Here is a 134538-nt window from a genome sequence, read left to right as displayed (position 1 = left end):
CTTGAGAAGCTGAGGCAGAAGGATTGCCACATGTTGGAGGCCAGCCAGGTCTATATAACAAGACCCTGTTTCTAGAAAACAGTAAGGAAAAGAAAATTCCTCATCTATAAAATTGGTAAACACCCTGAAGTTTGTTGTCTGACATACCATGCAAAGTAATGTTACATGTAGCTGAAGTTTTCCTGTGTCCCACCTGGCCCGTGGTGAGGACAAATCTCTCACCTGCCAGTCCCGCAGCCACTTGGACCCAAGTAAACACACAGAGGCTTATATTAATTAAAACTGCTTGGCCATTAGCTCAGACTTAACTATTGACTAGCTCTTACACTTAAACTCAGCCCATTTCTGTTAATCTGTTATGTTGCAACATTTTCCATGGCTTTACCTGTGTGCCATTACATGCTGCTCCCTGGAAGACAGGCTGGCATCTCCTGACTCAGCCTTCCTCTTCCCAGAATTCTCCTTGTCTGCTTATCTCACCTATACTTCCTGCCTGGCTACTGGCCAATTAGCATTTTATTAAACCAGTGTACAAAAGCAATATTCTACAGCAGTTATACAAGAACTCTTATTAATGACTGATGGGAATGCAGAGCAATATTACATCACATCTATAGGAAAAGAGAACTGGGCAATATCTAACAAAACTATTTAGGCATTTGTTCTTTGACACAACAGCTCTAGGACTAAAGAAATGAGCTTTAAAATCGAGTCTTCAGAATAATGGAAGTAGAGCTCATATTTGTCATAATCCAAATAGAGGGCAGAATGGAACTTCAGACAGGATAAGCAGGGCATGGTGGCACATACCTATTATCTTAGAACTCAAGCTGAGGCAGGAGAATCTTAGTTTGAAGCCCTGTCTTAAATGACTACAAAGTTGAAAACTTTATTGTCTTTTTAATATTAATAGTTCATTGCTGGGGGGGGTAGGTGCATTCATCTAAGGTGGAAATACTGTATAGCTGAGAAGGAATGAAGAGGATCTTGATCATAGGTGTGGTGTGTGCCTGTCTTCCTAGTACACTGCAGGCTGATGTATGAGTGTCATTATGTTTGAGACATGGGTACTAGAGAGATGGCTCAGCAGTTACGAGCTCATACTGTTCTTACAAAGACCTTGAGTTCATTCTCTAATACCCACATTGGGTAGCTCCTAACTACCTTTACCAGTAGTGTCTGATTCTGTTTTCCTTGGGCACCTGCTCTCAGGTGCACACTTACACAGACACACACATAATTAAAAATAATGAAAATGCAAAAAAAAAGTTTGAACCCAGCCTGTGCTATATAGGATGATAAACACATGCATGAGTACACAGCTAATGTAAGCAATAATAGGTCCAGCCTATATTGTTTACTCCCAGGGTCTGTGAAAGAGTCTAATAACCAGCTGAGTATTCTAATCTGAGGGATATTCAATGAATGTAAGCACATTGAGTTCATTAGTCCATTCACTTTATTCTTCTAAGTAAATCCTATCTACACAGTTTCTTTTCTGTTCTCACACTTAGCTCCTCTCAGTCCCTCCTGCTCTCAGTCCCTTCTGCTGTTCTCTCATCTCTATCTAGTTCTTTCCATCTTCGTCCTCATCTTTGTTCTCAGTCCCAGTGCTCTCAGAGAACCAGTATATATACACATGTGCTATCAGAGAGCCAGTATATATAACCAAATAGTAATTCTTTGGCAAAGCAATGCAAGGCTTGAAGTTTTCAGGGTGGCAGAGGGAGGTGATAAGGATCCACACATAAAGCAATAATTGTCAGCTTCCAATTACAACCCAAAAGGGGAATGACTAAAGGGGAGTTCTCTGGTAAGGTCACTAAAGGCTAAAATCAATTAGGGAATCTAGTAATAGCACCTGGTTGAGGAGGAATTAAAACAATTTGCACAAAAAGGAAGCTTGGCACCTATTGCCTTCCTGGCCTTGATGGCAATCTACTTGGGTCAGTGGGAAGTAACTACCTTAACTTAGTAATTAGCAAGTGGCTAAAACATCACCCCAGGAATGTGAACAGTAAATCTCTTAAGTTAGGGTCTTGTATAAATATTCCCAGGTAAAGGTAAGGAGTTGAGGATTTAATTGCTAGTAGTTATTTTCTCTTATCTGTAGGTGAGATGAGCTAATGTTAATGTGCAGTTTTGTCCTTGGTAAAAGGTATCTTTGCTGAAATACTTTTTTCCTAGAGAATGGCCCTGGCCAGATACATGTTAATGAAAAATAAACACAGCTGGGGATAGTTATCCAATTACGCTAAGTGTATTAGGTGAGTTATGCCCCTAAGATTGAGATGCAATCATGAGATTACATGTACACATAACATGGGAATGCACGGTAAATGGGGAGAATCATAGCTGTTATTGCACAAGAAGTTTACTACAACAAGAAACAGTTCATTCAAAAGGCAGTAACTCCATAATGCCTTGTGTGATGGTTTCCTCTAACAGAACCCTTAGTTCTGATAGATTGACCTTCTGAACTCTAGTCGCTGCTTTATGCTTTCATGGACTTTTGCTACTAGCAGCTCTCAATGCACAGCATTATATTTCATACAATATGAATGTATGCTTGTTTGTTGCTTTAAAAAAACAAAAAGGAAAATGAGAAATGGAAGATTGGCCTGCAATATTCCAGCCGGGACCTGTAATTCCTAAGGTTCTGGTTGCACCCAAGAATTTGCATTTCTAGAATGACTAGGGAATTTGAAAACTAGAATGACAAGGTCCAACCAAAAGGCAGGATAGCAGGTGGAAAGTTGTGACTACATAGTAACTTGGCCCCATTCAGAAGGTTTAATGAGTATGCAAAGCTCTATGAGAGTGCTAGAGTGAATTGCTGTGGATATCACTCTGTATAAATAAAGTGCTGATTGGCCAGTAGACAGGCAGGAGATATAGGCGGGACAAGCAGAGAAGAGAATTGTGGGAGGTAGAAGGCTGGGGAGGAGAGACACTGCCAGCCGCTGCCATGAGAAGCAACATGTAAAGACACCAGTAAGCCACAAGCCATGTGGCAAAGTATAGACTAACAGAAATGGGCTAAATATAAGAGTAAGAGCTAGATAATGGTAGGACTGAGCTAATGGCCAAGCAGTTTAAATAATATAAGTGTCTGTATGATTATTTTATATGTGGGTTGTGGGGCCGCGGGGGCTTGGTGGAACCTGGAGAGAAGCTCTCTAACTATAGTGAATATTCAAGATTAGCACTTGAATTAAAAACATGAGACACCTGCAGCATAATAGGGTGATGGTTTTCTCATAGTCACAAATGTAAATGTCTATACTTTACTAATGAGCAATGAACCAGAAACTTTCAAAATATAGGTCTCAGAATTTCAAAATGAAACATTTTGTAGAAAGCAACAAACCATGTAAGTAAAGGAAGTTGGGTACCAGATGTGATGGCACCTTGAAGGAAAAAAAAAGAGTCAATGCTTCATCATAGCCACGTGTAGCTGGCTACATTTTAATTAATTAAATTAACTTGAATTTTAAAACTACTTCAGTTATACTGGTCCATCTCAGTGCTCTGGAGCTTCATGTGGTAAGTGGCTATCATGTCAGAGCAAGCAGATCAGAACAAGTCCATCCTTGGCCAGTAGTGGTGTGTGGACATTTGCTGCTGTCCTCACACCAACTAGCACACATTTGATAGATTCAATACTCACTAAGAAGCCTGAGTTACATAGAAAGTGATAGGTTGTTCTCTTTCAAACTAAATTCAAAGACTAATATTGCAGCCAAGGGACAACGTTTCATCATTAATCCGAGAAAGAAAGGGGTATGCTGAGCACGTTTGGCTCTGTCCCAGAGGCCATTTAAGGAAAAGTTACAGTAAAAAGGACTTGTCTTCCCTGTGCAAATGCTCAGTGCTGCAATCAGCCTGAGAAAGTAAGCACAGGAGCCAGTGTGGCTTAGAGGTAAACTGCTAAGTTAGATATGTATAAAAACATGCATGCGTCAGTGCATACCCAAAAATATCTTTATGCAAAGGATAGGACAATGACTAACCCATTTCAATGGTGAACAGTATAGAATGCATCAAGCACCCCAGCTCCCAGAAAAGGCAAATGTTTAGAAAAGTTCTAAAGGAAAATAAGAACTTTCAAAGTAGCTCAGAGAAATTAGGCTAAAGGAAAGACTGGCCCAAAATGCAGACACATGATATGATTAACATTACAGTAGGGAGGACAGTGTTATCTCATTTATTTCAACTCAACTCCTGGAAAGCTTAGAACAGAGCCGGTTAGGAGGAAACTGAACCTGAGATAGGGTAAGGAGATAGATGGTGATGCCTGGAAGAGAGCTGCCTGTAAGCTGTTGGAGAAGGTAGTCTCCATGGACTGAACCTTTATAGCATTCCAAGCTGGAGACTTGTCAGTAAACAGCTAGTAGAGCCCCAGGTTCTGTAGGTATGGGCCTCAGGTCTGCAAAAGTAACTGCTTCCAGCTGAAGTTTGTCTGTGTTAGAAAATTTCCCGATCAGGTAGCAAAATTTTGGTTGTTAATATTATTTCTGAAAAAGAGAAAAGGAGCCAGAGATAGAACGGGATAAAAATGGATTTCAGAATCTAAATAAAAGAACTGGAAAAGTCTGAAAGATTATTCAACAAGTAAGATGTACAGTTTATGAGAGATTTTAAAAATGAATTCACTAAATCATGGAAGAAAATCCACCTTAAAGAGCTTTGTAGATTTCTAGGTAAATGCCAAAGCTATGAGATAGTTTCTTTGAATAATTTGAAAATCTCATGGACAAGAACAAGAAAAATGGGGCAGAAATGATACAGTTGGGAGTTGATCAGATCTGTAGCTGTGCTAAATAATGGATGATTGTCCACATGGAAGAAAGTTTCAGGTGTACGAGGCCATACTCTTGGTCCTTGGACTGTTCAGTCTTAGCAAGTAAACTAGAAACCCACAAAGATAGCATAGCAGTTATGATGATAAATCGGCCTTATCTGAATGAGGAACAGGAAAGCTGGAATAATCCTGTGGCAGAACTGGAATAACTGTAGTATCTTGAACTGTACACAGCACACAGATCTTGGTGAAAGGATGGCCTGATGCATGTGAATGTGAACACAACAGGTTGGTAGTTGCCCCAATACTGTGCATTTCTCAATTCAGGAGCATTCCAATTATAAAAGCATCATAGAATTAGTATCCAGAATGAAGGAAGGCAAGTTTATAATTATAGGAGTAAGCACCAAAAGTGTTAAGTACAAGAGTCCAAGTAGAGGTCACAGACCAAGGACTTTATCACTTCAGGACCAAAACTTACTGGGGCCATTCACAAACGAACTTATTTGTGCAAATCCAGGGAGGTGGAGGTTCAACCGATATAAGCAAGTGGGAAGGAGGGAGGGTGGAGTACAGACTGACGGACAAACTCCAGGTTGCTTAAAATGTCACTTTGAGTTTCCGACGAGAACTTCACGCAGTTGGTGCACATCACTTTTACACCATTCTTATCTATGCAGACATAACGGGAGATCATCAACTCGAGTGAAGCTTTCACCACTTCCTATCCCAGGTCCAGGCGTTTTGTAAGCTTGGGTTGGCCCGGCGTGGTCTGCTCTCTTTTGAACTTATCCACCTCAGCTCCAGGACAAGCCCCGCACCTGGGCTGGGCAGGAGGCGGGGCAGGGTCGGGCTGAAAGGCGCGGGGTGCCGCTAGCAAGAGGAGGCCGGGCCCAGACTAGCCGCTAGGCCCTCCAGACGTTGCGTGGCAACTGACCACGCCTGCTAAGTGACTCAAAGACACGCGCTTCCGTTGTTTCCAGGAAGTTGTGGGCTCCTGGTCCTGCCCGGGACGGAGGCGGAAGCTCAGCGTTTGGAGCGGGGCCGCGTTACTGCTGTGCATCAGCCCATGGCGGCCTACTCCTACCGTCCAGGCCCGAGCGCAGGCCCTGGCCCTGCTGCCGGAGCTGCGCTGCCAGACCAGAGCTTCCTGTGGAACGTCTTCCAGCGGTGAGGCCGGCGCTGCCCCGTTCCTCCGGTCCTTGGGAGGGTCCTCGGTTTCCAGGGCCTACTCTCCGGTTCTCTCTGGCCTTCTTTCCCTCGGACCTCCCTTGCAGTCGTTCCTACTCCTCTCCATCCCTGGCTTCCTGTCATCTACAGTAGTACAAGGCTCCGGGTCATGTTGTCAGTTCCTTTTGCTCAGGGCTGAGGGGCGCGGACCAGCTGCCCTACAGGGAGGGTCTGAGGTGCTTGCTTTAGGATCGGGACAGATCTTGAGTCAGGAAAACAGCATCAGCAAAAAGAGCTGGCAACTACTGCAGCGTCTTCTGTCCTTGATCGTCCTTCTGAATCGCCTGATTGTCACCCCACCGACTTGTGGCCAAGGAATGACTTATTTGTCCTAGAGAATCTTTATCTAGTATGAAAAATATAAACTGGTGCAGGTGTAAATTTAGACGGACTTGAAGAACTAAGAGAAATTGTTCCTTAATCTCTGGCACACCTGGGAGCATGTGACATTCCAGCTGAGCTAAGAGAAAGGTCTGGCCAGAATAACATTCCAGACCTAGTGTAGGTTGATAGAAATGATGTTTTATTTTTCCTTTACTTTTCATCACCAACTTACCCGTAGGTCTTTTTTATTTTGCAGGGTTGATAAAGACAGGAGTGGAGTGATTTCAGACAATGAGCTTCAGCAAGCATTATCCAATGGTGAGTTGAAGCCTGATCTATTCACAATAAGCAGTTTCTTTCTTGGAATTATTTCCAAATAAGGAGATCCTGCGGTTACCAGTATAAGGTAAAGGTGTTTCTAAGCTACTGTGTCCATATTGTCTTGATTATCATTATTCTTGCCTCACTAAGCTCCAAATGTATGTGAGCCTCAGAAAATGCTTTCTGAGAAATGGGAGCCACAGTGTAGGCCTTGACTACCTCTGCATCAAAGGTCCCTTAGTTATCTAGAAGGCCTTTGACCTTCTTGGGTAAATCAATCTTAGCAACTCCTCTGAAGAGGATCATCAGGGACACTGAAAAATTGTCAGGTGACATTTAGAAGTAATTGTTTAGTTGTTGAACAGTCTCAAATGGTTCTTAAGTTTTTTTGTGGAAATATGTTTGCTGTAAGAACTGCTTAAACTCTGGGGCCAGTTTGGGAAATAGATATATGGCAAGTGATGTTTGCAGGATCATGGGGGGTATTTATGTAAATGTGAGGAACACTTTGTATCCCAGCAGAATTGAGAGGATTGTGGCCTTTGTATGGAGCTCTCCATGGAGTCATATTTTTGCTGGTGTCAGTGTTATTAATCTTTAATGGTGCCATTAGAGACATTTTTTTAAAAAATTATTTAATTTTAAGATTTATTTATTTGTATGAATGTTTTACCTGCTTGTATGTATGTGAACTAGGTGTATGCCTGCTGCCGCCCATGGAGGCTAGAAGAGGGCACCTGACCCTCTGGAACTGGAGTTACAGATGATTGTGAGCCACCATGTAGTTGCTGGGAATCAAACGTGGGTCCTCTGCACTGTCAACAAGTGTTCTAAACCTCTGAACTGTCTCCAGCCCCAACGTTTTTCTTCCTCTTTCTTTCTTTCTTTCTTCTTTCTTTCTTTCTTTCTTTCTTTCTTTCTTTCTTCTTTCTTTCTCTCTCTCTCTCTCTCTCTCTCTCTCTCTCTCTCTCTCTCTTTTGACAGTTTCATATGTTCTAGGCTGGCCTGGAACTTCCAACCCTCCTGCATCTAACTCTTAAATACTGAGTGCTGGTTTATTCTGTACTGAGCATAGAACCTAGAACTATATGCACAGTGGGCAAATACCCTACCAACAGAGGACATCCATGATCCTAGAGACATTTTTTCTTATTAAGTATCGTTTGTAATTCTTAAGTGGCTATCTTTTCTAATGATTATATTTAGAGCTTGTTTTTCCCCAGGTGAGCTGTATAAGCTTGGGAAGGGATTAGTTTCAAGATGTGATGAAAAATTTAAAAGGCTCAGTTTTGTTATAATGGGGATTATTTTCCTGTAATTGGCTGGATAAAAGGGAGAAGGCAAGTGCGATGCTAGATAGTGCCTCATACCCTTGGCATCAGAATTAAAGCCCTCTGCCATCCACTTATGCTAGGCATTCTTGTTTCATTTATATTTTCAGAGTGACCTTTAAACTGACATAATTTTTATTGCTTAACCTGTGGGGATCACAAGATGGTGTTGTTGAGGGACCACTTTAAATCCTGGTGGTTTTCTGTTGCCTGATGGTATAATGATGCTGTATAAATTAGCCACTGTGTTGTTTACCGTATTGGGAAAGTAGACTTTGACAGGTTATCAGGGAAAAATCAAAGTCTACAGGAGCAGCCGCACCCGTGTGGTATGAAGTATATCTTCTAGTGAAGAGAAGTAGGGTACCCTAGGGTCCATGGCAGCATGTAGGCAGAAAAATAGGTCCCTAGTGGTTTGGCTCATGTGTTTAGTGACCTACATCTGGTACAAACAAGGTAGAAAAGCACAAAGGCTTCAGAGTGAAAGGAAGTGACAGCACCTCAAAAACACCGGTATCACCTGCTCTGTGAGCAGTGATAGAACTGGAGTTTGTGCTCATTGATAATTCCAAATAGTCGGAATACAGAGAATAAAGTAAAATTTAATCATGATAGCTGAGAGGTAGAAAATAGACCGTAAAGATGAAAGGTTAACGATAAGCCATAAATTTGGATTCAAAATTTTTAGTAGCTAATGTGAAGAGGAGCATGTATTCAGTTAATATACAAACAAAAACAAATAGTCACTGAAGCCTCTTGGGACACATAGATTATTAAGCTTGTAGGTCTGTGCAAGGCCTTGCACACATGGGGCCAGTTCTTATGTTCCCAACACGAGCCAAGGCTTTTCTCTGTTTAGCTTGAGCACTGATTTCAAAATGATTCTGACTTGAATTGGGGCTTAGTGTCCTTCAGGCAACTGTTCAACTTCTTTCTCTCTTTTAGGAAATTTAATTAATATGTTGTGGAAAGAAATATGAAGTTAAAAATAGCATGGTTTCTCCCTTCAGTTTAGACCTTTTGGTTGCTGTGTACTTGACACCATACCAGGAGTGTTTGTGGGTACACTGGGCCTCTGAGATTTGTTTACATAGAAGTATGGTCATTGGACAGAAAGAACATAGAATGGGATTTGTTTTCTCATCCCTGCAACTGCAATGCCTGCTAAAAGCAGCTCATGGAAGAAAAAAATTGTTTTAGTTCACAGTTTGGGTTCAACCCATTCAGAAGAGGAAGGTTTGGTGGGACAGAACCATTTACTTCCTGGCAGCTAGGGAGCCTAAAAAGAGGAATGTTGGTGTTCCTCTGTTCCTCTGGCTGTCTCCTCTTTCCCTTTTATTCTGTGTGGACCCCACCCATGGAGTAGTGCCACCTACATTCAGGGTAGGTCTTTCCCTTAAGTTAATTCCATCTGGGCATACCCTCATAATCATGGAAATATATATTATTAATCTCCTAGGTGATTGATTTTTAAATCCAATCAAGTTGACAATGAAGATCAGCTACCACAGGATTTCTCTTACCTTTATGAAATAATGTATCACAAACTTTTTTGGGACTTCTTGGGTTATATATTAAAAATTAATTTTTCTCAAGCTCCTTTTTGGCCTGTTAATTTGTTGATTAGTCTTTTGTGAAGTGTAGCCCAGGCTGACTTTAATTAAAACTTACTGTTTAGTTGAGGATGATTGTGAACTCATAGTTTTCCTGCCTCTACCTCCCAAGTGCTGGAGTTATAGGCACTTGCCACCACATTTACCTCTTTTTAGTGCTTTTGAAGTAGATTTGACTTACCAAACATATTATTAGTGATTTGAGATGCATGTTTTCAGTTGTACTTTGAAAAGTCTTTTTTTTTGGGGGGGGGGGGCATTTTTCTCAATAGAGTTCTAGGATAAAAAAAAATGCTGAGGCAAACTACACTTACATATAAGTAAGATGATTCCCTGTAAAGTTATTATCTAATCACTTATGCCTTTTCCTCACCATTGGCCTAGTTCCATGGGTGACAGTCTTTGTTGCCCTGTGTTGGTGCAGAGGGAGTTTGAGATCTACTTATGTCTTTGACAGTTGGGTGGGGAGAATAACTCAATAGGCTGGATTTCCCTGGGCACTGAAAGTTTTTTTTAATGCAGGATCTCACTGTAGTATCAACTCTGCATCCTGCTGCTTCTGCCTCCTAAGTACTGGCATCCCAGGCCTGCACTGTCATGTCTTGACTTCTTTGCCTAGGTAGTTTGTGGCAGAGAGCATTATTTTCCTCTGGACAGCTGGAGCTTAGTGGCTGACTACTGAAAAATGATAGACTCTCAGGTTCAGGATAGTTGCTCTGCTGGTAGCCTGTGCTATAGTAGAGTATGTCTCTCACTGATTCTAGGAGCCCATTCCTGGTTTTCCACCCAGTTATCCCTTGCTACGTTTACTCTTTGTCCCCTCTGTAAAACAGTGAGTCTTGTCCTAGAGAGTTGTCAAGCCTGAAGGTGGTCTTTGGGACCCTGGGCACAGTCTGACATGTCTGCTCTCCCCAGAAATTTGCACAACTGAAGTTCTACAGAGAAACAGCGTCGAGCCTCTGATAGTTACAAATAGTTTAAACTTGGAAGTGTAGACTAGGTGCTGACCAGAAGTGCCCAGGGCTCCTAGAGGTTCAGGCAACCAGATCTTCTGGTGTCCCAGGGAGCAGGCCCCTGCTTGCAACCTCTGTTCCAGAGCAGGCTACTGACTCATGCACTATCATAGACAAGTCACTTAGAGCGTCTTACAAGTTTATCTTCTTTTGTCTAATTGCTATTATGTCATTTGTTTACAGGTACTTGGACTCCGTTTAATCCAGTGACTGTTAGATCAATCATTTGTAAGTATCTATGCAGACAGGCTAGGTGGTTGTTTCTGTGGGTGCTACTGTAACCCCAGTCATATTGAGTGGGCTCTTACGTTTCATCCTTCCTGCTTCTGTATTTCTAGATGCTTTCACTTATTTGTTAGTTTAAATTTACATCTTAGTCTGTCCTTTCCATTTCTAATTCAGAGGTTATAGATGCATAACATTTTCATATTACAGTTTTCTCTAAGCCTTTTTTTGTTATTTTGGTAGTATCTTTTAAAAAATTCATTTTTGTGACTTTTATTTAAGTATTATAAGTAATTGTCTTCTAAACGTTAAGAAATGCATTTATTTAAGAATTTATATATTAACTTATATCTACTTTACCTTGTGTTACTTATGACTTTGAAGTCTATAGGAAAGAAGGCAGTCTACATCTAATAATTCTTCTTGTTAAATTTCATACTTGTAACTGATTTCCTTCATGTTTTAGTTACTTTTCTTTGTTTTGCAAGCTAGTGTCTGGTTGAATTTAAAATGCATGTACCAAGGCCTGAGCTGGAGTTGGGTCCTCCTGGAAGATTTCCATCATTTCTTACCAGGATTATCAGTTTGGGTTCTCCCTGTGTCTTAGTTACTTTTCCATTGCTGTGATAAAACACCACAACTAAGGCAACTTACAGAAGAAAGAGTTTATTTGGGCTTACAGTTTCAGGAGGTTAAAGTTCATAATAGTGGACAGCCTGGCAGTAGGCAGCAGGTCTGGCAGCGTGAACAGGAACTGAGAGCTCACATTAAGAATTAAACTGATTTTTTTTTTAAATAAGAATTCAGATCTTAAAAATAAAATCCAAAGTTCCTAGGATAATAGATTAGGGCATCTTTTAATTAAAACAAGGCATTTCTTGCCCTAGGAGAACTCCTCTGAGCCTCCCTCTGGAGGTGTGTACTTGGGCAGTAAGTAAAAGGGTTTACTCTGGCTCAAGCCCAGGAGCTAGAATAATGGGGGACTTAACCTTTGTATACTATTTTATTTCTGATAAAGTGAGAGTACTTTTTGGGGGGCAGAGGGCGCTTTTGGAGTTTCTCTGTGTAGCTTTGGAGCCTGTCCTGGAACTCACACTGTAGACCAGGCTGGCCTTGAACATGCAGGAGATCTGCCTGCCTCTGCCTCCGGGGTGCTAGGATTAAAGGTGTGCACCACCACTGCCAGGCTGAGAGTACTTTTAGTGTTTCTGTTTTTCAGAACTTTCTGAAGTATAAAACATTGTGTTTTTTTGAAATTGTCTACCTTTTACATATCTGTGAGTGTGTGTTCTTGTTGCCATTACTTAGGGGCTAGTATTGGGTTACTGTCTTCTACACTCCCTCCACCCTAGGCAGGGATAACTAGACTTTTAGGAATCTTGTAATCAACAAACTAACCTTTAGCCAGCTGGTGGCTCCGTGCCAGCACCTGAAGGCCTTAGAGGTGATATGAAACTGTCAGTTCTGTACTGTGGTTGTCTTTTGCTGTTGAACATGCAAACTTAATGCTTGTCTGGTGTTCCTCTGCATCTCAGCTATGTTTGACCGAGAAAACAAGGCTGGTGTGAACTTCAGTGAATTTACAGGTGTGTGGAAATACATCACAGACTGGCAGAATGTCTTCCGCACCTATGACAGGGACAACTCTGGCATGATTGACAAGAACGAGCTCAAGCAAGCACTCTCAGGTTTTGGTAATTCACTTGTCTTTATTGTATAGCATATTTCATTTTGGAATATAGGAGTCTCTCAAGCTTTGTTTTACTCTGTTCAGTTTATTGATTTTTTTTTTAACCCAGTCCATGTGAAATTTCTGTTTATATTGTACAGGTTCATATTTTGATTCTATTTTTGTCATGAAGATTTATATGTGACATGGAGTCTTTCACACAGTGTTTCATCCAAAATGAGATAAGGGCTATGCAAATCATGTGCTTTTTGTGAAATGAGATGATATCATGAGCAAAATTGAGAATGTGGCTTTTGGAACAATTTAAAGTAGAAAAATAGAAATACAGTGGTGTGGAGAAGTTGGCAGCATATACGTAGCAGTTTGTCAAAGTACATGGACACAGTGATAACACTAAGAAACAATTCTATAAACAATAAAAATTTATCGGACAATCCAAATTTTGCTTCAGTGGGAAATTATGTGCCCATTCTCAAATGCATTTAGCACGTGTGTGCTTGGTGTGGGCTTAGGCATGCAAAGTGTGCTGTGTTTCTTATAAATATTCATAGTACCTGTCCAGAATGTAATTAGAGGCTCTTAGAACTAGCCTTGAGTCTGAGAGAAAACTGGAATTTTTACTTAGAATAGAATCACTGAAATGTTTGCATCCATTCTGTAACTTGTCATGATTATACCAAGATTCAAATCTGGAACAGTTTCATATAATACTTTCTGTTCTTTTGCCCTTACCAAGTCTTCTGTATTTTATCTTTTAAAAGATTGTTAATAGATGTCTTCTAGAAAAGTTTTATTAAAAATGAACTATAATCTAATGTATTGTGACTGTCTTGAGTTTTACTTTCCTAAAGTATGTTATTTCCTACTAATATGGCTTCTGTAATTCTGCCATTTCTCCTCCCAGCATGACAGTGACCACCCCTTCTCTTTCATCCTCTCCCTCTCACTTTGTCCTGGGGCCAGTTAGAAGCGTAAGTGCCCTCTGTGTCTTGATCAGACCAAGGGCATTTCAGAATCTTCTACAGGAAAGATGTTTGGTCAGGGCCCAGTGGGCCAACTTGGGCAGTGCCAGCATCTCCCTCTTCCAAACATTTCTCAGCTCAACAATCCCCTGTGAACTCTCCTGGTAGTCCTGCCATGGTTTTTCCTGTTTGTCCTGATAAATTTCTCTTAAGTGTCCAGGAAAAAGAAATGTCTCTCTGTCTGCATACTAATTTGGAATATTTTTGGTGGCAGCTGTTAGGAAGTTGGCTTTAGAAGCAAAAGTTCCTATTCTAACTCCTGAAATGGTTGTTGCTGCTGGGTAGACAGGAGCTTAGTAGAGAATAAGAGAATCTGTGGTGTTTCAGGCTAGCCCAGTGATACCTGCGACTCTAGTGAGGCACCTGATGAGGCTAATGATTCTTCTATTCACTGAAACCATTGCTACTAAGTTCTGTGGCTGGGTACAGAGATCTGGATGGGCATGTACACTGCCCTGTAGGTGTGACTTTGGCTACTTGTTAGTTACTTTACCTGCAGTAAAGCTGTCTGTTCTGGTGGCAGCACAGTTGAAGTGAATAATCCCCTTACCCCCAAACCCTGCACGTCTTTGAGCATCCCCTTTTCTATGTAGCTTCTGGCAACTTGTGTAGTTTGGATTTGTTGTTTGTTTGGTTTTTGTTGTTGTTGTTTTAATCATAAAAACTTAAGAAAGTATAATGAACCTCCACTTACCTATATTTCCAGCCATGTTCAATCTTGTTGCATCTGCTTATCTCCTTTATAGTGGAGGCTTAGGCAAATCCGAAGCCTGTGGCATGACTGCCAGGTAATATGGTTGCTTACCATTGACTCATTTCACAAGGTTACTGAGTTTTAAAAATGCTTTGTGTGAGTTAGGATTAGACAAGGCCCACATATAGCCCTTCTCATGCCCTTTGCTGGTTGGGGGAACACAGATTAGCACCAGGCAGATCATTCTACTAGAGATCACTAATTTCAGTCAGGCTGTGTGTGACTGCAACCCTCAGGAAGCACAGGGTTGTGTTGCTTCTGGTAGTGGAACTTGTTGTCCAGGTGCTCACTTCCTGGTGCTGACCAGCCTTGCCACAGATTAGTGGCCTGGACCAATGGTGTCAATGAAGTTATTTTTCTGGTGGCGTCATACTTTCTATTAGTTTCTAGGTAGAAAAGGACCTTTGCCTATCACCAAGGGTGTTGGCTATTGGAAGTAGACACAGAGTATTTCCATTTCCATTCAGTGAGATTCTCACACACGGGGCAGAGTTAGAGTAGATGTGTCTCCATACTACCTCACGCAGACCCTTCGGCCTTCTTGTGAAGACATTCCACCTGGTCTATCCTGAGATAGTCAAGACTGACTCCAGGGCATGTCCCTGGTTGAGAATTATGATCTGATCTTGCTATTTATGCAAGAGTGGTGGCCTCTAGGTGGCCTTATCCTATTAGATAGAAACAAGTTGGTATGCAGCCTGGCAGTCAACAGGCTGGTCTAATATGTGTCTAACTGGTCAGTCCTAATCAGGCCTCAGGGCTGAGCAAAAAGCACTTCAGTCCTAAGGCAGGGTTATTCTTTTTTATTTTTCTTTTTTTATTAAGAATTTTTTTTATTAATTTTACATACCAACCACAGATCCCCCTCTCTTCCCTCCTCCTCTTCCCCTCTAGCCTCCCCTCCCCCCAGCCACCTTCCATTCCCTCCTCTAACAAGGTAAGGCCTCCCATGGCGAGTCAGCAGAGCCTGGTACATTCAGTTGAGGCAGGTCCAGGCCCCTCCCCCTGCATCAAGGCTGTGCAAGATATTCCACCATAGTTAGTGGGCTCCAAAAAGCCAGCTCATGCACCAGGGATGAGTTCCCACTAGTTTGGTTTGGTTGTGTCTGTAGGTCTGTCTCCTCTCATCATGATCTTGATGCCCCTTGCTCATAGAATCCCTCTTTTTTCTCTTCAACTGGACTCCTGGAGTTCAGCCTATTGCTTGACTGTGGATCTCTGCATCTGCTTAAGGCAGGGCTATTCTTGTGTGCCCTTGTATTGAAGGAGCTCTTTTGAGGCCAGTTTACTGCCAAATTTTAGCCCCTCTAGGGAGCATTCTTTTATGGTTTACTTCTTTGTAGTTTACTTTGCTAGTTTATATGTCTTTTGTCTTTGCTTTCCCTACAAGAATGCCAATTGTCAGAGAAATTACAAGTTAATTCTAGCAGCAATGGGGTTGCTTCCATGCACAGATAAGATCTCTTATATATTTGTTCTCATTTCATTGGCCCTTTCCTTGTCCTGGCAGGAGGACAACAGTACCTGTCTTGCTCTGTCTACACCTGGGCCCAAGCTCTGTTCTTAGAGGGTCAGAGCTTAGCCAGAGCCATTACTTCACATGCTAGGTGTAAGGAAGTGAGACATGGGAGCTGTTTCCTATGGGCTATCTCTTTCAGATTTAAATTGGAGGTCCTGTCTTCTGCTTGATCTATAAGAAAGGGGGCTCCTGTAGCAGTTTTAATGTTACATATTTGTTTAGGTTCTAGAATAGAAGTTCCTGTTCCCACTCCCCGCAACTGCTCTGGAAGGTGCTGTGAACATATTTTTGTGTTTGAACATTTATCAATATAATGATTAATTACTCATACAGTCATTAACTGTGAGATTCAGATAATAGGTGTACTTATACTTAAAAGCTTCCAACAAGACTGAAAATCAGTAAAAATGTTTCAGCACCTGGATTTTGTCTCCTGCCTCAAAAAGGATACCATGGTCACACAGGTGACTAGGGAAGGAAACACATGAAGGGTGTCCTCCTTAAACATGGCCTCTGGTCATGTCTATATGTCTGGTGTGACCACACATCTTCACAGCTGCCATCCTCTGCCAAAGACCCTTGCAAACACACTCAGTAATTTGGAAATGGAATTATAATGCCAGGTCATCTGTTATTGATCCTAAACTCCATGAGGCCTAGTGACACATTACTGATTCTAACCTTTATAAGACTGATTAGCTGTATTTCAGAACCTTGATCCCAGATGAACTATTTTTGTAGGGGTCCCCACCAGGTACCTTCTTTCTTTATGTTGAGACACATGTAACTAGAGCCGTTAGGGATATTTTAGTTTTCATAGCATCTTCTAATGATGAATGACCTAGGACAACAAGTCACTGAAAACATTCATGTCTAGTTGAGTTGACATAGTGAGGAGTCTACTGGGTTCAGGAATACCAAGTCTAACTGCCTTGTGGGTGTTTTCTTAGACATAAGCAGAGTGAGTACAGTTAGCTAACATAAACCAGTGAGCTCATAGGAAGCAAGACAGCAAGCAGCACATTCTGATACTACTCAGACTTGCAAGTTGGTACTGTTATGTAAGATCACTCCACAGTTCTGACAACATATTTATATCAGAATATTGTATTTAAGTAGTATATTTAGTTTCCATAATGCCTTTCAGTAAGTTTGTACTTTTTTTTTTTTTTTTTAATCTCTAATTCCTACCTAGTCACTGTTTGATCTGAAGCCTTGGGGTCTTAAGAAGGAAAGCTTAGGCAATATAAGGTATAACTCATGCTTTATTTCTCTCCTAGCCTGTCTTGACTCTTATCTTCCCTCTCCAAGGCTACCGGCTCTCTGATCAGTTCCATGACATCCTTATCCGAAAATTTGACAGACAAGGACGAGGGCAGATCGCATTTGATGACTTCATCCAGGGCTGTATCGTCTTGCAGGTGACCAAGCAGCTTCATATGGGTTTGCTATGACATGCAGAGGTGGGAGTAGGGGCAGGAATGGAATAGCCACCAGAGTGAGAACCTCCCTTCTGTTTAAGTTTTGGAGCTAGAAAACTTTTTTTTTTAACCCTTGGAACTAGGATCATTTGCCTCACAGTGATGTTTCAGTAGTTGTCCCATAAGATTATAATGACCTGGAAAATGTTTATTTCCTATTAATGTCACAGCTGTTATGACATCATAGTATAAGACATATTTTTATGGTAAAGCTGGTATGATGAACCTTGATGCTAGTCATAAGTCTAGCAATATGTTTATATTATAGAATATAGTCCTTGGCAATAATAATTGACTTATATAATTGAAATATTATGTAATACTATTTATTTTTTAAAATAAGGTCTCTATATCTCTGGCTGGCTTTAAATTCACTATGTAGCCTATGCTGGCTTTGAAATTATCTTCAAAATAATAATATAGCTGTGAACCATATGCTTTACTGTTTATCGCTACAGTATATGTACCTTCTACTTCCTAAAAAAATACAAAGAAGTAATGGAAAGAGCATTCATTGTTATACCAGCATCAGCCTCCTATATTCCATCCTTGCTGTGACCCCTTGATTGTGCCAAACAGCCAGTCATTTGATGACTTATGCTATCTAGGCATGATAAGCAAACTCTAGGGTATGCAGTGCATGTTCCTGTCAAAGAAGCAGGCTCTTCTATTGCTTCTAGTTAGAGGTCCAGGTTCTCTAGGTTTAAGCTTTGGAAATATGGTACATTGATTAGTCCTTATGTATATTAAGATTTTTGCTATAGAAATTTTCAAACAAAAAGTAGCAACAGAGGTAACAGTATGATGATCAGACTTCACAGCTGTTAGCTCAAAGTGGCTTATATGTGACAGTTCCATGCTTTGGCCCCTTTTTCTAAAGTAGATTCAGATCATAGAAAGCAAATGTTTTCTCCATTAATACTTCAGTGGAACCTGTTGTTAAGAGGTAAGTCCTTAGAGATTGAATCTAGGCTGAGGTCACTTACGTTGGTTGCAGAACCACTGAGAGATGTGGACAGCATTAAGCCTTGAGATACAATGTAAAATTTTGGAAAATATTCTCTGAGTGTTGTTCTAGTTCAAAGAAAGTCAATAAAAGTCTTTCTCTGATTGGATTGCTAATTATAATGCTGCATGATTTCTTAAAAAGTGAATCTGAGGGCCTAGAGAGATGGCTTAGCAGTAAAGAGCACAGGCTGCTCTTCTAGGTGATCTAGGTTTGATTCCCAGTACCCACATGGTAGCTAACAACCATATGTGACTCCAGTTCCAGAGGATCCAATACCCTCTTCTGGCCTGCATGGGCAATGAGTGCACATGGTGCACAGACATACATTCTGGCAAAACACCCATACACATAAAACAAAAATAAATCTTAAAAAAGTCATTGTGGGTCTAATATGGTGTAGGCCTATAATCCTAGCTTCCAGGAGCCTGAAGCAACAAGATTCATGAGTTCTAGGCAAAGCCTGGCTACATAACAGTAAGTACCCTGTCTTAAACAAACAAAAAGATCTTGGCATGTCACCCCCTGTTCTTCATCCTGTTGGATAACTGGTCTATTAGTATTCATCAAGTTTCTGAAAGAAGCTACCTCTGCTACTACTCTCTCATGAGGTTAGGGATGCTTACAGTGTTCTCTGAGCACTTTAAAACGAGATTTTTAAAGAAATAAAGTTAGAGTTCACATTTATAAGTAAAGTTCTGATCCTTACATTTCTGGATATGCAAAGGTTTGGGGTTTTTTATTTTTTCAGCCTCCTGGGTAATCTAGTCAAGTCCAGAAGAAGCTCTCCACTCTGTACACCTTGTACTCTGTTGGTATTGTCTCCTGAGGGGTGGGGAGTTTCTTGGATCAGTTTTACCTTTGGGAAAATGAGTGAAAATGCTAGAAAGGTGGAGAATCTAAAAGGAATGAGAACAATGTATGATATAGGTAAAAGTTTCCTCAGAAATGTGTTGTTTTTTTTTCTTCTAAAAAGCCCAGGCTGGCTTTGATTTTTTTTTTTCCCTGTGTAGCTGAGGGTGGCCTTCAACTCCTGGTCTTTCTACCTCCACCTCCCAAATTCTGAGATTACAGACTTGAACCAGCACTCTCAGTAATTCATTATTCTTTGTGTTTTGCTTTATGGTGCTGGGATTGAAACCAGAGCCTTGCACAGGTTAGGCAAATTTACTCTCTTCTACAGGAATGTGAGTGGAATCTGGGCATGATAGCACCATGCCTTTAATCCCAGCACCCAGTGCTCTGGAGGTAGAGGCAGACAGATGGATTTCTGAGTTCAAGGGCAGCCTGGTCTGCAGACCAGGCAACCAGAGTTACATAGTGGTTCTCTGTCTCAAAAACATAAAACAAATAACAACAAAATAAATGGAATAAAATGGTCTTGCTCATCTACTTCTGACCTGTCTGGGTCCAAAGTCTGCTGGAGGGGAGATGGGCTAAGGAGCCTGAGCCCTGCATGATGCTTATACACTGCATGTAGTTGGCTCTTTCCCCACTGGGCCCTTCAACACATGGGCCCTTTGGGCATATAGTCAAGATTCAAAATGTCTCTGTCCAGGCTACACAAACTAGGTCCATGAGATGGTTGTGAAATGTGAAGAAGGGTCTATGTGGTATATAGTTGGCTAGGCCTGCCATACCCTTTGTTGCCCATAGAGGCACTGACTAGAGGTGCTCAAGACTACCCCTCTGCTTTCCTTTATGAATGCCATTGTAGTATCCTTCTAAGAGATGAGGGAAATGCATGTGCTTCTGAGATTGGGTCCCCAAATGTCCTTTTAAAATGTCTTTTATGTAAGTATACTCTTCTGTTCAATAAATTCTCAATGTCTATGCTTCTCCCAGAGGTTGACAGACATATTCAGACGCTATGACACGGATCAAGACGGCTGGATTCAGGTGTCTTATGAGCAATATCTCTCCATGGTCTTCAGCATCGTATAACCAGGCCCTGTGAACAGCAAGCACAGCATGCAAAGACTGGAAATGCCAAATCCCTTACCTGTGCTGAAACAGGGCACAAGTGCAGTTAGATGCTGTTCTTCCTGTAGGCTGTATAATTACTACCTTGGGGACCTGGCTGTACATATGTGAATAAGCTGATTAGTGATTCTGTAGTGGCACCCTAGCTACACTGTTATAATACAAACCTTGCGTTTGCTGACTAATTGTGCCATGAGGTGAAACCTAATAATGGTTCAGGATTCAGATCTCAAACTATCATGTTCTCTTCTAGATGTCTGTAATCCTGTTGTTGAAATGCTTTTATTAGCCAATAGGATTTTAAAATAATATGGAACTTGCACAGAAGGCTTTTCATGTGCCTTACTTTTTTAAAAAAGAGTTTATGTATTCATTGGAATATGTAACATAAACAATAAAGTAATGATATAGACTGTTGCCTACTCTTGGCTTTTTTTTTTTTTTAATAAAACAGGTGGAAAAAATGTACCCATTTTTGCTGCTCTAGTTGGTGGTATGGACCTGGGAGAGTGGGGCCTAAAGTGAGGCAGACTAAAGTCTTATGCAAGAGCCAACTTTATTTAGAGCATAAGACAATTTACACTCTGAGGGTTAAGAAGAATCACATGAGTAAGGTATTCAATCACAAGGACAAGTCACATGTGGCAAAAACATGTTTTCCATAGAGGCACATGAGTAACAACAGCTGAAGTAAACTCACTCCCATCTGCCACACCTGGGAGGAGCATGAATACACACTCTAAGAACGATTCTGTGTTTTGAAGAAACAGATCACAAGACTCTTGTTCTCTTGGAGTTTTCTCACAAGCACCCGGAATTCTCACGTGACTCCATTCTTGTACTGTGTTCCAACATCTATGTCCCTAAATTCACTGTCTCTCATGTACTCTCCTATATGAAATTATGTTCAACAGACAAGCAGGACAGATGGGTTAGGAAGATGAGGTTTTAACCAACCAGAGATAAGAACCATGTTACATTACCTTATACCAGCTCTGGGGTTAGGAACCCCTTCATGTCTCCAGCTTGTTAACTCTGCTTAAAGGAAATAGATTTTGCTTTAGGAGGCATAGGAGTATGAAGACAATTGGGTAGGTGTCAGGGATAAGAAACATCCATTGAGGTCCTCTTGACCAAGGATGACTCTGAGGGTTTGTTTCCTGTGGTATCTGGTTTATAGGACCACAGAGGGAAGGGGCTACATTCTGTAGTGGCAAAGTTGTGTTGCCTCTTGGGCTTTGACCTTGTGATCCCATATGGGAATCTCTAGGTGTGCTCTAAGGATCCACCCATGTCAGTCATCTCCCAGACATTGACCCACACTAGCAAATGACCCTATTCAGTGAGGTCAACCAATACACAGTGACATCAGTGGTATAAGATGCCACCATCTGGGTTAAGGCTACTACTTGGACTCTCTTCCATTTATAGCCACCAGTCATCTCTGCTCCCTTCCAGTCCTGTCTGTAACCATCTTACAGTCTCAGCTGGCAGGACCCCAAAATCCCTGTGCTCACCTGTTCATGTATATATACACCAAATATGTGTACCACATATCTGAGTACCTGCATTGCATACTTGAGCATTTTCATGGCATACCTTAGTGCCTGCACTGCATACTTGAGTACCTTTATGTGGGTAATTTGAATGTAATTGACCACCATAATCTCAAAGAGAGTAGATGTTGTTTTTTGTTGGAGTAGGTATGGCCTTGTTGAAGGAAGTTTGTCAATGTGGGAGCAGGCTTTGAGGTTTCCTGTGCTCAGGATACCACCCAGGGCCTCAGTTGAATTTCTGTTGCCTTCAAGATAAAACACTCAGCTTCAGCACATCTGCCTGCACACCACCATGCTCCCTGTCATGATGGTAATGGACTGAACCTTTAAGTGAGCCACCCTAATTAAATGTTTTCTATATAAGAGTTGCCATGGTTAGGGTGTTTCTTCACAGCAATGAAAACTGTAACTAAGACACTATATCACACTTCTGAGTACCTGCATCAACAATACACCTTAGGTCCTGCTCCACAGTCCACACCATACAACTGAGAAACTGCTCTACATATGTGAGTATCTGATTCCTATAATTGAGCACTTGCACTGTGTGTCTGAGGACCCACCCAAAGACACCTGAGGCTCTGCTGAACACATCTGAGTACTTGAATCCACACACCATACTTGAGTCCCTGCTTCATATGCCTGAATACTTGTACTGCACATCTGAAAGCCTACCCAAAACCTGCACTACACTCCTGAGTTTCTGTATCACATATCTGAATACCTTCACTACATGCCTGAAAACCTACCTGTTCCACATACCTTCACATGAGAATGCAGTGCCTTGATTGTACTTGTGTGAGCTTGTACCATACACCTGGGAGTGTACCACACCCAAGAATGAAGTACCTGTGCCACATATCTGGGTGTGTCTGTGCCATAACCCTGAGTAGAGTACCGGCTAGGGCCCAGTGCTGTCATTAGGAAGGCTTAGGCTTAGATTCTTGACCTGAGCTGGGTATGATTTGGCTGGGTAGCTTTCAGAAATTCAAAATGGCCTGTAGCTAGGGTTCCAACTGAGGGAGGCACAGCGCTAAGTGAACTGGGGTCTGTTTGTGGAGTGGGGACTTTGCTGTTCTTTCAAAGGCCAGGGAAGGAAGTGGCTCATGGTATGTAGGAGGGCCAATAGCAAAGCAGGTGCCTACCTTAAGAGAATCAGTGCTCTGTGCCTCTACTACAGACCCCAGCCCTTAGCAGAGAAAGCAAGGATGCCTGCTGTAGGAAAACCATTGAGCTGAAGAATGTTTATCTTCTATGCCTCCATGGGCTTGCTCAGCCTGGCCACATGGGGGCAGTGCAGTCATATCACAGCCGGGACATTTGCAGAAACAACAGAAGCTCTAGGGCTTGCTAAAGTGTGGGTGTCTAGAGGGAGTTTTCTGTGGGTTTGTGTCCTTTGCTACTTCCTTCTTGTTCATTCAGAACTGATTGTTAGGAAGTGGTGAATGGATAGCTGGTGAGGAAAGCATGAGTGAGGAGCTGCCCACGGTATGGACAAAGCCCTGCTAAGGAAGAGGCAGCCTTGGAAAGGAGAGACCAGGATATCCACCCTCCACCCATGCTGACCCAGCATATGAACAGTATTCACATGATTAAACACTATATAACTTTGCATGGTAAGAAATTTCTTGAGATCCTGGAGCTGTTACTCAGATTCAAACCAGAGGATCCTACATAAAAAATGGTTAAGGTTGTCTGACCCTCCAGATGAGATAGTGACCACTCTGGTGACAAGAAGTAGATCTTGAGCCTTAACCTATAATCATTTTTACTAATAGTAGGAAATGTATCTTTACCTCTCTTCTACTCATGGTAAAGATTGGGAATACCATCATGTCCCCAAGGACAAACTAGCCCCTAGTCTGTGTCTTACAAGAAGAAATTTCTTTTAAAACACCATACCCATGACCTTTGGAAAGTTACTTGTCCTTTTCACATCCCAGTAGCTTACTAAAAGATCTCCCCTTTCTTCTGTTGAGGACAACCTGTCCTCCCACTATCAATGCTGTCTCCCATTTTCTTGAGAAGATTCTGATGAAGCTTTACCTTGAGGTTGGGGAGATGGCTCAGTGAATAAAGTGCTGGCTATACATGATGAGGACTTGAATTTGGATTCCCAACATTCACATGAAAAGCTGCATGTGGTGGTGCAGGACTTCAAATGCTGAGAGGGAAAAACAGGAAGATCCACAAGGCTCACTGAGCATCTAGTCAAACCAATCAGTGAGCTTCAGGTTCATTGAGAGAAAATAAGAGGAAGAGACTTTATATCAACTTCTGGCCTCCATAGGCACACATATAGGTGTGCATCCCAACACACTTATGTGCAATAATACACACCACACAAACAAAAGCACCCCTATAGTCTTTCAGCTAGGTAATGACTTCCTTGCCCCTACTATACATGTGAGCAGGTACAGTGGGAAACAAGAAAGTTTTAGGATAAGGGAATATGAGGGTACATCCTGAAGAATGGGGGCTCCAGGGTAAGGAATGTTGGATTTGCTCTACCTGTTGTGGGCTCAGTGCCTAGGATGCCTCTGCCCTAGTTCTCTTTTGTGGCTCCACATCCACAGACAACCCAAGCAACCTAGGCTTCCCTGCCAACCTAGAAGGAGCTAGGAGTGAGCCATCCTGTTACAACCTTCTCACATCTTTCCAATTTGAATATAGCTTGTGCTAATGAGTATGCTGGGAAAACTGCAAGAGAATTTGATGGATGTCTGATTCTCCACCAGAAGCTTCAGGAAACTGACACTATGCCTCTAGCAGTTGGAACATCCATACTAAAATACAGCAGTGCAAATGCTGAGTCCTGCAGCTCCATGTGCAGCATCTGGAGCTCTTTTTGGCATTATCTGCGCTCTAGTAGCTTTGGATAGTTCTGTACTTCCAGATCTATTTGCCTGTGGCAATGTGACCCACTCACCTATAGCTTTCCTTAGTAAATGTTCCACATTTCTGACATCTCCAGGATTCTGCTACTCCACTACAATTTAGACTTTCCCACCCTAGGATGGATTCTTAGGACCTCCTCGTGGGGAATTAGCCTAGCTTCAACACTTTTCTCTAACTATGATGCAAGCCTCACTGACACCACCACCAAGAAGACACCTTAGAGCCCATTTAATCTATAATTGTTATCTCAGAGAGGTGGAAAAAGACAGTCATCCATGAAACAGAGTCAGCTTCTAGAATCACAAAATAGCAAACAGCTCAGAAATTAGATGTAGAGCAATATTTGGTGGAAATGGGTTAAGAAAGAGTGGATTTTTTTTCCCAGAACTCAGGGAGAGTCTGTGTTAGAGGGGCCCACAAAGCACTCATTTATAGATAATGGTCACACTAGGGCACTTTGATCCTTGGGGCAGAAAAACTCCCAAGGCTTCTGAGAGCAGCAGAGGTCACAGGAGACCAAGACTTGGAAAAGCTATATTTCCCAGCATTGACACCAGAGCTAGGATAAGGTGTATGCAAGGAAATTGCTTTCTGTCTGGGCCCTGTCCTTTCCAGGCATGTGGTCAGATGATCCATAGACTTTCCTGGAAACGTTTTTGTTACTTCTTTATCTAGGTAACTTCTGGAAGGTATGCTCCAGAAAAATTCAGTGAGAAAACAAAAACTAAACCAAACCAAACCAACAAACAAAAACCCAACTATGATTCAGATAACAGAGCAGGAGGACCAGTTAGACAGCCAGGAATCAGGGTGAGCTTTAGAGGGAAAAGTTCTTGGGTGGGGCTAAGACAGAACCTGATACTGGACCATGAAGATTCACTGAGAAGCGTTTGCAGAGCTCTGGGATATGGGAGGACAAAGGCTGACTCAGAAAAATAAGCAAATGAGTCACTGCTCTGTCTGCAGTGTCTGTGAAGGGAAACAAATCAAGAAAACCAGCACTCCCCTCTCCACTTCCAACACCCCCCTCAACTGCTGGCTTTCCCTTCTTTGTGCTAGGCCCACAATGTGTGTCTTCCACTTTGGGCTGAAGTGCACAAGATTCTGCCCTGGGGCAAAGCGTAAGTCCAATAAGGCTTCTGCTAGGAGAACTTTTTCACTGAAATCAGTAAAGACAGAAAAGGTTTGTGAAGGTGAAACTTTCAGTCATGGAAACAGGATCCTGAGGAAAGTAGAGGCTCCAAGAGACAGCCAATGCTCGTGATCAGAGTGGGAGCCATGTCAAAAGCATGCTAGAGTAAGCTATCAGAGGTTATGATGGAGTCAGGCCATGCTGGAGCAGACCGATGTTTGACATCTTTGCCATACCAGAAAACTACTCCTGAACAGTGCCTGTCTACCATCTGGTACTTGTTGTCTATCAGGTGTGGAGTCCTCCTTCCTCACCTAGGTTATAACACTAGTATATAGGGACAGGGCTGTAGCCCACCGCTTAGTGAAACTCACAGGGCTCGCAGGAATGGATCTTTAGATTAGGGCAATGTCAAGACTGTGGGTAGGGATGCCAGCATCAGCTTCATAGCTAGAGTCTCCCAGATGTAGTTGAGGTTTGCAGAAGTTTGGCAGAGTTGAGACAGGCTATATTTCTGACTCATCTGACCCCTTTCAGAAAATGGAGTGAGGGGCTCTTCTCACTCCCTGTGATCATCTCATACCTCAAGCTTTCTAGTAGTTTCTGTTCATGTTGGACTCTGGTATAGGAAATTGAAAAAAGTCTGTTCCCTGTTTTTGTCATGGAGATAATGCCCATTGAGATGTTGGTGTGTGTATGAGAGAGGAATGAAAAGGACTAGGAGAGCTGAACTTGTACATTGATATTAGGTTATATGCACTGCCATGCTGAAGATCTTAAGACTTAGGTACATTTTACTTACTCAGCGTCCTAGCTAGTGGAGCCTCTTGTACTGCTTTGTCTCTCAGATACTTCCTACAACCTTTTCTGGGCAGCCTCTACTCTATATCTCTCAGGTTGCAGCTGCAGAGTCCCAGAGAACTGCAAGGGCAGGAAGTGTGTTCAGGGAGTAGGAAGCCACATAGCCCTCCACAGTGCACATCTAGCTGGAATCAGTTTGTGATGCAGGTAGGTTCGTTGGGAGGGACAGACTTCACAATCACTGGGTAGTAGGAGCTTCCCAGAGTCTTTCCATGCAGTACTTGGATCCTTTGCTGTCTTTCAGGAAAAAAGGTTGAAGGAGACAGTCATAAGAGAGAAAGAAGCTTGATACTAAGTGACTGCTGTGAAGAGAGCAGCCTATGACTGTGCAGGGTCCTGACCTGGCATCAGAGGTCTTATTACTTTTCTATGGCTATGAAGAGACACCATGACCAAGATAACTTATAAATGAAAGCATTTAATTGGGGGCTTGCCTATGGTTTTCAGAAGGTGAGTCCATGACCATTATGGCAGAGAGCATGGCAGCAGGCAGGCATAGCACTGGAGCAGAAGCAAAGAGTTTACATCTTGCAGAGGTGTAGGCATTGAGAGAAAGCGAATTGGTAATGGTCTGAGTTTTTGAAATCTCAAAGCCTACCCCAAGTGACACACTGCACATCTGACAAAGCTGCACATCCTAATCCTTCCCAAAAAGCTCTGCCAACTGTGGACTAGGCATTCAAATATAGGAATCTATGGGGCCATTTTCTTTTCTTTCTAAATTATATTAATTTATTTATTTCACATCCTGACCACAGGTTCCCTCCCCTCCTCTCCTCCTCTTCCCTCTCTTCCTCCCTTCCCTCTCCCTCCATTTACTCCTGTTTCTGTTCAGAAAGGGGCAGGCTTCCCATGGGCATCAACAAGGCATGGCATATCACGTTGCGGTAGAACTAAGCTCCTCCCCTTTTATTAAGGCAGGACAAGGTGACCCAGTATGAGGTTCCCAAAAGCCAGCCTAAAGCATTAGGGACAGGCCCTGCTCCCACTGTTAGGAGTACCACAAAAGTAGACCAAGCTACACAACTGTCACATATATGTAGAGGGCCTAGGTCAGTCCCATGCAGGCTCCCTGATTGTCTGTGAGCTCCTATGAGCCCAGGTTAGTTGTTTCTGTGGGTTTTCTGTGATGTCCTTAACCCCTCTGTCTCCTACACTCCTACCTCCCTCTCTTCAGCAGGATTCTCCTAGCTCAGCTTAGTGTTTGACTGTGGGTCTCTACATCTGTTTCCATCAGTTACTGGATGAAGGCTCTCTGATGACAATGGGGATAGTCACCGATCTATGAGTATAGCAGAGTATCATTAGGCATCATTATGTTGACTTTTTTTTTTTTTTCACCAGTTGTGTTGCATTCTATCCCAGTTCTCTGGGCCATCCAGCCTCTGGGTCCTGGCACTCCAGGCAGTGTCGGGGTGGGCTCATTCCTGTGACATGGGTCCCAGGCTGGACCAGTCACTGGTTGGCCACTCTATGGGGGCCATTTTCAAACCATCACAGAGTAAAGCACAGTCCTGTCTGCCCAGTTTAGAAGGGTGTGAATGGGAGAGGCCAGAGGCAGTTGAAGTCAACTACCACCAAAGCTCAGACACAGAAAAAGCAGTTTTGCTCTTCCGCACTTCCAAATGTCTCTGTCAGGTCTAAGAGCTAGATTTGGCCTTGGGTACCTTCCAGGGGCCATCATCCTCTGGGTGGTGTGGCAGCAACTCTCTGGAACTGCCACACCCAGAGCAGAGTTCCTAGGGCTGGCTGTGATGCCTGGGGTTCTTTATATTCCCAAGCCCTCAGCAGTACTCAAACCCTCACATACAGAGTCAGAGGATAGGAAGTGGTTCAATAAAAGGGACTGGAACCCAATAGGTAGAAATCTGAATGGGGGTAGCTCAGTGGCCTGGCATCTCTGATTCCAGTTAGGGGTCCTGACTGGAGAGAGGGCAGGGAAGAGTTCTGGAGCAGAAGGCTCCCAATAGTGTCTTTTTTTGCAAGGCGGAAAGAATATGCTGTGGTTGAGGAGTGGTCCATTTGAATTTTGACCATTGTGGGAAGGGGCGGGTGGTCATATCTTCCAGGATGCAGGAACCCTGGACAGCCATATAAATGGAATTTGTAAGTGTAGACTAGTCTCTGTGTCCAGGAAACACGGCTGAGAAGACCAGGGTCATCTTGATGTGGAATACCCTAAGACTTGGGGCTCCTAATATGGGTTGCTCTGTCTTCTGTGCCCTTCCTTTTGAAGGGTCATCTTTACAGGACTTGAGACTATGAGAACAATATGAGGAACATCTGAGATTGACAACCTATACCTCTGAAGGTATCAAGGACCAAGGATTCTGCTCTATGTGGGTAGAGCAATTCTCAACTACCATGCCAGTCCAGGAATCAATAGTGAAGAGTCCCCTTCCTGTTGATTCTGAGGGACAAGGTAAGTGTGGTGGGACTTGTATTTGTCTTGCAATGTAGAGGTTACTTTCCCTTGAAGGGAGAGTGAAGCTCTTTCTAGAAAGTTCAAAAGGTCCTGAAAGGTCCTGAAAGGGACAGCAAAGCCCAAATTCTTAGGGTACCTATGGATGCCAGTTCCCCCATCATCTGGCTATGCACAGCAGAACCTCTCTCCTCTGCCTCTCAGATGCCACCACCACTTCATTATACTTGCAGTTCTATTTTCTCTAGATTACCAAAATACTGCATGCCTGTTAACAAAGCTATACAAGAATCACAAACATCTTGAAATTTTAAAAGAAAAACAAGTTTGCAATAACCTCAGTTCTAGCAAATCAATTTTCTTTTCTTTTCTTTCTTTCTTTCTTTCTTTCTTTCTTTCTTTCTTTCTTTCTTTTTTTTTTTTTTTTTGAGACAGGGTTTCTCTGTGTATCTTTGTGCCTTTCCTGGAACTCGCTTGGTAGCCCAGGCTGGCCTCAAACTCAGAGATCCGCCTGTCTCTGTCTCCCGAGTGCTGGGATTAAAGGAGTGCACCACCACTGCCCAGCTCAAACCAAATTTTTCTATGCATAGTTTACATTACAAAAACAGATCAAGATATAATTAATGACTTAAAAAAATGGTAGTGTAGCTGCACATTATTTGATGCCCAAACTCAATATAAATAGTTACCCAGTCACTATTCCTGAGCCTATTTTGTCTGTCAGGCAGAGATGTTTACAGACTAGAGAACAGAATACACCCTACCCCCATGTCCCCAGATTTACTGGTGGAATTTACAAACTAGAAGGTGTCAGCTGTTCAGTTTCAGAGTTGTGCATGGAAAAGTCAAGGTATTTTTCATCTCTCAGATCCCAGAACTAGTCCCTTGTGTCTCACAAGATTCTATCTAGGGAAGGGAATGCCTTCTGTCCAAACAGCCAGTGCAGAGTCGGGAGCAAGCAAGGGTAACCAGAGAACCTTAGCCAAGAGACAGTGACATAAAGGTGTGTTGCAGGAGCTGGAAACATGGACAGAGTCAAAACAGGACTGGCTGCCTAGGTGGAAGGCAGAGATGAGGACTGGAACATGAAGGGCACGCTGCCCACATGGAGAACTCCAGGGACTCCAAGAAAGTTATCTTGTGCTTATTAGCAGGAGTCCTGATACCTAGGCCTGGTGGGACATTAGAACAGGTCGGTTTAGGGATGAACCTATCCATCATGTGGTGTCCTGAAAAGCTTCAGATGAGAATGTCGCCCAAAGACCACAATGTGCATAATAATATATCTGTCTGTCTCATTAGGTAAATTCTGTGCCAGAAAGTAACAAACTAATATTTTATTTTTTGCAAAGTATAAAAATACTGTATCTTTAATCTTTTTTGATTCTCCAAACAACTCCATAGAGCATGCGAGGAGGGTCACCCTAAATCCAGGTTACCTATTCTGATCTCACCCTCGGGCCCTAGGGGCCAAGGAGTCCCACAGCTCTGCAAAACGGGGGGGGGGGGGGGGGGGGGAGACCACCTGGACTGCCTCAGGTCCAGGTGAGATTTGGTGCACAAACTGGAGGCTTGCCCTGGGAATTCGAGAGGCCCAGGGTAAGACAAGATATGGAAATGAAGACCTCGGAGAATCGTGGGGCATGCGGTGCCACCCTATCCAGGCACTCAGACCTGGGGACTCCAGATATTCAAAAGGGCGCGGGAAAGGCAAGAATGAAGATGTGCGTGCGCCCCCTGCCGCTTTTCCCTTGCTCCTGCCGCTCCGGGCGGGGCAGGGCGGCTCGCGTGCCGGGGTGGGGCTTTCCTTCTCTAGTCCTGAGGCCAGGTCCCTGAGATGAGAGAGCTGACAGCTCCTGGCCTCTGCGGCTCCCTCAGCGGGCGCGCCCGATCTTCCGCGCCCCGCCTGTCCCGGGTAAGTGCTCCTGGGCTCCAAGGGATCTTTGGTCTTTGCCTCTGCAGTACCCACTCTGAGATTGTCCTGCTTGGTCCGGGGCCCCTTCTCCCACTCATTCTTGCGTCTGGAGGGCCCAGAAATGCTGAAAGTAGTGGACACTCCAGGGGCGTCTCGTTTGACACCCGAATCTTTGAGGGAAGCCAGTCAGGTCCCACGGTTTGAGGACCTCAATTCCTCCAACTCGGGTATCCTGTCCCCAACCCCCTTCACTCTTGCAATGCAAATGAGCGTATACCTGTCCCGCGTTACGGAGTTCTTTGCCCTGGACCTAATATCTTTTAGAAGTTTTTTGCAGATGCTGGCAAGGGGCACCCCACAGTCCATCCACCTCATCCATCCCCAGGACTGGGGCACCACAGGCACAGCCAGAGGAAGTGGCGCAGCCAGCCCCTTCTTGGAGATCAGAGGGCAGTAACCTGGGACTCACACTTTGGAGGGAATTCTACCATTCCAGGAATTCACCAGTTAGTGGCTCCAGAAATATTTGTCCCCTCCAATCTTGAGTGGCAGAAAATCCCAGAGTGTGGCTTTTTAAAGAAAGGGACGGGAGCCTTGGTGTTGTTGGAAATCTCAACGGCACAAATCCTGAAGTCCTCAGCCCCTGTGTTGCTGCTGTAATCCCACTGGAGATGACTATCAGCCCCTCAACCCTCCCCTCTTCAGGGAGTCTCTGGGAGGAGGTCCAGGCTCTGCACAGTTCTGGCACATGGGTCCCTCTACAAAAGCTCTATTTTGCAGCTGGTTTCAGGGTTTGGGTTCATAGGATCTTTCTAGCTGTGCCTACCCCTTGTCTGGCGTGGGAGGTGTAGCTTGGCTTCTCAGGACTGTTCCGCTAAGTTTAAAGGCTCTGCTCCAGGAGAAGCTTGTGTGTGCATCTTGGGGATTATACCCCAGAGCTTAGGGTACTGGACAGTGTAATTGGACTTCTTCTGATCTGGTCAGACCCATAGTAGGAGACACTCCAGGCCTCAGAGCCTGGTTCACTTTTGCTCATCAAGGGAGCTGGCCTGCCTTGGTTATGAGGCCCTGCTGCAGTATGCAGTGGCTGTCTTTGTTATTGTTAGGTGCTGATTATTCCAGACTGGGCTCCGTGTTCAGCTTAATGAAGTAGCCCCATGAGGTGTCTTTTGCCAACCATCTTACTGAAGAAGGCATGGGAATAGACAACTGTGCCTTAGCAGGGTGGGCAGTGTTTGTGTTCAAAGCAAGTATGTCCTTTCCACCCTGCCTTCCGAGAAGCTGAACATGGTACCAAGGTTATCATGGATACAAGACTAGAAAGAAGACTGGAATATTGCTACCGTGCCAAAGGGAACTGTTTTTTTATTTCTACTTTCTACTTATCTGTTATATAAAATGAACAGCTGTTACTTTTGCCTGAGAAATTTAGTCAACTCATGTCTTAGTGAGTAGAAGGTCCACAAGTTTGAGAGAGGGCAGGCCCTGCTGTCAGAATAGAGCTTTCCTATGAAGAGCACTCACATGTCTGCTGCCCATGGCCTCATGGCTCAGCTCAGGCTACCAAAAAGACCTTGTTCTGGGCCACCAAGAGTCCAAGAGTGGAGGGTCTCTCCAACCAGTCTTCATTGAAGAGATGTCCCCTACCTGCTTCTAAAGTATGGGAAGGAGATGTAGTTGGCCACAAGGAACATTTGTGTTAAGTTGGTCTGATCCTATAGAGAAGGAGACACAGCATTTGGTAAAACAGAGCAGTCAGCTGCAATGAAGCTAACACTGTGCTGGGGACATAGGCAGAGACCAAGGTACAAGACAAAACTCAAAGCAGTTGTTTGGAAAGACTTGAGGAGACTGGTTGTAGATGCCAGCAAGTTGCTCCTTGCTCCTCTTGCTGTAGGAACATAGAGCAGCATTTATCAACTCTTGATGCTTTTGTAATAACCTGCATTTTAGGACTGTTGATCACATTTCAGTGGAGACATCTAGGAACATATCTTAGGCTACAGTGATCACCAACAAGTGGCTGTTTATGAGGCTAGACAGGCTCATGACACTCATAGATTGCAGGCCTTGTTGCAGTTCCTGCTGTATGAGGTAGGAGAGTAAAGATGGTTCATAGTGTCCTTCTGCTGTGGCCTCTGGGATCCTACATGTCATTGGTTGTCCCCTATCCAAACTTTCTAGTTCTCTTCCTGCCCTGAGACTCATTTGGCCATGAGGTTGGTCAAGCTTGTGGTGCCGGGGCTTTAGTTGTTCTAGGATGTAAGAGTAATCCCCTTCCTTCGCTTTATTTGACCTAGAGGGTGGTCCAGTGGGTACTGTGTGTGTGTGTAGCCCTCTGAGGGTGTCAGGAAGCATCTCTGGCCTGTTCTCTGGGGCCAGGCCTGGGTGTGGCTTGGAAGTTTCCTGTCTGAGTTGAAAATCCTTTTCAGACCCAGTGAGATGGCTTTAGATGCTGACCTCTAGCCACTGCTTACCCAACCTGGTTTCTTAGAGAATTCAACTGACTAGGCATGTGGCTGGACATAGGCTGAGGCCAGCATCTCACAGGCCTTCCTGGGAAGTTGGCCTTACAAATGTCATTTCACATCCTCATCTCTTTCTGGGAGTATCTGTCATGCTCATAGCCACTGCTCACCATCATCTACCTATCCATCCAAACCCTCCTGCCCCCCCCATCCCCACTTCTTTAGGTGTCTTCCCAGGCAGCCTGAAGATTTTCCTCAGACCTCATCATTTCTGCAGCTTCCTGTTCCCTCCTGCTGTTGTTAGGTTGTAGTAGTTTCTAGGCCCATATGTGATATAACTTGCCAGTGTTTTCTGCCATTCTGTGCATTGTCCTTTTACTTTCTTTTTAAATTAAAAAATGTTTTATTTAGTATTTTGTGTGGATGAGTGTTTTGTCTACAGTTATTTATGAGCACCACATGCATGCCTACTGATAGTTGTGAGCTACCATGTGGGAATTGGAAACCAAACTCAGGTCCTCTGCAAGAGCAACAAATGCTCTTAACCACTAAATCATCTCTCTAGCACCCCCTTTTACTTTCATGCTAGTTTACTGTGAGACAAAAGTTTTGTTTTGGTGAAACCAATTTATCTTGTAATTTTTGTTTTTTACTTGTGCTTTTAATGCCAAAACTAAGAATATTGTCACATTTAAGGACATGAAGGCTTATATTATTTTTGTTTGTTATAATCCTTATGTTTCTGAAAGTGTTGAAGCTTTAGCTATTACATTTAGGTCTTTAATGAATATTGAGTGATTTTTTTCAAGTAGTATGTGGTAGGGGCCCAGTCTCATACTTTAGCATGGGATTTTCATTTGTCACAGCATTAGTTGTTAAAGAGACTGTGTCTTCCTCATTGGGTAGGCTTGGAACTATAGCTGAAAGTCAGCTGACCACAGCATGACTATTCTTGTGCCACATGTTTTCTCTACTTGAAACTTAAAAATTCACATATTAATCTATTTATGCTCTCCATGGGGCCTTGGTATATAGCTGAGGCTGACCTTGGTCAGTATCCTTCTACCTTAGCATCTTAAGTGCTGGAGTTACAGATGTGCATGACCAGGCTAGCTTCTCTATCTTTCTAAAATCAGATTCCCTGGAGTTAGAACTCACCTGATGTGGTTTCTGGGAACCAAACTTGGGTCCTCTGCAAGAGCAGTAAACATTCCTAACCATTGTGCTGTTCCTGTGGCCCCTTCTGTACCCTTATTAAAGAAATGTTTAAGCCTTTTACAAAGGTGGGAAGAATTGTACAGTGAACCCACTTTGCTTACGGACCAGCACAGGTGGCTAATTATTAGATTGGCAGACATGGCTTCATTTGAGTCTTACTCTGCCGACCAAGCCATCTAGACTCCACTTTCCTCCCAGTTACGTAGAAATGAATCCTTTGCACACTGTGTGTGTGTGTGTGTGTGTGTGTGTTTCTAGAATGTGTATATTTGTATGGTAATTTCTTATTGTGACTTGATTTTCACCTGAATTTGATTAACTTTAATATTAAATATTAACTGTAACTGTAACAACTGTAAAGGTGCCAAGGGTACTCAGAAGAGTACCCTGGTGTAGTGGGAGAGTACCTAAGGAGGTTCCTTTCACAGAGATGGTGTTCAAGACTTTGGGGGAAATGATTCAACCTTCCAGGTGTCAGGGGAAGTTGCTGAGTTTTCTAGCCTCTGTAGCAACAGCTAATAGAAAAATTAGTTCCAGAAACAAAAAAAATGACCCCTTGTCTTTCAGGGTCCCTCTGGTGCCCTCTCCTGGCAGGTATAAAATCATGTTCACTCTAAAAAGTTCTCCAAGGACTCAGTACCTTCATGTAGAGCAGGCAAAGGTGACTTGGAGCCCAAACACAGCAGGTGGAGAGCCAGGGCTGTTCCCAGTATTTCTATACCACCTGGTGGACGGTTCCTTCCCTGATGACTTTTGGTGTACACATCTCATAAATCTTACAATATACTATCATTATTGTTTAAATGATCAACTATTGTTTTATTTATTTAGTTTTAAAGGTGAGTGTATATGTGTGTGTGTGTGCACATGCACACATGTGCGCCAGCCAACAGAGGCCAGAAGAAGACATTGCATCCCTTGGAACTAGGATTACAGGAGGTTATGAGCTTCTTGATATGGGTACTGGGAATTGAACTCTGGTCCTCTCTCTGGAAGATCAGCAAGCTTTCTTAAGTACTAGTCCACCTCTCTAGCACCTCATTTCAAAAATTAAAACAAAGTTTTTGAAAGGCATTTTTACCACATGTAGAATTCTAAGTTCTAGCATCTTTTCTTTAAATGCATTAACTTGGCTGTTTCCGGATCTTTCTGCTTGTGTTCTCTCTAATGAGGAATCCATTGCTGTCCTTTATTGTTGTATTTTGCTGTGTCAAATACAGTAGTATTTGGGATTTAAAATTATTCTATTTGTCACTGATTGTGAGCAATTTAGAAATGAAACAATTTGGATACTTCAGTGTACTCTTCCTCACATTTTTTGTGCCTGGGATTCACTGAGGCTCTTGAATCTGTAGTTTGTAGTTTTCGTTACATTAACTTCTTTTCTAGTATCCCTTTAACCTTTTCTATTTTTCAGAAGCCCACTTACACATATCAGGACCTTAGAAATATCTATTTAATTTTACTTAGGTGTTAATTTAAATGTCATAGCTTTAAAAAAAAATTCCATTGGTTTATAGCCAGGATATAGTTGTATGATTAATTCTTGTATATTGTACTTTTACTCTTTGACATTGCTTAACTGAATAGTTAATTGCATAAAGGTGTTTGTTTGTTTTGGGACAGAGTCTCACTACATAACTTTGGCTTGCCTAGACCTTGCTACGCAGACCAGGCTGGCCTTGAACTCATAGAGATCTGCCTGCCTCTGCTTTCCAGGTGCTGGGATTAAAGGCATGTGTCACCAAACCCAGATTGTAGGAGGTTTTTCAAAAGTTATTTTTTTCTTTTTAGAGAGATTTTTTGTATGTACCATTGAAGTTTGGATTCTTTCTTTCCAAGTTTTATGACTGTTATTTATTTTTATTACCTTATTTCTCTGGCTAATCTACAATGTGATGTGTGATAGGAGTTGAGAAACAACGTATATGTGTGTTCCTGATTGTGGGGGAAGAGTAAGTCTGTCACCATTAGGTTGGATGTTAGCTGTAGGCTTTTTGGAGATGTTCTTCAGAGAGTTCCTTACATTTATTCCCTTCTACCCATAGTTTTAGGTGAACTTTTTAGTGGTCATAATTGAATTTGGGCTTTGTGAGATGATGTTTTGTAGGTATTAAGGTGATCATATTTTTATTTAGTTTATTAATATTAATATAATGAATTGCAGTGATTAATTATTAAGAATTAAAAAACCCACTGAATTCTTTGGATAAATTTCATTGAGGCCTGGTGTATTTTGTATTGCTAGATTCTGTGTCTAATATTTAATTGAGGGTTTCTGTATCTATGTTCACAAAGGATACTAATTTATAATTTTCTTGTTTTGTAATGTCTTTGCTTTGATAGCAGAGCAGGGCTGAACTCACACATGTGTATTGTTTAGTAAGTTTGTGCCCTTGAAGGAATTGCTCCATTTCATTTAAATTGTTGAATTTATGAGGAAAATTATTTACCCTAATGTACTTGGCAAAATGTCACAGACTGCAGATTAAAGGCAGACCTTTATTCTCCACAGTTCTGGAAAATGGGCATTGGAAACAAGGTGCTATTCAATTCAGATTCTGGTGAGAGTATCTTCCTGACTAGTGGATAGCCTTGGTTTCCTGTGTCTTCACGAAGTGCTGAGGGAAAAAGCCCAAGTGCCTTTTGCCTCTTTCTGCAGAGCACAACTCTGTGGAACTACAGGACACATCCAATGACCTCGCTTCCTTAGTCACCCCCATTCGTGCCCTGTGTCCCTGTGGAGAGTTGCAGCTTTAGCAGATGAATCTTGGGGACACAGTTCAGTTCACAGCAGTATTCTCTTATAGCCTTCCCAGTGTCTGTGGGATCTGTGGTAATGTCCTCTCTCATTTCTCATTCTGATAGTCCATGCCTTTTATGTTTATAATCATTCTGGATAAAGATTTGCCAATTTTGTTGATCTTTTAATAACCAACTGTTAGTTTCATTAATTTTTCTTCATTTTTATGTTTTAAATTTCATACCTTCTCTGCCTTGTTTTTATCCTACTTGATTTAGGTTTATTTTCTGATCTAGTTACTTCAGTTAAAAGCTTAGATTATTTATTTGATACTTTTTTATTTTTTCTAACATGCACTTTCTGCTCTGTCTCACAAAGTTCAATATGTTTGTATTTTCATTTTCATTCATTTCCAAATATTTTTTAAAATTATGAGTTCCTTGCTTTCCAAATCTTTGGGAGTTTTCCAGATTTTTTTTAGTTTAATTCCACTATATCAGAAAACACCCTTTGTATGATATCTGTCATTTTAGATTTATTAAGGATTACATAAATCTTAAAATCAAATCTGTCTTGGTATATGTTCCACGTGCACAGTACTAGCATGTATTTTGGTGGTGCTGAAGGATTTGTAGCTCAGCTGCCCTGAATTACAGTCAGCTATCATTTGTGAATTCTGTGTTTGTACTGATGTCTTATTTAGTTGTTCTATTGATCACTGAGAGAAGCTTATCAGTATATGTGGTAAACCATTTTCTTAATCGTGTTAGTTGTTGGGCTCATGCACATTTAGGATTACCACGTTTTCTTAGAAGATTGTCAACTTTGTTAGTTTTTCTTTGTCCCTAGTGACATTCTTTTGTCTTATGACTTGCATGCTACTCCAGGTGTGTGATTAGTGTTTGCATGGAAGATCCATTCTATGAGTTTTTTCTCTGTCTGCCTCTCTTAATTCTCAAAGGAGGTCAATCATACAGTTTTGACATTTTCACTGTCACTTCCAGGCATAGAAATGGTACCTTTTCCAGATAATACACACATGAGGTCCAATCAAGGCTATCTATCCATCAGGCTACTGGGGCAGGGGAGATACAACAGGGTTCTAAGGGAATTTGTGAAGGCGCAGATGTCCTCACTACTAGAAATATCAAGATTATATGACATGAAAGAGGGTACTTATATTTGATGAGGGGATGTGAATTTGCAAACTTTGAAGTGCAGGTCCTGGAATGCTTCAGTGACTTCTGTGGGTGGCATAAGAATGTGTTCAGCACCATAGGACACTGTTCACTGGGCTGGAGGTGGCTGAGCATGAGTGACCATAGTGGAAGTCCAGCACATAGGATTAGGAAGAAATAATACACAAGAGGGGGGTACTGTTAACCCTGTGGGCCTGTGGGTGCAGGAGGGACTGCTCAAATAAACAGATGGTGTGGATTTGAAAGCAGCACCTTTTTGTAACAAGCACCCTGCTCCACCACCTATGTAACAATTCTACTCAGAGTAAAACTATGAGAGGATCTCACAGGCTGCCACCTCGTTTTCCATAGTGCCGTAATAGTATGCATCCAACCTGCAGGGCTTAACTGCATGAGGGCCAGTGGGCCTTGACTGACCTTCCTGCTTTGGGGTCACTATAGTAGGCATATGTGGGGATGTCACATGGGATTTCTTCATGTGATTGACTCAATGTTCCCTTTCTCTTTTAGGACCAAAGATGATGATTCCATCAGGAGAGTGTACATATGCTGGTAGGAAGAGAAGGAAACCCATTCAGAAGCGGTAGAGTATCATGCCCTCCTTCCTGATATCCCTGGGGAATGAGGGACATACTGTGCCTTCTTGAGGAGAGGGAATTTTATAGGCAAACATAGTATAAGGTAGGCTTTGGAGAACCTTCCTGGAAGGCATGGCCATGCTGGCCTTTAGGTCTGATGCAAGTGTGACCTGTCACTGGCTTTTTTTTTTTTTTTTTTTTTTTAGCAGGCAAGCTTACTTTTCTGACCTGGACACAAAGCACTGGCTGGAATTGGTGGAGGTCTCATCTGGTTGAGGGATACATCACTAGTATGTTTGAAACCTTTGTTCTCTTCAGCAATTCTGTCTATGGAAAGTGCCCCAGGGTTTGGTCCTCACACTCCAAATGACAGAGGCTCTTTGGGGTGCATTCTCTCCAACTAAGGGTCTCTGAAGGTGTAGAGATGAGAGGACCCAGGGCTCAAACCCATGTCCCTCAGAGATACAAACATCCTTGTCTGTTGTCTTTCTGCCTGTCCTGGGATTAATCTGCAGCCCTCAGAGTGGTCAAAGTGGGAGGTGTGTGGTGGTTCCAGCAAAACCAGGGTTTAGAATATTTTCTAGGAAATCAGCTGAGTAACAGCTTCCACAAAAGGCCCACAGGCTGCCTCTGGCCCCTGGTATAGAAGAATCTGCTGTGTGCATCACCAGCTGGGGCTAAGGTTGTGTGTGTGTGTGTGTGTGTGTGTGTGTGTGTGTGTGTGTGTGTGTGTGTCAGAGACAGAGACAGAGAGACAGAGACAGACAGAGGGAGAAGGGATAGGTGTTCTGGATATGTGATATAGCTGTGTGTATGATGCAGCTGTATGTGAGAAAGAATGTGGATGGGGCACTCATCAGCAGTTTTTTCTACGTGTGCTCTCTTTGTATGTGACAGAACTACCCCTGCTGGCCTCCAGGGCTACAAGATCCTGTGTAGATCTAAGGTCCTGTGTAGATCTAAGATCCTGTGTAGATCTAAGGTCCTGTGTAGATCTAAGATCCTGTGTAGATCTAAGATCCTGTGTAGATCTAAGACCCTGTGTAGATCTAAGACCCTGTGTAGATCTCAGGTCCTGTGTAGATCTAAGATCCTGTGTAGATCTAAGATCCTGTGTAGATCTAAGACCCTGTGTAGATCTAAGACCCTGTGTAGATCAAAGATCCTGTGTAGATCTCAGGTCCTGTGTAGATCTAAGATCCTGTGTAGATCTCAGGTCCTGTGTAGATCTCAGGTCCTGTGTAGATCTCAGGTCCTGTGGACCCAAGGGCTGACAAGAAGCTGAGGTTTCCCTGAGTGTGAGGCTGGACTTTGAAGGTGGTTGTTTGGAGACTGGAGCCACCAAACAGTGGGGCTTGAAGTAGTCTTGGATATAGGTGTTTGGTAAAAGGAGGAGTGCTGAGGGAAAAGCTGAGTGAACTGAAGTAAAGACATAAAGCCCATGAGAGCAGGAATAGAAATGTGCTCTTCTATGACAGAGAGTTAGATTTGTTTATATAACATTTATCACATAAATAAGAAAAGAAAACCACTGTGTCACTCAGCTGAAACAGTGGTATCTGGTAGGTAGTGTAGAAGAGGAAGTTTCCTTGTCTTCATAATATTTTTATTCCAATGCAAAAGTGAGGCCATGTTGAGGCATTGAATACTTACATTTTATTTTATTTCATTTGTTTTTGAGACAGATTCTCACCATGTAGCCCTGACTGGCCCAGAATTCACTCTATATACCAGACTAGCCTTGAACTCACAGAGATCTGCCTTAGCAATTTCTCGATTGCTAAGATTAAAGGCAAACACACTGTATCCAGCTAACATTTTAATTTATAGATGCTCTGAAAAGATAGAAAGCTTACCTGGCTCACAACTCAGGGACTGTCTCCACACCCTGTCCTCTCTCAGGAAGCATCTGATTTTAGCAGTGTCTGTGAATGCTTCCTGAGATGTCCTTGCTGTGAATATTTTTTCTCTTTCTATATGTGCTCATGTGGTATACATACTTGCACACCTCAGAGTCTATAGCATAGGCTGCACCTTCCCTGCTACATAGTCTGAGTATATGAAGTGTGTTCTATACAAGGGTATTATCTCGGTCCTTTGCTGTCCATTAAGCTCTGTGTTCTCCAGCTGCAACATAGATCTGACATGCAGCATGCATGTTGTCAGTCAAGACCCTTCCACCTTTATCCAGGGAGCTTTAGGGATATGGGTAAATGATACATCACCTGCCATGTTATAAGTGGCAAGTAATTTGTAAGAGTATTCATTCAGTTATCAAAATGCTTTTCTTCACAACCCTACGTGTTACCTAGTAGCTATGGGTATTTCCAAGTCCATAACTTTCTCCCAGGAGTGAATGCCTGGTGTCACCAGCAGCATGTTTGGTGTTCCACATCTCATACTCTAGGACCCCTGAATCTTCACCAGGGACAGTGTCTTCATCACATGACAATGTGGAAGTTGTTGGGTTTTTTGTTTGTTTGTTTGTTTGTTTGTTTGTTTGTTTTTTGAGACAGAGTTTCTCTGTTTAGTTTTGGTGCCTGTCCTGGATATTGCTCTGTAGACCAGGCTGACTCGAACTCACAGAGATCCACCTGGCTCTGCCTCCTGAGTGCTGGGATTAAAGGCATGTGCCAACACCGCCCGGCTGACAATGTGGAAGTTGTGATACTCAAGTCCCTGATTCTTTTTATTTGTTTTTTTCTTCCCCCATAAAATAGGTGTGTGTGTGTGTGTGTGTGTGTGTGTGTGTGTGTGTGTGTGTGTGTGTGTAAGTCAGAGGACAACTTATGGAAGTCAGTTTAGGGATCAAATTCAGGCCATTGGGCTTGGCATCAAGTATCTTAACCAACTGAGCTATCTCACTGGCCCACATCTGCTTTTTCTTTACTGAAGTATAACTGAAGTACAGGTGTTTCAACTGAACTGACAAAGTTTACAGGATGATCATCTTTTGCACAGGCAATCATCAGCAAGTCAAGATTTCAAATGTTCTGCCACTCCCAAAGTCGCCTTTTGCACTTCAGTTGTCCCCACCACCTCTGTCCCCAGGCAGCCTCTGCTCTGCTGCCTGTCGCTGTGGAGTTTGTACTTCCTATGTCTTGTGTAATGGAATTACATTCTTTGGAGCTTTTGACTTGCATAATGACTCTGGGATTCCTCTGAGTTTGTGCACCAATAACTTATTCCTTTATTGCTTAGCTATTCTCTGCTGTGGAGATATTCCAAGTTTGGTGGATACCTGGAATTTTCCCTGTTCAGGGGATGTTGAAGATTCTGTGGATATTCTACAGCAATTCTTTGAGAGTTAGGTACTTCTGTTCTTCTTGGGTAAACACCTAGAGGGGCAGTTGCTACTTAACAATGTGATTATCTTTCCCAGAATCCTCAGGCTGTTCTCTAAAGTCATTGCATCCTCTGACGTTCTAGCTACAGTGAAACAGGGCGTGGCCTCCATATTCTCCCCAGTTCTTACATTGCCAGTTTTTAGTCCCAGCCACTTTCATGGCAGAATCTCAGAGTTGATCTGTATTGACTAAGAATTCATGATGCTGGGTGTATATTTGTGGGCTTGCTTTTCATTTATACAACTTCTGTGGTAAACCATTCAAATAATTTGCCTATTTTCATTTTAGGTTGTCTCATTATGTCATGAGAGTTCTTTATATACTCTAGATACAAGTGCCTGTGATTATTTTCTTTCTGTCTTTGATAACGTATTCATTTTTGTTAATACTGGTTTTCAAAGGATATTTTGGAGGCTGAGGAGAGGGCTTATTGGGTGAAGTGCTTTCTGATAGCCATGAGGACATGACTCTAGCTCCCTAGCACCGACATAAAAACTGGTCATGGCAATATTCATCTATAATCCCAGATCTTAAGGCAGGGAAACAGGTAGATCCCAGAGGCTTTCTGGCCAGGCAGTCTAGCACAAACAGCAAGCTTCAGGCTCAGCAAAAGTTTTTGTCACAAAAATTAAGGTGGAGCAGTCTGATATTAACCTCTGGAGCAGTCTGATATTAACCTCTGGCTTCCTCTTACATGCATATCAGCTTATAAACAGGCACACACACAAACACACACACACACACACACACACACACACACACACACTCGAGCAAATACACACATCTATGCATTCACAAGACATTTAAAGCTAAACATAGTGGTATACCTGTAATTCCTATACTCAGGAGGATGAAGCAGGGTCATGAGTATGAAATTAGCCTAGATTAGTTACATAATGAGACTCTGTCTGAAAGAAAAGTAATCTAAAGAACTTTTGATGAAGACAAGTTTATTGTGTATGTGTTCTAAGAGGCCTATGACTACCCCAGAGTCTGGAAGATTCTTGTACATATTTTCCTGTAAAGTTTCAAATTCAATTTTACATTTGGGTCTGTGATTCATTTAGACTTCATCTTGAGGTACTGTGTGAGGTAAGTGCTGGCATTTACTGATTTTATGGATAGCCAGTGGACCCAGCAGCCCTTGAGTTGCCTTAATATCTTAGTCTAATTAATTGACTTGATGAAGAATATGTGGGTCTATTTATAGCTTCTCTATTCTTTTCCACTGATTTGTATTTCTGATTTCCCTAACACTAATCCATCTTAAATGTTGGAGCTTTATGGAAGGCTTAAAATCAGGAGGTAAGTCCTCCTGGTGTGTTCTTTTTAATTGACTATTCTAGGTCCTTTTCTTTCCAGGTAAACATGAGAATTAACTTTATAATCATATTAAGATCTCTGATGGATTTTTTGTGGAAATGGTATTGAATCTGTAGATCAGTTTGAGGAAAAGTTACATCTTAACAATATTTTGTTTTCTGACCTATGAACATGATATGCCTTTCCATTTACTTAAGGTCATTGTATTTTTATCAGTGATAGTTTATTGGTTTTTGTGTGTTCTGGATATCTCTTGTTATGTTGATCCACAAGTACTCTGTATTGTTGGTATTAAGGGCTCCTTTGTGACTTTGTCCAGTGGAGCTGACTAACTACTTTTTACCTCTTGCTACTTCTTCTGTGTTGCTGGTCATGTTGGGTGAGCCACTACTCCTCACTTCTTGCTGTTTCTCTCCCTGGAGTCAGTAGGAATTCTACCCTGGCCTCCACATTTGCCCTGGATTTGAACTCACCACAAGCCTAGAGGACTGTTTGCTTTCTAGATGGATTGTCCCTCCTGACAATCCTTTCTCAGGTTGCCACCTGCTTCATGGAGCTCATATTGAGAAGTAGAGTGCAGAGTATAGATCACAGTGAGGGTGTCTTGGTGTCTTGAGAGCCAGAGGAGGAAAGCAAAGTGTACTGTGATCTTGGCACAACTACTCTTTTGCTGGACAGTGCACCACCCTGAGCCTGATAGAGAGGCTTGGAGTGTAAGGACCCAACTTATTGCAGGCAGCACTTTTCACATGCTCTGTGTAGAAAGACCTGATGGTCAGGGCTGGAGCTAGTGCAGGCACCACTCTGCATAAAGAGACAAGGACACCTTTGCCTTAGATCTAGATAGAGGATAGAAGTAAGCTGGGCTCATGACTTTGGAAACCCCTGCTCAGCTGAGGACTTCCCAGGACATTGAAGTAACTGGAGTTGGGGAGCATGAGAAGGAAGACACTTGTCTGAGGCTGGGTAGGTCTTTGGTTGGGCCCAGGGCTATGATAAAGAGGACAGACCTTATCACTGAGCACACAACCCCATGTGGCCTCTTCACCCAGGTAGAGATACTGTTTTGGACCCTAAATATCACTTCCAAGTGCCTATATATGTCCCAGCCCACCCTAATTTTTCTGTCTCCCTCTCACTACTCAGCATCTCCACAGTTCTCTTCCACTCTCTAACCCCACCCCATCTGCTCTTTAGATGCCCCTTTATTTTGTGGGGAGTTCTCTGTCATCCACAGAGTGGACTCCTTGCCAACTTGTGCTAGGCCTTCTGTGCCAGTCTGTTTCAGTTTTGGCTGGCAATTTAAAATGACACTGGAGGTAGACAGATAACTGAGGACAACCATAGGGAAGAAAAAATGTTTAAAAGTCATGTGTCAGATGAAGGCCTAATATACATACAAAGAACCCTTACAACTCAAAACCAAAAGGCAGCCTAGTTAAAAATGTCAAAGGACTGGGTAGCCATTTCTCAAAGAAGATATATAAGTGAACAATCACAGAAGATTCACAGCGTGATAAATCACTAGGGAAGTGCACATCAGAGCCACAAGGAAAACTACTTCATATCCACTGACCATAATAAAAATGGAACTGAAAAAGTGTAAACAAGCATGTGGAGAAATTGGTGATTCTGTGAAATGGTGCAGATGTGTAGAAGGCAGCCTGGTGGTTCCTCAAAAAGTAAGCACAGAATTACACAGATCCATCAGTTCTGGTCCCACGTGTTCAAGCAAAGTCTTCTGAGTGAATGCTCAGAGCAGCTGTATTCACAATGACCATAAATGAAAAACCACCAGATTTGTTAATTGGTGAAAGATCAATAAAATGTGGTCCATTTATATACTTGAATATTATTCAGCCATAAAAAAGAATGAAGAAGCAAATATACACATTACAATGTGAATGAATTGTGGAAGCATCCTGTTTTGTGAAGGCAGTTGGGTGCACCATTATTCATGTTTCTGTACATTCAGATGAAATAAATATTCATAACAGGTAAGTCCATATGGGTAGAAAACAGGCCAGCAGTTTCCAATGCCAAAGTAAGGAGTTTAGGAGAAAAATGCACATGAGGGAAGAACTTCCCTTTGGACAATAAAAACCGTTAGGTCAAGAAGAGATGTGCAGCATCATGACTGGCAAATGAAGGAGGCTGCTCACTTTTAAATGACTGACTATGTTGTGTTAGATAGATCTCGCTTTTAAAAAGCAATAGCTCCTGGGTTTGTTGCTGCCAGACACTATTAGAAAACTGGGGATTTTGGTCCATTGGACAACTCCTCAAAACCAGAGGGGCCTCTAATTTGAGATTCCCTGAGACTCTGGAAAGTGTTGGGCGACTGATAATGAAGAATAAGGAAGGTTTATTCTGTGCCACAATTAAGAGGGCCAGAAGAGGGAGATCTAAGAAGTTAGATGAAGGGATGTTGCAGGCCCCCTCCCCAGGCAGGTAGTTGAGGCCAGGTGAAACTATCTATGAATGAGCAGGTTTCCTGAGCTTTGTGAAGTGGTGTAAAGGACTTCTTGACCCTCCAGATGCTGGGGCTTTCAAGGCCTTGACTTTGAGAACTTGTCTGTGATGTCTGGCAGGTCGTGAAGTCCTCTTTTAGGTATTTGGACTCTTGGGCCTGAATTTTGAACTGAAATTCATTGTCCTGGGAACCAAAGCAACCAAGAATTGTTTGGATTGCCAATGGGGTCAGGAAGCTGTCACCATTCTAGCATGGGAACTTGTATTTTTCCTATTGTATATTAGGTTTGGGCTAAGGTGCTGTGAGACTTTGAAGGAAGTTAAATAAAAGTCTATCTTATTTTTCCCATGCACATTTTTGCCCAAAAATCCCTAGACAGGTATCCTCCCTTCTCAGGAAACATGGCACAGAAGTGTTGAGAAATGCACCAGAATCAGACACCAGTAGCCATGCGTTTCATCCTCGTCTGAAACTTTTCACACATTCCTCCAAATATCAGGTTGTAGCTAACTAGTGTCTTTTCAGTTCCTTGCTATGCATCTTCAAGAAGAAGTGTAGGCTGTACTGCCAGCTAGTTCCCAAATAACCACTTATTATTAATTATAAATGATTGGCTGATAGCTTAGGCTTGTTTCTAACTAACTCTTATAACTTAAATTAACCCCTTTCTATTAATTTACTTGCTGCCACATGGATCACAACTTGTTACCTCATCTTGTATATGTCCTGCTTCTTTTGTGTCTGGTAGCAATTCTATCCTTCTTCATCTCAGAGAGCTCTCTGCCTGTCCACAAGTCCTGCCTAACCTCTTCCTGCCTCGCTATCTATTGGCCATTTAGTTCTTTATTAAACCAATGAGAGCAAACATCTTCACAGTGTGCAAAGAGATTGTTCCACAACAAAGGAGTGATCTTTAATTCTTATAAGCATTTTCTGTCTGGGTAGCAACTTTGATGTTCCCAGTAAGGTCACCACAGAGAATGGTTTCTTACCTGTGGGGCCAGTGGCTCCTGGTGGGAACCTATATGACTAAGGCCTTCTTTCCACAGGAGGCTTACCATGGGGGCTGAGAAATCAAATCCTTCCAAACGGCACCGGGACCGCCTCAATACAGAACTGGACCACCTGGCCAGCTTGCTGCCATTTCCACCTGATATCATCTCCAAGCTGGACAAGCTTTCTGTCCTGCGCCTCAGTGTTAGTTACCTCAGGGTGAAGAGCTTCTTCCAAGGTAGGACTCTCACTTGTGAATATTGTATCCATCCAAGCTGGACTAAATCTCACCTGTGTCATCGGGGTCCACTTGAGTCCAGTTAAGTTTCATTTGTGCATTGCTAAGTCTGATATGGGTCCTCCTGGTCTAGCCAGGTTTCCCCTGTGCTCTGTTGGGTCTTACCTGGGTCCATCTGAATCCAAATAGGTCTGACTTGGACCCAGCTGTGATGAGACATGTGCATAGTGTGTTAGACCATCATGCAACCCTCTCTGTCTAGATAGAAAGATCCTTGGTTGTGGGCAGACCAATCTGTGGGATTCCTCTCCAGGTCAACAGTAACACACTTGCTTCAGGGTCTCTATTCACTTTATTAGGATGGTGCTGGGTTCTCTAAGTGCCCAAATCCAGGATAGCTCTGGGGATGGAGGGGCTTCAGGGAATAAGACAAGACAGCTCTGGGGAGGAAATCCAGGGAATAAGGGGATCTACTCTGAGAGACAGTAGGACTGCCACAGGCAGGAGGCCTAGTGTCCACAGTTAACCTTGTTTTCTGTATATTGCTACCTTGAGTACCACAGGGTGGCTGAGGAATAACTTTATATGCTGTAGCAACCAGGCTGATCTCCCACCACCATGCTCTAGCAAAGTCTTTCTGCCCTCTACAGCTTGTGAAGCCCTCTCTTCTAGGGGTCCAGAGGTTCCCTGCACCCTGAAGCTCCAATCCACCACAGTTTGGGGATATTTTGCATCTTTCTATTAGCTGTACTGACCCCTCGAGGGAACAGGGCTCCAGCTGTTCTGGCACACTGTGGCTTTGTTCTGTGGAAGAAGGATTAGAAAAGGACCCTGTGAAGGATTGGGGAGGGTGGTCAGAGATAGGGCCCTTTTCTGTGTCCACCATGGCTTCTTTCATTGGTCTGTACTGAGAATTGTACCCATCTTCTGCCACGTCATCTTGTTTCCTTAGATGTCCAGGTTTTGGTTTCCTTGGAATCTTGGGTATCTGAAGGACTGAAGAACACATAGGGTTTGAAGACACAGATAAGACTGAGCAGCTTCCTTTGTTGGAAGGTGGTGGTGATGCTCTCCCAGCTTCTGATTTGTGTAGTAGCAGAAGGTGATGGGCTTAAAGAGGGTTGAAATCTGAATGGTATGGTTTCCAGTTGCTGGCTTCTCAGGTTAGTTTCTGGGTACAGCATGGTTACATATTCTGATGGAGTAGGAGTACTGCTAGGCTATGACAGTCCCCTCAGTGTCCTGTTAGCAAGAGGGGCCTTTCTTGGCATGTGGAGTGTTCTCATCATAGGGCCCTGCTAGCCTCAGCACATCCCCAGAGCCCTGGTGAAGTTTTGAATTCCAGTATCAGGAGGATGCCAAGTGGAAATTTTGCATAGTGCCTGATGTCTGACCATCTTGATACCCTTGCCTAAGGTCTTCCACAGGCACCCCTAAGTCCTGGCTACTCCCAGCCTCCTTGAATACCATATCACAGTGGAGCTGTGACAACACATTTTCATTTAACTCTCCACAGTTTCTAATTTTACACACAAATATATTGCTTTTATGAATTTTCCTCTCCCTAGGAACCCCTCTCAGAGAACCCCTGCCTACTTTGGGGCCCCAGACTAGAGCTGCCTGGTGGGCAGCTCTTAGCTCTAATGCTGCTGCATTCAGTTTGCCTCTGAGGTCTGAGTGCTTTTCCAGAGCATTGGGGTGGGAAGAAATTGAGAAAATCTTTCAAAACATGCTGTGTCATCCTGATTATGTATGGGTGTGGGAAGACAGGAGGGAATCGAAGCCTCTGAGTTTGTTTTCTACAAAGTGCCTAAAAGTGAGAAGTGTAACTAAGTCAACTCCCAGCTCCCATGGGCACTGCTAGCAAGCCTCAAGCCCCATGTCTGGATCACTCAGGTCAGACTGGGGCTGCCCTGGGTAGAGAGACTCTGTCCAGAACTAAAAATGACTTTGTTTCTGTCCTTGCACTGACATTGCCACACGTATACACACACTTGACCTTGGGACAGAGATTAGAAGTGGTCTAGTTTCTCTGTTGTGTGCTATAATATGCTGACAAAAGTAACTTTGGACAGGAAAGGGTGTATTCTGCTTATACTTCCAGGTCACAGTCCATCATTGAGGAAGCCCAGGCAGGAACTTAAGGCAGGAATTTGAAGCTGGGCCCACCCACTCTTCCACATAACATTACCTTCAGCCAAGGAACTCATTTCACATCCAAAGAAGCAGGTTAGAAGCCATGGAGGAGGATGCTTGATGGCTACTGAAGACTGGCCTATACTAGGCTAGTATACACTTCAGGATCATCAGCTGGTCATGGTACCATCCATAGTGGGCTGGCCTTCTTTATAGAGTCAACAATTATGACAGTCCCTCACAGATATGCCCACTGGCCAATCTGACAATTGAAGCTTTCCTCTCAGATGACTCTAGGCTGTGCAAAATTGACAGGTAAAGCTAACTAGATCAGTGAACAAGGCCAGTTCACTTCTTCCCTGCACAGGCCTACATGTACCCAGCCAGGCCAGGGCTTGTTGGCCCACAGAGGAGATCTGCTCCTGATATTTCTGGCCAATTCCAATGACTGTCCGAGAGTCTGTATAAATGCCCAGTTGTTAACTTACAAGTGAAGTGGTTTGCCGTCTGGCCACTCCTTTCAAAGTTCCGTGACATGAATGCACACTACTTGTGACTGGGCTGCCCACACCACTGCAGCACGAGGATCCCACTGTGCTGAAATGAAGTGAATCCTTGGGGTCTACAGTTTTCTTGAGAGTGTTGTGACTTCTAGGGGTAAGATAACAACCTTTTAAATTTCCACCAAGGATTCTGAATTTTGTGATCCCCTTAAAGCTGAACATAGAGAAAAAATTCTAAAAATTTTCCTGAACTCACTTCCAACTGTGTGATTAGAAAAAAAAGTGACGCTATAAAAATTGGATTCTAGTTTATGCTTGTTGACCCAAATGAATGAGCTAATTTCATTAAAATTGCCATAAAACATCACCCCTGAAAAGGACATGAACTGGAAACTCCAAACTCAGAGGGTGACAGTGGCATGAGAATCTGTTTGGAACAGTTAGGGTTGCCTTTAATGGGTGGTTAAAAGGCAGTGGACTATTTTAGTTTTAATCATCTGGTCTCTGTGTCTAACAAGACCTCACATTTTCACAGCTCTTTATTTCCACCATCTTCTGTGGGTAATGGTCAGGGCTGGGATTTTCCACTTTTATAAATTTTGCTATCCACAAAAGGAGAAAATTGGGTGAAGAAAAAAGTTGGGGAATGTTTAGAAGAGATAGTCATGTCCTGTTAGAGGGCAGGGAGCTGAGTTGGGTCCTCCCATGCTTACACTAGGCTGGATCCCTGGATATGTAGCACTGAGCATCAACTAGGAAAATCCAAGAAATCCTGGTCCCATTATTACAGTCTAGAAGCATCATAGGCTGGCTTGTCCCAGGCCTCTCCAGAGACTCCTTGCTGTCACCAGGACAAGGCCCAAGAAGATCTACCAGGAGTAGAGAGTCTCAGGTATTAATATTAAAGATCATGCCCAGGCCTGGCCCATGGACAACATCTACCCAATGAGTCATTAGGATAACAACAACCATCAAGCAAGCAAATGTATGTGGATTTTTGTTTTTTGTTTTGTCCCCCCCCCCCTTTTTTGTGGAGAGCCACTCAAGGGAGAGGAGATGGCCCTAAAAACCAAAACAAACAAGAAAAAGAGGCAGAGAGGCTTAGTTTCATCTCTCATGAAAACAGAGATTTTTCATGGTGCTGCTGCTGCTGCTTCCTCCCTATGGCCCATACCCACCTGGGATGGTGTCTGGAACCTTTTGCTCATTTGTTTTGTTCTCAGCCTGCCACACCTCCCCACCTGCTTCTGGCTGTCCTAGAGTTCCTGCCCAAGGTCAATCCTGTAGCAGGAATCTTAAAAGGTCTTATTAATGAAATCAAACCTGAGGCCAATTATTGGGGTGAATGCTGGAAGATCAGAGAAGCAGAACAAGCCACAGCTATCTCACCTTGCTAGTTCCTCAGTTGGATCCTGTTTCCTCAGACTGGATGCCTCTGTGTCCTCATCCCAAAGCCTGATGCTTCTCCAGCTAAATGCTTAACTAACTTAGGTCCTGGTCTTCACACCTTATATACCTTTCTGCTTCTGTTATCACTCCCTGGGATTAAAGGTGTGTGTCACCAAGCCTAGCTGGTTCTAAAGTAGCCTTGAACTCAGAGATCCCACTAGCTCTGCCTCCCAAGTGCTGGGATTAAAGGCGTGTACCACCACTGCCCAACTTCTGCTATGGCTTGCTTTGACCCATTTTCTAGCCACCATTTCTGGCTCTGTTCTAGTAGCTGTCTGTTCTCTGACCCCAGATAAATTTATTAGGGTGCACAATATTGTGGGGAACACAACACCACCACACAGTCCTGGCCACCATGCTCACTTGAGCTGAACAGACACCTCTGTTCCATGTTAATCCCAGATGGAGAAATATAGACACACTATGACATCATTAGGTGTGATCTGGGACCCAGAATTTAGGAATAAAACATCCATTAGCATGTAAAAATCTGATGTACCTTGAGACTGTTAATGATTTTGGATACTCAGGACTGATGTGTATAATTATTAAACTAAGATGTGCCTTTTTTTTTCTGTTCTCAATGAAAGATTGCCATTTTCCTGGTCTTTGTTAAGTGTTAAATATTTGTGTCCTCCCCAAATTCATATCTTAAAGCCCAAATCTGCTGTGTGATGGCTTTTGAAGATGGCCTCTAAGTAAAGTAATCAAAGTTAAAGAAGGTCCCAAGATGTGGCTGTGATCTTTCAAGATTATTGCCCTTATGAGAGGAACACAAGAGCCTTCTCTGGACACATACCTAGAATAGCCACCCATTTGAGGACACAGCAAGGTATGTGCTTATAAACCAGAAAGAACCCAAATTTGCTATCATCTTGACCATGACTTCCAGCCTCTAGAACTGTGAGAAGATGAATCTCTGTGGTCCAACCTGCCCAGCCAGTAGTATTTTGCTATACGAAGCCTTAGCTGACTAAATACTGAGAAGTGGGATGCCATTGAGACAAACACTGAGATCTGTGAGAGAAGCTTTAGAATTGGATGATGGAGGATGCAGGGTCTCTAAGATGTGTGTTGAGAAGAGCCAACTGGCTAGGGCATCTATTTGCTGTAATATGGCTGTTCATGGTGATCCTAGAATGTTAAGAAAGAAAAGAGGAGTAGTGTAGATCAGGTTCTTGATGTCTCAGAAAATAGGTGTTACCTTGAAAAGAACTTAGTAGAAATGTGAGCATTAATGAGTTATTCTGTTAAGGACTCAGCAGGAACAAAGAGCTGGTATTGGAAACCAGTGGAAATGGGATTCTTATTTGTAAGTTGGCAAAAATGCAGCCTGACTTTGCCCTAGTGTTTTGTCTAGAATACAGCCTGCAAAAAGATGAGGCCAGACATTCAATGGAAAAGATTTCTCAGAAAACCACTGAATGTGTTCTTTGATGCTTCCTTTACTGCTTATAATAAAATATGTAGAGGGATAAATTGAAGAAATCAAGAGAAAAGGAACCAACTTAAAAAGTTGAAAAATCCTTAGCCTACTCATGTTGTAACGAACAAGAGAGGATGCAGCTGAACAACCACTTGTTAAAGAAACTGTGTGATATGAACCATGAATTTAATCAGCCACCACAGAAGGAGGAAGAGAGAAGGGGTATACCAGCAGATACTTCCATGTCAGCAAAAGGATTTAGGACAAAAGGTACAACATGTTGTTATTCTACTAACAACATGCATTCACCATCAATAAAGGGGAGTGTGACCTGAAGAGATAATCCAAAGTTGCTGTGGACTGAGGATGCCCACCTAGAGCTTTGAACTCAAGATATTTCTCAACTTCAAGATCTAATTGGATTTGCCTCAGTGGGTTTTAGCCTTTCATGGCATCAACACATTTCTTTCTTTTTTTGATGTCTCCATTCTGAAACTGGAATCCCTCCTCTAGGCACTCTGCCACTGTGTCTCAGATGTACACACCTTGTTTGAGTGACTCACAGCTGGGGGAATCTGCTGAGGGGGTCTGTCATATCTAGGTATCTCCTCACATGAGTAGATGATGCTGAGATGAGACTTTAGTTTTAGATGTTAGAGAAAATGTTGATAGGACTTCTATTTTTGCTTTTGAGCCAAGCCTTTAACAGCTGAGCCATTTCTCCAATCCATGTTGATAAGACTTAACACTTGGGATCAAATAGCTTTCACAATCACATTGCTAGTGTATAAAAAGTTCACTCTGATTGTTTTATGGATTGATTCTATTCTCCTATCTCTTTTCATTGATTTCAAAAGGTCAACCTGACCAGTTAGAGACAGCTTTAATCAATTCCTCTCTTTTTCTCTTTCCTGTCTCTGGATTCCTTCTCAGGACATAAGGAACTGAGGTTTGGTTTCCCTTCTTGCTTTCTTAGTAGACCTCCTCTGTATATGGTCCTCCTTCTGCTTCTGGGAGGATCTGGAACAGCCTAGGGCCTTGCTGCTCACTTCTAGGCAGGCTGTATTAATATTTCTATCCTGTTGTTGAAGCAGGATAGCTATTTGTACAAGTCTAGTGACACAGTTAAAACATAACACAACTCTCTAATGAAAGAGCCTCAGGTGGAGGCTGAACCCCAATTCCACTCCTCTACAATGATGCTGGGGTTCCTGATCCCCATAGTAAGAGTAGAAGGGGAGAAGAAAGAAGGTCAAGAACTGCCCCATGTGTTTGGCATAGCTATGAGCTGGCACAAAGAGCAGGCGTGAGATCCCAGGGGACTTTTGGGATGTCACTGGTATCTAGAGAGACCACCATACTCTGGAACTGAGCACGGTGATCCTTCCCTTAGAACTGGTACCATATATCTTCCTTGTCCCACCTACTTCTGTCGCCCAAGTGCTCACATTAAAGGTGTGCACTACCACATCCAGCAAGATTTAGAATTATGAAAATGAATCAATGAGCTAACAGAAAATTAAGTAGCACCTAGAGACCAAAAATTAAAGAAATCAAACAAAAAATTAAGAACCAAGAGATAACAGTATTACATGAAAATTTGAACAGTTATACTTCATACAGAAGAGAAGAAATTCCAGATGGAATATTTTAAGATGCAAGAGGAATGAGAAGCAAGAAAACAGTGACTATAAAGTAAATCAATCATTGACTGAAATAATGACATAGTAAAAACAAAAAGAAATGAGTGAATAAAATATAACAGCAGAGAATTAAAGAGGGTGATTTGGATTAGTTCTAAGGGTCTTGTATATCTTTGGAGGTTATCTTATTTTAAGACAGAGATGTGGTTTAATTTCAAAATAAAAATCAGAATGAGAAAATATAATCAAAGGAAAAGACAAGAAAGTAAAAACTCAAATGGGTACAATAAATAGAAAGCATAAAAGACCAATATATCACTAATTGTAAGAAATATGAATGGAATAAACATGCCAATTAAATGATACATGAGGGGGCTAGAGAGATGGCTCAGCAGTTAAGAGCACTGGTTGCTCTTCCAGAGGACCTAGGTTCAATTCCCAGCACCCACACTGCAGCTCGCAACTGTCTGTAACTCCTATTTCAGGGGATCTGACACCCTCATACAGACATACGTGCAGGCAAAACACTAACACACATAAAATACAAATAAATAAAAGATACATGAATTTTCATATTTACAAAGAGCACATTTAAGGTCTAAGGATTTAGAAAGAAAGAGCAAAAATATGGAAAGACACACTGAGGAAACTCTAATAGAGAGAAGACTTATGTCTTTGAATTAATGTCCAAAATTTTCTTTGAAGTTAAAAAGCACTGGGGAGAGGAAGGGGTGAGTCACTACATAATTATTTAGTGATTCATTTCATCAAATGAATAAAATAATTTAAAATTTGTGTGTTTCTAAAATAACTTCAAAATCTATAAAACAAACATTGACAGAATTATAAGAATAATACATAAATTAATCATCAGAAACATATTAAAATAATTTATGAAATAAACAAGTGGACCAGCAAAAGTTATAAAAGATTAAACAAGACAAAAACAAGGTTAATCTAATGGACAAACATAATGCACTGGACTCCCAAACTACAGAGTCCCAGTCTTCTCAAGCCTGCAATAGATTGTAAAATGTTAAAATCAGATGATGAATAAAACTCAACAAAAGTCAAAAGACAAAACTCATAAAAAAACTTATAATAAGACCCCAGTAAAAATTAGCTGGAAATCACTAATAAAAAGATAACCTAGATGGGAGGTGGTGGTACACACTTTTAATTTCAGTACTCAGGAGGTAGAGGCAGGTGGATCTCTGTGAGTTTGAGGCCAGCATGGTCTACAGAGTGAGTCCCAGGACAGCCATGACTACATAGGAAACCCTGTCTCAAAAAAAAAAAAAAAAAAAAAAAAAGATAACCTGAAACCCCCTTTATAACTTTTAGGCCAATGGAATAACTTTTAGGCCAATGAAGAAACTATGACAGAATTTAGAAATATTTACAAATCAGAATATGTAAGATGTAACCAAATCAATATTCAGAAATAAGTAGTCTTGCTTACATATAAATTAAGGCTGGAAATTAACGAGCTAAACAGTGAATTAAATTGTTTTGATAAAGAACAATAAAGCAAATAATCAAATTAGGGAAATGACAAAAGAGAAGATATTGGTGGAATAGAAAATCATTAGTAGAGTTCTTTTAAATAATCAACTTTTCAAATTCTGGTGAATGACCAAGAAAAAGGTATAAGGTATGTTAGTAATACAAAAAGACAATTTCAGATTCTGTAGAGATTTAAAAGATTTGAGGATATTATAAACAAATTAGTGCTAATACATTTGAGATTTGAAAGCAAAGTAATAAATGCTTATTAAAAATTAACCAGGGCCTGGAGAGATGGCTCAGAGGTTAAGAGCACCGACTGCTCTTCCAGAGGTCCTGAGTTCAATTCCCAGCACCCACATGGTGGCTCACAACCATCTGTAATGAGATCTGGTGCCCTCTTCTGTATACATAATAAATAAATAAATGTTTTAAAAAAACTGAACCAGAAGAAGTGAAAAGTTCACATAGTCATATGACTAGTGAAGAAATTGAATCAGAGGCTAAAGAAATGCCTGAGTGGTTAAGAGAACATGCTGTTCTTTCAGAAGACCCAAATTTGATTCTCAGCACCCATGTCAGATATAACTATAACTCCAGCTCCAAGGGATCCAAGGCCTCTGACCTCTGTGGGCACTTACACACACACACACACACACACACACACACACACACACACACACACACACTTAAAAATAAAAAAAAAAAAAAGAAATTAAATCAGTAGTTTAAATCTCCCCACAGAGGAAGTCTAAGCCTAAGTTGCTCAAAAACATTTTTTTTCCCTTTGTTCGGCTTTTATTGACTGTCCCTTGCCACTCTTTCCCCTTCCCACCCGCATGTCGAGGTCCAGAGAGGAACAGGTCTTCTCCTGGATTCACCCCACAAAAAACAATTTTTAAGCAAAAAGCAAATGGAAAAATTTATCCTATTCTGTACTCAATCTGTGGTGCTGAATTGGAAATGGAGATGTCTGTGTGAACTGGTGGCTTTCAATGTATACGGATAGACCAAAGCATGGTGATATACGCCAAGTGGGCACAATGCACACACAGAAAAGTCTGCTGCCCAGTAACAATACACGTACTTTGCATTCAGAGCCCAGCTCTGAACTCCATTCACCACTGGAAGGAGCCAGGGATTTGAGAACAGGGGAGGTACAAGATAAGCTGTACCTGTTTGTGCCAGAAAATAAACAATGGAGGAATATCATGCAACATAGGATGGCCAGAAAGGAGGCTCTACTGGCCAAGCCAGGAATGATTTCAGCATTAAAATGATTTATGGTAGTAATAGCTGATAGCTATATGAATAAAACAGGGTTCTATCAGTGTACATTAGTATAGATGGGTGAATGAAATAAACAATGAGAAGGTCTCTCTTTAATATACTACCAGATAATAAAGGTAGTTGAGACAAACACAAAAGAGGTGAGCTTATAAGTCATCATCCAGTGGCCATTGAGCTATAATTAATTCAGGCAAATAATACCAACAAACACAAAGAATAATAGTGAAAGTGATGAGAAATGGGATTTTTATAGTCTCAAATGAAATATCTTTTTGTGTCAAGGGGGAAAAACACAAAGGAGAGAAACAGTATTCATTGTCCTCAGTGGTTCTATTTGACCGGCTGAGAATACCTAAGTTAACACTGTGTATCACACCAAAAAGCAACTTGGGTTGAGTCCAGCATAACTTGGTGATCTTCCTGATTACAATGTGTGTTCTCATCTGATCACAAGCACTCATCAGTCTGCCACTGGCTGGGTTGTGGGCTTCAAAGAGATCTGACAGAAGAAACTGGACTGTGGTGAGAACCACAGCTTTCCAGCCAATGACTTAGCAGAGATCTTACTGCACTCATTGGTAAGCTTCAGTGGAGTCCATGGGAAAAAACTGGGTGTGTTGTGCTGTTCTTAAAAGTTTTGTGTAAGTTTGACACCTCAAAATAAGTCAACAGGAGGCATCAAGAAAACAGCACTTAAAAATTGTAGAGAAGTGTTCTGTGAGGCCTGAGTCTGCAGTGTGCATTCAGTGAGGTCCTGGGTGCTCCCGGGTTGTAGAATTGTAAGTCCTAGGGAACAGGAGGAAAGAAAAAGGGCATGGGGTGGTAGAGCCTATAAAGAGGCTGTGTTCCCCAAAGTGGATATATACATGTGTCTATGAAGAGCATTTTCCTCACCACCACGATCATGACTGTCTTCATCATTAGCAGAGGGCTGGACAATTACAGGAATTCAGAGCAGAGGAGTGGACAGTAGAGGCTGTGGAAAGGGTAAAACATCTCTCAGCAGGGCTTAAACATGATATGAGCAGGGAGCAGGCATAAGGAGAGATTTTCTGGCTTGTGGAAATGTTATCTCTGCAGCTTGCATACCTGAATATTATTACCTTTATTTCCTTCAGTTATTTTTACTTTTAATTTGAACTTTTATACAGTATTTGTACTCATTAGTGGAGCAAAATATGTATTATACTTATATTGAAACATATATAACAATTAAGTCAGAATAATTAGCATTTCTCTTTTTTGTTATTAGAGTTAACACATTATGTATACTAATAGTTTTGAACCATTATTACATTTCTGAAGTGAAAACTATTTGGTTATTTTCTTTCTTTTTGAGATTTATTTTACTTATATGAGTGTTTTTGTCTGAATACATGCATGTTTTTGTCTGTGTACTACATGCATGTGGTGCCTGAAAAGGTCACAAGAGTTTGTTGGATCCTTTGGAACTTGAGTTACAGTTGGTTCTTCAGAGCTACTTCCTGCTTCCAAATCTATTTTTGTAGCCATTACCCACCACCTCTGTTTCTCTTCACACTATCCTTCACATCCTATGAGTGACCACTGTTCTCTCTACTCCTGTGTGACCAACATTTGAGAACATGTGGTAGATTCAATGCTTGGCTTCTTTCATTTAGCACAATGACACCCAGTTCCATCATTTGTCTGGTAAATAATAGCATTTCATCCTTTTATGGATAAATAGCATTTTATAATGTTTATTCATCACATTTTCCATATCCATTCATTCATCAGTGAACATCTAGGCTGATTACATACCTTGATTATTATGAATGGTGCTAGAGTTAATACAGGTGTCTCTTTGATGAGTTCATTTTCTTTGGGTGTTTACTCAGAAGCAAGGTGTAGGATTATATCACATTTCTTATTTTAGTTTTTAAAATTACATTTATTCTCCTTCCTTGTGGGTTGTGGGAGGCATTTTTCTACCATGTGCAGCATATAGGCCCTGAAGCAACTCAGGTTGTTAAGTTTGGTAGCAATCACTGTTATCCACTGAGCCATCTTGACACTTGCCATTTTTTTCCCATGATAATCTTGAAGTATTTCACCTATGTTTTCTTTTTCTAGTTTCATAATTTGGGGACTTAACATCTGGTTTTTAGATCAGGTCTGAGTTGATGTTTGCAAATGATGGATAGGAGTCAAGTCTTGATCTTGTGAATATGAGTAATTCCTCATGAACTCAGATATGACCCCTGTGAATCCTTCAGTGGTATCAGTCAGCAATGTCTAGAAGTTTTCCCTGAATTAGACCCCAGGTATTATAGAAGGAGTTTTCTTTGGCAGTACACAAGAGGTGCTGAAGGATATAAACTCAGGACCCAAGAGGCAAATATGCCAATTCTGATCATGTCAGCTTCTGTTCCTGAAAGAGGTGGTGCTCAGGGATGTAGACTATGGAGGCTGTATCCCTATAACTCACAGAAGGGACATTCTCAAGGGGAATGAGGAGGTGTCATAGCCTAAGGGAAGTACCAAAACTCCTCCATCTTGAGGGAAGTCCCTGGCTGTGCTTGAGTACCTGTCCCTTATGCAGGATACTTGTTGCCCCACAATGCATTGCATAGTTGACCTGGTTGGGTTCATGAAGCTGCAGCTTTCTGTGCTACTGTGATTCCCTTGAGATGGTGATATGCAAGGGCTCTGTCTCTGGAGCAGGGAGATTCTGAAAGAGTCTCTGTTCTCAAGATGGCATGTCACTAAAGCAGGTTTCAAGGCTGGGAAGACATGGCCAGTTCATGAAGCCAGGTTATAGCATATGTATGGTCTGTCATATATATAATTGTGATCTCTCTGCAGCCAGAGCTGCTGGTGTCTAGGGTGCTTAAGTCAGCAGGAACTCTGTTCACTCTCTCCTTCCCAGGGAATGGGATCATGACCATGTGTTTCACTCTACTCTCATAGCTACCTAGCAGTTTCCTGTCTCTGAAAGGCTAACACCTTCCAGCCACTATCCTGGAAATGTGGATGTCTATTTGGGGTACTGGTTCTTTCTTAGGGTTAAGGTGAACACTTGAGCTCCTCTTTCTTGGGATTGCTTCATCTAGATCTTTTCTCAAAGGTCATCCCCTCAGATGGTTTGTCTGACCACACTTTTGACATCACTCCTCATCCCCAAGCCGCAGTAGAATGTCTCTGGCTTCCTCCTCAGTGTTTCTTTGTATGTTTGGCTTGCATGTGGTATCTCATTCTCTGCTGTATAAAGTCAGGGATAGGTAATGACAAGTATTGAAGGGGAAGCAACTGCAGGGAACAAGTGGGTATATCTTTACAAAGACCTGTGTATCTGGCATTAAGTTACCAGGATGTTTTACTAAGTTCAATCTGTATATGTTGATCACAATTACAGCAAAAACCCTGATAGGAGCTATAAACCATTATAAAAACCCCTATATTGATGTATAATTTTTTTATGTAAAGGAGCTGAAGACTCAGATGCAAGTTTTCTGACAAGTAACTATAGATTTATTTATGAGTGTTTGTGATGTGTGTGTGTGTTCGTGCTTGCATGCGTGTGTGTGTGTGTGTGTGTGTGTGTGTGTGTGTGTGTGTGTGTGTTGCTGAGAATTGAACTCATGGATAACCAAGTGCTCTACTGAGCTTTCATCCTCCATTATCAGCTCATGTTTACAAGTAGATTATATACTCTTCCTGACCTCTAGGGTACCCAGTCTGAGCTGTCAGGACAGTATCTGGTTATGGGCTGTGGGAGTTTGGTGAATCTTAAAGATTCACCCTATTTGTGCTGATATTCACACCTAAGCATCATGAAATTATTAGTTTAGTACATCTTTAACTTTAAAGTATTTTATTTTAAAACACACTCTTGGATTTTGTTTTACAAAACACTTCTTGAGCCCTCACTGATACTGGAGAACTTTCTCTTGCTATTGTTTGCTGAAACATTTCTTGAGAAAACTCCATAAGAACACCCAGTTTTTGTTAAACCAGATACTTGATATCATGAAAAGAATATGGATCTGCACTGTGCCTGAATCATGTTCTTCCCTCCCACAAAGAGCTAGTTTGGATTTCATCTTTCACAACAACAGGTATTTGAAGGACACATGTGTGACTGGAGCTATGCTGAGACTGTGGGAAGAAGTAAATGCCTTTAGCAAGGAGTTAAGAAGAGATGGAGACATGGCTGCCTTTTGACTAGTCCTCACTGGCTCAGAGGAAATGCACTTTTAAAATTTAATTTATTTATTTCACATCCCAATGGCAGCCTCCCCTCCCTCCTCTCCTCCCACTCACTCCCCTCACCTTCCTTCCACCTCTTCTCAATCCACTCCTTCTCCATATGCAATCAGAAAGGGGCAGCCTCCCATGGGCATCAGCAAAGTGTGGTTTATCAAGCTTCCTTAAGTCAAGCACCTCTTCCTGAATTCAGTCTGGACAGGGCAATCAAGCATGAGGGATAGGTTCCCAAGAGCCAGTCAAAGCACCAGGGACAGCCCCTGCTCCCATTGCCAGAAGTCTCACAAACAGACCAAGTTACACAACTGTCTCATATATGCAGAGGACCTAGGTTGGTCCCATGCAGGCTCCCTGGTTGTCAGTTCAGAATGAGTTCCCATGAGTCAGGCAAGCCATTTTTGTGGGTTTTCCTGCAATGTCCCTGACCTCCTGTGATCCCTCTTCCCTCTCCTCAGCAGGACTCCCTGAGCTCTGCCCAGTGTTTGGCCGTGGGTCTCTGAATCTCCCTCCATCAGTCACTAGATGAAAGGCTCTCCACTGACAACTAGGTAGTCACCAATCCAATCACAGGGTATGACCAGTTCAGGCTATGCATCCACTGCTGCCAGGAGTCTTAGCTGGAAATGGGGGCTTTATGGAGTCCAGTAGATATAAGCTAGTGACCTACAATGATGTATAATTTATTTATGAACACTCAGATGATTGCCAGGCAAGCAGGCCAACTCCATGCTGTTGTCAGTTACAAGTTTTCTGACAAGTAACTATAGATTTATTTATGAGTGTTTGTGGTGTGTGTGTGTGTGTGTGTGTGTGTGTGTGTGTGTGTGTGTGTGTTGCTGAGAATTGAACTCACAGATAACCAAGTAGAAGCCTGATGAAAGGGAAACTCCCATAACTCTACAATGGTGGCCCCGATATTCTCAGAAATGCCATATTAATTTCCAAAGTGGCTGTACAAGATTGCACTCCTATCAGCAATGGAGGAGTGTCCCCTCCACATCCTCTCCAGCATAAGCTGTCATTTGTGTTTTGTAGCTATTCTGACAGGTGTAAGATGAAATCTCAGAGTCATTTTGATTTGCACTGAGGAAATGCATTTGTGTGTGTGTGTGTGTGTGTGTGTGTGTGTGTGTGTGTGTCTGTGTCTGTGTCTGTCTGTGTATATCTGTGTGTGTTTCTTTGTAAGCTGTTTGGAAGTGTGAAATATTTAATAAATGTATTTTGAAAAATCTAGAAGTTATATATCAAAAGTAGCAATTTGCTGTGATATACAACTTGAACTATGCTCCAGTTTTTAATATCACATTTGGGTGAGTCTTTATTCATATTCTGATGTCTTTTCTTATCTGAAGGACTGAGCATATTTTTGAATGATAAGTGGTCATTGCAGAGATCCCAAAGGCTAGTATTTAGTAAAGTGTCAGGTAAGGCACAGCCATCAGCTGGGGTGACAGGGGCATATTCCCATTCTTCTTGTCTAGCCTCTTTAGATGGCTGGAGGAGGAAACAACATAAAGGATACTGGCCCAATGTGTAGCTTGGAGCCTGGAGGTCAGACACAGTATAGAGCCTGGGCTCCTATCTGATGCTGAAATGTTGGCATTTTACCCCAAGCCATGTCTTGGATGTGTATTTATCATGGTTCTCTAGAGAAACAGATCAACAAGGGCAGGAATTGTGAGGAATTGGTTCATGTAGTCATGGAAGCTGAATCCATGGGAAACGCAGGGAAATGAATGTTGTGATCCAGCCCAAGCCCAAACTGAGAGTCAGGAGCAGATGTAAATAAGAGGCTATGTTCCAGCTCACCCAGAGGCAGAAGGAAAGGATAATTTTCTCCCTCATCAATTTCTGCGCTCCTCAGGCCTCAGCAGTTGGGTGACACCATCCACAGTTGGAAAGCTGTACCTGCCTCACTAGACCTTGATTCAGATGCTACCCTACCTGAAATACCCTCAGACATTGGAAACTGTGTGACTAGGTAGCTCACACATAGCCAAAGCAATGTTGGTCATGGCCCCAGGTACTGTCCTTGTTAAAGCAGAGGCCAGTCCTTGGTTGTGGATCTGTTCACTTCAACATCTGAAGCCAGTCAGTAAGGAGGTTCAGACTTGTCCTCTCCAAGCACTCCTGGATTTTCTCCAAATTAATGAGATTCCATGCATGTGATAGGAACCCTGTGTCCTGATCCCTGGCAGGTGCATCACCATCAGGGAATCACTAGACTGCCTAATGCATAGATGGGCCCTTACGTTTAGCAAGACCGAATGTCCCAGATGCACAAAAGAGCTGTGAGTATTACAAGACTGTGGAACCAGCTCCTGCTGTCACCAGGGTAGCCCCTTTAGTTCTGAGACACTCTCAGGGAACCTGTCCACATCTAAGCAACTTTATTTAGAGAGCTTTCTCAAGATAGGATAGCCAGGAATCCAGGGGTTTCTCTCTTAGCCTTCTGGGAACTGCTGAGTGTTCTGCCAGCAGGTCTGGCAGCTGTGTACCTTGGGACAGCTGTGATGTACCTGTAGGTCTGTTGGTCCTTACACCTTCTTCATGTGAAGTAGTATGTGGGACAGGTTTTGGCTGGTAGGACCTTGAAGCATAGTGTGACCGTAATACAAGGCCTGAACAATGTGTCATTCTGTCTGTCCACACTGTTTCTGGGTGAGTCCTGAGTGACAAGTCGTCTCTCCTTCCCCTTCCTCTTCTTTCTCCCCCTTTGTTTCTCTTTCCTATCCTTTTCATACCCTTCCTTCCTGCTCTGCCTGGGACCCACATTTCTATCTATTGACAATCTAAAATAAACTTTACTCAGCCTTGTAAACACGCGGGAAACTTTAGCCAAAATTCTGGAGCATCTCTGCTCCAGCTGGCTAACTCAGCTTTGTCTCAGACCATAACAAATCCAACGTGTAACTACAGGAATGGATGGCCCATTGACCAGACACATTGCTCAGGTGTAGAAACTGACATCACCAAGCTAAGAGAAAAGAGGGAGCCATTTTCAGGCATTACAGCACCACCCAGGAACAGAGATGGTTCAGTCTTACTGCTTCTCCACAAAGAACACTTGGCTGACCTGACACACATACTCCCAGCAGTCACTGGATTTGTGTGTGTCTAGCATCCACAGATGCTTGCCTGCTAAGTGTGGAGAAAGGGAAATACGTTACTAGGAAGTTGGGTGTCTAGGATAGCCTGCACTCCCTGCGTTGCTGTGTGTAGCAATTTCAGTTGTTTCCATGGTAACTCTCCAAATTCTTGCCGTTCAAAACAAACTACTTCGTTTCAGGAAATAAGAGAAGTGAAAGATTCGTTGGTTCCAGTTGATTGTGACCAATTGGGGATTCCTTGAAGTGTTCCTGCGAATCTCAAAAGTGACTGTTTCCTGGGGTAGGGATCTACTGATCTGCCTGCACTTACGGGTGTGGGGGAAGAACCAGGGATTTAGGTCGAGCTGGGCACAGAGCACAGGAATCCAGTCACTTCTGAGCAAGCTACCCCAGTAGGACCCTTTTCTTGCCAGTGGCTCCAGCAGAGTTGGTCGAAACTTGTAGTGGTTGGTGCCTTGGAGTTTCCTGCTCACTGTCCTAGAAGCAGGCTGGGGAGGGGAAGGCCTATAGTCCCGGGGGGGGGGGGCTGGTGGGTGGAAAGCCATGAAGAACGCAGAGGGAAGTAGTGGGCAGGCTCTCAGAGGATTGTGGATCACCATAGCCTTCTGTTGGTTCTTAGACACCTACCCTCTAGCTACGCTTTGTGGGGCCCCAGTGACCTCCACTACTCTTAACTTGTAACAAAGACACTCTGCTTCGGCTGAGCAGCAACTGCAGGCGGTAGTTACCAACCAGACCGAGAGGTGCGACCATCCAAATCCCTCCCATCACGGTCCCACCCCAGGCCCCGGCCACACCTCTATCCCTTTCCCTCGGGTCTGGGCCCCCAACCAATCTCCCCCACGCCTGCCGGGCGGGGCCCCATTCACTCGCACGCGATCGCAGCCATCGCGTGACGCCTGTGGCCGCAGGAGGAAGCCAGAGGCGCCAAGCAAGCGATGGGGGTGGCGGAGTCCCGGGAGCTCAGCCTTTGCTGGACCTAGCCGCTCTTAAAGGCAGAGCTGGCTCCAGGGGTTGGGGTGGGGAGATCCTGTAGATTTGGCCAATTTCTGGGTTGTGCTCAAGTGGTCCAGCAGCCCCACCCCTACCCTCTTCCTGGCACAACAAGCGTACTGGCCCCTCAGCCACCCTGGCTTAATTTCTCTGGAAGCCTTCTGCAAACTCAGCGGTGCTGGGAACGTTGCTCCTCTTCAGGGAGGTCATCAGAAAGCTGTCCGCTGGGTATCCTCCCGGCTGATGCCTTGGTTTATATGGAACCTACATGGGTCAAATTTTCTTGTCCTGTCCCCCCCCCCTCCACCTCACCCCCGAACAAGGGACCAGCAGTTCAATTCAGTCTTGGAGTTTCCATGGCACATAGTCCAGGGGTGTGGGGCTGCCCTCCAAGGGTTCTAGCGCCTCCGCGTGGAAGCTAGTCTCTCAGTTCCCTGTCGCCAGAGGGAAGCAGAGCAGATCACTAAAATGGGCCCCTTGAAACTCAATGTATCAGTGCCTTCTGATGCCCAAAATGGGGAGATTAGTGATGAAGGACGACTTAATGGTGGGTAGGCTTCAAGGAATCCGGCTCCACCTCTTTCTTTCCCCTAGAGCAGTGTTTCTCAACCTGTGGTTCTGACTCTTTTGGCAAACCTCCATCTCCAAAAACATTTGCATTATGACTGTAACAGCAAAATTACAGTTATGAAGTAGCAATGAAAATAATTTTAGGGTTGGGGATCACCACAACATGAGGAACTGTATTAAAGGGTCTCAGCATTAGGAATGTTAAGAACCACTGCCCTAGAGGCATCAGGGGCTGAAGTCTCCCAGGAGGGATCTGAGTTCTGACAAAGAAAATGGTATTCTTTACTTAGCATAGTGAACAGAAAACCCAGCCTCAGTACTTGGGGGAGACAAGGGTGAGAAATGTAGCGTCAAAGAAAGGAAGAGAAAGACACCAGGTCCCAAAGGTCATCGTCTCCTGGACTCCCTTGGGGAGGGTGGCCTGTCACACAGGGTCCTTTGTCCCTGCCAAAATCCTTGCATGTGGGCAGGACTGTCTGAGGATGCCATGGACTTCTGGGACAGTGGAGGCTGCCAGCCAGAACAGCAGCTTTGAGTGAAGCTAGGAAGGCTAACTCTGAAGACCAAGTGTAGGTCTGTTGTGGGGCGAGGCAGGGTGTTAAACAGTATCTTGATTCCAGAGTAGTAGAGCTGTCTGGGAGCCCAGATTCTGCAAACCTCTGGAGATGCTGAGAGCTCCACAAAAAGGGGAGTTCAGTTTCATGGGACCAGCTGTCAGTAGACTGGTGGGAACCACTCAGGAAGGGAGGTATGAAGTCACAATGAGGCTCAAATTCTAGATAAGGATTGCTAAATACCATCACTCCTGGGCATCAGGGATTGCTACGGCCAAGTCATGTAACACATGAATGATAGAACTTTGATTCAAATATTACTTTTATTTCTGAATAATATGCCCAGCCCATTAAACCCATCCTTTTAAGCATGAAGTGGGCTGCTAACAGGCAATGAGAGTACTTTTGAGAATGCTGTGGCTCTCAAGAATGGGGCTTTCTGTCTGGACTTAGGTTTCCTGGATGGTGGGGGATGGCATGAGCCCACTGAAGACTAGAATCCAGCTTAGTAAGAGAACCATGAATTTTCCACCCCAAAGCCATTAGACCAAACTTGGATAGGAGTATCAAGGAGGTGGGCATCTTCATAGGCCCAGAACCATTTTTGGGAAGGGTGGGCATTCTCAGGAGACTTCATTTACCTCCAGGTGAGGGCATTTGGCCTGCTCCCTTCCAGGAGAGATGAGAGTAAGGGATATGGATGAATTCAGGGAGCCTTGGCCTAGCCTGGAAGCAGATGACAGACAGGCTCCCTTTCAAAAGGTAACTGACAGTGCTGTTGGGATCCACTGGTATTTGGGTCTCAGGAGGTTTCTGTAAGGACCCTAGGATCCTTGGTTATGAAGGGGACCTGGCAGAAAGCCATGCTTTGTTTAAAGGCTGAGTAGATGGGAGAGTCAAGAGCAGTTTTCAAGATGAGGGTGGGTGGTACATAAGTTTGGTCACACTTTTACTTTAGGTCACCCTTTCATGCTGGCCTGGGGCCTCAACTTGCTCCTGCCAATCATACAACTTTTAAGGACTTCATGGAGATCCTGCATGTCCTGAATAGGGAAACAGCACAGCCCAGGTTAGATATCTAGCAGGAACAATAGGGTAAAAATCAGAGAAACACAAGAAAAATGTGACTTAAAAGCCACTAGCAGACCTGGGCTCTGCAAAGGACTCATCTGTTCATTCTTCCTTGACAGCCTTGCAGGAGACATGTATATGGCCAGCTCCGGCCCTGCCACCTGAAGACCACTCACACAGAGCATTCCCTGTGCAGGAGGGACGGCTGCTGCTCGAGGTAAGTGCACATTTCACTGCAACCCCACACAGCCATGATGATGATGATGATGATGATGATGATGATGATGATGATGATGTGTGTGTTTCCTGAGAAGCTGAAAGGTTCTTGAAAGGTTTCATGAAAGCTCATGGAAATGCCTTCATGAGCTGTTTGCCAGACTGATCCAAGACTGCTTAAGCTAGGATCTGTAGGTAGAGATCAACTTCAAGGATGGAGTTAAGGATTTCATCATCCTCATGCTAAATCTGAGAAACACTTGTCATCCCATATTCTCTGGTTTTACCCATTGATGAAAGAACCTAAATATTAGGCCATTTATTTTCCAAATTAAAGACTAAAAATAGTCAGTGTTGAGTTTCTATGTGGTTCATCCAGAGCCCTACACAAATAGGGCCTGACAATTCCTGCATTTTACACTGGCATTCAGGCCTAATGGGAACTTCCATCAGGTGGAGCTTTTCCATATGCAATGAACCCCAAGATTCTTTGGTGCTGGGATTCCTCTGAACTGTTCAAGTTCTGATATCTCAGAAGATGATTACAACAGAACAGTCTCTGAGGGTTTAGGAATTGGTAGGAATATGAGATGGGGCAGAGTTGTATTCCTTTATTCCCCAGCCTCATTGGGCCAGGCCCTGGGTGAGCCTCTGTTGGTAGTACAGATAGCAGGAGCTGGTAGTTCCCCATTTTCTCTTCTCAATCACAGTGGGAAGGGTTGGCTTTCTGTTTATCACCATTCAGATTTAAGGCACCATCTCTGTCTACGCCTGCTTTAAAAAGGGGAATGGAAATATTAAGAGTCCATAGAGGGGATAGCACCTTTCAGTGAGAAGCCACGCCTTCTCACTTCTTTTACTATTTTTTTTTACATTAGAAAACTTCATACACATATATAGGAAGAAGTAGATCATGAACAGCCAGGAACCAGGCTCCATTCCAGAAAGCATGCTTAGACTTACCTGCCTTCCCTACAGGTTTCTGCATCCTGCTTAATAGCTCAGATTTCCTTTGTATTGGATTTTCTTGCCTCTTATGGTCCCCTGACTCTGCCACCTTTAGTCAGTCTGTGTGAACTATAGATGAAGGACAGTGTTTTGGGTATCCCTTGGCCATGAGCAACTTTGAGACATTACATGCTTTGCATTTCCCACAGCATCCAGGAGGTTCTGGGAACACCAGGTGTGCCTAAGGGAGAGAGGGTTAGGGTGAGGAAGCATTTCTAAGTGCTATTACCTCTGATGAAAAGTCTGTGTTTTGATTAATTTATAAACCCCATCCTTTAAAAAATACAGAAGAGTTGCATGCTCAAAGGAGCACACACATAGAAGCAGTTATGCTTGCTCAGAATAGCTGTGATCTGGTTTCAGCTCTTTGTGGCTCAGTGTGGATGAACCCCAATGACACTGCCATCTCTCTTTGGGGAGCATTGTCCTTTAGTGGAAGAAATACATGCAACTTTATTACTTACCATTATGTGCTAGAAAGCACATTCTTACACACTATTCCTTTTTCTCTAGTATTGCTCTTTCTGTCACTGCTAGTAAAAACAGAGCTTTAAAAGTGTGGCCTGGTTTGAACTGGCATCTCCCCTTAAATCTTTTCAAAATTAATATTTACTAAAAGAATTGAAGACTCATAAAAATCCTCCTAAAACTTTTGTACTAAATTATAAAACACAGAGTATGCACACAGCACCCAGGATACTCAAGTAGTCTGAACCAAGTCCTAACCAGGGTACATGTTCTACATCTCCTGTCCTCCCTCCCTCCTCATATCCTCACTTCCCTTCATACCCCTCTTTTAGGCTCCACACCTCCACCCATACCCTACTCCATACTCTGACACCTCACCACCTTCCTCTACTCCTCTTCCCACACCTCCATACACCCACATTTCCAACCATGCTTTGTCTGGAACCACGTAGGTTATGTGTAGGGATCTTTCTTTCATTTCCAGGGCAAGGAATTAACTACAAGGCTAAAGACACTTTCAGAAGTTTCCCACTGCTCCATGTCCTTGGGGTTGCCTTGGCTTTATCTCCCTCACTCAAAGTCGTTTTGGTGGGTGATTGCTGGAATCTCATTTGAACTAGTATTTCCTCATGACTAAGGAGGCTAAGCATCTCTTCTCTGTGCTCATGTATCATATTTACTAAACTGTTTGAATCCTTTGCACATATAAAACCCACAATTTTTGCCTTCTTACTATTGAGTCTAGAGAGCTCATTGTACATTCTGAACATTGTTTATTTGTCACGTGAAATTTGTGAAAGTTCTCTCCTAGTCTATGGCTTGTTTTTCATTCTTTTGATGGGGTGATGTACAGAGTAGAAGTGTTTAATTTTTATGTTTAATTTTTATTTATCAATTTTTCTTTTTATTGATCATGATTTTGGTGTCCCAAGTAGGAACTCTTTATCCTAAGGTCACAAAGACTTGTTTTTTTTTTTTTTTTAAATGTTTTCTCCAAAGTTTTAAATTATTTTTACATTTATTTATTTATTTATTTATTTGTTTGTTTATTTATTTATGGTGTGTGTGTGTGTGTGTGTGTGTGTGCACATGTGCTAGGGAGGTGAGAGAACAACTAGAGGAGTCCATTCTCTTCTTCTACCATGTGAATCCTGGGTATCAAACACATGTTGCCAAGCTTGGTGGCAAGTGCCTATACCTACTAAGCAATCCTACCAATCCATTCTTCAAAGTTTTATAAGTTCTCTGAATTTTGTCTGGCATATCAACACTACCACACTTCCTAACTCCAGCAGAAGTAAGTAAAATTGTTCTGGACACTAGATGATCTAAATCTTCCAATTGTGTTTTCTTTCAAAATTGTATTGCCAGGGCTGGAAAGATGACTCAGCAGTTAAGAGCACTGACTGTTCTTCCAGAGTTCAATTCCCAGTACCCACAAGGCAGCTCATAGCCATCTATAGTCTGTGGTCTTATGGGATCCAATGCCCTCTTCTGGTGTGCAGATGTACATGCAGACAAAAGACCCATATACATAAAATGCATAAAAACCTTTCAGAAAATTGTCTTGCCTATTTTAGTTTCTTATCTTTTTGTGTGTTTTTTGTTTTTTGAGACAGGGTTTCTCTGTGTAGCTTTGGAGCCTGTCCTGGAACTCGCTCTGTAGACCAGGCTGGCCTTAAACTCACAGAGACCCGCCTGCCTCTGCCTCCTGAGTACTGAGATTAAAGGCATGTGCTGCTACCACCGCCTGGCTTCCTTTATCTTTTAACATACATTTTAGAATGATCATATTGACATCTATAAAAATTCCTACTGGGAACTTGAAAGATGGCTCAGGGATTAAGAGCACTTGCTGCTATTGCAAAGGATGTGGCTTCAGTTCCCAGGACCCACATGGCAGCTCAAGACCATTGGCAACTGAAGTTCCAGGGGACCAATGCCATGTTCTGGGCCTCCATGGGTACTTCCTGCACTTGATACACACATATTCAGGCAAACATTTGTACACATAAAATGTAAATAAATAAATCTTCAAAAAATTTTCTGCTAGGATGGTGATTGCCATTATTAAAACTGAAGTCAATTTGAGTGAGCCCCTGAGCAGGATGTATGTCTGTTTATTTAGGTCTTTAATCACTTTCAAGAGAGTTTTATCACTTTCATCTCAGAGATCCTGTCTGTGTTAGATTCATATTTAGGAATTCATTGTTTTCTGTTGTTTCTATATATGGACCTTTTTAAACTATACTTATTTTTTGGTGGTAAAATATAGAAATGCAGTCTGGTTTCTAGGTTTACTTTGTGTCATATTACTAACATATTAATTAAGTAGTTCTGGGAGCTTTTTCATAGATTTTGTGGAATTCTGTTTTATGTTGATTGTATTGTATGAGGACAGAGATAATCTACACTACAAAGATTCATTTTTTATTTTTAATTATGTGTATGTGTGTGACCAGGGTATGTACACATAAGTACAGGTGCCCATGGGGGCCAGACAAGGGTATTGGATCTCCTAGAGCTAGAATTATAGACAGTTGTGAGCTGTCCTGAATGGGTGCTGGGAACTGAAGTCCCATCCTCTGCAAGAGCAATAAGCATTCTTATCCCCCAGCCCAAAATCTATATTTACTTTTTCAAGCTACCTACTTTTTTTCTTCCATGGTGCATTTTTAGGCTCCCAGCACTGGGTGGAATGAGACTGGTAAATGTAGCTGAAGTTTTTCTGTGTCCCATCCAGTCCTCAGCCACTCAGACCCAAGTAAACACACAGAGGCTTATATTAATTAAAACTGTTTGGCTATTAGCTCAGGCTTACTACTGACTAGCTCTTGTACTTAAACTCAACCCATTTCTGTTAATCTATTTTTCTGTATCTATTAAGCTGATGTTTTTCTTGTCTTTAGTCTGTTGATACTACAAATTATATTGGTTTTTCAACTGTTGAAACAACTTTGCATTACCAGCATAAATCACACCTATATATTGCTGTCCAGTTTACAAAGGGTTAGCATTAAACCTTTAAAATATTTCAAATATTTTTTGAAATTAAAATATAATTACATCATTTTCCTCTTAAAAATTATATTTTCCCCTCCAATCTTTCCTATGTATCTGTTCCCTGACTCTCTCTCAAATTCATGGCCTCTGTTTCTTTGCTATTCTGTAGATAGATAGATAGATAGATAGATAGATAGATAGATAGATAGATAGACAGACAATCCTAAATAGATAAATGCAACCTGCCTAGTACATATTTTACTTGTATGAATATGATTTTAGGGCTGGCCAGGCCACATGATATCAATTTGAGGGCTCTTGCCTAAGGAAGACTATTTCTCCCATCCTCAGACTATAGTTGCCTATAGTTCTTTGTCTAGGTTTGAGGCCCCCTTCCATGTTAGCATGTCAGTTGGTGTTGTTCTTGTTCAGGTCTTGTTTAGATAGCCATGTTGATGAGATTTCATGGGTGCAGCTTCTGTGACATTCTAAGTGATGCAACCTCACAGCAAACTTCCTGTTCCTTGGCTTTTACAGTCTTTCTTCCCCCTCTTCTATTCACTGAATGTTAGGTGCAAGAGTTGTGTTGTAAATGCATCGCTTGGAGCCAGTCAGCACGTGATCATTTTTCTCGGCATTTTGGTTGGTTGTGGCTTTCTGGAATCATCTCCATCTGTTTCTTTTCTTCTTTATTTATTCTTCTCTCATATATTCATACTGACTGCAGTTTCTCCTCCATCCTCTCATCCCAGTATGCGCCCTTACCTCCTCTCTTACCCAGCTCCCCTCCTCCTCCTTTCCCTTCAGAAAAGAGCAGGCCTCCCAGGGAAATGAACCAAACATGGCATATCAAGTTGTAATAAGACTATGCACAAACCCTCATATTAAGGATGGACAAGGCAACTCAGCAGGAGGAAAAGTTCCAAAAGCAGGCAAAAAACTCAGAGACACACCCCCACTCTCACTGCCAGTAATCCCACAAAAACATCAAGCTACACAACCACAACATATATGCAGAGGACCTAGGTCAGAACCATATAGGCTCTCTGACTGTTGTTCCAGTCTCTGTGAGCCCCTAGGAGCCCTGGTTAGTTGATTCTGTGGGCTGTTTTCTTGTTGTGTCCTTGACTCCTCTGGCTCCTACAATCCTTCCTCACCCTCTTCTTCAGGATTCCCCAAGCTCCTCCAATTGTTTGGCTGTGGATCTCTGCATCTGCCCCCATCAGTTGCTGGATGAAACCGCTCTGATGACAATTGAACCAGGTTCCAGTCTATGAGTATAGCAGAGTAGCATTAGGAATCATTTCATTGCCTTTTTTTTTTTTTTTTTTTTTTTTTTTTTGCCAGTTGTGTTTGGTTCTAGCCTAGGTCTCTGGGCTATCCATACTCTGGTTCCTGGCCCTCCAGACAGCATCGGGCATAGGCTCCTTCTTGTGGCATGGGTCTCAAGTTGGACTAGTCATTGGTTGGCCACTCCCACGAGTATTGCACCACCTTTACCTCAGCACATCTTGCAGGCAGAATAAATTGTAGGATGAAGGTTTTGTGGCTGAGTTGGTATCCCAGTCCTTCTACTGGAAAGCCTTGCCTGGTTACAGAAGATGGCTGGTTCAGGCTGCAAGGAGAGGTTTCTTGATGAGGGAGGGGTAAGAGCTACACTTATCTCTGGGTGTAAGGAAAAATATTTAGAATGTAGTTAAGAATTGTGTTGATTTAGTAAAGTGGCAAGTGTATGTTTGTGGTGGTATTGTGTTCCCCAAAATATTGTGCACCCTAATAAACTTATCTGGGGTCAGAGACAGAACAGCCACAATATTAAACATAGAGGATAGGTAGTGGTAGCACATGCCTTTAATCCTAGCATTCCAGAGGCAGAAATACCTCTGGATCTCTGTGAGTTCAAGGCCACACTGGAAACAGCCAGGCGTGGTGACACACGCCTTTAATCCCAGGAAGTGATGGCAGAAAGTTATATAAGGTGTGAGGACCAGGAACTAGCCTGGTTAAGCTTTTAGGCTTTTGAGCAGCAGAGGACACAGAGTCATCCAGTTGGAGGGAACAGGATCAGCTGAGGAACTGGAGAGATGAAGTGGCTGTGGCTTGTTCTGCTTCTCTGATCTTCCAGCATTCACCCAAATACCTGACTCTGGGTTTGTTTTTATTGATAAGACCTTCTAATAATTCATGCTACATATGTTCTCCTCTAAGACCCAGGACTTCACTAATCCTAGGTAGTTGCCAGTACCAGGCAAGATTTTCCTCTTGTTGAACAGGCCTTAAATCCAATTAGGGAACTGTTGGTTACCACTAGGGTATCCACGCCACTAGTACACTCTTAGGGATATTGTACCATGCTGGTCATTGATTTAGTTCATAGACAACACAGTTAGGTAGGACTATTGATTGGTTTCTTTCCTTTGAAACTTGTATGGCACCTTCTGGAACCATGAATGCTAGTCTGCATGGAGGAAGTTTTCAGGTCAGGACCAGACTGAGCCTCCAGGCCCTATGTCCAAAGTACACAGTATCTTCAGGAATAGGGACTTAACTTTAACCTCTGGGAAGTGACTAAGGATAATAACAATAGCATATAATGTTTTGGGAGTATCTTGAACAACCCTGAAAAACAACTCAAAAGAGGACTTCACATGCCTGGTGTGCTAGATAGTTTTATGTCAACCTGACACAAGCTAAAGTCATCTGAGAGGTGGAAACCTTAATTAAGAAAATGCCTCCATAAGATCGGGTTGTAGGCAGGCCTGTAAAGTATTTTCTTAATTAGTGACTGATGGGGAAGGGCCCAATTCATGTCTGGTGCCATCCCTGTGTTGGTGGTCCTGGGTTCTTTAAGAAAGTAGGCTGAGCAAACCATGATAACCCAGTAAGAACTCCTCCATGGCTTCTGTATCAGCTCTTGCCTGCAGGTTCCTCACCTGCCTGAGATTCCTGCCTTCACTCCCTTTGATAAGGAACTGATATCCTTTCCGCCCCAAGTTGCATTTGTCATAGTGTTTCATCACAGTAATAATAACCCTAACTAAGAGACCTGGTGTTAGGGTTTTTGTTAGTCTATGGCTCCTAGGGGAGCATTGTCAGCCTAGATGGGAAAATTTCATCTAAACTATGTTTATATTTATACACAGCCTAATATATAATACACAATTTTAGGTAGATAATAATATGATTCCTTATGACTTTTTCAGACATTCTTACTATTATTTTAGCTACTTCATCCTTCTGTATTTACCTCCCTTTTGCTTCCCTACTTAAAAGTCCCCTCCCTGTTTTTCTCATTTTCCCTTTCAAATCACTTGTACCCTGCTACTCCCCTCTCTATTGCTCCCTGCCACTATGGTCCTTTTGAAATTTCATGGGTTTTGAAGTTACTCAAGGTTATGTATTCAGATCTGAAGATTTGGAGCTAGGAGCCACAGATGAGAGAGAACATTTAACATTTGTCCCTCTGAGTCTAGATTAACTTACTCATTATGATCTTTTCTAGTTACATCCATTTACCTGCAAATTTCATGGGTTCACTATTCTTTAAAGCTGAATAGTATTATATAATGTATATTGCCACATTTTCATTATCCATTCTTCAGTTGAAGGACATTTAGGTTGTTTCTATTTCCTAGTTATTATGAATAGAGCAGCAAGGAGCGTGGCTGAGCAAGTATCTGTGGAGTAGGATGTCTAGTTCCTTGGGCATATGCCAAAGAATGATACATCTGAGTTGTATGATAGATACATTTTTAGGTTTTTGAGGTTTCCAAAGTGGTTGTACTAGATTGCGATCCCACCAACAGTGAATGGGGACTTTCTGTTTCTTACATCCTTCCTCTCCAACACTTAACTGCCAGTTGTTTTGTGGATGTTTGCCGTTCTGATTGGAGTAAGATGAAGTATCAAATTTTGTTTTGATTTGCATTTTCTTAATTTATATGGACAATGAGCCTTATTTAGCCATTTCTTAGCCATGTTTTTTCTTTTGAGAACTCCCTGTTCATATTCTATCTCATTTTTAATGGGATACACACACACACACACACACACACACACACACACACACACATACACATACACATACACTTTTTGCTTTATTTTTGTTCTTTATATATTCTGTATATTAATCAGATGTATAGCTGTGATGTAAATGTATAGATGTAAATTCTGTGAATTTCCTGTTCACTCAATTGAATATTTCTTCAGCTGTGCGGAAGCTTTTTAGTTTTATAAAGTCCTACTTGTAAATTGTTGGTCTCCATTCCTGGCAAATGTGTTCCTATTTGGAAAGTTCTTTCTTATATCAATATCCTGTAGGGTATTATCTATGTTTTCTTCTAGCAGTTTCAGGATTTCAGGTTTCACATTGAGGCATTTGATTCATTTGAAGTTGTACAAGGTAAAAGATATAGGTGGGTCTATTTTTATTCTTTTATCATGAACGCAAATTGGCTTTTGTCAAAGGCTTTTCTACATCTATTGAAATGATCATGTGATTTTTGTCTTTAAGAACACTTATCTGATTTATTGTATTTATTGGCTTGCATATGTTGGATCGTCTCTACATGTCCAAGATAAATCCATCTTGCTCATGGTGGATAGATAGTCTTTTTTGATGTGTTCAGTTTGTAAGTACTTTATTGAAAAAATTTAAAACTGTGTTCATCAAGGATATTGGTCTGTAGTTTCCCATTTTTTGTTGTGTCTTTACCTGATTTTGATATTACTGTGATACTGGCTTCCTAGAAATTTGGAAGTGTTCCTTCTGTTTATGTCTTTTGATTAATTTAAGAAGTATTGGTTGTAGGTCTTTAAAATTTGCAGAATTCTGTGAATCCATTCGGCTCTGGACTCCTTTTAGTTGGAAGTTTTTTTTTTTAATTGCTATTTCAATTACCTTGTTTATTATGGGTCTGTTTAGATGCTGATCTTGGTTTAATTTTGGTAGTTTGGCTGAATCTAGAAGTTCATCCATTTCTTTTAGATTTTCCAACTTAGTAGAGCACAGGTTTTTAAAGTATTCCCTTACAGTATTATGAATTTCTTTGGACTACTTTATAATGTTTCCCTATTCATTTCTGATGCTGTTAATTTGGGTCTGCTCTTTCTTTCTTCTGGTTAGTTTGTCCAAGGGTCTATCAATCCCGTTTATCTTCTCAAAAAACCCAGCTCTTAGAGTTGTTGATTCTCTGTATTGTTTTCTTTGTTTCTGTTTCATTAATTTAAGCTCTGATTTTTATTATTTCTTGCCATCTAGTGAATTTGGATTTGGTTTGCTCTTGTTTTTACAAATTTTTGGTCACATCATTAAATCATTTATGTCTTTTCTAATTTTTAATTATTTTTAATGTAAGCATTAGAGCTGTGAATTTCCCATGAAGGACTGCTTTAATGTTTCCCAAAGGTTTTGTTATGTTTCATTTTCATTTAGTTTCAGGACATTTTTTTTATTTCTTCTTTGACCCATTTATCATTCAGTAATGAGTTGTTTGATCTCCAACAGTTTGTATATTTACTGGAGATTTGTTTGTGGTCTATTTTAAGTTTTGTTGCATTGTGGTCAGATAGTATACATGGAGTTGTCTCTGCCTTTCTGAATTAGTAAAGATTCATTTTGTGTCCCAGGATGTGGTCTATTTTACGGAAGTTTTCATATACTGCTGAGTAAGAAATGCATATTCTTTGGTGTTTAGGTGGAATATTCTGTAGATACTTGTTAAGTCCAATTAATGTATGATGTAATTTAATTCTGATGTTTCTCTGCCTATTTTTTGTCCAGATGATTTTGTCTATTGGAGAAAATCTGGCATTGAAATAGCCTGCTGTTACTGGGTCAATATTAATCTTTGTCTGTAATTCCAAGAGGATAATTTTATGAAATATAGTGCACCAGAGTTTGGTCCATATATGTTTAGGATAGTAATGTTTTCTTGGTTAATTTTTCCCATGATTAGAACAAAGTGTTCTTTATCTCTTCTGATTAATTTTAGCTTGAAATCTATTTTGTCAGATATTAGAATAGTGATGGCTGCTGGCTTTCTGTTTCCATTTAAATAGAATACTTTTGTCCATTATTTCACTCTAAAACATGCCTGTCTTTCAAGATAAGATGTGTTTCTTGCAAACAACAGACAAATGGATTCAGCCAGCCTGTTTCTTTTCATTGGAGAATTGAGGCCATTAATATTTAAACTTATTATTGAAAGGTGTGTTAACTGCAGTAATAGTGTTGATATTTGGTGTTGTGTTCTCAGTAGTTTTTATGTTTCAGTAGCTATAGCTTTGTTTGTTTTTTTCTACAGTCTCTTGGCTGCTCATTCCTCTCTTCAGCCTGAAATATTGTGTCTTCTATTTTCTCCCTCCCACCCATATCCAATTAAATCTGGACTGCCACAAAGATAGGCAGGAAGCACAGGGAGCATTTTCTTTTGCATCCTAGTGCAAACCAGAAGAACAACCACAAACTGTTCTAGGACTATTAGTGGATGCAGAATAATTTTTTTTCAAGACAGGGTTTCTCTGTGTAGCTTTAGAGCCTGTCCTGGATCTTGCTCTGTAGACCAGGCTGGCCTCGAACTCACAGAGATCCGCCTGTCTCTGTCTCCCAAGTGCTGGGATTAAAGGTGTGCGCCACCACTGCCCTGTGTCCTCTATTTTCTTTAGGTTTGGTCTATTGAATATAATGTTTTAAGTCTTTTTATATCATGGAAAGTTTTTCTTTCTTCTTCACCTATGTCAGATAGTTTTGCTAGGTACATTAGGGTAGGTTGGTGGCCATAATACTTTAGGCCTTGGGATGCATTGCTTCAGACCCTTCTGGCTTTCAACATTCCCTTGAGAAATCAGCTGTTATACTGGTGGGTTTTCCTTTTATATGTGACTTGTCTTTTTCTATTGCAACTTTCAGTGCTTCTTCTATGTTTTGTACACTTTGTGTTTTAACTATGATATGCAGTGGGGAGCTTCTTTTCTGGTCTTATCTATTTGGTGTTCTGTGTGCTTTTTTTTAAAAAATCTCTATGTGTATGTCTTAATTTGTGGACGTTTTCTTCTGTGATTTTGTTGAAGATATGCTCTCTCCTATGGACCTAGGACTGTTCTGCCTTATCTATTTCTATAATTCAGTGGCTTGATCTTTTCATGCTGTACCATATTTCCTACATGTTCATTTCCTGTATTTAAAAATTTTCATATTCTTTGATTATTTTGTGTAGATCCTCAATTTTATCTCCAAGTCCTGATTTCTAACTTTTTCTTGATTGATTTTATTTGTAAGGTTTTCTTTCAGGTTTTCTAATTATGCTTTTTGGTTTTGGCTTTTCAATTCCTTCTTCATCCCAGTTTGAGTTCTACCCAGTGTTTCTATCTCCTTGTTGAATTCCATTTTCAAATCCTGGATTCTTTTAGTTGTTATCATCAGCCTACGTTTGTGTTTTCTTGAACATCAATCAGCCATTTATTATATTTAAGTTCATTGAACCATTTCTTTATGTCTTCCTTAAACTTTTTGAATTCTTTAATAAAGATTATTATTGTTCTTTTAATCTATGCTCTGGGGTTTATCCAGGTGCTTGATCTTTCATATGGTTTGTATTTTTGTGATGAGATCTGGGCTTGTGGGCTTCTTTTGTTAGCTCTGAGTCTGATATGGACACAGCAAGTTGTGGCAGAACACAGGATTTGTGGGATAGGTTGGACCTAGAGGTTGGATATGGATTAGGTGGAATAAAATCATGTAAACACTGGGTACTTGGCTAGCATGCAGGATGTACATCTTGGTCTAAGCCTAGAGTTTGGGGATTGGTCCAGGGTTGGAGAAAGTTCATGGAGAGAAGGATCAATTGCATTCTCTATAGTTGGGAAAATATGTTGGACTATGGCGCTTGAAGGGCTTAGAGGTTGAGGAGAAGTGAGACTTGTCATGGCCAGTGCCTGGAGGTTAGGGACTGCACAAGCAGGTGTGCACAGACGAGGCTGAGACACTGCATGTAGGACCTGAGCAGCTCTGGGAGTTTCATGAAAACTGATGAAGGGGAGGATCAGATTCTTCAATACTTCCAGTGAAGTAGGTGCAGAATCTGGCTGGCTAGAGAGATTAGAATATTTTGTTCAAGGGGCCTGGAGGTTTTGGATTGGGAACTAATTGAACCAAGGTTGGACAGGATCTTTGGGGGTCCACTGTCATCCACTACAACCAAGTACCAAGTGATGTTAGGATTCCACAGCTAAAGAAAGAAAGGAAGAGTGGGAGCAGTAGAAAGTCTTAATATAACATAAAAAGATTTTATCACTTAACATTAATTGTTCCATAAAGTGGCTATTTTAACTGTATAGAAGTTTATTGAGATGTATAGACTTTGGATGGGTTAATTTCAGTGTTTTAAAATTTGCACTTTTTATAATATATTTCATAACTCTTTTATTAAAAAGAACTGTGTTCAAGGCCCAGTCTCAGATACATTGTGAGTCTGAGGCTGTGTTACATGAAACCCTGTCTCAACAAAACAGAGAAGTGTGAGGTGCACTAGCATGGACAGGAGACACTGCTGTATTTAGCTCTCTATAATTCATAACTATACATCTCTATAATTCATTCTTTATGAAACACCCTACTTCCTCATCTTGGTGCACTGTTGTGGACAGACACGTATCTCATGCCCTGCTCCTGATGTACTTACTCATCTGGGCTGGTTCTGACTGCTAAGCCTAACAAAAAGAAGCAGGACCCACTCTTGCCTGCTGTGTTGGATCAGGCTTCACAAGCTCTGGGTCAGTGCAGCAGCCACTGCTTTCTTATTAGCCATACCTGCCTCTCCAGAAGTTGATGGGAGGGCCTTAGGTTAGGTGAAGTCATAGATCCTTGCAAGGAATAAATTTATACAGCATACTTTGGGAAGATAACTTCCCACTCCTAGCACTATTTCAATATTTTTAAAAAATCTGTTCTATCTTGTCTTTCATTCTTTCTTTTCACCCATTTGATGGCTTTTAATCTCCCCACCCCACCCCCATATGTGCACACCTCTGGCTTAAAAAAAATTTTGTCATACTTGCTTTTGAGTAACCTGGACAGCCCCTATTATGCTTCTTCCCATCTTTTTTAATTTTCTAATAGTTCCTGAATGCTTTACATTTAGGACAAATTTCTTCATTTTGATCTTTAGTAATGGTGTTTCTGGGCTTGGATCCTAGGGATTGTCTGTTTTTATTTCACTGATCTTGAACCAGTACATTTATTTGTTTCACTGAATTTGGGTATTTTTAACCATTCTTTTTCTTGAAAAAAATTGTATGAGATTCTTTCTATGACTTATATTTCTGAGACTCAGTTGAAACAGCTATATAACCTTTTTTATACTGTCCCATGGATCCCTGAGGATCTGCACATTTGTTTTTCCTAATATTCTCTCTCTCAGATTAGATGATTTATGTTGAATTGTCTTTAGATTTATTAATTCTTTTCTCTGTCACCTACATATGTTGTTAAGCTCATTCAGTGAAATACTTATGTTTTATATTTCTCAGTTCTATAATCTCAAGTTCCATTTTATAAGATAAATTTCTCTGTTGACTTTAAGTTCCACTCCCCAGAATCCATCCCTGGTGCATGGGTGGGATTTTTGGAGCCCAGTGCCTAGGGTGTGACACCTTGGTGCTGCCAGGAGGGGCTTGGACCTGCCTCAGCCAAGTGTGCCAGGCTCTGCTAACTCCCCATGGAAGACCTTGATTTGAAAAATGTGGGGATGGTGGTGGGTTGAGGGGGAAGGCTGGGGTGTGGAAGAGGGAGGAGGGGGATCTGTGGTTGGTATGTAAAGTGAATAGAAAATTTCTTAATTAAAAAAAAGACAATTTCTCTTTTAGCCTAAAATCTAAATATATGTACTAACAATGTTAACAGAGTGTTCTAAAAGCTATCCATTTGAGACACTCTTGAGAAGAATATGTTGTACTTGCAAACAGTCTATTAGTAATAGACAAATATTTTATATAATAAAGCCCTGGCACAGTGAAAAAAATTCTGCTTCCCAGTGTTAACCTTATCATGTGTAGTGTAGTAATAGTTCTGTTTCAGAATCTTATCTGACAATCATACCACTTGCATAATTTGAGAATTATTATTTTATTGTCCTTAAATTCCAAATTCTAGTTCTTAGTATATTCAGTAATATACTGAGTAGGCAGAAAGTGTTTTGATGCAGCCAAATCAGGCTGTATCCTGGATTTGTTTTGTATGTGTGCTATGAGACTCTAGGTCCATGAGACCCTCAAGGGAATGCTGAGTATTTTTTAATTTAGTTTGCATTAGCAATAATCAGCACATCCAGGTCCTCTGTGAGCACCAGATCCAGGCTTGATCAGCTGTTCGGATTTGTGTTACATGAATCTACCTCCCACAGCACTATATGGGTCCTAACATGGTTCCTGCCACATCCGTTTCTCAGTAATCCTTCTCCTTCTTCCATATGCCTCACACATAGCTTGGGAGTGACCTGGGTTAGTACAGTTAATACACAGAAGGTGAAGGTTGCCGTCACCTGCAGCCTCCTCTTCAAGATCCTTCTACCTGCTGCCTTCTTGTTTTTCTGGTCCTGGCCAGAAAGATGATGTTTCTTTTAGACTTTTTTTCTTTATCATTGTCGTATGGTTTAGTGCAAGGGTCTTACAATTTAGGCAAGGTACCAAGGAATATGGGGGGAAACTATGATATTACCCTCTTCCCTGGGAAAGAAAGGCATTTCCAGGCATTCTGGAGTTCTAGGTTACTTTCTCTATGATGTTGTTCAGAAATTCACCAGAAGATTTCTTTGCTAAATCCAGGACTCAGAAGAGGCAGGTATGGGACCTAGATCATAATGTCTCACCAGAGGCAGAGACATTGGGGCTGCTGGTAGGCAACTGACTCAGGAGATAGAGGCACCAAGAAAGGTTGGAATAGACAGGATGCTTGCCACAAGGTTCATTCAACTCAAAAGGTAAGGAGATATCTCTTTCTATTCTCTCTTGTAACCAAACTTCATAGACCAAGTAGCTTGTGAATGGTACTTATATACTTCATGGTTCTGTAGGCTGGGAGGTCGTAGGTCAAAAAATCACATCTGGCAAGAGCCTTCGTGCTAGTGGGAACCATGCAGATATCTGAGGAGGTTCAAAGTATTATTATGTCTTGGGAGATTGATCCACCACTGAGATAAAAGGCTGTGAGGTCCATTATCACCTCCTATTAGCTTCACCTGGTCCCACTTCAACAGCACAAAGTAGGATTAGGTTTAACTTGACATGGGGTGGGGGGACACCCATACTTAGTACAATTAGTGAAAGAAAGGATAAGTGCAAAGAAAATGAAGCAGGCAGGGACATTTGTTAACTCTATGCAGAGAGGTTGCCCAGGGCACTGAAGGGTTCTGAGTCTGCTGGGCCTGACTCTTCTGAGAAGTCTGTGCTGTTCTACAAGTATACTGAGGACATTGAGAGGCTCAGAAGGAAGCATGTTGTGGCAGGTGGCAGGCAAGCCTGGGATCTCAGTGATGCAGTGACTGACTGGAACTGAAGGAGTCAGCAGCTGCCTGCTACGTGAGCACACAATGAATTAGAGAGAACAAGGACGTGAGAAGAGCACAAACCATTCTCTGCAGGGCAAGAAACTATGAGGTCCATTTCTATGGTGATTACTCAACTTCATTGAAATCTTTGGGCTCTGCATATCTTTTTCTTTTCTTTTCTTTTTTTTCTTTTCTTTTCTTTTTTTTTTTTTTTTTTTTGACAGGGTTTCTCTGTGCAGTAGCTCTGGCTGACCTGGAACTTGCTTTGTAGATGAGGCTGGCCTTGAACTCAGAGATCCACCTGCCTCTGCCTCCCGAGTGCTGGGATTAAAGGTGTGAGCCACCACCACCCGGTTCCACATATCTTTTAAGGTCTTGTACATTTGACATTTGGTTCAGTTTGTAAGATGATGAAATTATGCTCCAGGTTTAGTTTGACTCCTCACGTCACAGGGTATCTTTCTGTCCCTCCTGTATATCATTTTCTATGTTAGCTTCTTGCAGACAGCGTACCAACGGACTCTCTTCCCTAAGTGAGCTTTACTTTTAGGGGTGACTATACTCTAGTTGGTTCTTACTTGTTGGGCTGGTTTCTGCTCTCATATTTGTATTTGCTTCTCTCTACACTTTCTCTGGTGTCTCCTCTAACACTCCAGTTGACTACAGAGCCTTCACATGTCTTCCATGTGCTGTTGTTCCTACCAGTCCCCTACCAGGCCTTCTGTAGGAGCCTCTCAGGTACCCTTTGAGAGCTCCCAGACTTACTGTGTCCCAGGCCTCATGTTGATTTCATGTAGATCACAGGTTCTTGTCTTTGTTGCTGTCTTCACAGGATCTCTGTGAATCCAACCAGAGCCCTTGGTCATCTTCTTGTCCACATCTGCCTCTTTCCAGAGGGCTTCTTCAGGGTGTTGCTGCTGTAGCTCTTGACATGAAATCTTCCAGGAGTGTAGTACCTGGCGGCCTGATTGCTCCACCCTAGTGTACTTGCTCTTTGAAAGTTTTATAACATTTTCCTTTTCCTGTGGCATCCTTAAATTTCACTATGTTGTCTTATTTCCCCTGACTGTGCCCTCTATCATCTTCAGTTCTGGAAGTTTTATTCCTTCATTCCCTGTTCCTTGTTTTATTTTAGGAGTTGGCATTCCTCAAAGACTGTCCCTATGCTAGTCACCCACCACTTCTATTTTTTGTGCACTTGCCCTTCCCTGTGCCCAACTCCAGGCAACCTTAGGTGCCTGGGCTCCCTTGGCCTTTATGGGTATCCAGCTTCCCCTGATGTGACTGAACTGAAGGTGTGTGTTATATTTTTGTGTTTAATGAAACAAAGGAGACTGTCATGAAGTCTGGGAGACTTTCTGGGTAGATGACTTTGTATGTTGAGCCTAAGGCTGCTGTGGGTCCTCAAACAGAGATAGCAAAAGTCCTCAGGTTATAAGTGGCTTGCAAACAAAAGATTCACTGAATCATGTGCTCAGATGAAGGGAATCTCATAAGTTCCTCAAAGGAGCACACCCAGCTCTGGAGGAAAGGGCAACTCCTGCAGAACACAGGGCTGCCTGCCAGTTTTTAGCTGCCCTCTGTCCAGTCTGCCTTGCAATGCTTTACAGAAACAGCTGTGGGATAACCTTATAAGTCAGGAAGCCATAGCCATGTGCCAGGCAGAAGTTCTCTGAGCTTCACTCCTATGTTTTGTAAATTTTGGAAAAGCTACCACAGACCTTTCAGACTCCTGGAAGGAGGTTTATAGAATTCAAGTCCCTCTAACACTCCAAGTGTAGTAAGTTTGACACAAAATATTTTCGAGTTGTTCCTCCAAAGACTTCAAAAACTCACATTCCCAGCTGGGATATCTTCCTGGGGCCCCATGTGCTGGACTGACACTCGACTTGCATTCTGTGTGTGTGACCATGTACTGGTCACTGGGAAGAAGACTGAGGGTTAGGGATATGAGATGGAGCCGAAAGGATAAGACTCTGTTTCTCCTACCCACTTCTTCTTTGTCATGGCTAGAAAGAAAAGGTATAAAAATCCCAGAGACTCCAACCAACACTCAGGAACTCCAAGGTACAGAAAAGGGGAACACACTGGGAAATGCAACAGGAGAGCGGGGCAGACCTGCCAGGTCTGGAGGAGCCATGCTTGAGTGTGAGGGCCTGGTAGATGAAGGTGATGGTTTGTGCTACCTACCTTTGGGAATGACTGAATAGAGAAGATCTATCCTTTTCTGTCCGTGGCTTTTAAAATGGTGGGCAGTGAAGTACACAGTTCAGGAATCCAGAGCAGATCTCTGAATGTGACTGGGGTCTGGATTTTGGGGCTTTCTGGATTCCCCTGATACCCATCCTTGATTCTTGGGATCCTCAACAGTTTACAGAATGTGCTAACTTCATCTCATGGTCCAGAGCTTCTTGCCTCCTTTTAGGCCTTTCTGACAGAGAAGCCTACATTTCATTACCAAGATTTATAACTGTTGGGTCTATTGGTCCCCAATGCCTTTGAAGTATTTTTTCTCTCAGGAATTCAACATATACATAGCATTATGAATGTGAAGGTAGTGTTTTCACCAAGAAGGAGCAACCTGCCCCCGTGGCTAGCCTGTGCATAGATATGGATGGGAAGGCTGCCCCATGGAAACAGATGACCCCAGGGATGCCCACTTCAGAGCAGTTCCCTTGAGAGCAGCTGGGGCCATGTCTTATACTGTGTTTTGTGACTTTTGGAAAACTTATGCAGACCCCTCAGAGTCCTGAAAGAAAGTTCATAAAATTCAAGTACCTCCAGCTGCAGTAAGTTGGAGACAAAATATTTGGGAGTTGTTCTTTCAAAGAAAGACTTCAAAAACTCACCTTCCCAGATGGGATGTCTTCCACATGCCAGTCAGGCATTACATTCTGTCATCCAGCAACATCCCTGTTGATTGGGATACGTGACTTTCCTCCCTAACTCAGGGGGTGGTTCAGATATCTAGGGCTAGGCTTCACCTCTTTTCAGTTGCTTTTCTGATGCTCAGAATTCTATACCATTCACCCACACCGTCCAGCATACTCCTCTAACCATACACAGTCTGAGATGGGCACACTGCCCACTCAGTTTCTAACTTTCTGTAGGTTAGCTGTAGACTCTTTCACCAGTAGGACAGAACACAGCAAGGGATTACTGATAAGAGTTGGTGGAGTGGGTGGGATGTTCCCAGGGCTGTCCACACCTGCTGTCTCTGCAGCCACAGTTAGCATGGTCTCTCAGGAACTGCTTCGAGTGCTCTAGCTGCTCCATGGAAGAAATTCAAGGCTGAGTTTACTATTTGTGGCATCTATAAACAGCCATTTATTCCACTCCCCCGGCTAGAACAGTGCTTGCACGCACGCAAGTTCCATGCCACAGCCCCTGCGAGTGATCTGGCTCCAGGAAGCCCAGCCAGCTGCCCCAGTGCCTGCCCGGCGCTGCTCGCGTGACTAGGAGCCTGTTGCTGTGCGGTATCCATGGCAGCAGCTCCCAGGGGGAGCAACTTGCTCCAACTTCCCCTAATGCCAAGGGGGAGAGATGAGAAGAGCTGTTGAGAATTGTTCCCTTTTCCCTCTGTTTTTTTCTTTTTCCCTCTGCTGTGACCTTGACAAAAATAATCTTTGAAGTACATGCTGGCTATTTTCCTGCCATGGGACTGGAAGAAATCAAGATAGTCAGGGTTCGCCAAAGGAAGTACAGATTCTCAAAGCGCGGGCCTCCCTGTGTGCAGAGGGGCTAAGTAATGCCAGGGCAGACAGAGCTGAGGGGCCATAAGGCCACTGACCCTTGCTGTACTGGTCACCATCCTTAGTGGCAGGTGCTTCATGCTGTGACTTTTACTAATTAAACATAGATGTCGTTTTTTCCCTAAAAATGTAGTCTTTAACCTTAGGGCTAAATCCTTTTTCCACTTGGAAAAATGATCTCATTTTCCATGTACCATGGGTTTTTTGTTTTGTTTTGTTTTGTTTTTAAGAAAAAAAAAACTTGTAGGAATAAAAAGAGAAAAGAAAAAAATTCGTGATGCATATTTAAAAGATGGTTCCACATGTGTAAAAGAATTTGGCATGACAATTCTGGACTAGAAAGTCAATCTGATATTGAATCCATATGATCCCACAAAAGCATTTTATGGTCTTTAAAAAAAAATTCTGCCTTGTGAGTTAAAATTAAGATTGTTTTTGCTTGTGACTAATCTCATAAAATCTTTTTTAAGAAGGCATTTTATATACTCAAGTCTTGAAAATTTCTTTGGTCTTTGAACTATTATTAGTAGGACATCATGAGTACGTGGCAAGCACTGAGCTGGGAAAAGCTGTTGCAGGATCTGGAAAGCACAACTGAGCTAAGTCTGCCCAGTGAGCTCAATACTAAGGACATATGCTCTGGCTTAGCCTGCTGCACATCTGCCACTCACCTGAGAGAGAAAAGATGCCCCAAACACTACGATTGCTGCCTGGAATGGCCATTATATCAGAGTTGAGGTCATTCCCTTCCACATTTTAACTACTTACCACCCTATTGGTTTTGTTCTTACATAATAGCCTGAGTTCTCATGCAGTGGTGATATCTTACTCACTAACCACCCCTAAGTGCACCCCAGTATTACTCTCATCTCTGTTTGGATAGGGGCCTGCAGTGGCCTGTTAGTTGGGTTATGGACAATAGTCAACAGTGAAAGTTGTAGTGCTTTGGGTCTCTCCATTCTGGACATAACTGACTGTTCCCTAAGGCCTGGGCTGGGTGGAGATAATAGCTCTAGGGCCTGAGCACTAGGCTAGGCTGAGGTTACCAAACCCTAACTATGCTGGCATCAGCTTTCTACCCTTCCACAGCCTCAGCTCTGGTCTCACCCTCCCAAGCTGTGCCCAGACCCTGCTAGGCAGTAGCCAGAGGGATATAGGGGCTTCCAAACTTGGACATATTCAGCACTGAGATCAAATGTAGGCAGAACAAAAACTCTGGGATTTCCTGGGCAAAACACTTGAAGCCAGCACACAAGAGATGTGGATCAAAAGTACTAGATGCCCCTTTGTGAAAAGCCTGCCAGCTGTGAAGACAGTAGAGTGACATTCAAGCCTCACTGCAAGTTTCTAAACCTTCTTTTATTCCACTGGGTTGCAGGAAGAGCAAAGTGTCAACTGGACCCTCACTTACCCTCCATACCTTCCTTCAACAGGCATGCACAACTCACACCCACATTCACAGACTCCCTCTTCACCAAGTCAGAAAGAGGAGCCACCAAGTGTCTATCAACAAATGAATGGAAAAATGGAGAAACAGGACTGTATCAATGTAAAATCCTCTGCACAGTGAAGGAAACAGAGACAGATCACAGAATGAAAGACAGCATCTGCAAAAAATATTCAGTGAGGGATTAATGTTTAAAACATATGAGATTCAACTATCAAAAAATGATTAAAATATGCAAAGGAAGCTGCGCAGTGGTGGGGCACACTTTTAATTACAGCACTCAGGAGGCAAAGGAAAGCAGACCTTTGAGTTTGAGGCCAGCTTGGTCTACACAGCCAGGGCTACACAAAGAAACCTTGCCTTGAAAAACCAAAAAATAAAATATGTAAATGACCCAGATAGACATTTCTCAGAAGAAGATATACAAAAATTAATAGATTTGAGAGCTTAGTCACTAATAACCAGGGAGGTACATATCAAAACTACTTCTGAAATGTTACTTCACCCAAGTGATGAAAATGTAAGTTCAGCCATTGCAGAAAAAAAGTATGAATGTTCTTCCAAACACTAAAAATGGAGCTACCATATGACCCAGCAATCCTCCTAAAGAGTGTGCATCCAAAGGAAATGAAATCATTATGTTGAAGAAATACTCTACTCCTATGTTTGCTACAGCACTATTCACAATAGCCAAGTAATGGAAACAACCCACATATCCATCAACAGATGAGCAGACTCTAAAATGTGGCGCATATATGCAATAGAATATTAATTCAGCTGTAAAAAAAGAAGATTTTTTGCCATTTGCAATAACATTAGTGAAACTGAAAGACTGCCCAGGAAAATAATCCACATTTAAAAAAGAGAAAATCATTGTATGACCTCATTTTTCTGTGGAATCTGAAAAAGTGGAATCCATAGAAGGGGAGAGAAGAATGCCAGGGAGCAAGAAAGAAATGTATGACATATACTGCAAGGTAGATTAATGTTGAAGATGGTTATGCCATGGGAAATAATCCAGTCACAGAAGGGCAAATGCCATGTGGGTTCACTTACATGTCTCTAGAAGGATTACATCAATACAGGCAGATTAGATGGGGGTGCCAAGGCTGGGGGCAGAAAGTATTTCAGATGAATGATGGTGATCACACAACATTGTGAATTGTGATGAATGCCATTGTGCTGTGCTGTGCTGTGTTCTTAAAAATGGCTAAAATGGCTGGGTGGTGGTGGTGGTGCACAACTTTAACCCCAGCACTCGGGAGGCAGAAGCAGGGGAATCTCTGAGCTAGAGAACAGCCTGGTCTACAGAGTGAGTTCCAGGATGGCCAAAGCTACACAGAAAAATGCTGTCTCAAAAAACAAAACACAACAGATTAAAAAAATAAAAATGGTTAAAATGTTGAGTTTTGTGTATTTTGTCATAACATTAAAAGACATTTTTGAAATTTAAAAATATAGGCCTGGCAATGCAGCTTAGTAGTGGACAGGTTATCTAATACATATGAGTCTCTGGGTTATTTACCGGCATCAAACACACAGAAAAGATACAGTTAAAAACAATAAACTGTCCTCTTTAAAAAATGTAGTTTCTGAGCCAGTGAAAGAGCTTAGTGGGTAAAGGCACTTGCCACCAAGCCTAATGACCTGGCTCAATACCCAGGACCACAGGGTAGGAGAGAACTGACTATTAAATTTTGCCCTCTGACTTCCACATATAAAATAAATACATACAAGTGGAAATATCCAGAATCTTACTATGGGTTTCAACTCCACATTGGAATCATGTAACTGGATGTAGAAGTCTTGAAATTTTTACAGTAAGAAGTTTCTGAATAAAATGCTTGCTCAGTGACCAAAAATTAATTCAAAACAGACATGTAATGAATTTGAGCTATTTCTGATAGCACTGTCTTCTCCTGAATCTCACAACTCCACTGTAGCCTTGATTTTGAATACACATATTTACACTTTTCATTGCACATGCTATTATGCTGCACAACACCAACAAACTGCCTCAAACAGCTCGGCTCTTATTCAGACTATTGTATGTTCTGCATTGCAGTGTTTTTATTAGACATAGAGTTTTCTGCTCTTACACAATGTGATATTTATTTACAGAAAACAAAATCTTTTAGTGTTTTCCTATGTCATTCCTCAGCATATAAGTATAAAATTAGTATTGTGGATTGTATTGTATCATAATGTTTGATTTTTAAAATTGCTGTTTAGTTGCTGACTTAACTTTCACAAAAAGTCATTAAATAAGAGTTTTAAGAGATGCTTCAGTGGGTAAGAGTGCTTGCTGTGAAAGCAAGAGAGCCTGACTTCAAATCTCTATCACCCATGTAAAAGCCATTACCCATTACCATGTGTGTACCTCTAACGCCAATATTGAGAATGTGGCGATAGTCAGGTCCTGGGAGCTTGCTGGCCAATTAGCCTAGTCAAAATGGTGAGTGTTAGAGTTTCTATTGCTACAATGAAACACCATGACCAAAAAAGCAAGTTGGGGAGGAAGGGGTTTAGTTGGCTAACACTTCCATATTGCTGTTCATCATTGAAGGAAGTCAGGACAGGAACTCAAACAGGGCAGGAACTCAAACAGGGCAGGAACCTGGAGGCAAGAGCTGATGCAGAGGCCATGAAGGAGTGCTGCTTACTGGCTTGCTTCCCCTGGCTTGCTCAACCTGCTTTCTTATAGAACCCAAGACCACCAGCCCAGAGGTGACACCACCCACATGGGCTGGGCTCTCTACCATTGATCACTAATTGAGAAAATGCCTTACAGCTGGATATCATGGCGACATTTCCTCAGCTGCGGTGCCTTCCTCTCTGATGATTTTGTGTTGACACAAAACCTGCCAGTAAAGTGAGCTTCAGCTGCAAATCTCAGGGAGAGACCCTGTCTCAAAAAAAAAAAAATAATAATATGGAGAGTTATCAAGGAAAACATCCAACATTCTTCTCTGGCCTCTGCATATGTCCTCTCTCTCTCTCTCTCTCTCTCTCTCTCTCTCTCTCTCTCTCTCTCTGTGTGTGTGTGTGTGTGTGTGTGTGTGTGTGTGTGTGTGTGTGTGTGTAAAATAAGAAAATGTTTAATGTGTTTTGATTAGGGATCAGGTCAGGACAGAATTTCTAAAACGACTCTAAACACAATTCTGCCATTTTATAAAACATGTATATGTGAAGCAGTGTTCTCAATATCTATAACACCACAATGTTAATCAACTCTGAAAAACATTGAAGATACTCTTATGTTCTGCAGTTTCAAATCTTCACCCAAGTCAATTCTTTTTTAATTAATTACTGTATTTATTTTACATCCTGGCAGCTGTTTTTCCTCTCTCCTCTCCTTCCAGTCCCTCCCTCCCCCACTCTACATCTCTGTTTCCACCTTCCAATCCAGTACCCCTCTGTTTCTGTATAGAAAAGGGCGGGAATATCAACAAAATATGTCATATCAACCTAAGTCAATTCTTTATATAAAAATAAATAAATACATACATCTCATTAGTATGAAAATTCCCTTTAGTCTTAATTAGTCAAATTACATGTATACCAAATAATTGTTTTAAAATAAATTTATTTATAATTGACAAGTGTTTAAATGTCCATGAGAGTTCTAATGTTAAAAGTTTTATTTATTTTATGTATATGATGTGTGGGTATACACATGCCATGGTGATGTGTGCTAGAAGACAACTTTGTGGAATCTGCTATTTCCATCTTTACATGGGTTTAGGAAATGAACTTGGGTTGTCAGGTGTGCCAAGCACTTTTACCAGTTAAGCCATCTTGCCAGCTTGAATTGTAACTTTACAAAGTACACCTTTGCAGGAGAACAAGACTCTAAATTTGAGCTCAAAGTCTGTGTTAGCATGCGTGGTTTTCTCTCCTGATTTTGGTGCAAACTCATTCCCTTTCTAGGTAGAACACAAAAACTGTGGGTTGAACTGGACCTTGTTGTATTGTAGCTCCCACAACTATGATTGAACGGAAACACAGACTGAGTGTTTCCTCTGCCATCCAACTGAAGGCGACAGAAACTCTACTGCAAAGTTAGCTGAAAAATAAGAGAGAAAACAACAAAAATAAAGTCAGGATGGAAGAAAGCCTCTGCAGTGTGGACCAGCTCTTCCTGGCTCTTAGAGACAGAAACAGGCTACAGTGCAGGGCTGGTAGCTTAGGGAGACACCAGGAGTATTTGCTAGGATCAGGGTCTCAGACTCCTTCCCCTGTTGGCTCCATGGCTCATTCTTGGACTCAAGAGCATCCTCTGTCTGCATTTCTTGTATGAAGGTAGAAGAATGCAACACAGGTTGACTCCTGTACCAGGATGCAAGGTTTCCCAGGAAGCTCTGCTTCCACCTCTACCTGAGTGGCCAAATAGTTCTGTGTGGGAGTCTAGAAGTGAAATTTTTTAAAGACTTATGACATTTGATATTGTCTGATTAAAGTGACTATGGCATTGGTAAGCAGTAGTCCATCTAATTGGGGGAATGCAGGTATCTTGCTCGCTTTCTTTGTTTTTGTTTTTTGAGACAGGGTTTGTCTGTGTAGTTTTGGTGGCTGTCCTGGATCTCACTCTGTAGACAAGGCTTTGCCTACTTTTTTTTTTTTTTTTTTTTTAAGAAAATTTTGGAAAACTTTTAAGACACAATTCAGCCATCCCAAGCAGGGGAAAGTATGTGAAGCCAGCCAGCTAGTTCCATAAGGTATAGAAAGACCTGAAAGCCAAAGCTGATATATACAGGAAAAATTTAGCTCACCCACCTTGTGACAAATAGGGAAACATTCTAAATAAACTAATGTAAATCAAGCCACCTATTCAGTGAACAAGTAATGTACAGTCTCAGGAGAAGATGACAAGCCATCTAAAGAGAAGTCTTTCTCTCCTTAACTCAGCTAGTGAGTGCACATAAGGAGGAAACACTGGGAAATTATCCAACTCTGATCATTTGTCCTTTTAAATTATTTAATAAATAATTTTAATCCTCTCAAAGCATTGTTTATTAAGCCTAGCTTTGTCCTATGGCTTGGGATGGCATCTTCTTTAGGCATTTGTTGTCTATTGTGAACTTGGGTGTGTGTCAGAATTTCCTGTCTGGTTCATTGATTTGTTGTCTGTTCAAGCCACAAAATCAACCTGAAAGAGCCTGCGTGGTATGTTTTCATACTGAGTGATGCAACCCCTTCTTTTGGTTCTGTTTTTATGGTGTTAAGTGCTCATTACATGGAAGCTATCAGTATTGTGGCATGTTTGAGCTCACCTATGGAAAAGGTATCCTTAGTATTTGGATGGGAGCTCCACCTCAACCCCTGGCACCTTGGATCCCTATACCCAAAGAGTCTAGAATGTTTGGGTGGGAGCTCCACCTCACACAGCTCCTCCCCAAACCCGCCCCTTCAGAGCTTGCCAACACAGCTCCTCTGCTTAAACCTGCCTCTTCAAAACCTGCCAAACACAGCTCCTCCCCCAGAGTGGCTCAGGACGACTCCCACAGGGGATATATAAGTGACGTCCCTGAAAACAGACTTCTGGACTCCTTCCCTTCTCCTCTCTGCTTTGGAGGGTGGGGGCAGGAATTGCCTGGGAGCGCTTTACCCATTAAACCCCCGGGCTTTCCCTGATTTGGTCAATTCGGTTTGTTATGACGTTGGAGAGGCCTTCAGGAAGCCTAAAACTTGTCACTTAGAAAGCTGAGCCTTCTTTAGAGTCATGGATGGATACCTTTCCGTTTTTCCAGATACTGTGGTGTATGAGTGAGAATGGCCCCCAGAGGCTCATATATTTGAATGCTAGTTTCCTACTTGGTTGAAAGGTTTGGGGACAGATTAGGAGGTGTGACCTTGTTAGATGAGATGTGTCACTGGCCTTGAGGTTTCAAAAGCCTAGGCCATTCCCAGTTAGTCTCTCCCTCTCCCTCTCTCTCCCCTCACCCTTTCCCTCCCTCTCCCTCTCTCTACCCCCCCAATTTGTGGGTTGATTACCAAGCTCCACTGTCACAGTTCAAAGAAGGCTGCAGACAGAGTAAGCTTCATGGTGTCTTTAAGACTTTATATATGAAACCAAGAGGCAGACCACACTTGAGCCAGTCTCTGCCCTGATGTGGGTGGTAGCAGTCATCCTTGCTTTGTTTCTTGGTCTTACTAAACACACTTGGAATTTTCCCCCTTTAAGTAAGTTGCTGCCTTAAGAGTAATACATAAATTGCTACCTCCATAACTGCCTCCATGTTAAGAAATTACTTTTTTTTAAATTTAGAAATGAGTGTTGAATTTTATTGAAGGCTTCTTTACTTCTATAGAGGATACTCAGGTATTTCTCCTTAGATTTATAATATAGTGTATTAATGGATTTATCAATATTGAGCCAACCTTACATTACTGAAGCAAACACTTGGGATCACTGTTGATCACTGATCAAACTGGTCATTGTTTCTTTTTTTCTTTTTTCTTATTCTTGGTTTTTCGAGACATGGTTTCTCTGTGTAGCTTTGCACCTTTCCTGGATCTCGCTCTGTAGACCAGGCTGGCCTCAAACTCACAAAGATCTGCCTGCCTCTGCCTCCCGAGTGCTGGGATTAAAGGCATGCACCACCACAACCTGGCTGGTCATTGTTTTATAATGTGAAATTCACTATCTTGTTTAGCACATTTATACCAGTCCTCAAAAATAATATTGATTTGTAACTTTATTTCTTATGGTACTTTCATATCAAAGTTAAGTTGTTTAAGTCATACTTGTTTAAAAGGATTAAAATTTTTCCTTATGTTCTATCTCTAGATAAATTCATGAACATTGTTATCTGATCTTTGAATATTTGGGTGGAATATTAAAACTCTGTACTCTGGTGTATTTGGGGCAAGTATTTCTTTTTTATTTTATTTTTTAAATATTTAGTTAGTTGTTAGTTTTGTCTTCATATATGTCTGCACATGAGAAGAGAGCATCAGATCACATGGGACAAAGTTATAGATGGTTGGAGGGGCCATTTGGTGCTGAGAATTGAACTCAAGACCTCTGAAAGATGAGTCAATGCTTTTAATCATTGAGCCATCTCTTCAGACCTAGGGAAGTAGTTCTTGATAATTTCCTGTATTCTTTCTACATAAGTTCTTATTTTAAGCTTCATATTACTAATGGGTTCAGTTTTTATAAGTTACCTTTCTCTAGCAAAGTGTTTACATTATTTAGTCTATCAAATTTGTTTATGTAAAGGTCTGCTCCCACTTTAATACAGTTAATTTTTGCTACCCCAGAATTACTTTCTGCTATCTATCACTGTAGATGTTTGGTCTATTCACAGATGTTACATAAATAAAGTGCATATTCTTTTGAGCTAGATTGCTTTTATTTGAAATGCTTTTAAGTTTCACCATGTTTTTATTTGATCATTAAGGTTTTTTATTGGTTTGTTTTTTATATGTAAAAATATCCCATTCTATGTTTATTCATAAGTGTGTTTCCCATTCTCCAATTCATAGACATTGAGTTGTTTCCATCTTTTGAATATGAATAGGGCTGCTATAAACATCCTTATTCAGATATGTTTGTGTATGTCTGTACCCATTTCACTTGGGTAAATACTAAAAACAAAATCATGTGTTTTGTTGATACATAACAATTACATATTTATGGGATACAGTGTGATCATTTGATACATGTAAACAATATAGTTGGAGTAACGCCTTTTTCACTGTTTAAATATTTATCATTTCTCTGTGTTGAGAATCTTCCAAGCCGTCTCTGCTAGTTCCTTATAAAATACACAGTTATATCTAGTTAGATCCGTCCTTACTCTATCCCCTTCCCTTTCTGATTTCTAGTGACCTTTATTTCACTCTCTACTTGAATAAAGTTAACTTTTAAAAATTTCCACACTAGCAAAAACATACAGGGTTCAAGTAAAGTCAGCTTACTTTACTTGACATAACATTCTCTAGTTTCTTCTCGGTTGCTGCAAATGTCATTGTATGATATGAAAGGAAGCAGTCCAGAAGTAAAAGCCCCTTTCTTTCCAACCTCCTTATAGCTGGGCTGCAGCTGGAAGGTACAGCTCACGTTTGGGAAATATCTTCCTACTTTAATTAATGCAATCAACCAAATCCCTCACAGACATTCGCAGAGGCTAACTTTGATCTAGATAATCCCTCTCAGGGTATTCCAGAGGCTTATGTCTTAATTGATTCCAGATCTAGTCAAGCTGATACCCAATTAGGGACAGTATTTCATTGTTTTTTATAAGTCAGAGGTATTCCACTGTATATGTGTGTCACATTCATCCAGTTAGTCTGCTGGTCACTGTTTCCATCTTAAAGCTACTGTAAATAGTGCTGCAATGAACATAGGAATGCAGGTGTCTTTTGACACAGTGATTTTGTTTCTTTTAGATTATTGAGTGGTTGCTATAGATTTGATCATTCTATTTTTTGAAGAAACACCATAATGCTTTCCAAAATGGCTACACTAATTTACATTCCTACCAAGAGTGACAGCACCTCTTACCGTCAGTCTTTCTTAATAAACTCTACTTTAGATGCATTATTCATTTATTTTGTGTGCCTACATGTATGTGTGGGCATTTATGTTCCCGTAGTGCACACATGGAGGCCAGAAGACAACATTCAGGAGTCAATTCTCTCCTCCTGAAGTGGTATCAATGCAGCTTGGGCTGACCTGAGTAATAGGGATGGGTCCCTTTAAGAAGAGTTGCTTCTTTATACTGCAGCCTCCATCCCCACACCCACTCTTGAGGAGGTATTAAAAACTGTTAATGGCAGTGGTGAGGAAAGAGCCTATCAGAGGGAGGACACCTTGGGCAGGACAAATCAGGAAGGGGGGTGTCTGGGACTGGAGTCTATAAAAATAGGACCCAGAGCCTCCAGGCAGACTCCTGCCTATTCTAATAAACTTTGCATTTTTTGTTCTTTTATTTACTCTCTGTAGTTGGCGCTTCTCAGTTCCACATTAATCTGTAACTGTTGCTTGTGCCCTGTCTGCTACCTTCCCATCTGAAACTATTACTTTATGTCCACACCCTCAGGATCTCTGCTTTCACATTCCTGCTCAGCTCTGTAGTAACACATTCCCTTCACTCCATTTTCCTGTCTGAATGGATCTTCTTTCCAGGACATACAATTCTTTGTCTGTTTCATGGACAGTACTTGACTGTACTCCTAGATGATTCCCCTCACCTAAGACCCCCAAATACTTCCACCATGTGAGTCTCAGGGGTCGGACTCAGATTACCAGGCTTGGTGGCAGAGGACGTTCTTCAGCTGTGGTGCGTCTTGCCAGTACTTGTTATCTTTAGTCTTTTTTGAGACAGGGTCCCACTATGTGGTCTGGAACTCACTATACAGACAAGATTTAACCTTGAACTCTACCAGTCTCTGCCTTCCTCCCAATCGATAGGATTTAAGGTGTAGGCTACCATACCTAGAACATTTAATCTTTTTAATTATAGCTGTTCTAGCTAAGATGAAATGAAACCACACTGTGGTTTGATTTGTCTTTCCTCAGTGATCAGTGATGCCAAAAACTTTATGTATACCTGTTGGCTATTTGTATATCACCTTGTCTATTAGATCCTTTGCACATTTAAATCAGTTTATTTTTCTTTCCACTATTGAATTGTATGAGTTCTTTGTATATTATAGATACTAATCCTTTGTCAAATGTAGTCTGTGTAGACTTTCCCATTGTGTCTTCTGCCTCTGTTGATTATTTCTTTTGCTGAGAAGAAGCTTCTTGGTTTGACAGAATGCCACCTTTTTAAAATTTTCTTTTTCTGTACTTCTGGGGTCTGATCAAAAAGTCTACAATAATGTATGGACCATTCTGCCATTACAAGAAAACTTCCCCTTTCTAAAGAAAATAAACAGATATTTTAAAACAAAAAGATTGAGACATATTCCATGTAGTAAGCTAGTCACACCATTTTAAATGTTAATTTTAATAAAACAGAAAATTATTAAGTGTAAAAAGTACCAAGAGTGAATGTCTGGGCCCTAGGGAGGATGTGTGTTTGCTTCTACAGAACTGAGATTGTTTGCTGCAATGCTTGTGTGGCTCCATTCTCACCGAATTGTCTCCTACATGTTCTTGTGTTTTTGTGCTCAGTTTCTTTGAAACTATCCTCCCAGTGTGAAAGGCATCTTCATGTAATTCTGGTTTGTATTTCTCTGACGGTTAGTAATCCTGAACATATTTTACTGTGTATTGTGGACCTTACTCTTTCTCTTCTGTAAAGCATTAGCTTAAATATTATTCCCATTTAAAACAACTGGGTTTGGGCTCCTATTTTTTATTATTATTAATTAAATTTATTCATTTATTTTACATCCTGACTGCAGTTTCCCCTCCCTCCTCTTCTCCCATTCCCTTCTCCCTCCCTTCCCACCCCTAATCCACTCCTCCTCTGTTTCTATTCAGAAAGGGGCAGGCCTCCCACTGGTGTCAACAAAGCATGGCACAAATTGAGGTAAAACTAAGCTCCTCCCTTTGTATTAAGGCAGGGCAAGGGAACCGTGGGCTCATATTTTTTAATTTAGTTTTCATTTTTTTTATTGTTGCTTTGGAAAAGCTATTTATATACTCTAGGAAAGTTCTTTGTCAGTGTGCTGTGAATATTTTTGAGGGAAATTTTTGATTAGAAAGTTAATTTGTTTAATCAATATTTAGCAGTGGAAATGAAACTCAGTAGTGATACTTACTTGCCTGCCATGTTCTGTCCCTAGCACCCAAAATCAAACAAAAATTACATACTGTGGTAGTTAGATGTTTTAGTTCTTTTATCACTTTTGTTAAGTTATATGTTTCAAAAGAAACCCACTTGTTTTATTTAAATTTTTAATTTTCTAAATGTCACACTTAATATCTTCCTATATAATCTCTTTAAAAATTGTAGGGTCCTCTGAATGTGGGTGACAGTTGTGTGGCTTGGGCATTTTGTGGGGTCCCTGACAATGGGACCAGGATTTATCCCTAGTGCATGACCTGGATTTTTGGAGACCATTCCCTGTGGAGGGATACCTTGCTCAGCCTTGATACAGGGGTGAGGGGCTCCATCTTGCCTCAACTTGATCTACGGGACTGTGTTGACACCCCACAGGAGGCCTTACTCTCTCTGAAGAGTGGATGGGGGGAGGAGGAGAGGGAGGGAGAACTGTGGGTGGTATGGAAAATGGAAAAAAAACTTTTAAATAAGAAAAAGAAAAGAAAAAAAGAAATTCATATGCCCAAAAGAATGAAATATGAAACATATCAACAAAAAAGTTGTAGGGTTTGTAAATTCCTGATGTAAGAAATTTGCATTTTACTTGAAGACTCTTGTTGGGGATTTTCACTCTACATAAAAGCTATGAAAAAATGAAATTTTGATGTTATGGGTAGCCTTGGTTATTTGACATAAGCTGCTTTTTCATTGATTTCACTCATTTTCATTTGTTCCTCCTTCTGCTTCTGTGAAACACAGCTGACTTTTCTTTAGTTTCCTGAAGTGTGATTATCCTTCCTTCTTTTGTAACAACCATTTCAGATTTTAGGGATTCATTGCTGATCTTTCTGCAATTACATGTTGTGAGACTTACCACATCTATTAACATATATAAACACTCACAGAGAAATTGATACATGGCATGCAAAAGCCATTTGTCAAGGAGAAAACACAAGTTGTCAATGAATGCATGAAATGTTTTCAATTTTATCAGTAATCAAATAAATAAAATTTATACATACAAAGGCAAAATAATTTATTACCTAACAAATTGACAATGACTTGAAAAAAGTGGGGAGTACCTATAATATTAAAAATTAAGGGAAATAGATCCACCCTGGAACTTCCATCTGGACCAGAGGTGAGTGCCTGGGGTTATAGTCAGAGAGGCAACTGCCCCTGGGTCCCACCCCTGGGCACCATCCTGGGAGGACCTGCCCAACTTGGCCCCAGTTTCCAGCCAATCTGCATGCCCTGTGGAAAGGCTCCCCTTTTCCAAGATTGCAGGCAGACCCTGCAGTCTCCACACCCTGCCCCCACACCCATTTGCCGGAGACCCCAGCCACTTCCTGAGACTCAAGGACCAGCCCCCAGCTCCTACCCGCCCCTGAACTCCCATCTGGACCAGAGAGTCCCCAGCTACCATCCGACCCAGAACTCCCATCTGGACCAGAACTTCCATCCTGTCCTGGAAATCCGATCTGGACAAGAGGAACTCCCATCTGGACAAGATAAGGATACCCAGGGACTTCCTGAGACTCAGAGTCCAGTCCCCCAGCTCCTATCCGGCCAGCACTCTCATCTGGACCAGAGCTCCCATCTGGGTAGAGCTTCCATCTGGACCAGAGAGAGGCTCCCTAAATCTGTCAGCTCTGTCTGGACCAAGTACACTGATAAGACCAAGAACGAACCCACAAGGAGATGGGCAGACACCAAGGCAGAAGTACATACAACAAAATAAAGAGCGATACAGCATCACCAGAACCTAGCTCTTCTCCAACAGCTAGACCTGAAAATCACAGAATGGAAGAAGAAGAAGAAGAAAACAACCTTATAAGTAACATCATGAAGAGGCTAGAGCCTTATATAGAAGAAATAAAAAATAAAGTGGAGGAACAGACAAACAAAAAATGGGAAGAACGCTATAAAAAACTAGAGGAAAGGACAATTAAAGCAGAAGAAAACAATAAGGCCCTGAAAGAAAATCATGAAAAAACAAGGGAAACAGTCCAAGACCTGAAGAGGGAAATAGAAAAAATGAAGAAGACACTAGCAGAAGGAATGCTGGAAATAGAAAATCTGAGTAAGCAAACAGGAACTTCAGATGCAAGTATAAGCAACAGAATGCAAGAGATGGAAGAGAGGATCTCTGGTGTTGAGGATACATTAGAAGAAATAGATTCATCAGTCAAAGAAAACCCTAAAACCAACAAAGTCATGACCCAAAATGTCCAAGAAATTTGGGACACCATGAAAAGACCAAACCTATGAATAATAGGGATAGAGGAAGGAGAAGAATACCAACTCAAAGGCAAAGAAAATATATTTAACAAGATCATAGAAGAAAACTTTCCCACCTTAAAGAACGAAGTGCCTATGAAGATACAAGCAGCCTATAGAACACCAAACAGACTAGACCCCCCAAAAAGTCCCCTCGCCACATAATAATTAAACAACTAAACATAAAGAATAAAGAAAGAATATTAAGGCAGCAAAGGAAAAAGGCCAAGTGACTTATAAAGGCAAACCCATCAGAATAACACCCGATTTCTCAATGGAGACTTTGAAAGCCAGAAGGACCTGGACAGATATAATGCAGACACTAAGAGACCATGGATGCCAGCCTAGACTAATATACCCAGCAAAACTTTCAATCATCATAGATGGAGTGAACAAGACCTTCCAAGACAAAACCAGATTTAAACAATACTTATCCACAAACCCAGCCCTACAGAAAGCACTAGAAGGAAAATTCCAACCTAAGGAAGGCAGATACACCCATGAAAACATAGGCAATAGATAACACCACAGCAGTAAATCCCAAAGAACAAAAATACACACACACTACCACCAAAAGATAAAAATAATGACAGGAATGAACAATCATCGGTCATTAATATCCCTTAATATCAATGGACTTAATTCACCTATAAAAAGACACAGACTAACAGAATGGGTACGAAAACAGGACCCATCTTTCTGCTGCATACAAGAAACACACTCAAATTCAAAGACAGACACCTCCTAAGAATAAAAGGCTGGGAAAAGACTTTCCAATCAAATGGTCTTAAGAAGCAAGCTGGTGTAGCCATCCTAATATCCAGCAAAATAGACTTCAAACTAAAATCAATCAAAAGAGATGATGAAGGACATTACATACTCATCGCAGGAAAGATCCACTAAGATGAAGTCTCCATTCTGAACATTTATGCCCCAAACACAAGGGCACCCACATATGTAAAAAAACATTACTAAAGCTTAAATCACATATAAAACCCCACACATTAATAGTGGGAGACTTCAACACCCCACTTTCACCTTTGGACAGATCGGCCAAAGTGAAACTTAACAGAGACATAATGGTCTTAACTGATGTTATGGCTCAAATGGACTTAATTGATATCTACAGAACATTCCACCTGAACAAAAAAGAATATATCTTCTTCTCAGCACCCCATGGAACCTTCTCTAAAATCGACCACATACTTGGCCACAAAGCAAATCTCAACAGATACAAAATAATTGGAATAACCTCCTGTGTTCTATCGGACCACCATGGTTTAAAGTTAGATTTCAACAACAACAACAACAACAACAACAACAAAACTACAGAAATCCTACAATCTCATGGAAACTGAATAATGCTCAACTGAATCACCAATGGGTTAAGGAAGAAATAAAGAAAGAAATTAAAGACTTCCTAGAGATCAGTGAAAATGAATACACCACATACCCACACTTATGGGACACTATGAAAGCAGTGCTAAGGGGGAAATTCATAGCACTAAATGCCCACATAAAGAAGCTGGAGAAATCTCACGCTAGTGACTTGACAGCACACCTGAAAGCCCTTGAACAGGAAGAACCAAAGTCTCCCAGGAGGAACAGATGCCAGGAAATTATCAAATTGAGAACTGAAATCAATAAAAGAGAAATAAAGAGAACAATACAAAGGATTAATGAAACAAAGAGCTGGTTCTTTGAGAAGATCAACAAGATAGATAAGCCCTTATCCAAACTAACCAAAAGACAGAGAGAGAGCATCCAAATTAACAAAATCAGAAATGTAAAGGGGGACATAACAACAGACAATGAGGAAATCCAGAGAATCAACGGATCATACTTCAAAAACCTCTACTCCACAAAACTGGAAAGTCTAAAAGAAATGGATAATTTTCTGGATAGGTACCACATACCTAAGTTAAATCAAGACCAGATAAACCATTTAAATAGTTCAATAACCCCTAAGGAAATAGAATCAGTCATTAAAAGTCTCCCAACCAAAAAAAGCCCAGGACCAGATGGTTTCACTGCAGAATTCTACCAGATCTTCAAAGAAGACTTAATACCAATACTCTTTAAATTGTTCCACACAATAGAAGCAGAAGGTATATTACCAAACTCCTTCTATGAGGCTACAATTACCCTGATTCTTAAACCAAACAAAGATGCAACAAAGAAAGAGAACTACAGACCGATCTCCCTCATGAACACTGATGCAAAAATACTCAATAAAATACTGGCAAACAGACTCCAAGAACACATCAAAACAATTATCCACCATGATCAAGTAGGCTTCATCCCAGGGATGCAAGGGTGGTTCAACATACGAAAGTCTGTCAATGTAGTACACCATATAAACAAACTCAAAGAAAAAAACACCTGATCATCTCACTAGATGCAGAAAAGGCATTTGACAAAATCCAAGGTCTTGGAGCGATCAGGAATACATGGAACATACCAAAACATAGTAAAGACAATCTACAGCAAGCCAACAGCCAACATCAAATTAAATGGAGAGAAACTCAAAGCAATACCACTAAAATCAGGAATAAGGCAAGGCTTTCCCTCTCCCCATACTTATTCAATATAGTACTTGAAGTTCTAGCCAGAGCTATAAGACAACAAAAGGAGATTAAGGGGATACAAATTGGAAAGGAAGAAGTCAAGCTCTCCCTATATGCAGATGACATGATAGTATACATGAGTGACCCCAAAAATTCAACCAAGGAACTGATACAGCTAATAAAAACCTTCAGCAACATAGCAGGATACAAGATCAACTCAAAAAAATCAGTAGCCTTCCTATATACAATAGACAAACAGGCTGAGAAGGAGATCAGAGATACATCACCATTTACAATAGCCACAAATGACATAAAATACCTTGGGGTTACTCTAACTAAGCAGGTGAAGGACCTATATGACAAGAACTTTAAGTCCCTGAAAAAAGAAATTGAAGAAGATGTCAGAAACTGGAAAGATCTCCCATGCTCATGGATAGGCAGGATTAACATAGTAAAAATGGCAATCTTACCAAAAGCAATCTACAGATTCAACGCAATTCCCATCAAATTACCAACACAATTCTTCACAGATCTGGAAAGAACAATACTCAACTTCATATGGAAAAACAAAAAACCCAGGATAGCCAAAAGAATCCTGTACAATAAAACAACCTCTGGAGGCATCACGATCCCCGACCTCAAGCTCTACTATAGAGCTACTGTAATAAAAACAGCTTGGTACTGGCATAAAAACCGACATGTGGACCAGTGGAATCGAATTGAAGACCCTGACATTAACCTGCACACCTATGAACATATAATTTTTGACAAAGAAGCCAAAAATGTACAATGGAAAAAAGAAAGCATCTTCAACAAATGGTGCTGGCATAACTGGATGTCAATGTGTAGAAGGCTGCAAATAGATCCATATCTGTCACCATGCACAAAACTTAAGTCCAAGTGGATCAAAGACCTCAACATAAATCCAGTTACTCTGAACCTGATAGAAGAGAAAGTAGGAAGTACTCTTGAACGCATTGGCACCAGAGATCACTTTCTGTATATAACACCAGTAGCACAGACACTAAGAGAAACAATCAATCAATGGGACCTGTTGAAACTGAGAAGCTTTTGTAGAGCAAAGGACACGGTCAACAAGACAAAGCAACAGCTTACAGAATGGGAAAAGGTCTTCACCAACCCCACATCTGACAGAGGGCTGATATCCAGAATATATAAAGAACTCAAGAAATTAGACATCAAAATGCCCAACAGTCCAATTAAGTAATGGGCTATAGAACTAAACAGAGAATTCTCAACAGAGGAAGTTCAAATGACTGAAAGACATTTAGGGAATTGCTCAACATCCCTAATTATCTGGGAAATGCAAATCAAAACGACTCTGAGATACTGCCTTACACCTGTCAGAGTGGCTAAGATCAAAAACACAGAAGACAGCTTATGCTGGAGAGGATGTGGAGCAAGGGGAACTCTCCTCCACTGCTGGTGGGAATGCAAGCTTGTACAGCCACTTTAGAAATCAATATGGCGCTTCCTTAGAAAATTGGGAATCCATCTCCCCCAAATCCCAGCTGTAGCATTCTTGGGCATATACTCAAGAAATGCTCAATCATACCACAAGGGCATTTGCTCAGCTATGTTCATATCAGCATTGCTTGTAATAGCCAGAACCTGGAAACAACCTAGATGCCCTCCAACTGAAGAATGGATAAAGAAAATATGGTACAGATACACAGGGTACTACTCAGCAGATAAAAACAATGACATCATGAGGTTTGCCAGCAAATGGATGGATCTAGAAAAATTCATCCTGAGTGAGGTAACCCAGACTCAGAAGGGCAAACATGGTATGTCCTCACTCATAGGAGGATACTAGATGTAAAACAAAGATGACTAGACTGCTACACAACTCCAGGAAGGCTACCTAGAAAACGGGACCCTAGGAAAGACCCAGGGATTGCCCAATGACAGAGAAATGGATAAGATCTACATGAACAACCTGGACGACAGTGGGAGTAATGAAGGGCAAGGTTTGAGGGAAAGAAAGCTTAGGGGAGCAGGAGATCCCAGCTGGATCAAGAACAGGAAGGGAGAACAAGGGATAACAGACCATGATAAATGAAGACCACATGAGAACAAGAATAGGCAGAGTGCTGGAGAGGTCCCCTGAAATCCACAATGATACATCCTCTGTAGACTGCTGGCAATGGTTGAGAGAAAGCCTGATCTGACCTAGTCTGGTGATCAGATGGCCAAACACCCTAACAGTTGTGCTGGAACTCTCATCCAATAGCTGATGCAAGTGGATGCAGAGATCCTCTGCCAGGCCCCAGGTGGAGCTCCAGGTGTCCAATTGTCGAGGAAGAGGAGGGATTGTAAGGGCGTGAATTGTTGAACCCAAGATTGGAAAAAGCACAGGGACAAATAGCCAAACGAATGGAAGCACATGAATTATGAACCAATGGCTGTGGAGCCCCCAGCTGGATCAGGCCCTCTGGATAAGTGAGACAATTGAATAGCTTGAACTGCTTGGGAGGTATCCAGGCTTTTGGACCTGGACCTGTCCTTAGTGCATGAGCTGGCTGTTTGGAACCTTGGGCTTACACAGGGACACTTTGCTCAGCCTTGAAGGAGGGGACTGGACCTGCCTGTACTGAATCCACCAAGTTTAAATGGATCCCCAGGGGAGTCTTGGCTCTGGAGGAGATGGGAATGTTGGGGAGGGGATGGGGGAATGTTGAGGGTGGGGGTGGGAGGGGGTAGGACAGGGGAACCCATGGCTGATGTGTAAAATTAAAACACAAATATAATAATAATAATAATAATAATAATAATAATAATGCCCAGCCTTAAAAAAATAATGAAGGGAAATGAGTGTTACAATGAGATAATCTCTAAGTATCTATGTTTCAAAGATACATTTATGAATAACACCATCTAGGAGACTGAATCCTAGTCTCCAGATTCTGCACTGCCCAGGTGGAGTAGACTCTTGATTTCACAGGGTACAGTGAGATTGAATACAATATTTTATTCAGCACGCTTGATGCTCATGAGAACCTCTTCCCTACTATCTTTTTCATGGTGACAGAGGCAAATAGTTAGATATGTAGACAGATACAGACAACTGACTGATAGATACATAATAGGCAGAGAGATAACAGAAGGAAGATGTTATATTGAATAGATGATTGGTGGGTAGATAGATGATTGATGGGTTGGTAAATAGATGATAGATGGCAGAAACACAGAATACTCACTGGTTGTGACAGTAAGTGACTGGATATGTTGCACACCTTTGTTGGTGATAATTCTGAGAACTCCTGTGGCAGAACATAGAAGATTTGCTTTTCAAACAAAAGGAGACTGAGTCAAATACAATATAGCCATATGCTTCAAAGAACATACAACTGTAGATATAACTGAGATTCCATGATTATAAACAAGGTAAGATAGAATTATGCACCCATGAATGTTTAAGAAAATGTTTAATACTTGAATATAATAATAACCGTTGCATTGATAAACATTAAAATCTAGCCCTTTGTGCCTATTATCTCCCAAAATGTGCCCAAGTTAGATGATTTCTAAGGTAAACCAGACTTTCAAGGACTATATTGCTCTTCTCATAAATAAGTAAGTCAAGATGATGGGGAAGGGTCCAGATTGCTTTTTTTTAATAGACACCAAAATTTGGAGAGAATATGTACACAAATTCTGAGAAAAGCTGAAAAAATTACAAAATAGTATATACACGGCTCAAAAATCAGGTGAAATGTCCCCATTTTGCTTCTTCCTGTGATGATGTCTCATTGTGTCAGTCTGATGCTGCTTTTATTTCATTAAACATGCATATTGCATCCCCTGGAGAGAGATCCATGTCTTCAAACTCACAAGCCATGGCCAACTTGTTCAGTCTCCTGTTAATGGGGAGCTGTTACAAAAAGGTGATAGAAAGCTGATATGGGCATTTCTAGAGGTTACACAAAACAGGAGGAATGTTGAGAAATTTATGCAGACCCCTCTTTCTCTTTTTGGTGAGCCAACTTGATTTAATTGTTTTTCCTTCTTAGTCTCTCAATGGCTTTGCTCTGGTTGTGAGTGCAGAAGGAATGATCTTTTATGCATCGGCAACAATTGTGGACTATCTGGGCTTCCATCAGGTAAATGAAGTGAAAACAGCCTTTTGATATATTAAATGTTGGGTTCTAATTACCTTTGTCAATTGTCTTCAAAGCTTCAAACTACCTAAGATCAAGCTCTTTATATCACATAACCCAGCTTTGTCTAGGGCAACATGTCAGCTTCAGTGGAGCATTGTGGTGCTTGGAGACCCTGAGGGGCTGAGACCCTACTCTTCAGCTTCTCATATTCAGAGCACCATCTCATGTGATAACTCCATTATCTTACACTCAAGATATTTAGTGTGTTCCAGACATAATTTCTTCCAGAAATGCCCTTATCAATTTTGCAAATTCTTCATTGGAACAATGACTTAGCCCCTCAGGCTATGTAATTCTAGACCATGGGGCAAAGGACTGTGGCCCAGATGCCTCAAATACCATACCCTGGAAACTGACTTATCAACAAACAGGTAAAAGAAGATCTTTTACTCAAGGCACAGAAAGAAATAAGGAAGTGTTTCCTATTTGACCTCAGGAAGAGAGAAGTAGTAAAAATAATGGCTTTCAGGCTGTGCCTCTCTCTGGATGACTCCATTTTACAAGTAGTGTTTGGCTTCATTTTGGGAGCAAATGCAAAGGCAGGATATCTGTGCTCCTCACTGTGCATGTAGACATCACCACTTAGCCAGCCCTACCCACAAGGCATGAACTGGTAAATAACTTAATATTAAGTGTAAAGATGTGCTATCTATAAATATCAAAATAAACTAGGAACATATGAACATATGGGTATATAAAAGCCATTATTAGAAAACCTAGGTCCAAGAACTTAACTAAACACATCAGACTAAAGAAGGGTGCAATACCTGATGTAGTGGTTTAAATGAGAAATATCACCTATAGGCTCATATATTTGAACATCTGGTCCCTATTTGTCAGTGCTCTTAGAGAAGGTTATGGGAGACATAAGCTTGCTACAGGAAGTATGTCACTGGAGGCAGCTTTGAGAGTTCATAAGCTTCACCTCATGCCTTAGGATTTCTGTTGCTGTGAAGAGACACTGTGACCACAGCAACTTTTATAAAGTAAAACATTTAATTGTGGTGGCAGCTTACAGTTTAGAGGCTCAGTCCATTATCATCATGATGTGATGTGGAGCATGGCAGCATGCAGGCAGGCAGTGCTGGCTACCTCTTGATCAGAAGGTAACAGGAAGTGGACTGAGTGTCACACTTGAGCTTGAGCAAAAGGAGACCTCAAAACCTGCCTGTATAGTGGCATACTTCCTCTAAGAAGGCCACACCTACTTCAATAAGGCCACACCTCCTAATAGAGCCACTCCCTTTTGGGGGCCATTTTCTCTCAAACCACTACACTACACTTCCAGTTTGATTCTCTCTGCCTCATATTTTTGGTTGAGGATGTGATCTATCAGCTTCCTGCTATGCCTACTACATGCTGCCATGCCTCCTTGCCATGAAGGACTCTTATCCCTCTGAATTATAAGCCAAAATAAAGTGTTTCTTCCATAAGTCACTTTTGGTCATGCTGTTTTATCATGGTAACAGAAAAGGAAATGATACACCTGGTCTCCATAAAAAGGACATCTAATGAAGGTGATGACCCTTCATTTACCTGGTGTGTGCACCTAGGGACTAACAAAGAACTCCTAGTTATCCTCAGAGCTTCATTTCAACTTGGCCCTTGCTGCTGATTCAAATTGGCTATCTGCCCATCCCTTTTCCTTTGTCCATCCATCCATCTGTCCACATGGACCTGGTCTTGTACCTCACCTCTAAGTTGTCCAGGGTCCTCTGCTTTTCCTATGCAATTCAAATCAACTTTTAGGTCCAGCTCAGTCTTGTCACCCTGCCTGGCCCTATACACCTTCAACAACTCTTTAGTTGTGTTATAAATATTTTATCTATGCGCTGAAGAAATTTTCTTTCTGTCTGTATCAGTTGTTTGCCTCTGCCTCTAGTAAGGCCTTTTTAAACTACTTGAATTTTTCTGTGGCCTCTCTAACACTTTTGTATCTACTCTGTAGCCCACATACATGCATACATACATACAGATAGATAGATAGACAGACAGACAGATAGATAGATAGATGATAGACAGATAGATAGATGATAAACAGATTTACTGTATGATGTATAATGTTGATTTAAGAGTTTATTAGTAATAGGTGACAGACAGACAATTGAACAGACAGATGGTAGATGATAGAAACATTTACTGAGTAAATGCATAATGTTTGACCTGAGAATTAGTGTTAGTAATTAAGGTAGAAATAAAAGAGCCTATGTTTTCCATTTACCTATTTTCAAGAGTAATTGGAACAATTTGGAAGATAGCAGCCAACAAAGCCAATACAGCTCATAAATTTATTATTCAATCAATTCTGACATGCTTGTTTATGTTTCCTACATAGCACATTCATAACAACTACTACACAGTAGGGCTTCCAATCTGGAAACTAATATGGGCTCACTAGTGAGTAAAAATTGGCAGTGGCAGGGTGTGGTTGGGGTGTATGTCAGCTTCATTCAACAGGCCATGCCACAAAACATCCCCTCTGTTATTCGTGAACCCAATTAGTCTTAACAATTAAAAACCCAGAGTCAGGAATCAAGGGGGAAAGCTGAAAGATCAGAGAAACAGAGAAGCAGCTACTTCTTACCTCTATGAATCCTCAGACTGAATGGGGGAGGGCAAGATCCTGTCTCCACTCACCTTATATTCCTGTCTCTACCACGCTAGTGCTGGGACTAAAGGCCTGCACTGCCACCACCTTGTTATGTTTCTCTTTTAAAATGGTTCAATCTCATGTAACCCAGGGTGGCATTGAACTCTTGATCTTCTCTTCCCAAGTGCCGGGATTAAAGGTGTGTGCCACCACTGCCTGGCCCCTATGGTTAACTAGTGGCTAGCTCTGCCCTCTGATCTCCAGGCAAGCTTTATTTGTCAGAACACAAACAAAATATCATACAACACCTCTGAAGATGAATTCACAACAAAGTCCTAAGCACACAGGAAGCCAAGCCATGATGGCAAACATGAGCCAGTAGACAATAAATGAATATAGTCCTTACCAGAAGAACATAAGAAAAACGACCCCACCTGAAAAAGATAGGAAATAAACATATTTAAAATAGCAGGAGACCCAAGTGTAACAGTGCATGTTTTAAATCTCAGTGCTCAGGACAGCCTGGTCTTGAGGGGACCTCACATACAAGCACTGAGTCAGTCTCTCTCTAAAATGACAACAGTCCCCAGGGAAGACTGAAGTATGCTTGAGCTATTTCATTTCCTGAAGCAGACTCTCTCAACTTTGACTTTGTTTGCAGCATGGAGATAATATCCATTTGACAGATTTTATGTTCCTCTGTGTAGGTTTCCAGTACCCTTGATAGTGCAGAATTTGGGCATGGAGGCAGATAAGGACATGGCATGGTAGTATGATTCTTACATTAAAATAGTCCCCACTAGTCTCTCTTGCTTGTGTATGTAGGATTCAAAGCTAGAAAGAGACACCTGCCACCTTATACATGTTCAGAATTACTTTAATTTAATCCTTTTCTGTGAGTAGGCTATAAACTCCTTAGCTACACCTAGATTTTTTTCCCTTTATCCACAACTGATGGTCTTACTACATAACTGGGTGTTGAGGACAGAGGCGCTGAAGTACAGAATGGCTTATATTCAAGGTAGAATTTCCTTGCTGGAATTTTACTTATTAGAGTTCCTCTATTTCTCTTTAACTGTTAGGAGTATAAGTCAGTTTTTCCTTCATCATAGAAAATGTTTCCATTGTTATTTACTTTATGCAAAATATTTCACAAAGTATTACAATAGCTTTGTGCTCTCATTAGCATCTTGTATCAAATGCTTCACAAAGGTCAAGAGCCAATTCCTTCCTGAGGCTGCCTGAGTATCCCGTTCAGCTTCTTCAGATCAGCACAGCTGTAAAATTTAGGCCTATGAAGCTTATTCATTCAGGAAACTGTGTCTTCCCTCACAGTGACCTGTGGCAGCTGTTACCAAGTGAACCAGAACATCACAGCTCTATTGTCTGAGCAAGGACACCTATCTATGTCCAGTTAGTAAATGCATATACTCTTTGCCCAAGAATTAAAAATGACAGTTGCCAGACACATAGCTTGTAAAAGACAGGCTTGCCTTTACATCCCATTGCATGGGTAGTGACTTGGAGCTGAAGTAAAGACTACTTCCCTGGTGGCAGCAGTGTCTAGTTTTGGTGTCCTCTTCATCCCTTCTCACATTTCTCCCCATTACTTCTCTTGGTTTTCCTTTGTGGCATCTGCTCTAGGAAACCTTGAAGGACAAGGGGCCACCACATCTGTGGCATTAGTTATTAAAACAGGAATTTGTTTCTTAAATCTAAAACTATTTCATGCTTTTTTTTTGTCATAGAAATATATGGCTTTGTTTTGTCCTCCCTTCTGGCTTTGCTGTCTCTTCCATTGTCTTGTCTGCCCTTTGCCCTGGTTACCTGCAGGCCCACAGCTCACATCAACCTAGATATATCCCTTCACTAACTAAGGCTTGTAGAGATGATAGATGAGAGTCTTGGGAGGCCAGTGGACACTGGAAACCATGCTCTCTAATGGATCTATAAAGCTCAGGGTCACCCCCAAAACGATAAAAACAATACATCCTACAGCACCTGCTTGTACCCTCACTCTGAGAATCATGGGAGCCCACTGTGTCCAGATCAGCAGTTTCTGTAACATGAATCTTAAAAGGTTTCATTAAATAAAAAACATGAAGCCAGATGTTGGGGTGAATTCTGAAAGAATTCTGATCAGAGAAGCAGAACAAGCCACAGCTAACCTCACCTCACCAACTTCTCAGCCAATCCCATTTCCTCAGACTGGAAGCCTCTGAGTCCTCATCCAGATGGATTTCAGCTAAACCGCTGCTAAAAGCATAAAAGATTAAAAGCCTCTAGTTCCTAGTATTCATGACTTATATACCTTTCTGCCTCCTGCCATAACTTCCTGGGATTAAAGTTGTGTGTCACCATGCCTGCCTGTTTCCAGTGTGACATTGAACTCACAGAGATCTGAATGGATCTCTGCCTCTCATGTGATAGGATTAAAGGTGGGTGTGCCACCATTTTCTGGCCTCTATGTCTATCTACTGGCTGTTTTGTTCTCTGACCTCAGATAAGTTTATTAGGGTGCACAATATATTGGGGGACACAGTATCACTACAAGTTTCTCTAGTTAAAACCACATAAGGAAATAGCACTGCCTGCAATATGGTAACAACAACAACAAAAACACCAAATACTAAGGATGAATGCATTCAGTGACTTATAGAACACCCACACAGAAAATGAAAAAACAGTGTTTTCAATTAAACTAAAGTTAGTCTAAATACATGGTGAGGTATACCATACCCAGAAGACTCATTACCATCATGAAGATATCAGCCTTTTCCGCATCAAACTATATAATTTGTGGGATTACAGTGGAGGCAAAGACACTTTGGGTGAACATTGGCACTCTAATTCTACAATCTTCATTGACATGCATGTGTCAATATAATAACATTCTTAGGAGAGGAGGGGATTATCAGATGGCAAGGAATAGGTTTCTCAGAGACTAGACATAGAAGGCTAAATGGGATAGTGCAAGTCAGGCAGGCCCACAAACAACACTGCTCTGTAATTTGATGGTTCTCTTCCACCAGCCAGTTCCCAAATAAGTACCCAGAGGCTTATATTAATTACAATGTTTGGCCAATGGCTCAGGCTTATTACTAGCTAGCTCTCACATTTAAGTTAACTCATTTCTATTAATCTATGTATCCTTATGTGGCCCGTGGCTTAACAGTACTTTCACATCTTGCTCCTTGGGCACCTTGCAGTGTCTGTCTACCCTTCTTCTCCCTGTCTTTAGTTTGAATGTACCTTATTTTTCCTGGACATTGGTCAGCCTTTTCTATCAACTAATGAGAGCAACATATATCCTCAGTGTACAGAAAGACCATCCCACAGCATTGCTCAGAGACATGTGGCCTGGACCTATGAAAACATCCACTCCTGCAGTCATCTAAGCCAGAGAAAACTATTATCTCCTGTTTTGTATCACAGACATTTTTAGAGAAAACAAGGCAGAGATAGGAGGAAAGATGGGTACATTATAAAATGCCACCATATGAAGATGATGTTGTCACACAAAGACCAGTCTTACAGTTGTGATACTGGGCAGAAAGATAGATCCCAAAGAATCCAGTGTTCTTTTGGTATGGGATCCAACCTGTGTGTGTAACATAAATCATAATTTAGGGGTGTCCCAATAAGCCCTATAGAGATGCTGCAGGACCTGATGGCATTAGTAGGCTGGGTTCCCAGTGCAAAAAATAAGCCAAATTCTTCATTATGAGGATGGTAAGGGTCATAGAAGACCTCTCCAAGTACATGGCATAGTCAAAACCTTAATGCCAGCTTTGTAGATCAAAGTTTCTGTAGATACCAGAGAATTCCAATAACTGAAAAACTGGCTTCCTCTAAAGTCTGATTTTCTTTAAGGAGGTTAGAGGAAAGAGGACCAGAGAGAGGGTCATGACCTGGTGGGTCCTAGGCATTTCATGGACCTGGGTAGGTTGAAGTATGTGACACAATTGGCATGAAGGACCAGAGTTGAATTAGGAAAGGGGACAACTCTGCTTGAGTGCCCATGGCTTTGAGGGCATAATGATACCACCATGCAGGCCAGCTCCTAGGGGTCACAGAGTGAAGATGCCCTGGGGTGACATGACCATGGAGGCACATCCTTCCAGGAAGTGTTGTTGGAGCCTCAAGATTAAAGGTTTGTCTTTTTCTCAAAGCTTTTTTTGTTTGTTTGTTTGTTTTTTTCACATGTGACTTGCCTTTGAATGATTGATGTGGGGATCACGTGATTCTTAACCACCAGAACACATAAATTCAGAATGAGGCTAAAGCAACTGCTTCTGTATTTCAGACTGATGTAATGCACCAAAACATTTATGACTACATCCATGTGGATGACCGACAGGACTTCTGCAGACAGCTGCACTGGGCCATGGACCCTCCACAGGTGGTGTTTGGACAGTCCCCACATGCCGACACAGGTAGGCCAATTTCAATGATGTCCACACTTTCCTCTATATCTACATGGAATTTCCTTCAGGTTCTACTTTCTCTTGAGCCCTCCTCTCCATACTCCTCCATCCAGCAGTTGGTCCATCCTAGGCTCTGTGTGGCTACTGGGGACCTTTGCATCATGGTGCTTGCTCCAGTCTCTTCTGCTTTTCACTATGGCAGATACTCAGCTCATAGAGAGAAAAAGGTTGTTTTGTTTCATAGTTTGAAAGGCTTCAATCAATTAACTGTGGATACTTTGCTTTTAGGCATTTAGCGAGGGGCAGCACATTATAGTATGAGTGTCTGGTGAGACAATATCCTTATCTGCCATCCAACTCAAAGAAGAAAAAGAAGGGAATTGGGTCCATATTAGTTACTTTAGCTGTTGCTGCAACAAAAACTTGACAAAAGCAGCTTAAAGAAGGAAGGTTTATTTCTGTACACTGTTGGAAGATAGAGCCCACCATAACAGAAAAGCCATGGCTGCAGGGCATGAGGCAGCTGGTCACATTGCACCCATGGTCAGGAAATGGAGATGGATGCTAGTACTCAGCTCTTTTCCCCTTTTCATTCAGCCTAGGATCGCAGGTCATGGAATGGTGTCACCACATTTCAGGTAGATCTACAATTAATCTAGAAACTCCCTCACACATGTCCAAAGGTTTGTTTATTGAGCTATTATAGAGCCTATCAAGTTGATAATCAAGATTAATAATCACAAATCTACCCCTTGTCATGTTAACACCCAAACATATTACTTTAAATTGTAACTGGGTCCCATAATACCTCTCAAGAATATGCCCTAAAGCCCTAACACCTCTCACTGCCTCTTATAAGTTCCACCACCATAGGCTGGAGTTCATGGGCCTTTGGAGGATACCCAAGGTCCAAACTCCAGGCTCTGCCATATTTGGTATTTTCAACACTCCCTAAGAACCCAAGAACTTGTCACTTGTTTCACAAACTCTCTCAAGCCCCTTACCTTCTAGGCAGCTTCTTTAGACCTACTTACATTTAACTGAAAAACAAAAACAAATCCTTCCATGGTAGTAGTTATACTTTGTGCACTAGAACCTGTTAATCACTCCCCAACAAATTCATTGTAGACAACTGGTAAAGATGAGCTGTGCATAGAATATTTCTGTAAGTAGTAGGTAACCATGGGGTTGAAGGAGACAGATGCATGTGGGTCCTGGACTTCATCCAGGAGTTCATTCAGATGATGGTTTCCTACAGAAACTTTAAATAATTCAAAGAACAATTTCCACCCAACCTTAACATCCAACAGAATAATTCATCTTAGACTTAAGGTGTCTTCATGTCGTATCATTTATGCAGCTCCAATGACACTAAGCAGTGACCTTAGTCACACATTCATCAGTGCTAAAAATCAATGTCATGAAGGGTAACACCAATGAAAGCAAAATCCATCAAAGCATTGTCTCTTGGAGTCATAGGGGTGACAAAGGCTTGGGGAATCATGGAGAGATTTTAAACAGAGTGGCATGTTTGTTACAAGCTTCATGGCAGCTACTTACATGTTCTCCTGTGTGCTTATCCACTATCTTCATAGCTTTGGTCTGTTGTTTCCCAACCTAATCATCATATTTTATTTTGCATTATTTGAATTATCAGACAATACCATCCTCGGGAAGTTGCTGAGGGCCCAGGAACGGGGCAAGGGCTTGCCGTCAGAGTACTCAGCCTTCTTGACACGTTGCTTCATCTGTCGTGTCCGTTGCTTGCTGGACAGCACCTCCGGCTTTCTGGTGAGTGGGTGGATGCCAGGCCCATGTGGGACACATTCCACCCTGCTGAAGAAAAGGTGGGGACAGAGTGGACACTGTGTGGAGGCGCTAAGTAAGTAAGCTGTCAGAGCTGGACTTGACAGCACTCACTGACAGGTAGATGGGGAGGAAATGATATAAGGCCCTGGAGGACTATGAGAAAAGCAGATGAAATATTTAAAAATTGACAATTTTCAATTCAAGTTTAGTTGTACATTTATTTAAAACTCATTTAAAAGTCTGTTCTAGGGCTGGAGATGTAATAAATAAGTAGAGTACTTCCCTCGCATGCACCAAGTCCTGGATTTGATTCCCAGTGCCACATAAACTGTATATGGTGGCTCAAACTTAAAATTCCAGCAGTTGGAAGGTGGAAGTAGTGGGATCAGAAGTTCAATTATCCCCAGCTACATAGCAAGTACAGGCCAGCCTGGGATGCATGAGACCCTGTCTCTGAATAAATAAATAAAGATTAAAAGTAGGGCTGATGAGATTGCTCAGTGGGTAAATGTGCTTGATGTCAAACCTGATCACCTGAGTTTGCTCTCTAGGACCCATATAGTGGAAGAGGAGAGCCAACTCCTGGAAGTTGTCTTCTAATCTCCACATGTGCACCATGGCATAGCTGAGTCCACAGTTTTGGTTGCAGCCCCCCCCCCCCCCCGCCCACACACACACATAATACTTGGTCTCCACCATTTTAAAAATGTAATATTCTTTCTTTCTTTCTTTCTTTCTCTCTTCTTTCTTTCTTTCTTTCTTTCTTTCTTTCTTTCTTTCTTTCTTTCCCTCCCTCCCTCCCTCCCTCCCTCCCTCTTTCTTTCTTTCTTTCTTTCTTTCTTTCTTTCTTTCTTTCTTAATTTTTTTTTTTTTTGAGGCAGGGTTTCTCTGTGTAGCTTTGTGCCTTTCATGGAACTCTCTTTGTAGACCAGGCTGGCCTCGAACTCATAGAGATCCGCCTGCCTCTGCCTCCCGAGTGCTGGGATTAAAGGTGTACGCCACCAACGCCCAGCTTTTTTTCTTTATTTTTTTATTAGTAGATTTATATATTTTATTATTTTATGTGAGAGTGTTTTGCTTGCATATATGTATGTACCTTGTGCATGGTTCATGCCCATGGAGATCAGAAGAGGACATTGAATCCCCTGGAATTGTAGTGACAGATGATTTTGAACCCATGTGGGTACTAGGAATTGAACACAGGTCCTCTGCAAGAGCAGTAGTTCCATCTTTCCAGCTTTAGGTTTACACTTTTTACATTTGACCATTTCTTCTTCCACCTCCATATGGAAAGAAGAGGAGGTTATCCTCTTAGGACTTAGCAGAGCAAGGACTCTGGAACCTGCCAACCTTGCCAAGCCACACTGCATTTGCCCTTTTAGAACCTTGGCCCCTGGTCCCTGTACCCTCCTTCTCCAGTCAGTCACAGCTGTCTGAGAGTCCTGGACACCCTACCTTGTCTAAGCAAGTATTCATCTCTGAGTCCTCTGGCTGACCTCAGCTCCCACTGGTCAGCTTCCTAATGAGCTCAACTTCCTAGATTGATTTGTGGACCCAGGACCATAAGGTCCTGTGGCCACTGCAGTCCTTCTGGTCCACCTAGAACAAACCTGGCATATATGCCCCATATATCTAACCTAGACAAAGGTTCTCAAGGGATTCCCATCTCCACAACCTGGACTAAGGATCATGGGAAGGTCCCATCTCCTCCAACTGGACTGACTTTCCAGAAGCAGGGGTTATCTCCCTCACCTGGACTATGGAGCCCCAGAAGTCAAGCCCTGGGGTCTGCAGATCCTTACAGAGCATCCACCAAAGGCTGAGCTGACAATTCCTAGCAGACTTACTTCCCACCTGAGAAAGAACCCTAAGGAAATCTGTATGGGTTCTGCCTAGAGCCTCAGTAAACCCTCTTGTTCTATCATGATTTGTGAAGATTTTTCCAATTCATACCAGCTTTACCCAGCTCTTTGTCCATGGCTCTGTGAGCTATCCACAAGGTGTAGTGAGCTGAAAAAAGACACAGGATAGAAGATCACAGCTTGTGTTACTTAGAAACTTTCCCTCCCTCCACCCACCATGTACTTTTCTAGCTATATTTTAACTTATTATTTGGGAATTTAATACATATATAAAACGTATTTTGATGATATCCACCCTGAATCTCCCTGCATGTGGGCCTGCCCATAGGAGTTAACAGGGAGATTCAGGGTGGATATCATCAAAATACGTTTTATATATGTATTAAATTTTCAAATAATAAGTTAAAAATATAGCTAAAAAAGAAAAAGGTGTGATTTATGCCTCCATTCAAATCTATTATCTCATACCAATTCACAAAGAACCACTGACACTGGGTTAATCCATAGGTACTTCATACCATAGGGTATGGGTCCATGCTGCTAGGTCATCTGAACCTTGAGGAGAACCTTGAAGGAACTTGGGAACTAATTCAATGATATAGCAGGCTTCTCTATATGAATATATATATATATATATATATATATATATATATATATATATGTCTTGTTTTTCGAGACAGGGTTTCTCTGTGTAGCTTTGTGCCTTTCTTGGAACTCACTCTGTAGACCAGACTGGCCTCAAACTCACAGAGATCCGTCTGCCTCTGCCTCCCGAGTGCTGGGATTAAAGGCGTGTGCCACCATTGCCTGGCCCCTGTATATTCTAGATTAATAAAATTAATCTGTCCTGTCTTATCATTAAAAGTGAGAAATACTAATTTGGAAATGGAAAGTTAAAGCTAGATCAGCTCTCAAGGAACTCCTACAAAAGATGGCTGATGGCTGGGTATAGGTCTATGACGACTCTAGTAGATGTATACTTATATCTTTCTATATATGCACACATGGGGGCAGGGGGAGGTGTCAACATGTGTGTATGAGATTATGCTATCCATAAATGGTCTCCGGACTGCCAGTGAAGGAACTGTAGCCCTAGGGCAGAGCTAGTCCCTAGGAGGCTGAGAGTCACTAAGGTAGGGGAAGCAGGGTTTCCTAAAGTGTGAGAATGATGGTATTGCTACAGAGTCACCCTCACAACCTGTGAACAGCTGACCTTCTGTCTTTAAAACACCAGACTATGCAGTTCCAAGGAAAATTAAAATTCCTGTTTGGACAGAAGAAGAAGGCACCATCCGGAACAGCCCTTCCTCCTCGACTCTCATTGTTTTGCATTGTGGTGCCAGTCCTACCTTCTGTGGCTGAGATGAAAATGAAAGGTGCATTCTTGAGGGCAAAGCACAGGACAGACTTTGTGGTTACAGTGGACTCAAGGTGAGCATTATCACATTACAACATTAAATTATGATAGCAAAATGTCCTACATGTTATAATTTCTATTTAATTTTTCTGAGCAAATAAAAAACATGAAGTCTGACATTTTAAAACCCTTACACAATGCACCTGACTACTCTTAGGGAAAAGTATCTTTTCAAAATTGGTGCAAACTGTAGTATCACATACTTTCATTGCAGCTACACTAAAGCTGCCCTTAACTTCTAGGCTCAGAGTAAGCAAGCCCCCAGAGAGAGGCCAAAGTGGGCCTGTCACTCTACAGGCCCTGCCTCCTCCTCAGTATGTTGGTTTTGGGCACAACACAGATAGATATTTAGCAAGCACAGGCATATCGAAGGTTAGTGTCAGGACTGTGCCAGCTCTCTAGGCCCTCATCTGGCCAGTCCTATGGCATTGTCTCAACTTTCAAGAGTAGAAAACATTCCTAGTTTTCTGGGCCATATCTGTGATTGATTCATGGATCCATTTCCAGGAGAGATTTAAAATGCTATGCATATAAAGCTATTTTCTACCTGGTATAGTGACATGGGAGTATGAGGTCAGAGGGAGTTGGGAGATAGGGATGCCTCAGTTCTGAATTTGGCTTCTGTTGTGTGACATTATTCCTGGAGAGACATGAACAAATGTCTACTCACCCGAGATACTGAACTGAAGATTTTGTACCCAGAGACCCCCCAAAGACCACCAAGAGACTGAATCTGATGCAAAAGCAAAGAATCTTTGTATTGTGAGTTAACTCAGGACTCTCCTCTGGTCTGATGCAGCACCAGAGCAGAAGAGTCCCTGAGTAGCAATGGGGCAGGGTTTTTAAAACAAAGGAGGCTTGGGGTCTACAGACTACATAGGAACAGACTCAGGACTGGTTAATGTGAGTGGCAAACATGTTAATAATTTTTAATTGGCTAGGGTTAGTTGGTGGTTACAGTGATCCATTTTTGGGCAGGCCTGGACAAGTCCCAGGCTTTGTCCTTGAGCTGCCATGAAGGCTGGCTGGCCTAGCACGTACTGACTGTGGGGACTGGCTCAGTGGCCTGGACTCTCACATTGACTCATGCACAGTAGCTCTAAGTTGGTGAGGGGTCTCAGACAGTAAACAATTGGCTGAACCTTGATCAGTCAGAACACATGCAGAAAGGTTTGTTCATGGCCCTCCCAGAAACTGCTTGTTCAAATCTCAGGGAACTGAAATTGAGGCCTGATCTCTGAGAAGACTGAGCAGACTGTTATGGAGTCTGCTTGGTACTTTCAAAGACAGATTAAAGCATGGATATCACAAAGTCCAACTTGATAAAATAATGACTTTTATTAGGGTTACTTATAGGAATGTGGATGAGAGGTTACTTACAGGAACAGAAATGACCCAAAGACAGCTACATCACTAAAGCCCACTCCAGCATGAGTGACAGATCACAAAAGCTGGAAATTTGGAGCACACTGCCTATCCTTCAGGCAGCTCAATAGTTTGGAGAGTGGCCTTTCCTGGTGGTTCTATTGGTCTTAACCTTTTCTAGGTACCTCAGCCCCTCTGAGGGTCTTCTAGGCAGTTTGACTTGTGAGACTCTCAGCAGTTTTTGCTGCTTATACACTCTTGGGAGATGCCTAGTGAATCTATTCAGTTTCAGGGACTTCCTGAAGCTATTTTGAGTTATTTACTTCCTGTCTTAATGATCTTCCATGCAGGATTGAATGCTTTGCCTTCCTTAAGACATTCTGTTGCTTTGTTTCACTTCCCTGTAAACATCCTGACATTAACTATTTCTTTTACATCCTATGTCTTAAGGCATTTCCCTCTGAGATGAAAAGTTCTAATCTAGGAGGAAGCTGTACACAACAATTTTCCACTAGATGGTAGGCAACACTTTCTCCTGTTCTACTATAATAGTAGTAGTCAAAACAACCCTAATTTCCCAGACACTTCAGTGACTAAAGCAGAACCAAGCTGCCCATCATCCCCTGAAAGAGCATAGTTGGGTCTCAGGCTATGGCTGCATTAGCCAAGACAGCAAGGCTTGGAATCAATAGTGAAAGCTGAGATGGGCTCTCCATTTATTTAAAATTGAACCAGGAGTTTCAGCTGTAACCCTGACCCTGACCCTAACCTGAGCCATGGTGCTCTTCTCATAGAGGCAGTTGTGAGCTCTTCTATGGCCTTGGTTGCTGGAATATTGCTGGGGAGGAGGCCTCTGGGACCACCATTTCCTCATCAATCTCATTTCCTCCACAGTACAGCCTCTATGAGGGCAGTTAAATGCCTTATTTCAGGAGGCACTGCCCATTCTACTGACCTCCCCATCCTGACCTGAGGATGTCATGCAACAAACAAGCATCCTGGGACAGTGCCACTAATGAGCCCTTCCTCATCCATGAGCTACTCTGTGATCTCTCTTGGGGTATTGGCTGAAAAGGAAGGGATCCTGTTTGCTCTGCTGCACCAGATCCCTTCTCTCATCCTTTGTGGCCTCTCTGCTGCAGCCAAGGCTGAGTGACCACTCTGTGGCCTAGTCCTAGCCCATGGCCTTGGTTCCCTGTAATAGCTCTTGGAGAAGTCCCTTTGTTTGACCTAAGTGTCTGTTGCCTTCCCATTTTGCAGGACAATAAACACCAGGTGGGAAGAAAACCTCAGCAGGTTACCAATTCAGCACATGAATACAGGTCTGTTAACCGGCCCTCAGGAGTAATTTGTCAAGTCTGCACAGACACAGAGCTCACCACCATCTACAGTATGCACACTTAAAAGATGCAGTTAACAAATGTTTCAGCCAATGGTGAAAATCTGGCCCCCTTTGTTTCTGCCTTTCTTCCTTAGCTGGGTGCCTAGGTCTGTTCATCTTGCTCCTTGTCTTGGGTTTCTATTGCTGTGAAGAGACACCATGACCACGACAACTCTTATAAAGAAAACATTTAATTGGGGTGGCTCATTATAGTTTCAGAGGTTCAGTCCATTATCATCATGATGGGGAGCCTGACTGCATGTAGGCAGATGTGCTGGAGCTGAGAATCCTACATCTTTCTGGCAACAGGAAATCAACTGACTCAGTGGGTGGTATCCTGAGCATAAGAAACCTCAAAGTCCACCCCCACAGTAACACACTTCATCCAACAAGCCCATACCCATTCAACAAAGCCACACCTCCTAATAGTGCCACTCCCCATAAGATTATGGGGGCCAATTACACTCAAACCACCACACTCCTGGATCACGCTTTCTGTATATTTCCCAACCACGACAACTTTTTCCAATGGATATATACAGTGACAAAGGACATTCACAACAGACTCAGAAATACAGGTGGAATGCAGGAGTCACATACCTTAGCTGAGCCATCTACCTTTAGGAATGCCATCACCAGTGGCAAGCTAGTCCTGCTATTTTCAGTGGTGGTCTCTGTTGCTTGCTTATATAGATATGTGAAGCACTCTCTGCTTTCTAGTTTGTCTTTTGGTCCTACCTGCTTTTCTCCTTCTTCTTCTTCTTCTTCTTCTTCTTCTTCTTCTTCTTCTTCTTCTTCTTCTTCTTCTTCTTTTTCTTCTTCTTCTTTTGTTTTTGTTTTTTTCTTTTTTATTATTAAATGTTTATTAAAATTTTTTTCCATTTTACATACCAACCCCAGTTCCCCCTCCCTCCCTTTCTCCCGCCTCCTCACCTCCCTCCCACTCTGCCCGCATCCACTCCTCAGAGTGGGTAAGGTCTCCCATAGTAGTCAACAAAGTCTGGGATACCAAGTTGAAGGAGAGCCTAGCCCCTCCCCATTGTATCAAGGCTGAGCAAGGTATCCCACCACAGGGAATGGGATCCAAAGTCAGTTCATGCACTTGAGATAAGTCGTGGTCCTGCTGCCAGGGACCCCACAAACAGATCAAGCCACACAACTGTCACCAACATTCAGCGGGCCTAGTTTGGTCCCATGCAGGTTCCCGAGCTGTCAGTCCAGAGTCAGCGAGCTCCAACTCTGCTTTTCTTCTTTCATCAGCATTAAATCTTGTTCTTCAAATTTGAACCTGGACTGGCCCCGAGTACCCATCCTGGAAGGCTCAAGGACTCCACATTGCATACCGCCATTTGACCTTCACTGTCAGCTTGTTTGACCTACTTGCCTCATCGTTGTGGCAACTTCACAGTCACCAGGTCTTGCAGCTTAGCCCTAGTTACCTGCTGTATTCTAGATGGTGGGATGTAGTGCCTAGACATTCTGTGAGTGTCTATACTCTTGTGAGAGCCAGTGGGGAGAGCCTGGTTTGTTTACCAGACAATGCCAGTGGCTGCATTGAAGACAAGCACCTGAAGCCTGCCTCTCTCCTGTTGGATTTGGCTTCACCCTGCCACCTGTATCTGCATCTGTAACTCATTTCCACCTTCTGTTTTGTTTTTTGTTTGTTTGTTTTGTTTTTTGAGCGCACCACCACTACACGGGCATTTATTTATTTATTTATTTAGTTATTTATTTAGTTATTTATTTATTTATTTATTTATTTATTGTGTATACAGAAGAGGGCGCCAGATCTCATTACAGACATTACAGATGGTTGTGAGCCACCACATGGGTGCTGGGAATTGAACTCATGACCTCTGGAAGAGCAGTCAGTTCTCTTAACCTCTGAGCCATCTCTCCAGGCCCTCATCTCTACCTTCTGTAAATGATACATGCACAACAACAGTCACATAAAGTTTTCCTTTCTGTGCTTTGATTTCCTAGATTTGTTATTCTTACTTTTGTCCAGTGCCTATCTAATACTGAAGCCAGAGTTGCACCCCCATTGTCTCCTGGGTGCAGGGCATATGGAACTAGCCTCCAGGGATGAAACTGAGACTGAAGATAGCCTAGGAGGTTCCCAACCTGAGCCGGCAAACTGATAACATCAGACTTCTAGAACATTCTAGAAATAAGTTTGTGTACTTCCTCATTTTTTGTTTGTTTGTTTGTTTTTGTTTTTGGAGACAGGGTTTCTCTGTGTAGCTTTGCACCTTTCCTGGAACTCACTCTTTAGCCCAGGTTGGCCCCAAACTCACAAAGATCCTCCTGCCTCTGCCTCCCAAGTGCTGGGATTAAAGGCATGCGCCACCACTGCCCCACCTTCCTCATTTTTTTAAATTAAAGAAATAGCATATAAAATATAAGGGAAGAAAAGCAAGGCCAATGGGGAAAATACTTGAATGCCATGACCTAGCCAGCCAGAGCCCAGTGGTCTGCAGAGCCCAGTAGTTTGCAGGGGTAGGCCCCACCTGTGCAGGGTCGGGAGGAAAGATCAGTGTGTATTAATCTAAAGGGGTACTCTGCCTTTGTTCACTGTTTGAGTTTCCTGTTTTTAAAGCATAATTTGACTTGTTTTCATCAGAGATTTCCACAAACTTTCTCTTTCCCGAATGCTTTTCTAGTCCCAAAACAAAGCTCTGGGAACACTAATGCTGTGCTCAAAGCTAGACCTGTGTGCATTCTGGAACCCAAGTAGGAAAATGCAATTTCTGGTGCCATTTCACTCTGTTTTCTAGGTATGATGGGCACAAGATTGGGTACATAGCCCACCCTCTTCAGGGAGACACCTAGATGGATTTGTAGGGTTTCTGAAGACAGTAGCCCTTTAAGTAGGTGCCTTACTGTGTAAAATATTCAGACTCTTATGGAGAACCTGGTGTTCAGGACTCTTGCCCCCTCTGCTTTGACCTAAATTCAGAACTGCTTTCAGCAAGCACATCACAATTCATTCTCTGCAGGGGCAGAGATGGTGGTGCCAGGCCCCAAGTGCTGGCTCTGAGAGCAGCCATTGGTTATTGCAGGAGCAGCTGCTGTCCCTCACAGCAAGGGTTGTGTTGGCTGTTCCTCTTTGTTGTTCAACCTGCTATGTTCTTTTACTTACCTGCTAAAATTTATTTCAAATCCCCAAATCAACCCTTGCCACAGTTTTGTCATTATCCATAGATACACAGTGGGAAAAATAGGATTCTCAGGGAGTACACATTCCCAGCAGTGCCCCAGCAGGCCAGGTTTCCTTCTCTTTCAGTCTCAGCTCCTTACAGACCCCAGGAACAAAGAGCACAGAGCACTGTGGGGTGAGTTCAGTAGATAGAGTTTGAAGTCCAGCGCTGGCACTCAGTAGAGAGGCATCATCAGGTAAACCACCTAAATTTCTCCTCCCAAAAGCAAAATGGATCTCTATCAGGATGACTCAAAATTATTCTAATTTTAAAATTTAAGGGGAAAATTCATGACTCCAGTAGTCCTAGCAGGCCAGCTTGGTCACCCATCCAAATATGTCCACTAAAGAGACCAGTAGTGATGAAAATGGAGAAGGGAGACATCGATGGTAGTACTTTGGAGACAGGAGCATATGAAAGGGCCCCATCTTTGGAGCATTTACATGAACATCTGGCTAGAATAGAGGCAGAATTGGGGTAAGAGTAATAGGTATGCTTAATTAAGCAGTTCCAGTCAAGGCCTGGTGATCTTATTAATCATTGTTTCAGTTCTGGTTTTGTAAAGTGGTCTGAAGAAGTCTTTATTGCTTGAGGAGATAAACTGGGTCTCAGGAGATGGTTAGTGTTTCTTCAAGCTGCAGCCCTACCATCATGGACAGTCTGTCTTATGAGGCCCTCCTGTTGCTGAAATCTAAGGTGTCTGAAGGTTTGGGAAAATGACTAAGACCTTTAGTCACCCTTCGAGAATATGAAACAGGATGCAGTAAAAAGCTGACAATAAGATGCCTCCATTATTTTTATCTTTGTGTCTTAAGCCTTGAAGATGAATGAGGTAGTGTGTTGGATGGTTTTATGTCAACCACAAGCTAATGTTATCTGAAAAGGAGGGAACCTCAATGGAGAAAATACTTTCATAAGATCCAACTGTAGGGCCTTTTCTTAATTAGTGATTGATGGGGGAGGGCCCAGCCTATTGTGGGTGGTGCCATCCCTGGGCTGGTGGTTGAGCCTTGGGTTCTATAAGAAAACAGAATGAGCAAGCCAAATGAGCAAGCCAGTAAACAAAATCCTTTATGGCTTCTGCATCAGTTCCTGCTTAGAAGTTCCTGCCCTGCTTGAGTCCCTGCCCTCACAGCTTTTGATGATGAACTATTAAATGGAACTGCAAGTGAAATAAACCCTTTTCTCCCCAAGTTGCTTTTAGTCGTGATACTTCATCACAGCAATAATAACCTGAACTGAGACAGATAGGATAGGTAGCCCTAGTTTCTAGATAGATTCTCCATGAATGATTAGTGTACCTATATAAAAAGGTAAGCAGGTGACCTAAAGTAAAGGACACAGATGCCAAACTTTCATCCTGCTTTTACATAATTTTTGAGCCCAAGTGAGGAATTTGGTTTTTAATAAAAACAGCTTCCAAGTGCCTATTATAACTCTCACCCCAACCCTACACCCCCATATTTACCCTTGGGATAGTGGCTTTGTGATCACTAGTTCATTGTTATAATGATGGTATAGAACATAATTTCCTTGAATCACAGGAGTCAATTGTATTTGCCTTCTGGAGGGGAAGAAGGTGCAATCTCTAAAGCCACCTATGTGCCATCTACCTCCTAAAGTAATTAATTATATTATATTATATAATTAATATTTATATTAATCTCTGAAATATAAAGATTAAAAGGTGTAAGTTATTTCTATCTTCTTTTGAGAAAGCAGTAATATCTGTGTTGTTAATCCCTTTCATTGTCATATTGTTAGCATACATTAATGCTGTTATCTGGTCTTCACAGGGCAAAAGCTGTTACAAGTCTGTGTGAATCAGAATTGCATCCCAAACACAATTACTTAGCAGGTACTTCTAAAACTTCATTTTTTCATCTTTTCCCTGTGGCAAGGTATTTTTGTCCCTGAGAGAGTTCCCCATGCCTATAGAACTCTGTGTGTTCCCCAGAGATGCCAGGGCCAGCAGGGAGTACCACTGAGATAATTGCCTGCTGCTGTCACTCTGGTCCTGGTCACTGCTGAGAAAAAACCCTTCCCATTAGCCCTTATTGTGACATCTCTCTCGTCTCTAAATTCTAACAGGAAGGAGTAATGGAGAAAATGGCATTTCACTGTTCAGGGAACAAACAAATAGGAGCCACTGGGCCCGGGCCCTAGCTAGGCCTTCATGTCTGTGCCTCAGGGGTGGTCCTGATCTCCTCCCGGACCCCAAGGGGGCTTCAGGGTAAGTGGTACCAGGCTGCACAGTCCCAGCCCCTGGTTAAGTCCCTGTGGTTGTCAGAATGAAAGGATGGGATAGGCATGGGTAAGAAATAGTTGCCCTGGCACCTGTATGCCTATAGACATCCTCTCAGCCTTTGCAGCAAGGAGTCAGGGAGGAGCATGTTTGGCTCAGAATCCTTTCAGGTCACAGCCCTTCTCTCACTCATATCCTAACCAGTGGTCTCTATCAAACTAGCTACTAGGTAGAACCCTCCTTATCTCTCATCACATAGGTGCTAGTCCTGAAGCCACAAAGTGTCCTGGGGTCAACCACAGGACTGTTCTTTTAATTTGGTGGTCCTTACAGTATTATATTAGTCGTGATTATATGGCTGATGGAGGATACTCACCCATGCCCAGTAGTGCTTCCCTGGAGCAAGGAAAGCAGCATGCTGCCTGGGAACTTAGGGGCCAAGACAGGCAAGTTAGAACAAGGAAGTCTCCTCACTGTTCCCTTGGATTGACAATAGGTGGCTGAAAAAGACAATGTGGTCTGGGAAGACTTGAAGCTGCCCTTGGGATTTAATTGGTTACATACTAAATTGCTACCCTCTCATAGAAAGGCCGAGACCACTAAGAAGGTAAGAATATCACTTCTGTTGTTATGTCCAATGGCTATCTTTTCTCTGAAGGGACAGAGAAGAAGAGGACCAGAAGTATGCACCAAGGAGGTCCACTGGTACCCGGGGGCACAGGGAGATGCACAAGTACAATTATGGCTTGGAAACACCAGTACACTTGAGGCACCTGAACTGGAACACAGAACAGAGAAGTCAGGAAGTCACTACCAAGCTGACTCGGCAGCCTAGTAAGAATGAGCCATCCACATGTCCAATGCCCCATGGTTCCTGTATGCCTTACCCTGGAAGTCAGGGCATGTTCAGTGCCGGCAATATGGCTTCTTTCAAAGATTCACCAGACCATCCCACTGGTGCCTACTGCAGCCAAATGAACAGACCGTTGCAAGATATCCCCCAGGACCAGGTACATCCTTCCACCTGTCATATCTCCCAGGGCAGTCTGGGATCCAGGATCCCTCTGCCTGGAATGCAGCGCTTCACAGCCAGGGGCTTTTCTACAGAGGATGCAAAATTGCCCAGTCTGCCAGTGACAATAGACACTCCATGTAATCCAGTATTGTCACTGGAAGTACCGATCAAGATGGAAAATGAATCAGGGTCCCAGGATATAGTTGATGCCGGCACAACTAGCCGGGTGTGGCTGGGAGCCAGCGACATGGCCAGGAGACATCTGGTCACTTTCCCTGCCAGGATGCACCTAAAAACAGAGCCTGACTATAGGCATCAGGTCTGTACCCCACACCTTGGGCATGGTATGCTGGAAACTAATCCCCACAGCAGAGACACTATTGGATCCTGCAGGGAGCAGGCTCCTTTTCTTCCTGCACATTGCACTTGCCTGGATCCAGAGCCTCCTCACCACCTCTTCATGCGGGGCCACAGTGAAAGCCAGCACCCCTCTTTGGGTCAAGACTGCAGGGCTCCCATTGTTAAGCGTGAGCCCCTGGACTCACAATCATGGGCTGCTCCTGGACAAGTGGCTATGCCCAGGATATTTCCTAAGAGTGCCTCTATAACTGTGATCCCACCCAAATGCTCCGATGGGATTTTCCTACCCTAGAGCTGCTGCTCTGGTGGAAATCTCAGTCTTTGGATGATAGGATATGATCAGAGATTCTTCTAGTGATTCTCTTTACAGAACTCAAGAGTGAGGCTGATTCCCTTGAGAAGTAAAGCATCCTGAATCATATAGAGCATTAGAAGATTCTCATGCATAAACCTAAGTCTGTTCAAGTGGAAAGCATTTCTCTTTGAGAAATTAAAGTGTTTACAAAAGTAGCCAATAGTATTCTATGCTGGGTAACCCCCAACTGATGTGTCAAAGTGATGTGCCCCTGGTGCCCAATCTTGCTACATCTCCTGCCTGTATGCAGCAGAAGTTCTGAGGCTCTGAGTCAGATCTGAAGCCACACTTTGCATAGTGGTCATCGGGGAAACATCCCATCCCATTTGGTGTTTTCTGTGGATTTCTGAGAATGGTTTATGTACCTGTGTCCCTGCACATATCACATGGTAGAGGTTATAGTGTCCAGGCCAGGAACCAGAGAAGCACAACATACAGAAAAGGGTGAGCCACACTGACGAGGAGGCATCATGCCTAGTTGTTGTTTATAGGGCTTTCAGGTAAGGGTAACAGTTCATAGCCCAGGGAGACTTAGGGACAGGAAGGTAGCTAGTATTTGTTTTGAATTGTAAAGGCAATGCACTCTGGTTGTAGGAAATATGCATATCAAATAAAAAACCAGAAAGGATGGATTACCACAAACCATTGGCAAAATGACTTATGGCTGATGGTGTAGGTGAGTGTTCCAGGGAAGGGCTCTGACCAGAAGTCCTGCTCTATTAGCACAGGGTCCACTGAACAGGAAAAAACCTGCTGTGCTCTGCTCACCTGTATGGTAAAGCTAGTCTTCCTTGGTGATGATCATCCACCTCTGACGTTATCCCTTGAGGTCTTAAGAATGCTTGCTGGAGCTCATGGCTAATTCTACTAGGTATTCTCTTCAATACAGACTTTCTTTCCTTTACCTATGGCTCCAGAATACCATTACTCAGCTATTGGCTTAGTGAAGAAGCTATCTGGAAAATACCTATCACCTTGTTAGAATCAGGTTGGGTGGGCAGGACCAGGTCCTCTGCCCAGCTTTTGAGCTGTCTGGCTCGCAAAAGGACTCACTGTGGGACAGGGATATGACTGAAGATCTAGAACTGAGATTACCCACTATGAGAGCCTCGGGACTTGTGTTTGCTCTGTCCCTCAGTCCACAGAGGCTTTTCAAAGGGCAAGACAGGAGATGAGAGGCATGCTCATACCTTCACTCCAGCTTCTCCATTACCTGAAGCCTGAAGTCAGGACAGTGTCCCAGCTCTGCACCCTGTGCCCAGCCACCTGTCTCCCTCCTTTACTTAAATGGTCTTAGTCCCACTTTACACATTTCTGCCTAGCATAGCTTACCCTGTGGTTATTAATGAATAACAACAGGTAGAGTTTGAGTCTTCCTCATCACTTCCTGTTCTAACCAATGCCCAGCTCCCAAGGACAGGATATGCTCAAACCACTCAAGTGTCTGAATTTCTAGTATTTCTCTCTGAATGTGATTAGCTGTGTTCCTATCCTGACACAGACTCAGCATCCAATATGCTTCTTACACAAGGAGCAGAGAACACAATAGACTGTTATGCTCCAATGTATACAACATTTCCCAAGCATCCTGGAGCCAGTGGAAGAAACCTGGGAAAAGAGGCCAAGAAGAGGGAATTTAGAGACATATTTAGGCATGGTGATGTATATTCCAGCATTCAAGAGATCAGCAGTTCAAGCCTACACGAGATCCCTCTAAAATAAAATAAAATGCATTATTACATATTTACTAATTTTCGCTAGATCCCCATCCCCTTGCTACATAACAAAAGAAGAGCTGTGTCCCCCTTCCCCCCAAGCCCAGATTTCTCTGCTCACACACTCTGAACCTTTCAGATGTACTTCATCTGGACTGCTGCTGGGATAAGTTACCAAATGTGGAGTGTGAGCAGCTCAACTGGGACCTGGGCTTCAGTGCAAGTCAGGCTTTGTGGTCACTGAGTTCTGCACTTGGATGTCAGGTCTGCAGGTTTTGTGTGTTGGGGGGATGCCACATCACATTGTATCCAAGCTTGGATACCTCGTGCCAACACTGTCCAAGGAAGCTCAAATCTCCCACACTGCACCTTTGTTGCTCATTCATCACAAATCCCCAGTCAACTTGCATAGGAGGTGCACAGAGGTTACTCATTCTTTAAGATTTCACCATCTACACTAACTACAGGCTCATACTTCTTGTGATATTTAGCTTTTGCCCATACGGATAAAAAATCATAATCAAATATAATGAGAGATGGGCTAAGAAGGAATAAATACAAAGTATCCTTTACATCTGCAGTTTCTACTAGAAAAAAAGTCCTCAAGATCTAGATTGGCCCAATGAGCTTTAAACAGATATACAATGAAGCTTTCTGTGCTGTTTGCTTGTTGCTCTGTTTTAACAGAGAATCCAAATGCATTTCTCATTCTGTGGTTTGTACTAAATTTGCAAAACTTGTGTAAAATAAACCTCATGTTTCCATGTATTTAATGTAACATTGTGTGCCTTTTTCTTCAGAGAGTGTTTTGGATTTACATTTTAGGACAGCAGAAGGGAATACATGTAAAAGTAGAAAGGTTGGAGCTGAGGGCTGGGGCTGGGCCCTCCTCTGTTCTCATTGAGGGTTGGGACCCTCACATGCTCACAGGACACCCCACACTCACACTGCCTGTGAAGAGTGAGGAAGGCATGGCAGAGGACTCTTTTCATCCAGAGATATTTTTATCCTACAATAGTTACCACATTTTAACCCTTTTTCTTTACGTCTCATGCATTTTGTATGTTCACAACAGTCTCTGTGGCTTTTGACAAAACCTAGGCAATTTGATGCTGATGTCACCACCCACAAATTTTCTCAGGGATAACTGGCCATTGTGAGAAACTTCCTCCACTACTAACCCTTTTGTTTTCTTATGTTTTAAATTTTCTCTTATAATAGTTTCACCATGTTTAATTTATCTATGTGTGCTCATTTGAGCACATTTCTACTTCCCATTCTGTTTTAAATTATGTATGCTCAAGTCCCCCTTTCCCCACTTTCTCTGCTTTCTGGGATACTCTGTGCTCTCTCTTCCTTTTCTCCTTTCTACTTGTCTGGAAGTTATAATTCTATATCCGTGTTGGATATTTGGTAACTCCTATTCTGCAGCTAAGCAAAAGCTCTG

General features: G+C 42.1%; 2 protein-coding genes and 1 non-coding gene across 5 annotated transcripts; 2 read left to right on the top strand and 1 right to left on the bottom strand.

The window, feature by feature from the left end:
- Positions 1–5717: 5717 nt before the first annotated feature.
- Positions 5718–20738, top strand: Pdcd6 (programmed cell death 6). 3 transcript variants are annotated; one of them, XM_036207137.1, is made up of 6 exons: positions 5718–5974; positions 6615–6676; positions 10820–10864; positions 12397–12447; positions 17158–17267; positions 20179–20738. In XM_036207137.1, the coding sequence occupies exons 1-6, from the start codon at positions 5874–5876 to the stop codon at positions 20275–20277; spliced, it is 468 nt and encodes a 155-aa protein (XP_036063030.1). In that variant the 5' UTR covers positions 5718–5873; the 3' UTR covers positions 20278–20738. The 3 variants fall into 3 exon arrangements, with proteins under 3 accessions (XP_036063030.1, XP_036063029.1, XP_036063028.1); XM_036207136.1 differs by having other exon boundaries at positions 5727–5974; positions 12397–12549; XM_036207135.1 differs by having other exon boundaries at positions 5734–5974; positions 12397–12555.
- A 10305-nt stretch (positions 20739–31043) lies between these two features.
- Ahrr (aryl-hydrocarbon receptor repressor) lies at positions 31044–131313 on the top strand. The gene is made up of 11 exons (XM_036207435.1): positions 31044–31100; positions 39239–39311; positions 47499–47680; positions 68278–68375; positions 109201–109290; positions 116247–116376; positions 118025–118158; positions 121273–121469; positions 129198–129259; positions 129493–129634; positions 130305–131313. Exons 2-11 carry the CDS (start codon positions 39247–39249, stop codon positions 131311–131313), a joined length of 2109 nt encoding a protein of 702 aa, XP_036063328.1. The 5' UTR covers positions 31044–31100; positions 39239–39246.
- On the bottom strand, positions 79221–79347 carry LOC118596617. Its single transcript, XR_004946724.1, has one exon. It is a non-coding gene; the product is annotated as a small nucleolar RNA SNORA31 (small nucleolar RNA).
- Positions 131314–134538: the final 3225 nt, after the last annotated feature.

Source organism: Onychomys torridus, chromosome 15, assembly GCF_903995425.1.
Source record: "Onychomys torridus chromosome 15, mOncTor1.1, whole genome shotgun sequence".
Classification (NCBI taxonomy): Eukaryota; Metazoa; Chordata; class Mammalia; order Rodentia; family Cricetidae; genus Onychomys; species Onychomys torridus.
Note: the sequence above shows the minus strand (reverse complement) of the source record. Positions and strands in the feature narration are given on the sequence as shown.

Coding starts and splice junctions, on each gene's coding strand:
- Ahrr (XM_036207435.1), top strand. CDS start 39,247: ATGATGATTCCATCAGGAGAGTGTACATATGCTGGTAGGAAGAGAAGG. Junction 118,159..121,272: donor ACAGCACCTCCGGCTTTCTG/GTGAGTGGGTGG, acceptor TTAAAACACCAG/ACTATGCAGTTCCAAGGAAA. Junction 129,635..130,304: donor GACCCCAAGGGGGCTTCAGG/GTAAGTGGTACC, acceptor TTTTCTCTGAAG/GGACAGAGAAGAAGAGGACC.
- Pdcd6 (XM_036207135.1), top strand. CDS start 5,874: ATGGCGGCCTACTCCTACCGTCCAGGCCCGAGCGCAGGCCCTGGCCCT. Junction 5,975..6,614: donor CTGTGGAACGTCTTCCAGCG/GTGAGGCCGGCG, acceptor TTTATTTTGCAG/GGTTGATAAAGACAGGAGTG. Junction 10,865..12,396: donor GACTGTTAGATCAATCATTT/GTAAGTATCTAT, acceptor TCTGCATCTCAG/CTATGTTTGACCGAGAAAAC.